We start from the raw sequence: 144,179 nt of genomic DNA, 5'->3' as shown, positions 1-144,179 counted from the left end.
GAGCGGCTCATGGGTACTCTCTCAGCTGAGATGCAGGCAACTAGGGCGGAGGTCCGGGCATCCCGTGAGTTGTTGCATGGGGACCTCTGCACAATTATCTTCCAGAACCAGACCTTCCACACCCGCATGCTTGCTGCCATGGAGGACCAGACTAGGGCTTTGCGTGGGCTGCCTCCGATAGTGCCACCACCTCTTGATGCAGCTGCAGAGGGTGAGGAGAGCGACAGCAGCGATTCTCCCACAATAGGGTAGCCGTGCAGGCCATGAGCCCATGGAGGTGTTTTTTTTTTTTTCGCAAGATCCACACAGGTGGGTTTTGGTGTGCACCCTGTCCTTGGACCTCCTGGGTGGCCGCCCCCACCCCCCTGGCCCATTAATGGCCATTTTTGATTTTTTTTCAAAACATTTTTTTTGATTTTTGATTTTTGATTTTTTGGACAGTGTGTTGCCTTGTGTGGATCCCGTGGGCATACGCTGTATTGTGGCTGGGCACATGCAGGCTTGTCGTGAATTTGGGTCAGATGCTTGGGTTTGTGTGACACACACCCCTCCTGCTTCCCGTTTCCATGGGCTTGCAAAGGGTGTGTCCAAGTGACATTGACTTACACAGTGACGTTGGACTCCCATTTGATGTGTTCATATTGTTGTTGTATTGTACACTGCATGGTGTATTGACATGTGCCTCTGCATCCATCTCATCCTCCTAATTTGCAGGTCCATTTCTCATGTCTTCACAAGGCAGTCTACTTTTGGACTGGAGTCCATGTTGTAAGCAGTACACCTACACTCTTGCGTGGCGCTAACACTGTATACTTGAAAGTGTTCGAAGTGCTGCCATTATCAGGTAGTGAGACTACCAATTTTTTAAGTCCGTACTGTCATGTTTATGGTAGGTTGGAGGTTGTGTAGGTGATTGGTATTCTTGGTAAGTATTTGGTAATGTGTGTTGTTGGTCCTGCATTACTGTGAGCATTTCATATGTGGCCAGTTTCCATTAGGGACACTGTAGTTGGTTACACTTGGGGCATGTTGTGGGGATTAATTTGTTTGCTCTCACATTGCATGACATGCCATGGTGTGTTGTGTGGCCGTGCCGGGGAGGGGTTGGGTGACATGCCACTGTTCTCATGTTGTATTTTGCAAGTGGGTATTCATTTTTGCTGCATGGAAGTGTGTCTTTTGATGACACTGCATTGGTGGTGTTTGTGTAGGTAGGGATGCACACATTGTGACATTTCCAGATGAACAATCTCAGGCTGCTATGGTTCTGACAGTTGACTGTCCTTTAATTCATCAGAATTGTCAGATTGAGTCATCTTTGATTGTCAGATGGTATGTGCCAGGGCTGTGTGCCCTCCACAGGGGCGTGCTTTCTATGTGAAGTAATTAGCCACCAGCTGCGTACGGGCTGCCTCACTCCGTGCCCTTTCCCCTCCCATGCGCAGCGGGCATGCATGTGGTTGGGGATGTGGGGGCACCACCATGTCCACAGCCAGGCCCCGGGATGTTGCAACATTGTGCAGGACACATGCTGCCACTATGATCCTGCACACTACTGTGGGAGCGTATAACAGCTGCCTGCCAAAATGGTCAAGGGAGCGAAAGCGTGACTTGAGCACTCCGAATGTGCGCTCCACTATGCCCTGTGTTGCAATATGGGCTGTGTTGTATCTTACCTCGGGAGGCGTGATGGGGTTCCGAATTGGCGTCATCATGTGTGTGCTCAGAGGGTAGACACTGTCCCCTGGGGAGGTGGTGATGGGGATCATTAGTGGGGTATTGGCATTACTCTGTATCTGTCATGCATGCATATGCTGTGGCATTTCTACTCACCAAGCAGCCATGCATCGCCATGCCGCCCAGCTTCCATGTCCCGGTTTAGGGTTGACATCCTATAAATGAAGCTTTCGTGGGTGGACCCTGGATAGTTGGCATACACTGAGGTAATGATTCCCTTGGCATCACATACTACCTGGACGTTGATGGAATGCCAGTGCTTGCGGTTTCTATAGATGTGCTCAGATGCCCTGGGGGGACGTAGAGCCACATGGGTGCAATCAATGGCACCTAGCACTTTGGGGAATTGTGCCACCCTGTAGAAATCCTGGCTGACAGCCTGCCTTTCTGCAGGTGTTCTGGGCAGGTATATGTGCCTGCAGACTGATGGGCGTGCAGTGATGATGGCTAAAACCTGGTGTACGCACCGTGACTGCGTGGCCTGTGACATTCCCCCCACTATGGCACTTCTCCGCTGAAATGATCCGGTAGCCAAGAAATGCAATTGAGGACCTTCTCCAGGGGGCTGAGTGCTTGGGAGCACAGGGTGGGTGATGTGAGGTCATCCTCCCACTCACTGACCAGGACGAGTATTATGTGTGGTGGAAACCTGTACCTCCCATACACCTGGTCATCTGGCATACCAAATAGGCTGGTTCTGGGTGTGAAGATTCTGGCCCTGACTATCCTTCTCCTCCTCCTGCGGTATCCCACGGCCACTGCTGCTAGGAACGGTATATTCATCCTGGCGTCTGAGCTTGTTTGTTGTTTGCGCACTCTTTTATGCTGCGCGGGACGTGCGCCTGCTTCATGCTGGCGTACGTGTTTCAGGATTGGTCCTTTTATTTTTTGGCGCGTTGTAGGCGAGCGTGTAAATCTTCCTGCCAGCCCCAGGAATACACGTAACACGCTCTCCCAGGCCCAGTCGTGAGTAAATAATCCCGCCCACCCCTGGAATACATGTACCCCACTCTCACAGGCACAGTCGCGTGTGGAACTTCATGCGCACACACGGAAATACACGTACCCTGCAAATTTGCGTGTGAAACTTCGCGCGCACCCCGAAATACACGTACCTTGCTGGTATCGCGTGTGGAAGTTCACACAGACCCATGATACACGTACCCTGATGGAATCGCGTGTGAGACTACCCGCGCACCCCTGGAGTACATGTACCCAGGCAAATCGCACGGCTGGGGGGTGGGGGTGCTGGGAGACATGAGTGGGGGCCTGGTGGAGGGTGCCCCTGGATGCAGGGGGGTGGGGGTGCAGGGGGACATGAGTGGGGGCCTCGTGGAGGGTTCCCCACAGTGCTGGGGGGTGGGGGTGCAGGGGGACATGAGTGGAGGCCTGGTGGAGGGTGCTCCGCAGTGCTGGGGGGTGGGGGTGCAGGGGGACATGAGTGGGGGCCTGGTGGAGGGTGCCCCACAGTGCTGGGTGGTGGGGGTGCTGGGGGACATGAGTGGGGGCCTGGTGGAAGGTGCCCCACAGTGCTGCGGGATGGGGGTGCAAGGGGACATGAGTGGGGGCCTGGTGGAGGGTGCCCCACAGTGATGGGGGTGGGGGTGCAGGGAGACATGAGTTGGACATGAGTGGGGGCCTGGTGGAGGGTGCCCCTGGATGCAGGGGGGATGGGGGTGCAGGGGGACATGAGTGGGGGCCTGGTGGAGGGTGCCCCACAGTGCTGGGGGCTGGGGGTGCAGGGGGGCATGAGTGGGGGCCCGGTGGAGGGTGCCCCTGGATGCAGGGGGTGGGGGTGCTGGGAGGCATGAGTGGGGGCCTGGTGGAGGGTGCCCCTGGATGCAGGGGGGTGGGGTGCTGGGAGACATGAGTGGGGGCCTGGTGGAGGGTGCCCCTGACTGGTGGGGGGTTGGGATGCAGGAAGGCATGAGTGGGGGCCTGGTGAGGGTGCCCCTGGATGCAGGGGGGTGGGGGTACTGGGAGACATGAGTGGGGGCCTGGTGGAGGGTGCCTCTGGATGCTGGGGGGTGGGGGTGCAGGGGGACACGAGTGGGGGCCTGGTGGAAGGTGCCCCTGGATGCAGGGGGGTGGGGGTGCTGGGAGACATGAGTGGGGTCCTGGTGGAGGGTGCCCCACAGTGCTGGGGGGTGGGGGTGCTGGGAGACATGAGTGGGGGCCTGGTGGAGGGTGCCCCTGGATGCAGGGGGGTGGGGGTGCTGGGAGACATGAGTGGGGGCCTGGTGGAGGGTTCCCCACAGTGCTGGGGGGTGGGGGTGCAGGGGGACATGAGTGGAGGCCTGGTGGAGGGTGCCCCGCAGTGCTGGGGGGTGGGGGTGCAGGAGGACATGAGTGGGGGCCTGGTGGAAGGAGCCCCTGGATGCAGAGGGGTGGGGGTGCAGGGGGACATGAGTGGGGGCCTGGTGGAGGGTGCCCCTGGATGCAGGGGAGTGGGGGTGCTGGGAGACATGAGTGGGGGCCTGGTGGAGGGTGCCCCGACTGGTGGGGGTGGGGATGCAGGGAGACATGAGTGGGGGCCTGGTGGAGGGTGCCCCTGGATGCAGGGGGTGGGGGTGCTGGGAGACATGAGTGGGGGCCTGGTGGAGGGTGCCCCTGGATGCAGGGGGGTGGGGTGCTGGGAGACATGAGTGGGGGCCTGGTGGAGGGTGCCCCTGACTGGTGAGGGGTGGGGATGCAGAGAGACATGAGTGGGGGTCTGGTGGAGGGTGCCCCTGGATGCAGGGGGTGGGGGTGCTGGAAGACATGAGTGGGGGCCTGGTGGAGGGTGCTCACAGTGCTGGTGGGTGGGGGTGCAGGGGGACATGAGTGGGGGCGTGGTGGAGGGTGCCCCACAGTGCTGGGGGATGCGGGTGCTGGGAGACAGGAGTGGGGGCCTTGTGGAGGGTGCCCCTGGATGCAGGGGGGTGGGGTGCTGGGAGACATGAGTGTGGGCCTTGTGGAGGGTGCCCCGGACTGGTGGGGGGTGGGGATGCAGGGAGACATGAGTGGGGGCCTCTTGGAGGGTGCCCCTGGATTCAGGGGGGTGGGGGTGCAGGGATACATGAGTGGGGGCCTGGTGGAGGGTGCTCCACAGTGCTGGGGTGGCGGTGCAGGGGGGCATGAGTGGGGGCCTGGTAGAGGTTGCCCCACAGTGCTGGGGGGTGGGGGTGCTGGGAGACAGGAGTGGGGGCCTGGTGGAGAGTGCCCCTGCATGCAGGGGTGTGGGGGTGCAGGGGGACATGAGTGGGGGCCTGGTGGAGGGTGCCCCACAGTGCTGGGGGGTGGGGGTGCTGGGAGACATGAGTGGGGGCCTGGTGGAGGGTGCCCCTGGATGCAGGGGGTTGGGGGTGCAGGGGGACATGAGTGGGGGCCTGGTGGAGGGTGCCCCTGGATGCTGGGGGGTGGGAGTGCAGGGGGACATGAGTGGGGGCCTGGTGGAGGGTGCCTCGGGATGCTGGGGGGTGGGGGTGCAGGGGGACATGAGTGGGGGCCTGGTGGAGGGTGCCCCACAGTGCTTGGGGGTGGGGATGCAGGGAGACATGCGTGGGGGCCTGGTGGAGGGTGCCCCTGAATGATGGGAGGTGGGGGTGCTGGGAGACATGCGTTGGTGTGCAGTAGTGCAAGGTGACATGTGGGTTGGCTGGGGGGCATGGCCATGGTGGATGAACTGCCTGCGGGACATGGGCAGGGGTGCAGGATGGTCCCCTGTGGTGTGGGCTGCCTGCAGGGGCCATGGAGGGTGTAGAGGGAACAGCTGGGAGGACCCACACGGCCAATTCACATGTGGGACTCCCCGGCACCCCCGAAAAACACGTAGGCTGATGGATTCGCGTGTGGAATTTGCCGCGCACCCGGATTACACGTACCCTGCTGAAATTGCGTGTGGAACTTCACGCGCACACCGAAATACACGTACCCTGCTAATTCGCGTGTGAAACTTCCGGCGCACCCCGAAATACACGGACCCAGGGCAATCGCGTGTGGAACTTCCCGCGAACCCCGTAATACACGTACCCTGCTAATTTGCGTGGAAAACTTCACGCGCCCCCCGGAATACACATGCCCAGGCCAATCGCATGTGGAACTTCCCGCGAACCCCATAATACATGCACACGCTATTTTTCACACAGCGGGTGTCCGTGTTTGTCGGTACCCCTTTGCACCTCATTTGTCCTAGAGGGCCACTGTATGGACCATTCATCATAGCTGTATATGGGTGGTTTTTGTTAGCGCACATTTTGTCGCACATTTATTTCAGGGGCAGGGACGCTACCGCCTGCTTTCTTGTGGCGTACTTGTTTGGCCCTGTGTGCTTCTTTCACCGTGCGCTGGTTTGCCCTATTCGATTCCATGAATACGGGTTGTAGGCGAGCGTGTGGGCGTTCCGTGCACTTGCCTCCTGTACTTCCCCGTGACGCCCATATTTTCACGCGTTGTTCCCCATTCCGAGTTTTTCGCCCCGTGTTCCGCCTACTTTTGTGATGTGCGCCGCGCTATGTGCGATTTCGCAGTGGCCGTGGCGCACGCCATTGGATGACCTGTGCGCCGGCGTGCGCCGCGCACTTTTTCAGCGCACATCCAATGTTTTTCTCGCGCACGGACTTCCATGAATCGATGTGCGCTGGTTTCCCTGCGATTTTCGCACTTTTACTGCGAATCGCACGTTTTGGCACCTCTGCGTGGGAATTTTCAGCGCACATTAATTCCATGAATCGACCAGTATATTGTTCGGAAAACGAAGGCTGGCACAGAGCACATTGTTTTTATTATGATTGGTAGAAATTATAAGCAGACAAGCCACATCAATAAGTTTTCCTAAGAAAGATAAAGGAGGAGGGTTGACAGTTCATGATGGGTTCAGGAGATAGACGGACGCGGCTGTCTCTAGGGGGTCGAGCACTGACTGAATCTAATCAGTTGGTGCTCCCCCACACAAATTTACGGAGGAGTTTTGCACTGACACTGGGACTGCAAAAGACAGCGAGGTCGTGCGGGAATCTCAGATTACTGGCCTTGGTAAGAGACTTGTGCCAAGTGGGGAATAGACTGTATGCTGTACGTGTGTGGCTAGGATTTTTGCAGTGCAGAGAAGTTAGAAATCATTGTATGTTTATTTCTCTCTATATTCAAAGTGTGAGAACATTATTTAATGTTTGCAAAATACCTGCTTGTTCTGTTTTGTTCTTTTATTTTGCAGATGATTCTGTAAATAACAAGATTTGGTGACTTGTAAATGGCATGCAATACAAAATGTATGTAAAAACAATTGAGACTTTTGTGTCATTCATGCATCTGTAAATCATTTATATGAGTGAAGTACAGAGGGGAGGTTCATACCAGTGCAACCATGTATTTACCACTTTATCACTGTACTTAAAATAACAAATAAGAGAAAATCAGTAATAGACACATACAAAGTAGCAATTTGTGTGTGGTGTGATGAGTGTTTTCTTCCTTGCATATTGATTGGAAGAAGTGCCTAATCTGGCACATAGATTACTGGATGTACATGAGCCAGTAATACCAGCCACAAACTATAGGTGGCACATTGAATAAACTCACTTGGTTCTCTGAAGTGTCTAAGTCTGGGGCTCTCTACACACAACTAGAAGGTATTCTAATAGAAAGGAAAGGTTTGTTTTATAATGGGGTTATAGCATAAAAAAACATGCTAACCACTATACCACAGGAATAAGATAATTCTGGAAATACTGCAAAGCCAGATACAACTAAAATTACCACCAATACAAGCTAACAAGATATGGTCACTAAAATAGTGTGATACCAGAACCACTCTAAATGTAAGTCTTATTTACCGCCAATATTTTTACGGTAAGAAAATACCACCAAATCCTGAATTTACTCCAAGAAGACAGATTCTCCTACAGATGTGAAGAGTAGGTTTCTTCTGGGTTTTATCTTCTAGCAGAGATGTCACTGGCTTTTAGGAGGCGGTTCTTCACTGCAATTGCAAAAGAACGAAGTTTCTGGGTATGTGTCTGCAATTGCAAAAGAACGATGTTTGTGGGTATGTGTGTTAATTGGTACAGGAATAACAATAGGAGAACACATTATTTTAGATTGTAGGAGGATTTGTTGGCAGGAAGAGTCAGGGCCTCATTACGACCCAGGCGGTAAGTTACCGCCTGGGCCGTGACTTTACCACCATGGCGTAAACTACGTTTACGCCATGGTGGTTGGCGGATTTACCGCCCCATTCCGACCTTGGCGGGGCGGTAAGTCCCCAATCCCCATTTACCCTTCCCCATTCCCATTTTTGCCCCATAGGGCATAATGGGAGTGGGGAAGGCGTTAATTACGCCACCGTAAATTACGGTGGCGTAATTAACTCCATGGTCCCTTAGCGCCATCGATTTTAACACCTGCTAAAAGCAGGTGTTAAATCCGCCATGGCGCTAAGGGACCTCGTACTCAGGCGGTAAGGGTCGGCGCTGTTTACGCTGCCGTAAACCCCTTACCGCCTGGGTCGTAATGAGGCCCTTAGTGTGTGTCTGCAATTGTACAGCACTGCATATGAGTGGGGACTTGGGAGCATCAGCATTGTTGGTATGGGGGCCAGTGCTGCAGCAATAACTGTGCCCTATGGGGCTGCACTTTTAAAGTGTGTGAGATGTTGTTGCACTACTTGCTCTGGAAATGGATTAGTGCAAATCATAGTAGAGTGAGAAAAAGGACAGAACGATATACAGATTAGAAAGGAGAATGTTACTGTGTGTGGAATTTTGGTAACTTTCTCACACATAGATGCTTGCTACATGAGTGGAGAAATCATTTTCTGTTGTTTTATTTATTTATCCAAATTATCAGATAGCACTGTTTACAATGTACACATGCATTTCTTAGTTTTCCATCCAATGGTGCATTTTGTCATTTTCTAAATGTATGTACATGCTATTTCATGGTTTCCTAACATACATGCAATTTCCCTTTTGTGTGTGCATTCTGGGCATTTCACATAGGATCGGGCACGTGCATGTGCTGTGCAAATGTTCCCAATGTGTTTTTTTCACAAAAGAAAATCACAGACAGTGGTGCTGAAATTGAAATATGTGATTTGCAGCTGTTATGCTAGTGGTCAGTACAAGAACACTTTGAAAGCAAACAGCATTGTAAGAAACGGTCAGTTGATGTACGGAGATGGGAGAATGAGAGTATGATTATTGAGTAGGTTATGCAGGGCAAGTGGCAGGCACCCTAGTCAAGGCATTTAATTTTTGTACTTGCTATTCTTTGGTAACATACATGCAGTTTTCATGTTCTGTGTGCATTACAAAACATGTGCATACCCGTAGTCTGTGTTGATGCATGTAGATGTGGATGAATCTGGAAGTAGAAATCTTGGAGAGTTTGACAGTACTTTTGGATGCAGGTGCTTGGGAATCATAGGAGACCTGTGCTCTGATTGTTGACCAGTACATCTGCAGTGTTGTACTGAGATGATAGAATTAGAATAGAGATCTTGGATGTGATTGGTGGATGGTTGTGGGATTGCTTACCAGTAGCCAATGAGAGAGTGCTGCAAAGTTGGAAGTGGAAAGGGAAGAACGGCCGCCCCTGTGTTACACGATCCGGGAACACCATGGTAGTTTGCAAATCACACATTCTACATCTGAGGCTTCTCAGCATGCCTAGCATGATAATGGGACTGGTGGGATTAGCTAATCAGGTGTTAAGGGTGTGCTTTACAAGAAGGGAGGGTAATATGTTGTTTTCATTGGTGTGTTGGTTGTGTAGTGAAGATGGCTGAAGTTACTGTATGGATAGTGGGGGATTCCTTTGTATGTGATCTGGAGAGGTATGCAAAAGCAGGAGGTGTTTCTGCTGATCTTGGTTTTCCATGCCTGGAGGCTTTATGGTGCAGTCTGCCTGGACGCAATTTGAAGGCACTGCTTGCTCTTTGCAGAAACATGGCTACTTTTGGTAGTCCTGATGTTTTGGTAGTGCACTGTGGAGGAGAACATTTGGGCTACATCAGTGCTCCAAGTTTGGTTCCTGTATTGAAGTTGTTGGTGGAAGAAATAATGTTGCTTTTCCCTACTGCAAAGGTGTTTTTTTCTGAAATACTACCAAGAACACAATGGAACAACCCCACTGTCTTTAATCCCCAGCAAAATGTTGGAATGTGCCTTGTAATAAAGACATGGCTATTGTTTTGCGACATGCTGAGATGTCTGTTTTATCCAATGATGACATTGACTCCTTTAGTGCGCACTATTTTACCGCAGACAGTGTTTTGTTGTCCATTCTTGGTAATGCTTGTTTTTCCCTGCAATCTAAGGGATGCTTTACAAAGGTTGATGTAAGGCAGTAAGGGGGAAAAGAAGAGAATAAAATCACCCTAAAAATATAAAACAGAAGGAAAGAAACAAAAAAGAAAAAAAGACTCTTTTCAGAGCCACCACAATAGTGGAAATCTCCTACCCTGGGTTAAATTAATATTTCTCTCCCCAACTTCCTTGAACTGGCCGATTTATCCACAAACTCTGCTGTAGTTTGCAGATCGCAAGTGCCACATCCATGACCTTTAAGGATGGCAGGCACAGAAATGAGAGTATGGAGGCCAGGGGATTGGTCAATAAGATTCCCTTGGTGTGGTGTGCAAGGAGAGAGTGTGGGAGAGGCTATGTTTGCTGAGAGAAGTGCATATTGATGTGGCTATGGCTGTCCGTGTGTTTCAGGAGGCAGAGTGTCTGGATGTTGGGGGACTCTTGGATACATTGATTGCAAGTGTATGCAGAGCACTGTGGAGTGGCTGCACATCTTGAATTCCTACATGTGGATGCACACTGGTATGGAGTGTGTGGCATGATGTGGCTGGATCTGCTTCCCCTTTGTGCCACTTTGGTGATGCAGCATGTTATGTCTCACCACCAATACTGTCTTTCATTGTGGAGGGAGCTCTGACCAAAGGAACCAGACACAAATAGTAGCTGACAAATTCAACCTACTATTCTAGCCCTCTGCTGTAGATGTAAAACTGACAGAGGGATCTAGTAGTTGAAAGATGGGGCACAGACCCATGACACGCCTGCTGTGGAAATAAACAAACATGCAATTAGTATACAGCTTGGTTCTCAGAAGTCAACCCCAAAGACCACATACTAATGATAGAACCTACCTCACAAGAATGTGGTAAGTCCCTGACTGATAACTGGTAGTGAAGTAGATCAGGTGATACTAGGTACCTGTATATCTTCCACTGAGATGGATAGTTCCTGAAACAACAAACCCCACTCTAAATATACACTAAATTGGGTAACTGGGCTTTAGCCAACAAGACTGATGAATGTTCCTACTAGCAAATACTCCAGATGACAGCAGGATGTCTAAGGTTCCAACAAGGCACAAAGAACTAACCCGATGGCACAGGGACACCTAAGGTGATCCTTTGGTAGAGAAGGAAGTCCTGAATCCAAGTCTGAAAAGTGGGCCTATCCCGACGGCACAAGGACACCTGAATGAAATCAACACAAACAGCAAGTGTCTCTAGTACAGGTGCACCAAGGTTTCAAGGAATGAAGCTGTGAGATGATCCAACCATGTGATGTATAAGTGTGCAGCACTGAACGAACACAACAGGTCAGATGTAATGGGTTTCTAATCAAAAAGAAGAGAATTCCGTAAGGCAGGAGGGGTTGGCAACGGGCGGGTGGCGAGGAACCTCCTTCTGGTATGGTGACGGCCAGCAAGGGCTTCACCCATTGCCACAGCAACCGCCATAGAGTCAGAAATTGTGTTCATTTCTTCAGGAGCTATTGTTTTGGCAACCTGGATCTTCGAGATTGCTTTACCAGGTGTGAGTTTACAGTTCTGGATGGCAGACCCACAAGGCGTACCCTGTTGAATCTGGATATGCCAATTCCTGACACAGCATCATCCAGCTGTTATTATTGTTCATTGTGGAGGAAACAGTTTAGGCCATGTTACTGGAATCTCTCTGCAGTTTGCGGGAAAGGAGGCACTTGGGAAAGTAACGGACGTGCTTCAAACTCTCGAGTAATGTTTTTCCGCATTATCCAGAGACAGATATGGCTGCACTCTTCATCATTTGGTCCCCAAATGTAGAAATCCAGGCGCAATGTCAAAAAGGCTGTTTGCGCATTTTTGCCAGATGTTGGTATGTCTTCCTTCCACAATGAAAACCTTACATGTCGTAGCACCAACATTTTCTGCAGAGATGACATCCATCTTACTGATGCTGGCAATCACCTTTTTTTGCGCAATATCCAAAATGCTTTGCAGCCGTTCTTGCAAGCATAGCAATCATTTGTGCAGTAGGTGGTGGCCACTTCAAAACTTCAAAGAACAAAACAAAAAAAAAGAAAGGGGTCTTTTCAGAGCCACAACTGTCTCCCAGAAAATAATGCAATCGTTTACATGCTGCCACCCCCTGCAGGCTTTGGAAGTCCACATACCACCGCGCTGTCTGCAGACTTCGTGCACTGTGCAGGGGCCTGCACCATTTCATTGGCACTTCTATTTTTCATCTGCGAAAGGTGGCTCTGAAAAGAGACTCTTTTTATTTTTGTGTTTTGTGATTTTATGGGATTTTCTAAACACGACACACAACGGAGGGAATGGAAGGGAGGGTAGGGAAGGGTCATCAACCACACGGATAAGAAAGGGCAGATGGAGAGAGGAAGATGTTGCATGGGTCTCATCGACGTAGGGGTCACTTTCAGTGTGCAGCCCGAAAGCAATGTAGAATTGCTCACCACTGCAGTGTTCCGCGTCACAGTACACACAAAACAGTGACCTTTGAAAGGTAAGGATTTACTGTGGTGGTATGGCCTCCAAGGCTGAGTCAGGGATCCGCTGCCCCACAGGAGTGACCCTTGTGGTGACAAGAGCAGATGTCGAGGTTGCTGCAGTGGAACTCAACCTACGACCATGTTCTCCAGAGTTAAGCATATAAGGCCATTAAAAGTATGTTTGTTTAAAATGTCATAATTGTCCTAGAAAGTGATACTCATGCCTGCTAAACTGCTCGATTCATCCAGGAGTTTACCCAAGGGTTAACATCGATACCTTCATCACTTCTTATTGCTAACACCTTACTAACCACTTACAATATTACTTTTCTATGGACACAGATTACAGCTCTATGGGGAAACCTAATGAGTAAATATAATATGCACTCTTACAACTTTGCACCTGATTCTGACCTTGGTAAGTCATTTTGTTTTAATAACATCTCTAGTGTAGCAACACGTGCGTAGAGAACACAAGTCTGATCCTGATTTTGTTTTTTATTTATTTTTTTATAAAGTACTTTGAGAAATGAATCACAACATTCGAAAGGGAAGTTTATCTATTAAAATGTTTAAAACAAAAACAATTTGAACCAATTGAAGGTGTGTAAGAGAGACTGGGTGTTCTAAAATGTAGGGACAGGAAAATGATGTTGTCCTGTCAAAGCAAAATCAATATCCAACTCTCGGTTCTTGGTAGCAGCAGATGAGTCAGTTGATTTCCTTGCAGCGGTTGACAAACAGACAGAGGATTCCTTTTAAAAAAAAGAAAATGGTGTGTCCACATGCTAATGTAGGATATTTAGACAATGACAATATCTTGATTAATTTAGTCAATTATATTTAAGATACACGTTCTTTCGAACATCTGTTAACCTTGAACACAGCCTTAAAAGAGACTGATAATCGTGCAGACCTATGTTGTTCACATGTTATATTTTGCTTCAGGTGGATCACTTGCTTTACTGCCAACCCACAAGTCATCCCTATCAGGCTTGGGGAGGGGCTGCACATTGTTCGGGTGCCTAATGCACCATATCAGTCCTATTATGACTCTCTCAGACCTAAATTGTCCATCACATTTCATGACCCACTTCCCAGTTAAAGATGCTTGACAAATATGTTATTTCGCAAATTATATATGTAGTTGCATCCAGTTACTTCTTAGATCAAGCCCAGTTTGTTTACCGCTCAGTAATCAACACAGAGATGGTCACCCCATTATTATTTGATCAGTTCTGAAGGGGAATGGGTGTTGTCAGGATGAGAAGCCTGGTCCTGTTGGATCTGTTGCCAGCATTCAAAACTGTTGCTAATGGCATCGTATTTTCAAGCAGGGCATTCAAGGCTCTGTTTTCAGTTGCATCAACTTCTATTTGTCTAAGAAAACAGCCACTATTTCAGCATACACATCCGTAAATGAAACATTGAAGTGTCATGTTTTCAGGTAGCTATTGTCTCCCTTCTTTTGTTATTTGTAACTGCAGATTCTGATTAAACTAATTCACTCAACCACATTTTAGTTTATGAATTAGGCAGATAAAATACAGATTGTTTGTTAAATTGATTGGCGACTCTACAGGCACTTCCCTTATGTTCTGCCAGTCTTCCATTTTGGATGACTCAAAGTTTTAAAAAAGAAAAAATGTAATCCTGGAAAAATTGAGGTACTAGTGATGTAGTCAAAGTAGAATCTTGGAAAGTGTAGCTTTTGTCACTGTTGTATGAGATTTTGTCCACTTGCTGCTAAGGGAGTATGGAATATGGATATTAAAATCAACTCAGGGTAACCCCTGAATCCCAAGACTCCTCAATGGTAAAATGCCTGCATTGTCAACCAAGAACACTGATTCCCTTCTTACCTCTTCTTTTTCACTGAAGATGATGATAGTCAAGAACATTTTGTATTTCTTCTGTTTTTCTTCTGTGCTGCTTTTCAATAACATCATGTACTATGTATGGCCTGCCAAAACGCCTTCTGGTCCCAGTGATTGCACATTTGGACATACAGACTTCAGGATTTGCTCTCCTCTCACCTGCAATCAGAGTTCGTTATTGGCTCCCTGCCAGGTAGCTATTGCTTGGGTAGTTGTTAACACCAACTATTCCGAAATGCATTTTTGACCCATTTGTGCATTTTTCCCATGTACAGGTTTGGTAGATCTGAGGTCATTGTTCTAGTTCCTTTTTTATAGTGCAACCGATCACTGTCATTGCCAGCCTCATTGTCAGTATTTGCATTTTTTTTAAGCGCTCACACAGCCTGCGGGCATCAAGGCGCTGTTACAGGATTTCTTTTGTTAGTTTTTGTTTTTAATTGCGTAATTGTTGCGTATTTATAACGTGTTTAAATGCCCAGCGTTTTCTAAGTGCGGACCCAGGGATCGAACCTGTGTTGCTTCGTGTCGTCTTGCTTCCAAGGGGAACACGTTGCTGCTGAGCTACCCTCCTGGGACAGTAAGTCATTAACGGTAAAACAGTCAAAATATTAAATAAATCCTGTTTTGCCATCCACCTTATTATATTTTAATAAGACTGAGGATATAACTTGTGACATAGTGTCAATACTGCATGCATTAAATATTACATACATGTATATAATTCCACATAGGAATTCCTGAAATGTTTATCTCAAAAATAAAGTATAGGGACATATGTAAACATCCTCTAAAAGGTAAGAGCCTCCTTTCAACCTAAAGGGCACAAATGTTTGGGGGTACCTCTTCAGGGAGTGAAAACATGGGTATTTCATATGCCCCATTTGCTCCGCTCTTACTGACACTTCTGTGCCATATTGTACATGGCACAGAAGCAGTGTTATTTGCACGTATTACATACAGCCAGTGTGTAATCAGTGGTGAAATTCATATACATTCATCATGGCTCGCCTGTACAAAAATCAGTCTTTTAAATGCAAACCAAGAACTATAAATTCCACACGACTGCACATACTGACAACATAGTGTAATTTACCATTTGCAGTCTGTCATTGATATCTAATGATGCTTTTATTTGAAAATTAGTTTGATGGGAATTTTACAGTGGCTGTTATAATTAAGTCTTATAGACTGAGTGAGGGGTCATTATTGTGGGATAATGACCTGCCTACAGGTTTTTGCTTGTGGTGAATCTGCTAGCTATACATTGTTAAAGGATCATTATCCCAAGTGATCATGACCCCTCATAAGGTCTAAAGGTTGGAAGTACATGGGGATATGCAAACATGTTTATTGTTGGGGGAAATTGGTGCACGCATGTAACTTGCAAAGTTAATTTAATGAACATGAAACTAGTAACAATAAACTCTACCGATTGTGTATTTCATTAGTGTTTATTAGTTTGGGGATTTTAATTGCACATGGCCTCTCTGCCTTTACAAAGCTCAAGGCAAATAACTAAAGATGAGTGAATTGTTGCATTATTTTGCTAATATAACTAGGGCAAATGCACCGCCCTCTGAGTGCCCTAACTCACTGTACATTTGCACTTTGATTACAACAGACAGGTAAAGACACACATGAAGTATGTTGGAAAAGAGTTATAATGCATAAAAAAACATCTAACCAACATGTATTGGCCGCCCTTGAAGCCCTCTTACTTCTGGAGACTTTGTTTAAATATATGGGACAGTGTTTTAGAAAAAGGACTGACAAATTGTGCTGACATTTGCAGTGAAAATTCTGAAGTTGTCCTTATAACTGATTAAAATATGACTTGAATAAACTTAGCGGTTTTTAAAGTAGCAATGAAGATCACAGTTCTAAACACTTGCTGCTCAATCTTTGTTTATGGTCGGTTATACAGATACAGAGTGAAGTTTACCAAACTGTGTATTCGTTTTAACATAACGCAGATAGTGACAGGAGACAAGTGTGTTTTTTTATGTGCTTTCTTATTAGATATATTGTTTATTTATGGATGTATATAACGCTGTGAGTGGTGGCCTGATCCTCGTGAATTTAACACGATTCTATGCCCTTCTTTCCACTCCATAACAGCCCCCCCGCCCCCCTGTGCACTGCCCTTGTTGGCCCCTGCTTGGCGGCTCTGCATCCTACCCTGGGGAATCGCCTGTACTTTTACTAAGCTTGAGGTTCTCCTCCTTGGCTCCCCTTAGCACTTCCCTCCTGGTCCCTCCACTAGCATTTGCCCACTCCTCTGCTCCTCCCTGCACGTGCACATCCCTGCACGTGCACATCCGAATGCCAAACGGCCTAGTAGGACCATGACTGTATTTACTGTTTTGCCATTGTTACCTTTCCCGTTCCCTTCCCATTTAGCCTTGTGGTGCTTTGAAACACTATTCAGTTGTATAATCCCCCAACAAATGCTCAATAATAAAAATATATATATATATATATATATATATATATATATATACACACACACTTACATAATTAATTTATCATGTTCCTCAATATAATAATGTTGCACATTTCAAGTCACAAAAACATTCCTCACGTGCCCTTAAACCTAAAGATATTATATTACTTGCCTTCACATCAATCCATCATGTCAACACCCCTGTTGGCATTCCTTTATTCTGTCTACATCCGCGGTATATTCATATATATTTTTTTATTCTCACATTTTCAACTTTTCACTCTCAGTTTCCATGCTTTCAATTAGAGGGCTAGCACTCGCACTCCGTTGAATGTTTGGGAGTGTAGCTACTATTTTAGAATTGTGCATATTTGTAACAGAAAACCATGATAAGATCAGGGCTCAGCCGAATTTTTTGTAGAATTTGTTGGGGCTGACCTGTTTTTGTTCTGCTACTTTCACGAGTGGCTTGACTCTCATGTTTGCTGTGATATGGATGATCATTTAATTTTTTTCTGTATGGATTTTACTTTTTTTTCTCTCGGTATATCCTATTATTAAATACCATCATTTCATGAACTGTACCATCTCATTAATTGTGTAAAGTGCCTTTGAATAAGGCGCTATAGAAACAAATAAACAATAACAACATCATATTTCTTGCAGGTCCTGCCTAGGTGAGTGGTTGTTGGCTGCTGACCTTCTGGGCAGAGATCTGTTGCTATATTATCTTATTGAGCCCCCCCAGATCCCGCGTGTATCGTAGTTTTTGAGACCCCTTCCGTACTGCTCCTCCCGCCTCACAGCCCTCCCTCCTCCCGTGACTGGCTGTGCCTTTTTCCCTTGCCTGGCGTAGTCGCCGGCTTTGCTGGTGCATTGCTCTTTTTCCCGGGCCTGTCCAGGTGATTGGTTGTTGGCTGCTGATCCTCCTGGGCCGCAATATTTTACCATATTATCTTATTGAGCCCCCCCAGGCCTCGAGTGCATTGCAGTTTTTGTGAGCCCTTCTGTACTTCTCTTTCCACTCCCCTCCCTCCTCCGACCTCCCTTCCCTCCTTCCACCCATGATTGGCTTTGCCTTTTTCCCTTGCCTGGCGTAGTCGCCGGCGTCGCTGATGCGTGGCTCTTTTTCCCGGGCCTACCCAGGTGAGTGGTTGTTGGCTGCTGACCCTCCTGGGCCGTGATCTATTTCCATATTATCGTATTGAGCTCCCCCAGTTGCCGCGTGCATCGTAGTTCCTGTGACCCCTTCTGTACTTCTCCTTCCAATACCCTCCCTCCTCCCGCCTCCCAGCCCTCCCCATGATTGGCTGTGCCTTTTTCCCTGGTCTGGCGTAGTCGTTGGTGTTGCTGGTGCGTGGCTCCTTTTCCTGGGCCTTACCAAGTGAGTGGTTGTTGGCTGCAGACCCTCCTGGGCAGTGATCTGTTGCCATATTATCTTATTAAGCCCCCCTGGGTCCCACGTGCATCATCATTTTTGTGAGCCCATTCATACTTCTCCTTCCACTCCCCTCCCGCCTCCCAGCCCTCCCTCTACCCATGATTGGCTGTGCCTTTTTCCCTTGCCTGGCATAGTCGCCAGCGTCGCTGGTTTATTTGTGTGTTTGTTTGTTTATTTGTATTGCACACCAAACCTGAAGGTATCAGGGTGCATTTCAATACAGGTATACTTTAAGCTTTGTCACAGACATTGCAGATGAACAAGTTACAAAAATTACATATGAATGAAACATGACAATAGCAGAGTAAAATGTACATAGCAAAACAGTAGATAATGTGCAGTAGTATCAATAAGAAGATATTAAGGTCATTGGCCGTGGTTACAGTGTTCGCCGGTCGAATTGCTAATGGGTAAAGAGAAGCAAAGTGACTCAAATGTCCTGAGATACCAGCCACTTTATAGTGTTATGCCTAAATTGAAGGAAAGGTTGATCCTCTCTCAATGAGAGGGGGTGGGAGTTCCAAAGCTGTGCCGCCATAACCGGGAAGCTGCTTCCCCCCGCTTTTTTAGTTTGAATCTGGGGACAGCCAACAAGAATGTATTATCAGTCCTGGTTGGCCTGATGAGGATGTCTTGACAATTCTCTCTTAGAGGTATCGTGGGGCAGCATCATTGAGGGATTTGTGTGCAAGGTGCGTGGCTCTTTTTCCTAGACCTGCCAGGTGAGTGGCTGTTGGCTGCTGACCCTCCTGGGTCGTGATCTGTTGCTATATTATCTTATTGAGCCCCCTCAGGCCCTGTTGCATCAAAGTTTTTGTGACCCCTTCCGTACTTCTCCTTCCACTCCAGTCTCTCCTCCCGCCTCCCAGCCTCCCCTTCCACCCGTGATTGACTGTGTTTTTTTCCCTTGCCTGGCATAGTCACCGGCATCAGGGGTGCGCAGCTCTTTTTCCTGGGCCTGCCCCCGTGAGTGGTTGTTGACTGCTGACCTTCCTGGCCCTTGATCTGTCATCGTAGTTTGTGTGACCCCTTCCGTACTTATTCCACTCCCCTCCCTCCTCCCAGCACTCCCTACACCCGAGATTGGCTGTGCCTTTTTCCCTTGCCTGGTGTAGCCGCCGGCGTCGCTGGTGTGCAGATCTTTTTCGCAAGCCTGCCCAAGTGAGTGGTTGTTGGCTGCTGACCCTCCTGGGCCGTGATCTGTTGTCATATTATCTTATTGAGCCCTCCAAGACCCTATGGGCATCATAGTTTTTGTGAACCCTTCCGTACTTCTCCTTCCACTCCCCTCCCTCCTCCAGCCTCCCATCCCTCCCTCCACCCATGATTGGCTGTATCACTGCGCTTACTGACCTCCGAGGGCAGCCCTCTGCCCGGCAGCCCCTGTGGCTAAGGGCCCCAAGGCAAAGGGCGGCTCCCCTGAGGAGGCTCCAGCTAATGTCTGCAGCTGCCAGCAGGGGAGGCCAGTTGTCAGCCATCAACAAGCAGCGACTAAGTAATGTAGGAGTGGCACGGGTTAGGAATAGAGCCTTCACTCTACAGTGAAAACCTGGTCACATAGCAGACTCTCAGACATAGGTGTGTTTTCTCTCCATTACTTAATTGCATTGTGAAAGTTTCTAAATTGCTTTATGAAAATCTTTAAATTGCATTGTGAAACCTAGGTCTTTTTCCCCACTATACAGGACTCTCAGACTGAGATGTGTTTTCTCTCCATTATTTAATTGCATTGTGAAGTAGTGCTGTTATATGGTTTTGCCTCATAGGAAAGCATTCATCTAGTGAACTTTCTACCATTATCTAAGCTCATGTTGTCTTGTCCAATTGTCTACTATTGTCTCGTCTCTCTCTCCCTCATTTGCCTGCACCCCTCCCTGTGTCCTTCCCTAGCGTTCTCCATGCCTCTTCCCCGCCCCCTCTCTCATGCTTCCTCTTCTATCCTCTCCCTGCCTACTCTATGGTGCTCTCTGTCTCACCTATCTTTTGAAACTGCTTCAATATCGACTATACTGCTCTCCTCACTAAATCTGGTAGGAAAGAGTTGAAAAAGGACATTCTGGTCTCCAACCCAGGCCCCCCTATTGCTGATACCTATTCCCGTGCTTCTTCCAGGCAAACCCTCATCAACATCCTCTTTGTCGATCCCTCGCCATACCTATGGACTCTACATATGGTCTCTGTGCTCTCTCCTTTCTCTTCTTCTCCCATTAATGGTAGCATCCAGTGAGAGGCCCTCCTGACCTCCTTTCATACCTCTAAGGTCATCATTAATGTTTACTTGAATGGTACCGTCTTGGTCCAAGGCTTTCAAGCCAACCTTCTCCTCTTTGCTTGATGTTTCCCGCACCTCATCAATTTTCTTTCTTCTCCTGCTATCTCCTCTTTTCCCTCCACGGCTTCCTTGCCTCCCAATGCTTCCTCTTCCTTGGCTACCTTGCCCTCTCCTTCTTTCTCTTCTGCCCCTCCCCTCGGGCTTCCTCTGTACCTCTGCAGGGCATACCTCTGATTTGTCCCCCTCACCAAAAGTCTTTCAAGGATGGTCATTGCACTGCCACTGCAAACTCTTGCTCAGCTATTAAACTTGACCTCAATGTCCTCAGTCTCACTGAGACATGGTACAAGGCCAGCTCCGTCATGAGCTTTGACACTTTACTCCCTGATGGCTACAAGATCCTCTCCGTGCCCAGGTCCAATCGTTCCAGGGGGGGGTGCAGCCCTGATCTTCCCTGAGTGGATTCTTGCCTCTGTCATCCCTACGCAGGCCTACTCATCTTTCGAATGCCTTGTCTGCAGGCTCTCTCTCTCCTGGCCATTCCCTTACTGTGGCTACTATCTATCGGCTACCTGGTAAGATCTCCTCCTTCCTCTCTGAGAGGGTGGACCTCTCCTCTTCCCTCCTGTCTCGACCACTCAACTCCTCTTCCTTCTGGATGCTTCCTGTCCTTCCTCTGAACACGTTCACAACCTCTGCAGCTCTCTCTCGCTCTCTGTTCTCCCCTCTGGCCCAACTCACTCTGCAGGGCACAATCTGGATGTTCTGATCTCTTCACACCTTCCCCTTTCAATCCCTCTCACCACTCCCCTCTCCTGGAGTGATAACTTTCTCCTTTCCTCCAAGCTCACCCGCTCTACCCCTCCAGGCCAAGCTAACTCCAGAACTGCCACCTACCTTCTCGGTTCTTTGACCCATGAAGTGTGTGTCAGTTGAGGCTTTCGCCACCACTTTCTCCCCCCATTCTCCCCCTGGCTGACTCACACCATGACACAGCCCTTTTCATACTCCACTCTGCTATCTCTGATACTCTCAATGTTCTTGCCCCTGTCATGGGGATCTGCTTGAAGCCCAAAACCAAGTGCAACTCTTGGTACGACTCAGACCTTGTCACCCTTAAACGCAAGTGCAGGGTGGCTGAGAGGAGACAGTGTGCTTCCTGTACACGCTTTAACAAACTGGCCCGCCGCCTGCTCCAAAGGCAAAACTGGCTCTCTGTCCGCACCAAGAAGAGAGCCCACATCCATGCCAGCATATCTGCAGCATCTAAGAACTCTGTCAAACTCTTTAAAATCTGCAAGGAGCTGGCCAATCTTGCTGCAGTCTCTACCTCTCTTGTCCCCTCCCAGGCCCTCTGCATGGCCCTGTCTTCTCATTTCAACTCCAAAACTCAGAACATCCAGTCCTCTCTCTCTTCCTCTCCCCCTCCTCCCTATACTCCCTCCTCTTCCTCTGGCCCTTCTTTGACCACCTCTCCTCCCTCCTTCTCTGCCTTTCCCCTTTTCTGCCCAGACGAGGTCTCTAGACAAGTCTGATCCATGAAAGTCTCATCAAAAGAAGTTCACCCCTGTTCCTCCAAAACCATCAAGAACCACATTGACACCCTGGATCCTAAATGGCTGACTTCTGCAACCACTCTTCGCCACTGTAGTTATCCCTTTCCCCCTGATGCACTCACTTGTGCACCCTCTTCTGATGAAACCCTCTGCTGGCCCTTCCTGCCCAGAAAACTATCGCCCAATCTCCAGCACTCCTTTCCAGGGCAAACTCCCCGAAAAGCTGGCCATATCCCAGCTTAATCTTCACACTGAATCTATTGTTTGTCTCCATGACCATCAGTCTGGATTCAGAGCTGCCAGAAGCACAGAAACTGCTCTCCTGAACATCCGTGAAGACTTGCTCTCCAACCTTGATTCCAACAACCCCTGTGACCTCATCTTACTTGATTACTCAGCTGCCTTTGACACAGTCAATCATGCCATCCTGCTCATCCGTCTCCTTGATAACCTTGGTATCACTGATTAGACCCTGGTTTGGCTGACTACTTTCCTCTCAGAGAGACCCACCCAGGTCCAACTTGGGACCTTCCTTTCCACTATCTCTATCTCTACCTGTGGTGTTCCCCAAAGGTCTGATCTCTCTCCCTGGCTGTTCAAACAATACCTTGCACTTCTTGCCCCCCCCGCACATTTAAAAATAATGTGGGGGTTGCAGGGTGTCCCCCGCAGGGTCCATGGCTCAATAGCGCCACAAAAATATGGTGATATTTTTGTATCACAATATTTTTGCATGGATATTAACACATGGAACCACTTCCAGTGCTTTGCGGATGACACAACTCATTTGCAGGCTCCCTTCCACCACCTATTTTCCTTCTCTCATCTCTGACTGTCTGTCTGCCATCCAGGAGTGGTGTGCCACCAATTATATCTGCCTTAATGCCAGTAAGGCTGAGATTCTCCTCATTGGAACACCTGCTCCCTCCTTTCCTTTCACTCTCTGGCCGGCCTCTCTTGGCCCTCTTCCTGCAAGAACCTGGGGGTCTTCTTCGACTCCACAATATCCTTCTCTCCTCACATCTCCGACGTCTCTAAGAAGTCACACTACCAGCTGCACCTCCTCAGAGGTATTCTTCCTTTCCTCTCCTCCCCCCAGAAGCTCACTGTCTCCAGAGCTCTGGTTCTCTCTAGGCTGGGCTACTGCAATAGCCTCTTTCTAAATCTGCCTTCCTCTACTCTTCGCCCTCTTCAACTCATCCAAAACAGGGCTGCAAGACATGTCATTGGCTTCAAGCCCAGGGATCGTATCATTCCAGGACTGAAATTTCTGCACTGGCTCCCAGTGGCAGCAAGGATTAAGTTCAAAACCATCTGCATTGTCCTCAAGGCCTTCTTGGGCCTCAATACCTTCGACTCTCTGTTCCTAAATATCTTCCTTCTCGAGCTCTTCACTCATCTGCCTCCAATTCCATCATGGTCAGTCGCTTCTCCAAGCAACGAGTTGGTGGTAGATCTTTTTCTTCTGCTGGGGCCTCCCTCTGGAACAGCATCTCTGTCTCTCTAAAACTTGAGAAGAACCATCTCAGGTTCTGGAAGCACCACAAGACCTTCCTCTTTGATTCTCCTTTCTTTCCTCCTCTCCCCTGCTGATCTCCTGGCTGAAACTGAAACTCCACTGGTTACCTGGCTACCTTCTGATCTCGGTCCCAGGTCCTCTCCCTGCCAGTTGCACACCTGCAATGCCCCCCTGGCAACCCTTGCACTCAGGGACTGTTCTGTATCCCTACAGCCCCCTACCAGCACTTGACACCTGATGTCTGCCCTTCCCCTTGCACTTGCCACCAGCTGGCCACACTTTTATTTATCTTTATTTATTTTTACTGTTTATCCACTCCACTGCCCCCTTCCAATTCCCCCTGCACTTTCCCCCTGCCCAGCACTTGCCTCTTCCTTGCCTTGTCACGCCTTGAAACACTTGTGTATAGTGTGTTATAAATGCCTTATCATATCATATCAGTGTTTGATGAACCTTTCAGCCTGTTTATGTTTCTGGCTTGATGCAGGTACCAAATGTTTTCTTTTTATTTTCTTTGGCATGAATTTACATCATTCTTGCGAAAAACTCCAATACTTATATGTACACTTAACTCCCCTGCCAGACTGTGACAAACCTATATTTAAATATTTCCCAAATATAATTGTACATTATATCATTATATCATTATATCATTGTATCATTATATCATTATATGTACTACATGGGAATGTGAAAGGTGATGTGCCACCTCAGGCTTCTTGGCATTGTGACGAGAGCCAGAGTATACTTGATTATATCTGGGTCTCTCGTAATGTCGAAGAAAAGGTTTTGGACCTCCAAATCCAACGGTTAAAGTATAGTGACCATAACCTTCTGCAATTGCGTTGCCTGATGTAATGGGCTTCTTCTGCTTCAACTTACCACCAGCCAATAACAACCAATGCTGGTGGAGATCTCCTCTGAATCAACGCTACGCAAATTGAGAATCTTGGGTCTAGGTTTGTAAACTCTGATCACAGACAGGGAGTAGACTATACACCCCTGCTTTCTGTGCACATTACTTGCCCAAATGCTCTCCGACATACCGTGCGATCCTATAAGCATTATTACAGTAACATCATCCATGATGCAAATAAAGCACTGAGATGGGACCTCCGGATCCTAAAGAAAAATCTGCCCATTAAAGATGCGATTGAAGCAGTTAAAAGCAGAAGGACCCACAATCACAACTGGGCGAAGTCTCATGCCATCAAAATCGATCAAGACCGTGCCGAACTAATGATGACATTATTAGTATCAAAAACACAAGAGAAATGTGCCAGATTTTGAATGCTGATAACTCTAATTGTCCATCTCGCATTGCCAATACGATCTCAGGCGCTGATTGGGCAACGCATTTCACCACAGTGTTCATGAAGCCCCAATTTGAGACAGCTGTGACAACTAACTTGCACGGTGTCTCTTGGGCAGTGGAAATGTCATCTGAAGAGATTGAACTAGCTATTCATGGCTTAAAAAACTCACATGCCAGCGGCCCGGGCCCAATAAAGAATTTGATGTTGAAAAAAACATCTGAAAGACTGGGCTCTCTTTATCGAAAAGTTGTTTTCTCAAATTGCAATCTCGAAACAGCTTCCAGAGTCATGGTGTACAGCAATTGTTGTCCCTATCTTTAAGAAGGGCTATCGGGACGATCCTTCCAACTATCGCCCGATTGCCCTTCTGGACACCAGTGGAAAGATCTTTGGCTCGAATCTGCGACAAAAGCTGGTCTCTGGGGCACAAGCATCACTGATCCCAGACATTCGCCAAACAGGGTTTACGAAAGGTGTGGGAGTTGAGGTTATGCTGCTGATCTTAACCATCCTGAAACTCAAACCCTTAAAGCCAATAGAAAATTACATCTAGCATTCATCGATATGAAGCAGACTTTTGACAGCTTAAATCAGGGAATGCTCTGGTTAAAACTGTCGAATTGGAAGTGCCCGGCAGCAATCCTCGAACCAATCATGGCCCTCCATGCACATACGTCTATACGTGTCAGACTCAACAATAAAGGTGAGTTATCGGATTCTATAAGAACTGCAAAGGGAGTCAAACAAGGGTGCCCTCTGGCCGCAGACTTATTCAAACTCTATTTGGCTGACTTGCCAGCACATCTCGACCCGGCCACAATGCGCAAAGAAGAAGTTTGAGTCTTGGGCCTGGATAATTTATCAACAAAGATGCACAAGCCTGTATTCTGCCATCTCTTTGGGCTTTGGCCTCAATAAAATAAACATGCAACCTCGATACCCTCACGCCATTATCGAGATCAATTTCTAAGACTTCGAATGAACTCTCTGCGAATGAAAGAAACTCTTTGGCAAAGACGTGACAAAGCAGTGAATGATAATCTTTGTTGATTTTGTCGGAACAACATTTCATCTTCTAAACATCTAATAATTGGCTGTGAAGGAACTTGTAACCAACGTACGCTGCATCTAGGGAATTTTGCACCCTGTGATGAAGATATGGAAGCCTGGTGGTCTCAGATCATCTCAGGGAATAATATCAATCACTTCTGCGCAGTGATAGACTACAAGGACATGTTATTGAAAATTGAAATTTGATGAATTGGTTTTTCATTGACAACGTCTTGAATCCAAACAATTTAATTTGAATTGGCGGCAATTCATTTAGTCCAGTCTCTACTGTGTTTGAAAAACATGAACTATAAATCTGTGTGGTTATTGGGACAAATAGGTTACCTTTTTGTTAGGAAGACATTGTGAAACAAAAGTTTGAATCTTCTGATTTAAAATGTAGTTTTTTCAATTAAATTATGCAAGGTGATTCTGTAATTTGCATGCCAACTCATTTTGGTTGATTCTAAACAGAAGTTCTTCTTGGCAAGATGTAATCACTTTCACCAGTTGCTTGTGCATAAAAAAACATGCCTTTAGCGCATTATTATATTTCCAGTGTATTAAAAGTAGTGTTTTCTTCCTAGTTTGTATTGTAACCAACACAATAGGCATACATTAATTGGGGTGTTGGTGGAAATATACCCTTCTTTAAGATGTTAATATGAGATGCTCACGTGCAGCCCTCATTTGATGCAGTGCAAACACATATTTTTGAACCAGGGCAACTATAACTGAAGCCGAAAGCAAATGGACGAGCAGAAACCTAAACAGTTACTGAAGACAGTTCTGAGGAACTTCACATCTGAAATTGCACTAACTTAATGGATACCCCAGATTGGATAATGCTGGAATATCAAGATCCCCAGGGCATTGTAATATCGAGCACGAGAGCAGTGACCACTGTAGAAAGGCCAGTTAATCATGAACAGGAAGTTGCAGTCGGTGATATCAGCTACACTGCAGCAAGTGATATTGATACACAGCAGCCAATGCATAACCAATGTGGCAATACCCCGGCAGAGCAACTGAACATATTGAGTGGGAATGTTGGCAATGCTTTGCAGAGTCAACAGCAGTCATGGGTGTCTCTAGGAATCAAATTAGGCGGGGCACACAGGGGGCCACACACAAAGGTTGTGGGGGGCCGCTTATAAAAGTACAATGCGTATGTTTTTCCCAAATTGACATGGGCAAAGCAGTCCAAAGAGGTCCGTGGGAGGTAAACATAGTGCATTTATACAGCAAGCAATTCAGTTGAATATATGTATCTATCTTGATGTTAATGATATTGTCTCATCCTATGTTGATATTTTCAATATCAGTATAGCTCCAAAACTCGATATATCGGCCAGAACACAAAGCACCAGTTAATTGTACTCCTCGTTTCAGGCCTTTATGGGCAATTTGTTCAGATGTTGCCTGTGGACATTGGCTGCTAATGGACACCTGCCATGTTATGCACTTTGAAATGATAATGTCCATATTGTGTCCCAATCGCATCTGCTGTAGGGGACCTTTCACAAGTGTGCCATTAATACCCATGGTTCGTGATGCCTTTCTGTGCATCTCGCATCTGGGTGTAGGTGCTTTTCTGGAAGATCTGTGCAGATAGCAATTGGTCTGGGGGTTCCTTTGTGTGGATATTTTATGGTGCAAATGTAGCAAGAGCACTGATAATATCCAGACGGGCATGTGAACTAAAGGAGCACAGTGTGTGTCAGTGTGTGCATCATGAGAGCAGTCAACCAGTGACACAATATGATCCTTGAAAGCAGTGTCTTCTGCAGAGATAGAGCCACTCTGATGTCTCGAGGGCAGTGTGTCCCTTTCAGGCCAGAAGGAAGAAAACAGGCTTAGCAAAATAATGGTAAATGTGCAAGTGACGGCTGGGGAAAGGATGACAGCAGATTAGATCACGGTGTCCCTCCTTCCCTCAGGGAAGATAGAAGCTCTGCGGGAAACCCCTGTCAGGGGCAAGCTACCCGCCAAGACCCCAATTTCAATTTCAACAGTCGGCCGGCTGGACCGGTCCGATTGTTGTAATTCAAAATGGGGTCTTTTATTCACTGTGCCCTCACTCCCTCAGGCAGGGAAGGGGGAGGCCTTGCCTTTTCACCTAGCTGCCCATGCGTGCGCATGCATGCAGTAGCAATGGCAAGCCCTGGACCCCGACTGCTGACCATCACCCCTGTGCCACTGTTCTGTGTGCATCTTTATGGTGTTTTCTTTACTGCTTTGTCTTGCCCGTAGCCAGCCCCGGTGGCAGGATTGCAGCCCTGTGTATTACGGGCCTGTGTGTGTGTTCCGTGTGGGCAGACCACAGGCAACACTGCAGGGAGAGTAGCCCAGGTAGGGGACCAGGGGAGTATACAGCATTGCAAGAGTGGGGGGAGGGTGAGCCATGAAAAATGTCCTGCTACGTTTACCCCCAAATGCAGTTTGTTCAATTCCACACGGTCTTATTTGTGCCCCCAAACCGCCCACCCCTGCCCCAATCAAATTGTTTGGTAACATTAGTGACAGATGGCTTTTTAACACATTTTAACACAACAACAAAAATAAAACTCTAGAATCATTACAGATACAGGCAACTCATCTATTAGAGCTCTGTCCAGGTACCTGGGGCAAAATACATGCACACCTCCTAATTTGCATATGCATTGCACCAACAGAAAAGTACTTCACAAAAATGAACATCGCAAGGAGCATCATCAGTCTTTGACACTTGGAGGCACCATGCAAGTGACTTTAGAATAAGTTGCCATAAGTAACACAAGTGGCAAATAACTTTGTGGTGCAAAATACCTAAATTGTGCTATTATTATATATGGAGCAACTCTTTAGTCATTAGGCTTTTTTAAAATACAACATGGTATATTAACATAAGCTAAGAAGTGAACCACTTACAGAGCTGCAGATACGACACAGAGCGATTAAATGGTTTGCCCATGATCACACACTTTAGTTAAATGGTGAAACCGGGATGGGGACAATTTAAGCAACTGAGCACATCTTCCCAGGTTTAGTTGATATAGATATTTATTAAGGTTTTGCTTTGCATTTAATGTGGGTAAATGATACTTTATTCATAGCAATGACGTGGAAGCAAACCACATTAAATTATAATCTATTCTTTCATAGTAAACTAGCTATAAACTATATACATTGGCACATAGAAATATTTTGAGCATAGATTATGGCTTTAGTTTAATTCTCTGCATCCTGCATACAAAGTCACAATAGCATCATCTACATTAATGTGAACCTAATAAATCCTCCTTGGGTTTTAAAACCATAGTAATTTCATAAAGCATGCAGCATTATGCACCCTTCTCACTTCTGATCACTCCCTCCCATTCACATTTCTAAAGGGACAAAAGTCCCTGCTAATAGTCCCCAGCCCTCCTGCCCCCTCCCATCAGTGTCTAATGACTCACATTGAAATGCTCTGTTGACACAGAGTGATGTGAGAGCTCTCTGCTACCGGAGCCCCTTGGGACATTGTCCTGGCAGCGGGACACCTCTCCCATTTAGAAAAGGTAAGGTGTCCAATGAGCGTGGTGAGCAGGAATTGCTCGGCACAATTGTCCTGCCAGCGCGACACCTTTCCAGTTGGGCACCCTCATTGAGGTGCCTAAGGGCAGAGGTATCCCACTGACAAATAACCCGGTCTTGCCCTCCCAGCCCCCCATCCGACCCACTCGGTATACCAAAGAATAGCATTTCATTTTGCCTTCCGGTCCATGGGTGTCTGGTCTAACACATGTTTGAAGTTCAACTCTTTGCAAGTTACACCAACGTATATCTTTGGACCCACTAGATTTTGAACATCCAATAAACATACATTAGCAATGTGTTTTAATGTTTCATTTCTAATCCACAACTTCACACATAAAGACATTAATTGTGTTGTAAATAAGAATGGGCATGTGTTCATGAATATCAATGAATGTAAAGGGGAAGCATACAGACAATGTATTGACCCAGTGTATTATTAGGAAGTGAGTGATGACCAAACCATGTTGTACAAAAATAACCTCAAAACAAATCACCAAGTCCATGACAGGCAGTGTTGAAACACATCCAGGATCTGATACTAAACAATCCGACTCCTTTGATATTCTATATGGCAGCAAATATTTGCAAATCAGAAATTATGGTCTGCCCACTTATTTCTGGGGTCAACACGTTAACCAATTCGATATCTGGATATGTTGGATCCATCCTAAAACCTCATTTTGACTGGCAAAACAGTTTTGTAAAGTACAGAATTCTCAAGAAGAACCCCTTAAGTGCCAGGCTATTATGCAAGTCTATGAAAAAAGGACGTTGGGGTAGAACTAGTACCACCAAATGCACTGCCGACTAAGTTGGATGTCATCTCACTGTATTCCAACATTCCACACGAAGATGGAATAGCTGCAGGCCAGAGATTCTGGCAAAATGCAACTGGCAAGACAGACACACCAGCTGGAGCCAAAACAGAGCTCATGAGGGACACACTTACCTTTAATAACTTCTGCTTCAATGGAATACATTGCCTACAAAAAGACCAGAACAGGCATGGGCACAAACATGGGTCTCCGGTATCATTTTCATAGCAGGCCTCGAGACACAATTTTTGCTACAAGAATCATAAAAAAACACTAACAGACATGTTTCTTGAAATGTAAGTTTCTTGATTTAGACAGAAGGTGAAGATTCCCTGAAAGAAATCTTTGAATCCCTCAATAGTTGCTACAATGAACATTGTTCACTATGGGATGCTCCAACATAAGCACACACTCCCTGAACTCCAGCATTTCTGTTAAAAGGAACAGACATCTAGAAACAGCTGTAAAAAGTTACACCAACAAACAGGAAAAAATACCATTACACGCCACGTGTACTTCAAATTCACACGAAACAATCTATTATTGATAGCAAGGCCATCCTATTCCTATATATATATGTTCCAACGGCAAGAGAAGGGTCACTCAGCTGGCCTAACTCCACACATCCTTCTTACAAAAGGGCTACTCATCCAGAGAAGTCAACAGAGAATTTGATAGCGCATTGAGATTCCCCCAAAATGACTTTCTTCTATACAGAGAAAGTGAAACCAAAGAAAGAATACTATTGGCTGTCAGATATCAACAAGCACAAACACAACTCAATATTTAACTGGGACAAGGAGTTGAGGGACATTTTTAAGGAGATCCCTTCAGTTAGAAGCAACTGCAAAATCAGTATTGGTGCCTCACCAGAAGCACATTTCTACCGAATCAAGAACAAATATGGAAGGGATCATCCACATGCAATGTAAGTGAATGTAAAACCTGCCAACACATCTGCCCTACATCTGCTGTATGAACACCACAGAAACAAACATGACAGATATAAGTGACATGCAATTGCAAATCACTCAATGTTTTGCACTTCATCCAATGAAAAGAATCCCCACAAGAACAGTATGTTGCTAAGAGTTGCAAGAAACTACATTAAAGAATAAACCCGTATAGTTACACCATCTTGAGGTCCACAACAGATGTACAAGTTGGTCAACACTTCAAACAGGTTGGTTACACCCCACAGGACCTGTCAGTTATGGTACTGAAATGTGGCCTTTCAAATACCACACAAAGAAGAATAGGGGGGGGGGGGTGGAAGTACTTGTAGATTCTCAACCTGATCATACTGATCTGATCATAGATACAAGATTTATCACGGCTGAAGTGTGTCAAAAGTGGTGAAAGTCTGCCAAGCACCGGAGCAAAGTATATGTGGTTTATTTGTCCACTGGAAAGGCTTGTAATGCGAGGTAAAACCTATAATCTCTCAGCATTTTCAATTTGCTACTCCGTGTGGCATTGCAGTGTACGGCTGCGGCAGTGGTCACTCCCTACATCCCTACAGTGCCCCTCTGAGGCCCCCTATGTGATCCGCCCGGTGGCTTGTCTCTGTGGCAGCAGCAAATTTCAGCTAAACAGTCTGGTTTTGCTGTTTGACTTACCTGGCGTGGTGCACTTTACCCAAACAGTCACTTTTTACTGTTTGCCTTGACTTGCTCGCTTATAAAAGGCTCATACCAATTCAGAGCGTTTGTGGTGTATGTGTGTGGAGGGCCAGAAGTTCAAATATAAAGAGGCTAGCAGCGCTCTGGCAGATTTGCATGACTCATTCACTTCTCTGTTTTTATCTGTAATCACCATCCAGGTCTGGTATAAAGTCACTATTATCCACACACTATTAATTGGCAGCCGACAGTCGATGGTGCAGCGGCGGGTGGCATCGTGACCTCCCTTGCTTTTGCATATTTAAGTAACCTTGGGTCTCACCCTAAGTTACTAGGGGAATCCAGACGTGGACCCCTTGCTCACTATTCTTAGAGAGGCACAGCTCCACCCTACTGATGAGGTACAACCAGACTGAAAGATGTGTCTGGGGTTGCTGTGGGTATTCTTGTTCAGAGGAGAATTGCTCAGCAAGTCAGTGCTGGACTGCCCTAGGGCAGGACAAAGACTGATATGCTTTATATATTTCTCTTCTGTGAAAGATAGTGAGCTAAAGACTCTGGGTAAGTCTCTCGTAACTGGGACTAATGTCCGGCAGGGGGACTCCCAGGACCCCCCTTGTTTTTTGGACATGGTGCTTAAACCAGACAGTTAGAGTAAGTAAAACTGCTCACTTCATGTCTAAAAAGACTAAAATTAAAAGTGATCCAACAAGATACAACCTCCGTAGGGCAAATAAGAGAACGCCCAAAATGGCATTTTAGGAGGTGACGAGTTACCCCAGGGAGTTGCAGAGAGGGAGAAAACCTATGACTGATAAAGTCAATGGTGGGCTTTTTACAAACTTCTTTCAGTCCGAGGTAAACCACGGGGGAACAAAGTCCGGCCCGCTCTAGTAAGCAGTGAAGCGGAGAGCCTGGAAAAGGCACAGATAACTAAAGTAATGGTTCATGCTGAGGCTTCCATGGGCGAGGAAGCGGATAACAACTTGCTACTTGAACTGTGCTACTCCCTGCAGCAGAGTGCCAACAGGGTGGCCCGGAGTTGAATATAAATACCAATTTGGATGTAAGGGATGGACCAGAACCAATTGAGATCGGGACTCTGGAGATCCCGGTAGCAAGTAACGATCAGCTGGTAGCCTCGCCGAATTTAAGGATCCATTTAGATACCTCATAAGATTCATTGGAAACGGACGAAAGTAAAGGGTCCAACTCTAATGCTGATGTCCAATACATCATGGTGATTTGCACTAAATATTCTCCTAAATCTTAGCAGCAGGATATTTGACGCATTACATGCAATGGGGGCCCTTACAAAGACTCAGGTGGACCACGCAGTAGTGAGGGAGTCTGTACATGAGTCAAAATCACCCATTAAAGTTGAGTGCGGACATGGTTGAAATTAACCTGGTCACCCAGGAAGAACTGGACTCACCAAAGTCACATAGGAAAAGGTAAAAAGAAGCCCAAATTAGAAATGCAAAAAAAGTAAACCAGAAAATTAAACCTACTGGTGCAAATGGTATGCCTGCAGCAAAACGGTCAAAGAAAACAAAGAGAAAAGCGGCACAGGATCGGAGAAGACTTTAAAAAAAAACAGCTACTTTGACCATTTGGGCCATCACTGATGAACCCTTGGAATTGCAGCAAGAGGAGCCCGAAAGAAGTCTGGTGGATCGGAGCTTTAGTATGACTAACTCAGACATATTGGACTCATTAAACGCCAATCTTAGCTTAACCCCAAAAAGATCAAAGAGAGCGAGAATAACCTTAACACAACCAACTGTTCCTCGGCTGAGTTGGAATGTCTCCTCTCCACTATTCCTACCTCCTTCTACCCTGTTACCAACCCTCCCCATTTTGATCCCAATACAAATATTTTGACTATAAAACAGTTGAATCAAAAACAGAGGGATAGATGGGCTAATCATGGGTTTGTATTGAAAGTCCTGCAAAAAATCCCTCAGTTGAAGTTTCTACTTTCTGATGATTTTGACTTCATTCAACCAACAAAATGTAATAACCATGATGTGTCCAGGGTGCACTGTAAGAGTGGGGTAACTGCAGCTTTGCTACGGTCGCACAGTGTACACATGTTGAACTCTGGCATCGAGCTAGATGTGGACATGGAAAAAGATGATCCTTTATTTCCAAATGGGGTCAAGAACAATGGGGTGGTTGGGAATGCGATAGGTACTAATACAGGCCATTCACAAGAACTTACCCTGCCTGCCATACAGAAAGTGCTAAAATGGCTAGTTGAATCTTTGGCAACAGTCCCATGGAGCCTGGCCTGAATTGTATCCATCATGACATGGAATACGAAGGCTTTCAGTCAAATTTTGAGTTCAGAGTATGTGCAAGATCTGTTGACCCTAATAATGTGATATTTAATTTACAAGAAACCTGGCTAAGAGCTAATCTGTTGGTAGAGGGCTAAGTCATTTATCAGGCATCAGCCAAGAAATGAGAGAAAGGCAGGCCACATGGTGGGCTGGTGGTGGCCATTAACCAATCACTGAACACACAGAGGATTATGAGGGATGGGGAATCTGAATTTTTGTTGGTGGTAAAGGAAGATGGCATTAATCCCTTCCCTGGCTGTAGAACATTGGTGGTGAATGTTTACAATCCACCAGGGGTAGTCAAAAGTGAGCAGATCTACAATGAACTGTTTAATATATTATTGGATTGGTCTACTAGGTGCCCACACAAACTGATTATACTTTGTGGTGATTTGAACTGTAGGTGCATGAGCAAAGAAAGAAAGACCCTCCACCCAACCAATTTTAATAAGGGGAGGAGAGGGCACAAATGTCCCTCTAATAAAGGGACTAATTGGGTGCGACTTTTGGGTGAATGTGATTTGAAGATGCTCAATGGATGTGTGGTGGGGGCTAGGCCTGGAAAACCGACATGGAAAATGGGGAAAAAGAGCACTACTCTGGATTATTTTTTCACTAAAAACTCTCTTTTCACAAATAAGGTTTAATTGAGTATCAGAGAGAATGATTGTAGTGACCATGTGCCAGTGATCTTAGAATACCAGATAGTGGAGCAAGAAAAAAAGGAAAACATCGGAGAGGGAATAGAAGTGAATCATGCAGGGAATAAAGTGATATGGTCTACCAAAAACGTTGCTCGAGCAAGGGAGCACATTTTGACAAGTTGCCCAGGGACAAGTTGCCCAGGAAAGATCACAAGTGTGAATGAGATCGAGGAAAAGATTATGGAATTCACTACTAGGGTCACATTTCATAAATCTGCACAAATAGTGGATGAAAATAAAGATGAAATGAAGTATGATAAGGTTTTCAGAGATAAGAAACATGAAATGAGATGAGAAGTTCGTGAAATTACTAAATTACTAAGGTGAAATTCCCCATAGGCGATATAAGATCCATGACTAGTAAAATAAAAAATAAGTATATACTATATCTATTGGTGTAAGCACAAATCTAAAATTGGGGAATGGCAGTATTTGTTTAAGATTCTGAAGGAATGAAATATCTGTAATATCTGGAAATCCCTGGGCGAGGCTAGAGGGGGGAAAAATCAAAGAATGATATATCCCATTGGTGAGGTGCAGTGGATGAAGTATTTGACTACTCCACCATTCACAGACAAAAGAATCCAGGTTAGGAATCAAAAGTACGTTGAAAAACATACATTTGTGATTGAGTGTGAGGACATCAAATATCAAATTAAAAGGCTCAAGTCATCTAGGACGCTGGGCCTGAATGGCCTGGTGAATGTTGTCCTAAAGAAAGAGCCTGAGACATGGGCCAAAAACCCAGGGATAATGCATAAAAAGGTTATAAAGAAGGATGTCATTCGCCAGGCATGGCAGACATCAATTTTGATTCCTGTTTACACAAAGGGAAATGTAAAGGACCCTGTAAATTATAGAATGCTTTTGATGCTGAACGTTACTGGGAAAATGTTTGCAACATTCCTGCTCCAAGAGATGCAAAGATAGGTGGCTGAGATGGGATTACTGGACCATTTCCAGACCGGCTTCAGAGCTGGATGTGCAACGGGCGATAACCGATGACTCATGGCCATGTTTATACAGAGAACATATGGTCAGGATAGTCCATGGTTACATGCACTCTATTTCAATTTTACAACTGCATTTGACTCGGTCAACAGAGACCTACTGTGGCAAAAATTGGAGATCTATGGGTGTCCGAATCACATAATATATTTTATTAAGCAACTACATGTTTATAATACTGTTTGGATGAGGTTGGATGGTGAAGGGACTTTAACTGCCCCAATTAAGATCTACAGAGGAGTAAAGCAGGGGTGTGGCTTGGCCCCCTTACTTTCTAACCTCTACCTGGACGATATGCCACTAGCTATGACTAGGGTCAGAAACTGCCCACCTAGGGTATTTGGGCAAGGATGTTCCGCCTTGGCTTATGCAGATGTCTTGGCTATCCTGGACCCCACATTTAGTGGGGTGAAAAGGATGTCCGTGGAACTATGGGGGTATGCTGCTGATAATGATTTGATTATCACTTGGGACAAGGTGCAGGTGATGCATTTTGGCAATGGAGGGGTCAGGAGAGTAGCTTTAAAAGGGGCAATCGATCCAGTATGTTGAACAATACAGATCTCCGGGTATCATCAAGGAGGATATCATCATGGAGATATGGAAAGAATAAAATGAATGTATTAACGATTGGATTAGAAGGGCAAATCAGTTTACGGCACTAATTTCCCAATACACATTTTATAAAACAAAAAAGTGCTACTCTCTACATTAAAAGAAGAAAAGCATGAACAGATCTATTGCTTTATTCGCTTACTATAGAAATGGAGACAAAGAAGGCTGAGGCATATATGGTTCGAATTATGAGCCAGTTGGAAAAGGTGGAGTGGTCTCTGGATTGGGATGAGAATGTGCAGGTTATAAAGAATATGGTAATTAAGAAAATGGAAATGGAAGATTGGGTAGAGCATTTCATGCATCTAGCCAAAATAAAATGCTATAAATGTGTATCACAAATGTTATACGAGTTTAACAAGCCTCAAGCCTGTCTTTCTCTCTGTCCTTCCAAGGAATTGCAGCGGTTTATACTGTTACTGTGGTTTAACCGGTTGCCGGTATTAGCAAATACAGGGGTTATCTGGAAAACACCTGCAGAAGAAAGATACTGTAGAATGTGAAAAAACAAGAAAAGACTTGAGATGGGGAGACATGTGCTGGCAACATGTTCCATGATGGGACCCACATATATTAGAAATATGGGTGCCTTGGTTCATGAGCTGGACACTATAAAGTAAAGAGAATTCTTGTTAAGGTGTTTAAATTCAAATACTAGGTCAACGCTTATCACTCTCTATAGAACATGGCTGGTTGTAAAAGAAGAATTGCAGGTACAGTGAATGGTAAAACATGCCTCTAATTAATATCTACAAGGCCTTTACTATTTTTAAAAAGAATGTTTTGGCAAATCGAATGGCTATATTTATTTATAAATGTTGTATTTTATGTAGTCAATGTAATGACATTTTAAGTTTATTGATTGACTTTGTCATTGCATGTATGTGTAACGTTTTAATTAACTGCAACACATTCAATAAATAAATAAATAAATACATAAATGCAACTCAGACACGGAGTCGAGGGACATTTTTAAGGAGACCCCTTTAGTTGCATACAAGCAACTGAAGAATGGGTAATGGTGCCTCACCAGAAGCACATTTCTACCAAATCAAGAACAAATATGGAAGGGAACATTCCCTTGCAATGTAAGTAAATGTAAAACTTGCCAACACATCTGCCCTACATCTGCTGTATGAATACCACATAACCAAACATGACAGATATAAGTGACATGCAATTGCAAATCACTCATTGTGGTGTACTTCATCCAATGCAAAGAATCCCCACAAGAGCAGTTTGTTGCTAGGACTTGCAAGGAACTCCATAAAAGAATACACCTGAATAGGTACACCATCTTGAGGCCCGCAAAAGATGTACAAGTTGGTCAACACTTCAACCAGGTTGGTTACACCCCACAGGACCTGTCAGTTATGGTACTGAGAGGTGGCCTTTCGAATACCACACAAAGAAGAATATGGGGGGGTTGAAGTACTTGTAGATTCTCAACCTGATCATGTTGATCTGATCATAGTTACAAGCTTCATAACACTCAATGGCCCACTTTTAACGTGGACTTTTAAGGCAACAACATCAGCGTGCCAGAAGATAACTTTCCATTACCACTTCTCACACACAACTGTTGGACATAGTGTTTCAGAACCACAAATGAACAGGGACACAGGCAGCACGTATGGTAACTTTGGATGTTTGGTACCCTTTATCGAGCAAGAAAGACACACACACAGGCAACAGTGGAAATTTCACATTTCTAACCGTGGTAACATATTTGTGTATTTGCCACTTTGCATCCAAGTCAGTAAGGCACTGTCAAACGTGAGGCACAACTAGGATGATATTGAACATTGCACTTTGGAAGTTTAGTGACTATTTCTGTATTGGTTCCATACAATGCATAGAAGCAGGCCTAGATAACTCTGGTTGGCCTGCTGTATAACACTAGCACAGAACGAAGACTGCAACCATATGGACTAGCCTCTGGCAATGTTTTAGTCTCAATACACTGGCACAGGGTGCAATTCTTAGTTTAGTTTGGCATTCAAATCACTGCAAGCAGTTATTTGGATATGGTTGACATGAAATGATATATGATCGTTTATTAATATAGCCCCGATACACAATGTGTTTCAAAGCGCTTCAAGGCAAGGGAGGGAACAAGGGAAAATACTTTGACAGTCTTACAGGCCACGAACAGTAAGGATGTGAAATTAACTATCGTACTCAGCCTGACGACATTTCAAATAGTGCAAGAGCTAAGGCATAGATAAGGAAGGGAGAGTGAGAGTGGGAAGGAAATGGAAACAGACAGGCGACTACCGTACTAAGCCTGACGGCATTTGTGGTGGAGCCAGAGAAAAACAAAGGTGAGGGAGAGGGGTGCAGAAAGGGAGGGGACGAACAAAACAAGCGACTATCGTACTAGGCCTGATGACATTTCAGATAGTGCTGGAGGTAGGGGGGAACAAGTATGGGGAGTGGGGAGGAGACAGACACGGTTGCTATCATACTAGGTCCATCGACAATTCTGATAGAGTAAGTGCATAGAAGAAAATAAGGGGAGGAGGGTAGGATATAGGACAAGGGAGAAAGGGAGAGGAAGAGAGAACAGAGATTAAGCAGTCAAAAAGAGTGGAAAAGCAAGAGGGGAGAGCAAATACAATTGGAGAAGTCAGTCGTAACACAAAATGTTGCAAGCCAGGATACAAGATGAAGATGAGACAGCATGATTCAGGGCCACCATGAGTACAAGATGCAAAGGAAGTTCATCATGAGAGTTGAGAAGGGTGACGCACCGTGAATCAATGAAGTCCATAAAAGTCAAATCCAGCATTGACCACAAGACAGTTATGTTGACACCAGAATGTATCAGGACAGACTCCTGCAGAAGTAGGCTGGAGCTGGGGGGGGGGATCAGGGTAGAAGAATCAAGCAAAACAGGCAAAACCTGTGTGCGAGAAGGGTGGGGGTACAAGGGAACATCATGGGGGGATCGCAAGGGGTGGGTATGGCCTGTGGGGACAGAGGGAGTAAACACAAGTAGGTGCATGCTTACCTGCTGCCTGAGCAGGGGGTCGGTACCTGGGTCCTCCTGGTTCAAACAGGTCCAAAAAAGAATTTCCCTTTTCTTCATCTGCCCTTCGCTTTGGACGCCTGGGCGAGAGACGCCATTGATCTAAGAGTTAAGAGCAGGAAGGAAGAAACAGGGCTAAGAATGTGGGCGGGGCATGGGCCACAGGACCTAGATCCACTTGCACCTGCTCCCCATCTACAAAGGAAAAGAGGCTGGAGGGTTCCTTAAGTAGGGTAAAAGAGCGGCAACCAGGAAGGCACCAGGTGGGCAGGGCTTGCTAAGTGGGGAAAAGAGTGGCAGCCTGGAATGCACCAGGTGGGATGGGCTTAGGGCAGGTGACATAGATCCACTTGCACCTGCTCCCCATCTGCAAAGGAAAAGAGGCTGGAGGGCTCCTTAAGTCTTAAGTAGGGAAAAAGAGCTGCAACTAGGAAGGCACCTGGGGCCAGATTATAGAAACTTTGCACCGGTGCAAGCGCAAAGTTTGCCCGGTATTAGCACTAGGGCAAAGCTTGCCCTATTTAAAAAAAAAAAAGAAAACGCGGGGACACATTAAAAAACTATTGCACCTCGACAAGTGCAGTTTATAATATTAAAAGCACCAGGGCTAACATTGGCCTAGTGCTAAAAAGATACATTTATTAGGCATTTTTGCATCAGGGCAAAGTTTGCCCTAGTGCTAATACCATTCTGTATTAGCACTAGGGCACACTTTGCCCTAGTAGGACTGTAGCCATGGGGATTGCCTCTCTCGGTTCCTTTGTGGGCAGGTATCACCCTCCCCAGAGAGGCTTGAGGCTTGCGAACTGAAGACAACACCAACCGCAGACGTTGAGAAAGGAGTGACCTAAATAGCCCTGTGAGTGCCGTGGCCTCCATACCTTTGCAAAGGGTACTGGGAGTTGTGGTCTCTTACCCTCTTCTGCCTTTAGGTCCTTAGTAAACGTGCCAAGTTGTGCACTGTGTTTGTGTGTCCCCCGGGTGCTGTGCGAGTGATGGAACCAGCTGAACAAGCCCTAAAAGGGTTGCCCTGACAGTGCTCCCCACAAAAGCCTGCCTCCAGGATGGGATTTCAGAGGATCACAGTGGTAAAACTGCTGAATCAATGTATCTGCATGAACCCCCCGTGCTATTTCCCAGGTGAGTTTGTCTGGCCAACAGCCCTTTCAGTCTTTTAAATAGTAGATCCGACCCCTCATCCTTTTTGCATCTAGGATAGCTTTGACTTCATATTATTTTTACTGTGCTATGACAATGGGTTTAGGTGGGGCTTTACCTGGCCGGATGGTAGGGTGCATTCATTTTACCTGGGACACATGGAACACCAGGTGTACTTGGAATGAGGCTGGTAAGGCTGCCCTGACTTCTGTATTTCACACTGTCTCTATAACGGGAAGTGGCCCCACATACCGGGTAAGGAATTGCAGGGTGCTTTTCAGTGTACATACCTTGTCGACACCCATACTGTGGTATTCAGGAGCTTTCTGATGCCTTTTATCTGCATGTTTCTTGTATTGCGCCTTGATTGCAACTAGGTTCCATTTTGCCACCATCTGTTTCATGTTTGCATGATGTTCTAGCACTGGGGGTACTGATGCTTCAATACTCTGTGTGCATACTAATGCATCTGGATCTCATCCCTGCAGAAGGTAGAATGTGCTAAACCCAGTGGAAACATGGCGGGTATTGTTGTACGCAAACTCAGCTGCCCATAGTACATCGGCCCATTTGCACTTGATTTGGGCCAACATGTGTTAGGACTCATTTCTTACACTGTGGTCTGGGGGACATATGAATAGAAGGCACAACTATATTGTGACAGGGTCAACTCTGGGAGCTTTAGCCAAACCAGTTCAAGGTGGCAGTGACGAGTGGTTGAGGTTAAGCCTCAAGAGGGGGTGAGCTTGTAAAGGGTCCACAGTGAGGACACACAATAGGAAGCACAAATTACACTTAAACAGTATGTATAAAAATACAGTTATTTATTTATGGCCAATTATTACTAGGAAAAATGACTACTAAGAGGTAGAAGTATCACACAGCAATAATAATAGAATACATATGTTTGTTAAGGGGCACATTGTTTGTGAAGAATATGACCTGGTTTCTGGGGGCTCCAAGGTGGAGGTGGTACCTGACTTTAAATATCTCGTGGTATACCTGAATGCAGAGTTAAGAGGAACCTGACAACTTGACCATGTTTGCCTTAAAAGAGCTATGGCAACTGGCCTGTTAAACCCTCTGTCAGGAAAAGAAGGTGGGGTTTCCCTAAAAATACTTTTACAACTCTATACAGCAAAAGTGACTGTTAGGCAAAATTGTATGCAATACCCTTTGGGAGACTACACCAACCTTATCCTCCTGACAATAGGTAACCCATCCTTTGGTATACGTCTGTACTACAGAATTTGATAGTGTGGATGAGCAGCCAGGTTTATGTCAAGAGGGGTCAATGTGAGCAGTAGGGTTTTTACACAGAGATTCACAGTGACAAGTATTCAAATAAACTCTCACACTCAAGGTTTCTGGATTAAACAATTATTAATGTATTGAACAGTCAGTTGAATAAGCCTTCTTCCGAGGGGAGCAATATATTAGTAACACAAAAATACACTTCAAAATGCACACTCTTAGTTCCTCTAAATCAGCAAGTACCAATTTGGGATGGCACACATAAGGTTCCTACACCCTGAAGTGACTTGAATAACTAGGACACTGTGGACATTAATATATCACTGGTACATTTAGAGCAATGCTGAGTTTGGTATCAAAGAAAAGGGTTTGGGAATTAAAAAAAAAGGTTACACAAATATTCAGAAGCAGGTAAGTACTTTTGAACCTCCAATGCAAAGTAAATTAACCCATTCCTGGAGGAAAGGTAAAGCACAAAGTCAGAGGTAAGAAGAGTCTTTCAGGGAGCCAGGCTAGCCAATGTTAATTGAACAAATGTCTAGGTGAGCTGAAGCACTTCTTGTAGGTAAGTAAAAGTCTTGCACAATGTTTTAGAAGTCGTTGTAGAAAAAATTAAATCACTTAGGGCCACAGGCTAGGAGGCTTGTGAGGAGAAAAGCTGCAAGAAACTCTGCAAAAGCAACCAAGACAAGTCTCAACTGAGAACTAGCAAGGCTACAAGACAAGAGGTAAATCCCCTTAGTTTTACAGTACTTTTGATTAGAAGAAATCGGTTCCAGCTGGCTTCTGTTCCTGTGTATGTCTGCAGATCCTGTTGTTCCTGGGCCTCAGTCATGGGTACAAGAGGGTGGACGACTGGGGACCCCTTCGCTACGAATTAAAGGTGGCGGCAGCAATGGGCAAACTTCAGATCAGCAGAACTTCACAGTTTCAGCTTCTCATTGCTCTCGCAAATAGCAACACAGCGGTTCTCGGATACCACTATGGACTTTCCTCGCATCTGGGGTCCAGCACTCTGTTGAGGTGGCTCAGGCTTGGTCAGTCTGGCTTCCTGCAAGTCTGGAGGATCTTCCTGGAGCTTGGGCCTGACTTAAACACACTCACTCGATTCTGGTGTTCCTCTTCCTAGCACTTCGGTTCCTGCAGCAGCAATGGAAGTACAGCCAGCTCCGAGAGGATCTCCAGATGAGCTCGTCTTGGGGTCAATTGGTCCCACCAACCCAAGAAGAGAAGTCATCCTTTGCAGGTCTTCTCTAGTGGAGGCGATTTCGGAGCTTCAGCACTGCAGCAGGGCTTCACTGGGCAAACCAATGTTCCAGGAGTTGCAGCAGGTGTCTCTTTCAAGTTTTTCTTCGGATTCCTTTGTCCAGTGGTCGACTCTGCCTTCCAAAAAATACGCCTTGCAGGTTTCTCCCATTCATTTGCAGCCTTGCTCTCAAACACACAGCAGTGTGGCTGTCCTCCGAGAAGACAGCCCTCCAGCCAATCACCCTTTGGTGAATTCCTGTAACCAAGGAGATTAAGAACAGGGAGTGTTGGGCACCTCCCTCACTTCCTGCCCTGCTAGACACACTGTAGCCAGAGGTGGGCTTCACTTGTGAATCCTGCTAAAGACAAAATTAACAAAGGGAGCAAACCTGGTTTGGCAGGCAGAGTAAATCTCAAGAAGGATATTTCCAACAAGAAATGGCGATAAAAGTAGAACAGGGCTATTTTGACAAAATGGGCACCCATAGGTGCTTTACTGCAGCTGCAATTGCAGTCCGCGGTACAAACACACAATGGTAGGAAAAAGTAAACCACTGCCACCAGCCATTATTTGTAGAAAGGGTAACATACAAATGTTACATGAGAAACTAGACAAAGGGGATTCTAAGTAACCTCTCCAGCACCCTATGTTAAAATGGTGTGTGCTGGTTCTAGAAAGTTACAAAGTGTAAGTAACGTCAATTTCACTTCACTGCTCTTGGAAACAGTAGTTTTACCAAGAGAAGGTTTTTAAACCTTTAGGAAATCTAAAAGACTTCCCTGTGCCACCGCACTGAAGGTGCTGTGTGTCACAATGTAAAGATGATGCCTATTGCGTTTGTCAGAAAAATACATGAGAGAGTGGGAAAAAGGTCTCACTCTCTCCAAGTTAGAAAAGAAGGGTCCTAAAGTCCAGCAAAAAGACCTGGGGGTCTATAAGGTAACAGGGAATTAGCACATCTCTGAGAATTCTCCCTAACATTGACCTTTATAATGTTGTATGGGGCAGGAATCTGGGCACTGATACACTCTGAAAAAATCGAGGCATGCGGAAAGTCTAGGTAAGCTTGAAGGAACATTTCTCAGAAACCTATTGCGCTTACCACATTATGTCCCTGTTGACTACATATACCCGGAATACAACCCAACACCAATTGGAGCCAAACTAAAATCACGCTGTACTTTGCTGTATCAGAAAATCCACACTGCTCCAGCAGGATCTTTGCTGCATCTGCTTCTGGATGTAGTCCAAACCAGGGGTAGCATAAAGTTAACCAGTAATGTGGTGAAAATAAAAAAAGTGCTACCTTGCACAATTATCAGGTGACCTGGATGATAGAATACATTGGCCACAAAGCAAATTGAAGAACTACATTACCTTGCTCATTCACCAGGAGGGGCATCATTACTAAGTTGTCTGGCAGGGTGCAGGCACTATGTTTTGTTGAATATCATGCAATTCGCACTAGGGAACCAGGGTACAATGAGTTCTTTTCAGGAAACTATGCAATATGGGACTGACTTAAAATCAAATTTAACAGAGTTAGATCTTTTGAAGTCTGTTTTGCCTGGCAGAATATCTCTCGGGTAGATTGACTGTGCCGCTTATGTGGTAATAACTGTGTGGAAACCATCAAGCACCTCCTGCTACATTGTGAAGCGCTCCTTCGCTTGAGGATTATTGCATTTAGAAAGACAGGCACACAGATGAATACGCCTCTGGAGGAATTCTGGTGGTCATACATGATGGAAATTCAGAGAGCTTCATTTTCCATCTCTCATTGTATTGGAGGAAAGTTAACTCAGTTTTTTAAGTAATTTTTAACTATTAGATAATTGACGTGTAAGGAGAAAAATGTTTCCTTTCTCTTTTTTAAAAGTTGTATCTTGTAGCAACTGTATAAGAAAAAAAATATATATGTATAGTCACTAGAGTAGGGCATAATACAGATCAAACCCCTGTAAAGGAAAATGTAGACGTGTTAATGCACTACATGTCCACAGAGAATTACCCCTTACTTCAAAAGTCCTTACCTAAGTCGTCTGGAGCCTGATGCCCAAAGGTTCAGGAAAAGTTCTGACACTGGAAAAAGTGAATATAGTGTCTTGGGGGTCCAGTGAAAGATTCCAAGGGTTAGAGGACAAGTTATTCTAACTAGCCAAAGTGTCCCCAGTTTTTGGAAGGCTTGCACAAGCAAGCAATGGCAAAGCCAAAGTATTGTAAAAGTTTTAGAAAAGTTAGCCAAACTTTTAAAGAGAGTTTAGGGGCAGGTAAGAACCACAGTAACTCACCCCCGTACTCCAATTCTTCACAGGATGTGGCAGGTCAATGGAAGGTGCAGGGTCGCTTTTCCCGCCGTCAGATTCAGTCCTTGATTTGCAGAGGTTGCAGGTACGAGCAGGTCTCCAGTCGGTGTCTTTGGCAGGTACAAGGATTCTCATAAAAACACAATGCAGGACCCCTCTCAGGACTGGACTCGACTGAGTTAAGTTGATTTGGACGGTGGTCCCCACAGCACGGTGACGCAAAGGGACTCACTTGTTGCTGTCAGACTTTCCCTTCTATCTTGGGTCCCCTTGAAGCTAGGACTCTGAATTTTCAATGGGGTAAGTGTTGTAGGACACGCTGAGGATCCCCCAAGATCCAGTCCCCAACATGGAACAGGGACGTCTGCAACACGGTAGCCCAAACTCAGAACTGGTCAGCCGCAGGGCAGTTAGGGGGCACTTCCAAATGCTCTTCTTCGCAGGGTAAGGAGCAGACGTCAGGAATGGATATTCCTTCCACTCCATGGGTCACAGCTCCCTCGCAGGACTGCTGAAGATGAATAGCAAGACAGGGCTCTTCCAGGATAGCAACAGAAGTTTGTTTCCAGGACTCCTTCAGATGGGTCTCCAGCCTCCTCACAGGTCTCACAGCTGGACAGGAATCATGGCTCCTTCAGGTTACTCCAGGAACTCTCTAGAGTGGGTCCAGGGGTCCTCCCCTTAACCCAAAAGCCAGGTAAGAGCAGAAACTCCCACTAGCCAAGAGCAGAAGTAGCCCACAAAAACCCCAGCAGTGGTCCAATTAGGACCACTGGTGGGAACACTAATGCATTACACTCAGACACACTGAAACCGCTTTGTAGATTGGGACCAGACAGTCCCAGCCTACATCCTGCCAGATAACACACATAGCCCTCTAGTAGCCCACATAAAGCCTCTGCTTTCCCGGGAACTGGATGTCCATATTAGGACTCACAACACAGGAAGAAGGCTAAAAGACAAGATGGCCAAAGGACAAGCAAAAATCCTTGTGACATGGCCATGTTTGGTCACTAGCCACAGTTAGTAACCAAACACAGTAAACGCAGTAGTAAGGCTAAAAAAAAGCACCAAAAAATTGTAAACAGTCACTGCTGCCACAAGCTTGTCCATTTTGCTCACCTCGAGCAACCCAAAATCCTCTGAGAGTTAGCCTAGGGCAAAAACAAAAGTGCACCCCGTTGTACTGCATTGTAAGATGCATTGTACAATGATAAAAAAAAGTTACCACAAGTAATACCAAGTTACTAAAAGAAGTAACTAAGTAACACGACTAAGGGAAACATTGTTTCCCAGTACTGACAGCCTGAAGGACATGTCAGTTTCCCCATAACAGATGAGCAAAATACAGTGTAGTGAGGCTTGAGGATTCACTGCACTGTAAAATGTACAGGTCAGGATCAAAAATAAAAGCAACATGTTTGGAGGTCTATTCAAATGGAAGGAAAGGTGAAGTAAAGATAAATCTTTCCTAACACTATGCAGCACAAAAACAACTTGAATGCCTGATTTACCCTTTCAATCTGGCCATCTATCAGTGCATGCTAACTAGAGGTACGTTTCGAGTCAATGGACCTCATTACTAGTCCGGCAGTAGCCGTGCTGGTAAACCGGCAGGTTGCCGCTAGACTCGTTCTGATTTACTGCTGCCTGACTCTCCAGAATAACCGGGTCATTAGAGACCTGGCAGTCCGGAAAATCAGGTGTCAGTAATTGTTAGTTCCCATTTGACTCAATGGAAGGGCAGACCTAGTGGGCTGAAAGGCAACCCAACCGCAGGTGTATACTTTGCCAGTCCGGAAACAACTGTGCCGGTAAGTTGTTTCTGTTGTTTCTGGACTGGCAAATTTGTAATGAGGCCCAATTTGAACTGCAGAACAGAAGGCCTTCCAGAAGTGGAATGTGAACTGACCTCCTCTGTTAGAGATGATGTTTAAGGGCAGCAAATGTAACCTCACTACTTATTATGTGAATGTGATTGGTAGTTCTTGATCAGTGGGCAACCTTTATGGGACAGGAAGTGCAGCATTGTGGGCAAATGATCTACAACCACGATTATAGTGTTATACTCTTTGCTCTTGGGCCGTTCCATGATATAGTCAATCATGGTATGCCAGAGGGTCGGGGGTACCGGCAGTGACTGAAGCAATCCTTGTAGTTTCAGTCATGGTATGTTATGCTGCACACAAATTCTGCCAGTGTTTACATAGTTCTTGATGTCAGCAGAGTGTTAGCCACTAGTAGAAATCTTGAAGATTTAAAATGTTTTTTGTGACTCCAGGGTGCTCTGCTAGGAGTGAAGCATGATGTGTCTGTAAGGCTTGGTTCCACAGGGCTTCAGAGGGTGAGTATAGGGCAATTCCAAGGTCAGGGAGACCCTGCACCACTCAATGTTCGGATCCCCAGGCAGTCCACGCGTGTTTTGCATCAGCAGAGAGTGCATTTCTAACCTAGTACAAGAAGGAAACAGAGGCTTCTGAGGTGCTTATCACTCCCATGAAACCACTTGATGAAATGATAGGTGGATGCTACAGCAGTTTCTTGGATTCTTCTTCCTCTTTTGGGCTCATGTTGGTTCTCAACAGGACATCAGCATGAACCTTCCTCACACCTGGTCGGTAAGTGATCTGGAAATCCCAATCTCTGAAGAAGAGGGCCCATCTGAGCTGACACACTGAAAATTCCCTAGAAGATTTTAAGAATTGCAGGTTATGGTGATCAGTATACAGTATCACCATGTCTAGAGACCCTAGGGGGTATTGACACCACTCTTTGAAAGCTGCCTTGATGGCCTTTTAGTTCCTTGTCCATAATGGCATAATAATTTTCTGGGGCGGTAAACTTTTGTCACCAAAAGGTGATGAGATGCATTTTTCCACATGGGCCTTTGTGTGATAGCACAGCACCCATTGTGTGAGGCATCTGTTTCCACAATGAATGGACATTCTGGTTTAGGATATGCTAGGATGGGTTTTTTCTTAGGAGTATTCTTATTGAGTGCACCACCTTTGAGAAGTTGGATATAAATTGTCTATAATAATGTGCGAACGTGAGAAAACTCTGGATACCCTTTACAGAGGTAGATGATGGCCACCGAAGGATTGCTCCCACCTTTTGGTTGTCCATAGTGATCCAGTTGGGTGTCAGAATAAACCCTAAAAAATCCATTCACTGGACATGAAAGGTGCAGTTTGGCAAAAAGGTGGTGTTTCCATAATTGGTCCAGGACTGTTCTCACATTGTTTACGTGTTCCAGCATGGATCGCGAGTAGATGAGAATATTCTATATGTACACCATTGCCCAGACATCAATAAACTTGCAAAGGATGTCATTTGTGATGTGCTGAATCACTGCAGGGCCTTTTCACAGCTCAAATGTATTACCTGTTATTCAAAGAGAGAGAATTGGGTCTGATAGGCTGTTTTCCAGTTGTCACCCTTCTTTACTTGTAATAGGTGAGTTTGGTGTAGAGGTGGACTTCCTTTACCTGGTCAAATAACAGAGGTATCAGGGGAAGGGGGTAGCTGTTCTTGATGGTCACCTTGTTGACGGCGCGATAGTCAATACACGTTCTGAGGTCTCCTTTCTTCTTTGGGTTGAAAAACAGCAGCTGCGCTGTTGGTGACTTTGTAGGTATAATAAAGCTATTTGCCTAGTACTGGTCCAGATATTGTTTCAGATGTTCATTTTCTGGAGTGGTCAGGGAATAAGTAGAGCTACATGGAATACCCACCTCAGGCACAAGGTTGATTTGGCAGTCATATGGCATATGCCGGGGAAGGACATTGGCTTGTTATTTCTGGAAAACATCTTCAAAATCGCAATATTCTTCTGGAAGTTTGCTTAGTAGTCTGACAGGTAGATCCGCTAAAACCGTTCTTGGGATGATGGGCCCCAAGGCTCGTATTGGTGTTGGGCCTGTCGGGAAAACAATTCTTACAGTTCATCCACCTGAAAACCATCACTCTCTGAACCCAGCCTGTCAGAGGTTTGTGAGTCACCAACCATGACATTACCAAAATAGGCTAAAATTGTTGGGCACCTATAAGATTGAATTCAATCTGTTTGAGATGCCCGTTTCTGCATAGCAGCATCAGGCCCTGAGTGCATGTGATAAATAGGCCCAAGGTTAGTGCAAAACCATCCACGGCACACACCTTTTCCAGGTGGCATTTATGCATGGTATAGAGACACATAGTATGGGCAATAGCAATGTCCAAATAATTTCTGGTGGAACCACAGTCAATGTACGCATCACATGCTATCATGACATCATCTGCTACTGCCAGAGTCACTCGGATAGCCCAATGTGAGATCTTGGGGATTCGCCTGGGACAGTTGACTTCTCGTCTTCCTGGGCTTCCGAGCTTTCCAGCATTCTCATTGACTGGGCCGCTAGCTTTGTGTTGGATCTTTTCAGGTGCACCTAAGGTTCTTCCCCCACGCTTGGGTTTTGCTGGGAATTCCCATAGGAAGTGACCTGACTTCCTGCAGTATAAACATAACTGTTGTTTGCACTGTCTTTCCCTTTCTTCTTTAGTGAGGGGTTCCCCTGAGCCCCCCAATCTGTGTAGGTTCAGGACCTTCCATCCTGGTAGGCATGCTTGCTCCTTCTTTTGATCTGACTTACAGGTGCTGATGCTCACACTGAGTCACATCGTCTGTCCTCTCAGCCAGCCGATAGTCTAGCTGGACCACTAGATCTAGGTACTCCAAGCAATTCTTCTGGTGGGTTTACAACTTGCACAGTGCATCCTTAAGTTCCCCTCTCAATCCACGATAAGAAAGGGAGGTCCTTTCCTCATTAGTCCCATGCATTTCCACCACAAAGAGATTGAAAGCAGCAATATATACTAGCAGGTCTTGTGATCTCTGTCATAATGATAATGCTGGTTATCAAGGGCATGGGCACATGTTCTTCTGGCAAACAATGTTTCCAGTTCTTTCTGAAATGCCCTAAAATCTTAAAATCTTGAAACATGGGCTCCTCAGCCTCCACCAAGGGGATCGACCAGTCCACTGCATGTCCTCCTAAGTTTGAAAAGACAAACACCATCTCTGTGCTGTCCTTAGGGAAAGCTGCTGAGCGCCAGATTAAATGTCAAAAACATTGGTGCATGAATCCTGGGAACGTCTGTGGGTCCACTGTGAACAGCTCTGGTGGTGCTAAAGGGACCAGAGGTGAGGCATGCACCTCTATTGGATATCCCCCCACCACTGCTCCTTGCAGGTTCTGTGTGGGGATAGCTTCGAGGCGTGATAGGGGTGTAGTTTGCATATGCCTTGTGTTCACACGCTGGGAGAGCGCTACTGTTTCAGCTTGCCTTGCATGTAGTTCTGTGCTAAAATCCTGAATTAATGTGGCCAGATCTGCTAGTTCGAAGGCAGGCTCAATGGTTCTCAGGTTGGGCTAAATTTGTGGGATTGGCTTACTGTCTTGCTGGTGTGGGACTATCGGACTTGATGTCTAGACAAGTCTGATCTATGAAAGTCTTGTCAAAGCAGGTTCTCCCCTGCCGATCCAGAACCATCAAGCAACACATTGATACCTTTGCTGCAGCCTTGGCCGATTTCTGCAATCACTCCTTTGCCACTCTCTTGTGCACCCCCTTCTAAAGAAGCCCTTGGCCGTTCCTTTCTCTCCAGCTAACTATTGCTCAATCTCCATCACTCCTTTCCTGAGCAAACTCTTGGAAAAGCTGGCCATCTCCAAGCTTAATCTACATACTGAATGTGTTGGTTGCCTCCATGACCACCAGTCTGGCTTCAGCACTGCCAGAGCAATGAAACCGCTCTCCTGAACAGCTGTGAAGAATTGCTCTCCAATCTTGACTCTAATCTCCCTTGTGTCCTCATTCTCCTGGATCTATCCTCTGCTTTTGACACAGTCAACCATGCCATCCTACTCAAACGTATCCGCAACAACCTTGGTATTACTGATCAGGCTCTGGCCTGGTTAACCTCCTTTCTCACAGACAGACCCTCGCAGGTCCAACTGGGGTCTGTCCTCTATTCTATCTCTCCCTCTAATTGTGGTGTTCCGCAGGGGTCTAACCTCTCTTCCCAGCACTGCAACCACTACCTGGTACCTCTTGCCCAATGCATTGCTACTTTCTGCTCCAATGTTATGCGGATGGCACATAGCTCTCTTTCAGGCTCCCCTCAGCCACCTCTGCTTCTTTTCTCATACCAGACTGTCTGGCCGCAATTCAGGAATGGTGTGCCACCAATGATCTCTGCCTTAATGCCCATAAAATGGATATCCTTCTCATTGGTGTTCCCGCTCCCTCCTTTCCTCTCTCTCTCTTTGGCCGCCCATTCTGGGTCCTCTCCCTGCTTCATCCTGTAAGGTTAAGAAAATTGGTTTCATATTTGTCTCCACCCTATCCTTCGCTCCTCACAGCCATGACATCTCTAAGAAGTCAAACTATCAGCTGCACCTCCTCAGAGGTATTGTTCCTTTTCTCACTTTTCCCCAGAAGCTCACTGTCTCCAGGGCTCTGGTCCTCTCTAGGCTGGACTATTGCAACAGCCTCTTTCTAAATCTTCCTGCCTCTACCCTTTGACCTTTACAACTTATCCAGAACAGTACTGCAAGACTTGTCCTTGGGCTCAAGCCCAAGGATCGTATCCCTCCAGCTCTGAAATCTCTTCATTTTCTCCCCATGGCTGCAAGGATCAACTTCAAGACCCTCTGAATCAGCCACAAGGCTTTATGGGGCCTAGACTGCTCGACCTCCAGCTTTTTCTCCCAAAACAACTTCCTTTTCGAGCTCCCTGCTCATCCACACTAACTCTCTGAGGGTCAGATGCTTCTCCAAGCAGAGAGTTGGGGGCAGATCTATCTCTTCAGTTGGGGCCTCCCTTTGAAACAGCTTCCTTGCCTCTCTCAAACTTGAGCAGAACACCACCAGTTCCAGAAGCAACTCAAGACCTTCCTTTTCACTTCCACTTTCTCTCTTCCTCTCCCCTGCTGATGCACCTGACTGCTCTGCTCACTGGTCACCTGGTCATCCTCTGAACTCAGGCCAAGGATCCTGCATGTCCAGTTGTCCTCGAACTGTGCGTGGGCTCCCCTGCACTTAAGGGTCTGTATCTGAAACCGTACAGTCCCTTCTCTCTGCACTTATGAGCCACCCACTTGCTGCACTTGTCAATTAACTGCATTTCCTCTCCTCCCTAGCACTTCTCCCCTTCCCTCCTCCACACAATTGCGCAAACTGAATGACACAAGTCCTAGTAAGATCGTTATTCTGTCCTCCCTTTGCTTCCCCCCCTTGTCTTGTCACAGCTAGAAACACTTATGTACAGGCGCGTAATGAATGCCACATCATATCATATCATATAATTACTTTCTGGAGCCAGCAATAGGGCTGTGGACCCACCACTTTCTCCACCAGGTCTTTTGGGATTGGTGTAATGTACACCGCGCAAGGCCCAGTCAAGAGAATGGACTTTTGGTTTATGTTTGGTCCCTGTCTTCCTGACAACCTCACTCGAGGAGACCAATGTAGTGTACCTTCCCAGGAGGCTATGGACAAGTGAAACAAGTTAATACACTCCCCGATTCTTATGTGTACCCTCCTTCTCTCTCCTGTTCTACCCTAGTCCCTCTCAGGCTGTTAAGCTTTACCTTAGGTGGGAACTGTGGTGTGGGGCGGACGTCTGCCAACTCCTACAACCAGTTAAGGTAGGCGCAGGCCGGACTAACTATAGTGTGGCGACTTCGGGTTGACTTGTGGACGCTGCTATCACACCAATGTTATTGCTTGCAGCAGCGTTACTGGTGCACCAGTTGCTTTATAGCTTTATTCAGTGTCCCAATGCTTATGAACAATGTTTCCTATTTCTGTACTGTTTTTAATGTTCCAATGCTTAATAAATAGGTTTTTATTATTTTCTTCAAGTTATCCAATGTTCCAATGTTAGCTAATGAGGGTTATTTGTCTCTGCAGGTCTCCTGAGTCATACCAAAGGCAACACTGCTTATCCCTTGTTACAGGTAAGAGATCCCTTCCACGCAGGTGCCAGACTAATGCACCAGGTGATATGTGCGCTACTCGTGGTGACTGGCGATGGGTCAACTAACTGTGAACAGTCATCAAGGGTCGCAATGGTGTATACTGTGCCTTGAAGAGCCGCGCAGCCAAGTACGAGAAGTGGTTCGAGGATCGTAGCAGCGGAAAGCAGGTGCATGGGTAAGTACAGACTAACAGTGTCTCTTTTCTCTTGATTGCAGGTTCTCAGGGGAACTCGGCAAGGAGAATTAGTGGAGCAAGCTGAAAAGGCAGGTAAGGCTTTGGAACCGAAGACAACACCATGCATGGGTGTTGAGAAAGGCATGGCTTAAATACCCTTCTGAGTGTCAAGGCCTCCAGATGTTTGCAAGGGGTGCTGGGAGTCGTGGTCTCTGACCCTCCTCTGTGTTTGGGTCCTTAGTAAATGTGCCCAAGTGATGTGCTGTGTTTGTGTGTCCCCTAGGTGCTGTGCGAGTGATAGAACCAGCTGAACAAGCTCTAAGGTGGTAGTGCTGCAAGGGACGGACCCATTCCTAACTGGAGTAGCCTAACACAAGTGTGCTGTATATGTAAAGGCCTTTTATTCTATTGAGAAGAGAATGGGGAGGGTTTAGTGTAGACAACAGGAGCTCTTTACAGCTGGAGGAAGGTTGTACCATCCTTTCTTTCTCTACCTTTATCTTTCCTTCTTGTCCCCTCCACTTCCTGTAGCACAAAGCACTTTAGGTGTGACGTTAGATGGCAAACTCCATTTATTCAGAGAACTTGTAAATGGGGCCTTAAAGCAGGCTAGACTTAGTGCAATGACCTAAGGTCTCTTCCCACCCTTGAACAAGGTTTCCATGGGCCCTGTTGGAAGAGCAGTCCATTCCAAAGTCAGTCTTTCTTCCTGGGTACTTCCCCTAATATTTTGTTTTTGAGGGACCAGTTTCAATTGGGGAAGGAACAGAAAAGCCTACCTATCTATTATATACTGGTTACCCCTCCCTTACTGTTCGACATACTCATGTGTTCGCACCGTTCATTTATGCTACTGCTTACCACATTTTAAGCACACAGCTAGGACAAACTCCTCAGCAGGTTGAAGGCTGCTTGGAGTTCGCCGACTTAGAACTCATGGAAGGCCTAACTCCTTCCCTTCCCCAAAGGAATGCAGGCCCAGACAGACAGTAAGTTCAAACTGTGGTTTATTACAGCCAAAACCAACAGGCATCAGAACAAGGAACAAGCTCCTGGAACGTCTCAGCGAACTCTGACTCGCAGGCCAGTTTTTTAGGAAAACCCACATCTCATGACATAACCTGGACCCCTCTCCAGCAAACTGATTGAGCATGTGGATTGGGTGCTGAGTGATAGTCCACCTATGGAGCACACTATATCTTTTAGTTTATTGGCTCTCCCATTTCAAATGGCTGGGCTGGATCATCCCTGCAAAATGCTACTTCTGCAATGTTGCAGTGTGTGGGTCCTACCATTGGTTCTTGCCCGTTGCTACCCACCCCTAGGGTCTTGTACTGTGATTGGCTAGAGCTGTTGCCCCTAAGCCTGGGACCAAATCGGTTCTCAGATCGAAGCCTTTTCAAGGTACTAAGAATAACTATGTGTCTGGCATTGTAATATATGTGCACCACCAAAGACTATGGGAGTGCTCGTTCTCATTATGCAACACTCAGCTTCTTCTGTAACAACTTTGTTGCAAGCCACTGTCTGGCTTCATGAGACTGCCCCCCTTTCCCAGCTGCTAGTTTTGGTTCATCATTGGCTTGGCCGGGTCTCGTGTCCAGAGACTGTGTTTTCGAGCTCTGCAGGACTGAATTATCCTGAATTATGAAGAATAATTGACATTACTGCAGCCAGTGTTACTGTATTGCAGGGAATGGAATGTCACTCTTATCATGGCAGTCTTGGCAGCAGGCCCTGTCTCACACTCTAGCTCCTCTGGGCAGCCTTAATTTCCTCCGTTCAGCTCCAGCCAAGACTATGTGGCCTGTTATAATTTGTAATTTTCCTAAACCATAACATGGCTTCTACATTGTGCTATTCTATAGTATCTGTAGGTTAGTTGTTTATGGCCCTCAGGTGCTCCTGCAGTTCCATAGGGTTATTTGCATATAAGCATCTGCAAGCTTTTGCACAGGATCTCTCGCTTCTTGTGACTTCTGCACTGCTGTGGTCAAGCTAATGGCAAAATAATAAACGTGAAGACAGTATGTATATGTCTCTGTCCTATAACTTACAGAACAGTACGCATGTATAGTTTGTGTATTTGGGTGCCTGATCATGTCCTGATGTGCAGATGGCACGTGTGCTTCGTGTCTAATGCTGCTGTGTCATGGTGTCTTTAATGATGTTGTGCATGGATTCTTGGTGCTTTAGACAAAACAGTCAATGGAAGTGTCATTAATTACATCCTGGGACTCCTCATCCACACACTCCTGGGCTGGAGGGTTGGCTGAGCGGGCACCTCTCAACGTACTTGTCTATTATAGGAACATTGTGAATCGGTCCGAGATGGTATGATCGATCATGGTTTCTTTTTTTCTTCCGGGCCATGTGTCTGGTGGGATGGGGAGCTGGGGTGAGGTTTTGACCCTCCCTCTTCAGCTGAAAGGTTGTTAAAAAAACTGAAAGAATCAGTGACTGGGGTTAGTATGTGGTGGCTTTTATGAAGAAAATATATATATGCATACAGTGCACAACGCAGAATAAACTAACAGTATATGTACTACCGCCTTGCTATACTTTGGCTTCTTTTATAACTAAACATACATTTGATTTTACAGGTAAATATTTTTTGTCTACTATTGTGTGTGATTTCATCTGTGGGAAAAACATAAAAACTCCAATTATGTAATTTTTTTTTTTTAGTTCGAGACGTTTTTTGGCCCTCTACTCATGATACACTTGATCCCACCTGTTCACCTAGTTGGGTTCTAGGGCAATCATCAGGACATATAATTGACTGAAAAAGCCTGGGTCAATCTGTGGAAAACCCCATGGGTCGCACTACCTATAATGCAATGATGCAATACATAGATTTAAAACCAAGAACACTTATTCCGACACTTTCCAGAAACGTTCTATTCGCTGATAACAAAGGTACCCCTTCAACAAGTGAAACAGTGTACAACCTTGAAAATTAAGGCAGGTGCTGCAGGGATCCTCAAAACGTAAAGCCAGCTGAACCACTTGCTTGGTGCACATTATTCAAGGAGGTTCTGTGCATCTATGTGAAACCCTTGTAGTCTGTCAGGATTGGATCAATCCAGGAACAAGACCGACCATTGGACCAAGTATTATAAAACGGGTCATTTATATTAACATGTACAGCTTGTACCAATTGTTATGTCTTTATGAAAAACATCCAGGGATTCAAATCTAACGCTGTTTCCTCATCACCCAGGCGCAATGGCCCATATCCTGAAATCATTTTCCACATAAGAATATTCTTGTAGGAAGGCCACCTTATTATGTGGGAAGCAGGGTCGCTGATATTAAAGTCTCCGACAATGTAAAAGTACCGTTTTCGGTGGATTGTTTTCCAATTATCTTACACTTTTCTACATTAGTGGTGATAGTTTTTATGTTGTCTTTTCCAGGTGGACTATATATGTTAATCAGTAAAATGGCAACAGTATCATTGCCCCAGCCAACTTCCAACTCTAGCACCAGAATAAATTCAGAATTTAAATTAGGGGCAAATTCTTGCAGTTATTAGCCCCTCAAACAGTCCACTGTGCTTGTTTTTTCACGCGTGTCTTTACATGATGACATAACCATCGATATGCACATTTTCTCTGACCCAAGTGTCTTGTAGGAGAAAAATATTTGCAGCGAGCACCATTTGAGTAGCTAAAGGGTTGGTCAAAAACGATCAGTACCCCCTTGTGTTCTAAGATCTGACCACAATCTGGGCCGGAGGCAGCTCCACTGCTCATGCCACCCTTTTTTGGTCCAGAAGCCTGTGTTTTTTTTTTTTTTTATGAGTTAGTTTTGTTTGTTTTTTTAACTCATACCTCATACTCAAAAAACTCAATGCTTGAGTCATAAAGAGTACAGTAATGATGGGAGAAACAAAATGGATTATCACCCAATTAGGCTCCCAGGCGGTACATGGGACCTCTACCCGCTTCAACTCTATCATTGTAATCTTACTTAGAGTTGGAAGACGGTGTATGAGTTTGAGAATGTTATATCCATTCAGGAAAGGACTAGCTGAGGTAGCATACAAATCTGCGACCTTTACCTGAGTAGTGTAAATATCAGAAAAAATGGTGAATAGATCTACTTTTGAATTATCAATGGCCTTCCCTTTAAATGGGTAATTCTGCTGTTGTATTTCCTCTCCCAGCCACTGTGTTTCTTCATTAAATTCTGAGATCTCTGCTAAACTCTCTTTACATTCCCACCCTTTTTCACCATCGGGGAATTATGCCAGAGCCGCTTTCTTTACAATACTCCCCTCTTGTATTTTTGAGGGAAGTGACTACATTGGCTCTAGTTTTCTCTGTGTCTTCCGATTCCCTCATGGGACAAGCATTATGGGATATCAGTTTTTAATCGGGTATATAGCCATGTTGTTTACTTCCCTGTTTATATGTTAGTGTCTCAAGGTTTATTGCAGGTTTCTGAGCTGGGTTGTCTGTTATTTGACCCAGGGCAGCAGCGTGCAGGACAACAGTCCATTTAAGTCATTGCTTATTTCCCACAGTTGTGTTTGGGTTAGTAAATATCTCCTTCTGCTTTTGTTTGCCACCAGCCTCTGCTCCAGAGGGAGTTTGTGTGTCATGTATGGTTATAGTAGCACATTTACAGGTCTTCCTGCCAGAGGGCTCTTTTCCCCTAGAGGCCTGAGTATTGGCAAACAGTGATAATGCTTTTGCAGGTTCTGCTTTTAAGAGTAGCTTTTCCTTATGCATAGATTTACATAGCATAACGAGAGCATTGAGAGTGGTTAAGATTTCAGACTCAGTATCAGTCTTTGTAGCAAAAGGAGGAGGAACCTTTTGCCGTGGTAAAGCATATGCATCCATGGCAATGGCTGTGAGGTCAGGAGAGTTGGTCAAATCCGTTGCTTGTGGTCCTTGTTTAGTGGGAGACTGGCAGTTTTGCATCAATGCCAGAGGTGCAGAATCCTAGAAGTTCGATTTGGCCTGCAGTGCCAGGCCTAATTCCAAGAGCTCTTGTTCACTTAGTGGATTCAAAGGCTGAGGGTCAGACACGGCAGCGGTAATCGTTGTCTCCATGCAGTCTGGCAGAGGTAAATCTATATTTTTCACCTTCATGGTCAGTTTGAAGAAGGGTGTGTTTTTTCCTCTGCTGTTCTCACTAATTTCATTCAGCTCACTGATGGAGTTTATCACTCCTGCTGCTAGTAATTTTGTTGGTTTTGATACTTTCTTGTTTGACTTTTTTCTCAGATTAAGAGAGATACTTTGCACATTGGGGTGAGAGGAGTGCATAGGGTATTTACAGCAGACTGCTGGCATTACTTTAAAATAACATCTTTCGGAGAGGCAGTTGTGCTTTGCAGAGATTATGTAATCATTTAGCACATAAAATGGTCCAGTATGTAGTCAATTCAAGATGGGATTTTCACAGTCGTCTCTTCAGAGGCAGGAATTCTTTCTTTAATAAACATGCATGGTAAATGCTGTATTTACGATTGGGGGTGCAGGGGTTTACAAAGGACAGGAATACAGGAGGCATGAAGCTCAAAGGTCGTAGACCCGCAGTCATCTCTTACAAAAACAAAGGAGGCAGGAGGCAAGAGGCGCAAAGGTCATAGACGCGCAATCACCTCTTACAAAAACAAAGGGGGCTGGAGGAAAGAGGCTCAAAGATTGTAGACCCGCAGTGACCTCTTACTGTTTATAGAGAACATAAAAGCACTGTGGAAGAGGCAACTGTTTTGTGGAAAATTCTGGGTTGCTGTCCTAGAGTAAGTGGAAGTCTAACGTATATAAGGATGCACAGGTGGTGTTGGGTCGGTGTTTAGTGTCAGCCTACCAGCCTGCCAGCGTCCCCAGCGACCACAGCAACCACTTATGCCACGTCTTGTCTGTGCCATGCTCCATGCCTGTTTGATGTAGATATAGTGTTGCAGGCACTCCAGCAACACAAGGCGGCTCCTCTTCACAAATAAAATAGCAGAAAGACTCCACAGGAACTACTTATGCCACTTTGTGCTGTGCTGTGGTCCGCAGCTGTTTAATGTAGATATAGTGTTGCAGGCACTCCAGCAGCACAAGCCTTTTTCTCTTCACAAAGAAAATAGCAGCAAGACTCCACAGCAACCACTTATGCCACTTCTTGTCCGCCTGTTGATTTGTATTAATAGCTTGCTAGTAATACTACACAATAAAGCCCCAACTACAGCTATTGTTTTAGAAATAGCAGGTAACTAGCCCATAAACAAATTTGCAAAACAGCATACGAGCATTGTGACAGGAACTGTTTGCAACACATCTGAACTGCTGTTACTTTCCTCCACGTTAGCCACTTTTTTGTAGGTAAAGCTGAATAAATTATCATTATAAAATGGGCTAGGTCTGCAAACACCCACAACAGAGGTACCCAAGGACCCACATTGTAAATGCATAGCAAACAATTGTAGTTAAGGCGCAGATCCAGCACTGCCAAGGGGGGTGCACATACCAGCTGCAGGAATGATGGGAGCAGGTATGCCTAGATGGGGAAGGGACATTGTTGACAGCTGCAATGTGTGGTATATTTGCCAAGGCTGCACGTGCAGCTTGAGAAGTCTTGGGGCAAGACAGGGGTGGGAGCACTCAAGTGCGGACACCTGGGGACAAGGGAACTCGGGTCAGAAGTGAGAAGTAGAAAGAGTAGTATACTATAATGTGAACTACATAACAGCAATCATGAGGTGAAAACCACACTTAAGAAAACCACTTGGGTGTCAAACTGACATGCCCTGCATAGCAGGCAGACATGAATTTCATGAGCGGTGCACAACAGCTGTGAACGGGAGCAATGTTGTAAGCTGGATGTTCCCAGGAGACAGCAGTTGCTGGGACAGTGGGCTGGCAGATACATACAAGGTATGCGAGCCAGGCTTTCGGATGCTCGCTCAGTAAAGAAAAAAAATCAACTGAGAGACAAATTCACTGTGGGGCCAGAGGTTTCACATTGTCCCTTGGCAGATGGGCCTGGGAAGAAGGCTGTGGGGTGAGGGGGACGAGATGGACAGGAGCAAATCAGCAGATGTGTTTAGGTGTCCCTGAGACGCAACAGTGTTTTGCATCCTCACGGATGTCCACAAGGCACCTTATTGGTTGGATGCTGTGTGAATGTTTCCCTTCCCAAAAGCTCAGGGATGTCTCGTGTTTCTCATGGGGGCTGGCCAACGGCAGAATAATAAAGTTCTGGAGGTTAACACGATTACGTATTGCTGATAAAAAGTTATTTTTGGGATGAAGCGGGAAGGCATGTGACGTCACATGGATGATAATGAACAGAAGGGCCAAAATTGCTTGCTCCAATCATTTTTCATTAACATATGTCCAGCTACAGGGGACTGATGTAGTCTCACCAATCAGCTTCGTAGGATGTCTAATGTTTGCAACAATGCTCGCAACTGTTTCTGCAAATGCAAATAACATGTAATACTATAAAAGATTTTACCGCAGTGGGCGGTTTTCTGCTCCTATCAACCAGTTCTGTTCCGCTGTGCTGTATGATTTGTGCTTGCACAGCTGTACTAAAAAGTCTTACTTCCTGCTAAATATACAATAGGAAGAGGATGAACAAAGCAAGAATGGTGCCTGTTACAGCTATTGTTTTGAGTTAGTACAAGATTGTAGAAGAAGTTAGCATGGAAAGTTTTTTGCTCTTTTTTTGGACTATATGTAGAAATTACCTTATGAAACCCCCTTGCAATATCACTAAAATTATCCACGCTGTGGATCGTTAAAGACCTTGACTAAAATAGCTATAGGAATTTTCAAGAAAATCACTCGGTCTTTCTAACACATATCTTTCTTATAGAGAACATCAAAGAGATGTAATTAGCTGGAACGTCATCAGCGATCCGATTTGCTTTGAAAGGTCAACAAAATTAGGATAAGTGACATGCTCTCCTCTATGTGCCTTTTGAAAGACCTCCAGTGGTCACGGCAATGTGCTAAAAGCTCATTAATCCCTCCGGGGGAAATACCAACAGCGAAGCGCTAATCCTTCACTTTAAATGGGCAGAAGGACTTGGTCGCTGTCCAGCAATTACTACCATAATATACTGCAGCAAGCCAGTGCTTAGAGGATTTATGTGGTTATAAAATGTAATCATTTCCTTAAGCAATATAAAACAGTGCCCATTTATTTGTTTTCGCCCTAGCAGTCTTTAAGCACGCATAGCGAATCCTTTGAACACACTTTAAAACATTCAATAGTGTTGAGATGAATCAATGCAGCACACAACGTGATTTTCCCTGAAAGAATTATTAAGAAGAGGAAAGCCATTTGCGCCTTGTCTATGTGTATCATTAAGATCAAAATCAGGGGCTTGGATTAGAGGGCCATTAAGTATAAGGACTATTCTTGTGATCAGGTCCCCTCTCCTTACTGTTATGAAAACACGCACACATGCACTGCTTTGGATATGTTATACAGACTTAAATAAGATATATACTTAAAGTCCAAGAAGCATGTTAGGAAGTGAACTATTCTACATTATTGTCACCTCTGATTTTTGGTTTTGTCGAATTTTTTGCCACAAATTTGCAGAAACCATTGTTGCAGAAGAGATTTAGGGAGGGAATTGGGGTTCTGAATTGAGAATATCTGGGTGGCATAGCAACTGGCAATGCCATGGCATGAAACTGCCAAATAACTCAAATCTAATTTTCCATACTCCTCCACCAAGCTACCCAATATACTTAAAGTCCAAGAAGCGTGTTAGGAATTATGCTATTCTACGTTGTTGCCACCTACGATTTCTGGTTTTGGCGAATTGTGTGCCACAAATTTGTCAAAACCATTGTTACAGAAGGGAGAGAGAGAGGGAATGGGGGTTCTGAACTGATAATACCTGGTTGGCATAGTAACTGGCAATGCATAACACGAAACTGCCAAAAAACTAAAATCTATTTTCCAAACTCCTTTGCCATACAACCCAATGAGAAGTTCCTAAACACTATTTGCTCTAATCAGCAGCTTTGTAAGAAGAAAGTGGGGATTTCCGTTTCACAATTGCACAGTGATTCCACATTGGGCTATTTTGGGTTATTTTTCACAGCCAATGCAGTTATGTTTGCGCTACTTTTGATGGCAGATCCTCCTGAGGCTGCCTTTTCACCCACCGACCCACTCTCACCACCACTCTCTCCACCCCACTCCCTCTCTCTCTACCCCCACCCACCTATCCCACCCCCATTATGTGTGCTGGTTCGGTTTTGTTATAGCGATTTTGGGTTACTTTTGACAAGTCCTCTCAAGGCTGCTTTGTTTTTCATGTTTTTGCCACCAACCAACTGCCAGCACTCACCCCACTCTCTCTAACCCCACCCACGCTCCCACCCCTACCCACCCCCACCTACCCACCCTACCCCCACCTTCCAAACTAGCCCCTCCCTCTCTACCCCCATCCACCCAAACCCCACACTCTCTATCCTCCCCACCCAATCTCCACTGGCTCTAAGTGAGCTATTTTCATCTGGCAAGTTTGCAAAGCACTGTATTCTTTGATTTGTATTAATACATAACATGATGAGGGTGATTTCTTCTTCAAAGTGTAATCTGCTAACCAGATCATGCTTTGTCGCCAACTCTGTGCAGAAAACATATTATACTTGTGCCCTACTGCTTCCCACAGAGCAGGTTCAAAGGTCACAAGATGCCCACTCGACAACCATAGCAACTGCCAAGTCGCTGAAGCACGGGTGCAGCATTTCTGATATGCTCCCTGTACCAAAACAATGATGATCATGAGTACCCCATGCTGCTGGCAGAGTAATCTTTAAAAATAAGCTATGACTTAGTTTAGGCACCGTGCATGGCACTACTTATGATCATGGCTCCACATCCAGATTGATATTGTACATGTGCCAGGTCCCGAGAGTCAGCTCTGCTGTGGAAGGAAATGTGTATTCCAGACAGACGGGCCGTTACTGTCAAACGGTAGGACAGAAACCCAGATGACCCAGTCTCTTTGAGGGCCAGTGACATCTTCTTCCAGAGACAGCCACACAGCAGAAACCTGTCCTAGGCCCAGGTATCAAAGTAGCGCACCCATTCAGAAGGAGTAGCCTCAGACCCGGATAGTGCATGTCCAAAGGCATTTGTTGTCAGTAAGGAGGGAAGTGGGCAGGAGTAGGATAGGCAGGAGGACTCTGGCCACTGGAAGAAGCTTCCCAGCATCTTGGTTCTTGCTGCCTCTCTTTCCCGCTCCTGTCTACTCCACTTCCTCTGGAGTAAAGCACTTTGGGTGTGACATCAATAGGGCAAATCCCACTCTGGCCAGGAACAGGGATTGGTCAGCTAAGGCACGCTAGCTTTAGACCAATCACCTTGAGACTTGTGCCTTTAAAACAAGAGGTTTCTCACCACTTGCACATATTTGCTCAGTTCCTCTGGGATCCTTTAAGGCTGCAGATTTGTTCTGAAGATCTCACTGGACTTCCTTTGGGAGAGATGTGCTCTCCAAAGCCCACAGTATTAGGTGAGAAATGAATCAACCAAGACAGAATATTTGCCTGCTACCACTCCCAGTGAACATTAGAAGTAACTCTGGATCAGGAAGTATCACCCTGCACCAGCATTTCCTCAGCTGGGAGAGCATCTGGGAGATCAGACCCTGAACAAAATCATCCTATCTTTTTGTGTCTCCCTGAAAGGGCCTCACAGCCAGCAGAGGACCAGACCAGCCGAAGGTCCCAGATCACCCCACCGAACCGGTCACTCTATGTGCACTGCACCTGGAAAAAGAGGGAAGTTGCCAGAGCTGGTTGCTGTGCTCCTCCACCAATCAAACCTTTGATTGCACATTCTACCAGCTTGACACTGCATCATGTCCCAGCCAAAGCTCCTAACCTGGTAGGCCTGAAGCAACTGCTCAATGCCGGGACCTGAACTGATTCCCTGGAGAGTCCCCCATCATCTCTAACTGGGATTTAAAAATTACGGCTCAGCCCAGCTTGCCGTGAACTGCCTCCTCATTGATCACACAATGAGGCAGCCAAGATCACCACTCTGACGACCGTTGACTGCCGACTCGAACCACTGGGGAGTCACTCATAAACCCCTCCCAGAAGCTAAAGCCCAACTCGGCCCGGCCAACTTTGAAGCGTTCCAGGGACTGCCCCAACCTGCATCTTTGAAGAGGAAACATTCTACTGCACATGGCACTTGTATTCACACATACTCAACGCACACTTGATGCTAGGGCCTTCACAATCGGACATTCCTGAACTGAGCCTGATCAGCTTGCATCAATATTTGACCCTTGGTCTGACTGCGTCAGCCCACCAAAGACTGAATGCAGGTACTGCTGACTTACAACTGCCTCCATGTTCCACTTGGACCCTAGAGAATGGTTAGGTCACAACCACTCCTGGTTTCACCAGGATATCCTTTTATGGTAGTACCTTACCTACCACCCCTCAAACTATGCTCAGATTGCTATTTTCTCCAGTCGATTGCATCTGTTTTTCCTTTGGGTGTGTAGTGATCTATGTTCGTTCTACGTGCAGATTGTGCATTTAATTAAGTCATTTATATTTTTGTAGAACCTTGATTGGACATTCCCTTTATTTTGGACTGTGATACTGTGCTGTTTGGGCCACTACTGGTTCACCTGCATAGCTTCTCTTGGCCCACTTTAACACAAACAATGGTACATCTCTTAACAATCCCTGTTTTACCTTTATGATTGCATTGTGTTTTGGTTTGTTGAAGTGTGAGGTCTGAGTGGGACATTTTACCCTGTCTCATTCCTGTAGACCTGCAGGGTAGAATCCAATGTGTCACTCTCTACCCCCACCCACTCAACCTAACCCCAACCTGACTACCATGCATTCACCCTACCCCTACCCTCTCTACCCAAAGCCACACTATACCTACCCTCTCTACCCCCACCTTCCCATCGTACCCATACTATCACTGCCCCAAGCCACCTACCCTACCCAACCCACATGCTCTCCACCACATGCACACCCCTGTTCTCTCTACCCCCAACACACCTTACTTGCACTCTCTCGAGTACCCAACCCTCTCTAACTCCACCTACCCACCCTACCCCACCCTCTCTGGAGCCCCTCTCTCTCTACCTCCACCCACCCTAACCACACTCTCTCCACAACTACCTAACAACACTACCCGCATGCTACCCCCACCCTAGCCCCACTCTGTCTACTCCCATCCACCCACTCAATATCTACACTCTCTACCTTCAACAACCATACCACGGCTCTCTCTAGAACCCCACTCCTTCTACCCCCACCCACCCACTCTACCCCCTGTTCCTCTACCCAAGGTCCCATCCCAATTCTCACCACCCCCAGCCACTCTACCCCATTCCCTCTACCACCACCACCCTACCTCTACTCTCTCTACCTCCACTTACCCACTCACCCTACCTCCACTCTCTCTACCACTACCCTACCTCCGCTCTCCCGACCCACTCCCACAATAACTCTACTGTCTCTACCCCAACCTACCCTACCAACACTCTCTACCCACAAGCACCCACCTATCCCCAATCATTATATGCCCACCCACTGTAAACCAACTCTGTCTTCCCCACCCACCAACCCTACCTCTACTCTCTCTACCCCCAGGCACTCTACCTCGACTCTCTCTACCTTTCCCATCCACACTACCACCATTGTCTCTTCCCCCACCAAACCTAAAAACTCCCTACCCCCACGCACCAACCCAGCATCCACTCTCTCTACTGTGAAGGCATCATGAAGCAAGACACAGACATCAGATTCAAAGTGCAAACAAAAATAGCGTTATTAACTTAAATGTCAGGATGGTTGAAGGACTATCTTACCCTATGCTAATGTCTGATTTCCCTATCTAAAGAAACTAAGGATAGTCCGAGTCAGTAAGTTCAACTTAAAGTCTGTCTGTGTCCAAAACCTATACTTGCCTTCACAACTAAAGCTAAACAATAGGTAGGGATATCAGCAACACAAGAAATAGCATTCTAAATTACATTTCTGAGCTTCTTCCAGCTCTGGTATTGATTTCCAGCTCTTCTTCCCCAAGTTCAAGATAGTTCCACAAAGTCTCGGAGTTCCCTTCCCCAAGTTCAACACAGTTCCACCAGGGGCTTGGGCATTCTTTCCCCAAGAAAACAACACAGTCACACAAGGGTCTCAGTGTTTCCCTTCCCCAAGATGTCAGCTTGTCCAGCTTGTCAAATTATACTTAGTTTCAGTCTCTTAATATTCATAAACTAGTTCCAAATCAACTTTACACTCCTTCTGATTCCTTGCCAGTTTATACAGACAGTTTTCCTCAGCTTTACGTCAGCAATCTGTCTTACACATGTGGGAACATGTGATTTGTTCTCTGAATATTCTTTGACTTTCATAGCCCGGTCAAGGCGCAGTTGGCAGGCCACACAGTTCACCCGTTACAGGTCATGCAAACAGTAACCCTAGGCTTTCTTGCCCACACAGGTTCTTTTGTCACTATGCCTGAGTGCTGATTTACATTCACTTGTCTTTCTCCGCGCCAGCCTTTTGGCTTTGCTGCAATGTGTTCTCCTGTTTGTCAGTCTCTTCACTTTTCCACAAAGTGTTCTTTCATACAGTTCACTCTGTGGTTCATAGGCTTTATAAGAAGGTTTCCTTTAGTTCGGTATTCAATATTTCTTAGTTCATATTATTTTCATTCACAGTTCATCTTGTTCGCATTGTTCACTGCAACCCTTCAACTTGGGTTCACTTTAGCTTACTCATCACATTTTGTTTGTTCAGCAATTACTTCTGCCCTGTAATCGCCCCACGGAGTACCCCGGTACTGGTGTTCCATTTTGTGCACTCACCGGTCCCTGGCGGTTGCTATGGGTGGCTGCTTTCCTCTTCTTCTGCTTTGCATATACGCCTTCATGGTATTGTGAGCACCAATTGCACCCGGTCTTCTTTCTGTGGGTTGCCGGCAGCTCTGCTCCCCTCTCACAAACTCTGCCGGTAGTTACAACAATTGGATTTCTTACATGGCCCGCAGCTCCTGCTGTGATAACCCGACCAGGGAGGCTCCCAGTACTGTGACCCTCTCACGGCCCACCCTAGCATCGGCACCACTGTCTATACTGGGTACTTACCAGTGTACTAACTCAGGCAGGATTCTCCTGGGCAGCCTCCTTCACCACAGGATTTCTCTCCCCTCAGGCCCAAAAAGCTTGGCCTGGCTTCTCTCCTGCTGGTCTCTCTCCACTTATTGTCGGGCCCACCTCTTATACACCTGAAACTATTTAAAAAGTTGCAGGTGTGTGTCCTCAAGCCCACTCGCCTACCATAATTAGTGGAGTTTTCTGGACATGCCTGACCCTGACAACAGTCTACAGGCCTCTTCCTCGTCTCAGTACCAGAGTGGTGAAATGACATGTTTTTGTGCACCACTCTTAGTCACCTCTTTCTCGTCCCAGTAGTATAATGGTATGAATAAGGGGAAGTGAAGGGAAGTGATTGGCAACAGCCTATGAAGGCAGGAGGAGGGTAAGGTTGACTACTACCAGGAAAAGGGGGATACCAGGTCTTGCCTGTGGACATCCTCTCCCCAAACCCAAGGACCCATCACCCAGGTGAACCTCCCTCGCATCTCCACCCCCATGGTCACGATACAAAAGCAAATGCCTTTCCTTGGCCACCTGAGCCAAGTTTCAAAAGTGAGTAGGTGTGAGGATACCCTCAGGTTTCTCACACTACCCACCACCCACCCTACCCCACTGTCTATTCCCCCCACCTATCCCACTAACTCTATCCCCACCTATCCACCCAACCCTATTCTCTCTACCCCCACACACCAACCCTATCTCCACCCTCTCTACCCCATCCTCCCTACCCCATGTACCCCCATGTTCTCTCTCCCCACATACACACCCTACCTCCACTCTCTCTACCCCATCAACCCAACCTACCTCCATGCTCTGTACCCCCACCTACCCCCACTCTTTGTACCCCAATCCACCCCCAAAACCCAACTCTCCCCTTTCCTCCTACTTCCACCTCCCCTCTCTTTCCTCTCCAGCTTCTCTACCACTTTCACCCCACACAGGATACCCTATCCCACCCATTGTTGCCACCCCATATAGCTCTCCACCACAAAACCACTTCCAGGCCCCTACCCCCCTAAAATGTGTCCTTCATGGGCATTATTCCCTCTCAGCTCTAAAACACCACCAGCATCCCCTCCCCCTTCCTTTGAGCCCCTTTCCTCCTCCACCATGCACTCCTCTTCCCACTCCAACCTCCCTGTATGATACCACCTAGACCTTTGCATCCACAGCACTCACTCTCTACCCCACTGCCCCTAATCCTCCCCACTGTCCAAGACCTACCTACCCTCATCCACCCTACCTGCTCTCTTGCATCCCCATCAACGCTAAATCTGCCACAAGTCCAGCCATCCTCTTTATCACTGAAACCTGGTTCTCTGACAACTTCAAACCAAGCGCACATGGGCCATTCCTTACAGGTAGTCCCTGATCATGCACAAGAGATACAGCAGAGCGGGGGGGATACCCATCCTCCACAAACACCACCTCATAGTCTTACACTCTGAGAAACAATCCTGCAATGTTGACAGCAAATCCCTGCTAGTGATAGTGAATGTTCTCACATGTGTAAGACAGATTGCTGACGTAAAGCAGAGGAAAACTGGCTGTATAAACTGGCAAGGAATCAGAAGGAGTGTAAAGTTGATTTGGAACTAGTTTTTGAATATTAAGAGACTGAAACTAAGTATAATATGACAAGCTGGACAAGCTGACATCTTGGGGAAGGGAAACACTGAGACCCTTGTGTGACTGTGTTGTTTTCTTGGGGAAAGAACGCCCAAGACCCTGGTGAAACTGTTGAACTTGGGGAAGGGAACTCCAAGACTTTGTGGAACTATCTTGAACTTGGGGAAGATGAGCTGGAAATCAATACCAGAGCTGGAAGAAGCTCAGAACTTTAATTTAGAATGCTATTTCTTGTGTTGCTGATATCCCTACCTATTGTTTAGCTTTAGTTGTGAAGGCAAGTATAGGTTTTGGACACAGACAGACTTTAAGTTGAACTTACTGACTCAGACTATCCTTAGTTTCTTTAGATAGGGAAATCAGACATCAGCATAGGGTAAGATAGTCCTTCAACCATCCTGACATTTAAGTTAATAACGCTATTTTTGTTTGCACTTTGAATCTGATGTCTGTGTCTCGCTTCATGATGCCTTCACAGTAGAGAGAGTGGATGCTGGGTTGGTGCGTGGGGGTAAGTAGTTTTTAGGTTGGGTGGAGGAAGAGACAGTGGTGGTGGGGTGGATGGGAAGGGTAGAGAGAGTCGAGGTAGGGTGTCTGGGGGTAGAGAGAGTAGAGGTAGGGATGGTGGGTGGGAAAGACAGAGTTGGTTTACAGTGGGTGAGCATATAATGATTGGGGATAGGTGGGTGCTTGTGGGTAGAGAGTGTTGGTAGGGTAGGTGGGGTAGAGACAGTAGAGTTATTGTGGGAGTAGGTAGGGAGAGCGGAGGTAGGGTAGTGGTCTCGGCTCCTCCATCTCCTAACTACCCCCTGAACCTGAACACCCTTGCCTCTCTTCCTTCTCTGCCATTTTCCACCTAGTATTCCTGAAACTACTATTGCATAGCTGCCCGCCGAATATCCTGGAGACCCTGGCCCCCTCCCTCCTAAAGGACATTCTATCCTCAAACTTTGCAGTTAATCTAGATCGATAATAGACCATTTTATGACATCAGGCATCTTCCCTGCAGCTTTCAAAACCTCTCACATCATTCCCCTACTTAAAGAGCCTTCACTCAACCCTTCCTTCCAGCCAACCTCCACCCAATCTCAAACACCCCCTTTATTGCCAAGCTCTTAGACCGCACTGCATAGAACCAGCTCTGACTCTTCACAGAATCCAATTGGCTACTTGACCCTGACCACTTCAGAATCAGACCCCTCCGAGAAATGGAACCTTCCCTCCACTCCATCTGGTATGACATGAAAATAACGGCAGACTCAGAGGGCTGTGCTGCACTCATCCTGCTCGACATTTCAGCTGCCTTTGAGGCTATCGACCACTCCATCTTCAGGGACAGACTCCACTCTCTAGGCATCAGGGATTCCGTCTAAAATGGATCTCCTCCTTTCTTGCCAACTGCTCCCAAATTGTGCTCCTCCCACCCTTCTCCACTGCTGCCTCCCAGTCTCCAAAGCAGGCACACAGGGGGCCTCCATGTCCTATCTCCTCTTCAATAGTGACCTAAACCCCCTACCTGCATGCATCCGCTTATATGACCTAACACCTGTAACCACCATGCCAATGATGCTCACATCATTTTCAAAATTCCACAAACCCTGGCCTCCTCCCATCATGATCTCACCTCCTGACTCTCAGAAATTGACCGCTGGAAGACAGCTAACCACCTCCTCCTTAATCCGGTGAAACTGAAATTCTGATCTATGGCAAAACTTCCCTCTTCCCCAAACCCACCCCCTGGCCACACTCCGTAGGACTCAGTAAAGGACCTATGATGCACCTTGGACTCAGATCTAACAGTCTCACCGCATCAATGCTGTATCCAGATCATGCCATTTTCACATCTGCATCTTCACACAAATCTTCCCCTATCTCTCCTACCCTCACAGAGTCTCAGCATTCCTGGATATATTTCTCTCCTGCTTAGACTACACCAAGTCCCTCTATCTGGACGCTCCTGTGCATCATCTCAGAAAGCTCTAATAGATCCAAAACTCGGCAGCTAGTCTCCTTCTTGGCCTCTCCCCCAGAGAACACATCACTCCTGCCCTCTGGGTGATCCACAGGCTTCCTATCAGCCGATGAGTGACTTTCAAGTCCATGTGCCTTGTACACGACACCCTCCACAAGACAGGCCTGAATTCCTCTAACACAAGCTAACATGCTACCAAACGATCATACACCTGATATCCGTCTCTGTGCTCCTCCCTGTGATTACCCCTTTCAATTCCACCAGAGTTGGAGGATCCTCATTCACCGTCCAAGCTCCCACCCTCTGTAACTCCCTTCCACTCAGCATTCACCGTGAAGGGGATCACCAGGAATTACCTAAAAACCTGGGTCTTCCCTCCAACAACCTGATGGACCTTATCCTTGTCATGTTTACCTTCATGACACCTAGATCAAGAAACTGCCTGTGCCTGTCCAGTATATACTCAACACAAGTTAAACTTTCATCTCTGAGCACACCGGACAAACTGATTCCATGGGCACATACAAGCAAAATACCAACTGATGCTCAAGGTACGTAGCTACGCACCACTTAGGTGGACACTAGCTGCAGGCACAGCCACCCAACCCACACAGTCCATACATACACCAGACTAAAACACAATACACAGCATCTCTTCCATTAGAATGCAGGAATGTGGTCTAGCTGGACACATAGCAAGTCTCTTGCACTTGTGCACTATCCTGACCACCTCTCAGCACCCATCCACATGCCTGACCTTCATGAGTAGCTTACTGGGCCTCAGCCATCTCATCCATTTTTATATTTGGCCAAGTGCACACACACATTCTAACCCTTATAATAATCTCCCCATACCTTGAAATGTGGTCCTCCGAGGGTGTTCCCCCTACAAGCGCATTAAGGCCATTCTAATGGGATGAAGGTACTTTATAAATGACAAACTAGTACTACTTCTATTACTACTACTACTACTACGATATGAAATCTCCCTACCACCACCCTCCCTAACCCCACCATCTCTAGAAATACCAACCCATTCTACCCCCACCCCCTCTACACCCACCCACCAAACCCCCACTCGCTCTGCCTACAACAAACCCATCCTACTCTCCTTACTCCACCCACCCCAACTCTCTGTACCCCATCAACCCACCCTATATCAATTCTCACTACCCCTAAACACCCACCCTACCACCACTCCCTCTACTAAGACACCCACCCACCCAGCCACCCTACCCTCGCTATCTACCCACAATATCTCTACCCCAATCCACCCACACTTCCAGTACTCCCTCTACCCCACCCACCCTACCACCACTCTCTGTACCCCACCCACTCACCCACCCCATCTCCACTCTCTGTACCCCCATCCAGCCCACTGTCTGTACCCCCACCCACCCTATAGTCACTCTCTCCCCCACCCACCCTACCATCACTCTCTCTACCACACCCACTCACCCCATCTCCACTCTCTGTACCCCCACCCACCCCACCCACCCTATATTCACTCTCTCCCCCACCCACCCTACACCACTCTTTCTACCCCTAAACACCTACCAAACCCCCACTCTCTCTGCCTACAACAAACCCATCCTACCCCGACTCTCCTTACTCCACCCACCCCAACTCTCTGTACCCCACCAACCCACCCTACATCCATTCTCACTACCCCTAAACACCCACCCTACCATCACTCACTCTATCCCCATTCGCCTACCCTACCTCCAATATCTCTATCCCATCCACCCTACCCACACTCTCTCTACCACCACCTACCCACCCACACTTCGACCAATCTATCTATCACACCCACCCACCCTACCTCCACTCCCTCTAAATAACACCAACCCACCCTACCTCCACTTTCTCTACCCTAACCGCCCACCCTACCTCAACTCTCTCTACCCCCGCCCACCCTATATCCACTCTCTCTTCCCCACCCACCCTACCCAACTCTGTCTACCCCTAAACACCCACCCTACCACCACTCCATCTACCCCCACCCTACCCCCACTATCTCTACCCAATCCACCCTACTCACAATATCTCTACCCCAATCCACCCACACTTCCACCACTCCCTCTACCCCACCCACACTACCACCACTCTCTCTATCCCAACCACTCACCCACCCCATCTCCACTCTCTGTACCCACACCCACCCCACTCTCTGTACCCCCACCCACCCTCTATTCACCCTCTCCCCCCACACACAATGCACCACTCTTTCTACCCCTAAACACCCACACTACCTACACTCTCTCCACCCCAACCCATGCACTCTTTCACCACTCTCTCTACCCCACCCACCCTACCTCCACTCTTTCTACCCTTACCCAGCCACCCTGCCTCCACTTGCACTACTCCCATCAACCCAACCTACCTTGCCTCTCTATAACTATTCCTAACTACCCTACCCCACTCTCTGAACCCCCAAATACCCACCTTACCCCATTCTCTGTATCCCAACACACCCACCCTAGCTTCACACTCTCTACCCCCACACACTCACTCAACCCCCATGTTCACTATCCTTACACACCCACCATAGCTCCACTCTCTCTACCGACACCAGCCTATTGTACCTCCATTCTCTCCATCTCCACCCACCCCTACTCTCTCTACACCCACCCACTCTACCTCCACTGTCTCTACCCCAACCCACCAACACTACATACATTCTCTTTAACCCAACAACTAACCCACCCCCACTCTCTCTACCCCCACCTACCCACATTACCTCTACTCTCTCTACCCTCACCCACCAACCTGAAATGCACTCTCTCTACCACTACCTACCAACCCTACATCCCCACTCTCAACCTCCACCCACACAACCTACCCCCACTCTCTCTACCCCTACCCACCCACCATGCCTCCACTCTCTCTACCCCATCCACCCAACCCCCACTCTCTCTAACCCCACCTACATACCCTAGGCCCACTATCTCTACCCCCACACATTTACTGTACCACCACTTTCTCTACCCTGAGCCACACACCCTGTCTCCACTCCCTCTAGCCCCACACACACAACCCCTCTCTCTCTAACCCCACCTTCCTACCCGACACCCACTCTCTCAACCCCCATACACCCGCCCCACCTCCATTCTCTCTATTCCCACACACCCACCCTACCTCTACTCTCTCTACCCCAACTTACCTCTACTTTCTGTACCTCTTTTTTATCTACCCGCACCCAGCAGGCTACCTCCACTCTCTAACCATACCTACCCACTGTACCCCCACTATCTACCGCCAACCACAAACCACCACACCAGCACTCCCTAAAGTACCCACCCACCATACCACCACTTTCTCTTTCCCCAACCACCTACCATAGCTCTGTCCAACATATCCCCCAGTCTTGCTACCCCATCCACCCTACCCGCACTATCTCTACCCCTACAAACCAACACTACCCCCACTCTCTCTACCCCTACCCACTCACACTACCCCCACCCCCTCTGAGCCCACCCAACCGTCACTCTCCCTACCCCACCCTCACTACCTACAACCACCCACCCTACCCTCACTCCCTTTTCCCACTCTCAACCTCTCCCACTCTCTATAACCCCACCAACCCTACCTCTACTCTCTCTACCCCCACCCAACCCCCACTCTCTCTACCTCAACCAACCCAGTTCCCTATACAAGCACCCACCCACTCCACCACCCAATGTCTCCTCCCTCTCACACTCCCTGTCCCCCTTAAGCACTCGCTTGTGCACCCCCTTCTAAAAAGATGTCATCAGCCAATACTTCCTCTCCAGCTAACTTTCACCTGATCTCTATCACTCCTTTCCTGGGCAAACTCTTGGAAAAGCTGTCCATCTCCCAGCTTAATCTACATACTGAATCTGTTGGTTGCCTCCATGATCACCAGTCTGGCTTCAAAGCTCCCAGAAGCACGGAAACCGCTCTCCTGAACATCTGTGAAGACTTGCTCTCCAATCTTGACTCTAATCTCCCTTCTGTCCTCATTCTCCTTGATCTATCCTCAGCTTTTGACACGGTCAACCATCCCATTCTGCTCAATCGTCTCCGGGACATTCTTGGTTCACTGATCAGGCCCTGGCCTGGTTGACCTCCTTTCTCACTGACCAACCCTCTCAGGTCCAACTGGGGTATTTCCTCTATTCTCTCTCTCTCTCTCTCTCTCTCTCTCTCTCTCTCTCTCTCTCTCTCTCTCTCTCTCTACTTGTGGTATTCCCCAGGGGTCTAACCTTACTCCCTGGCTCTTCCACCACTACCTGGCACCTTTTGCCCACTGCATCACTACTTTCTTCTTCAAATTTCAATGTTATTCGGGTGACACTCAGTTCTCTTTCAGGCTCCCCTCAGCCACCTCTGCCTCTTCTCTCATACCAGACTGTCTTGCCGCAATTCAGGAATTGTCTGCCGCCAATGATCTCTGCCTTAATGCCAATAAGAATGAGATCCTCCTCATTGGTTCAGCCGCTCCCTCCTTTCCTCGATCTCTCTGGCTGCCCACTCTGGACCCTCTTACTGCTCCTTCCTGTGACGCTAAGAACATTGGTGTCATCTTCGATTCCACCCTCTCCTTCTCGCCTCACATTTCTGCTGTCTCTAAGAAGTCAAACTGTCAGATGCACCTCCTCAGAGATATTCTTCCTTTTCTCACTTCCTCCAGAAGCTCAGTGTCTCCAGAGCTCTGGTCCTCTCTAGGCTGGACCATTGCAACAACCTCTTTCTAAATCTTCCTGCCTCTACTCTTTGACCTTTACATCTTAACCAGAACAGGACTGCAAGACAAGTCCTAGGCCTTAATCCCAGGGATCATATCTCTCCAGCTCCGAAATCTGTTCACTGGCTCTTGTGACTACAAGGATCAACTTCAAAAGCATCTGCATTGTCCACAAGGCTTTCTGGCGTCCGGGAGCGCTCTACCTCCCACTTTCTCTTCCAAAACATCTTCCTTCTCTAGCTCTCCGCTCATCCATCTCCAACTCTCTGAGGGTCAGACGCTTCTCCAAGCACAGGGTGTCAGGCAGATCTATCTCCTCGGCAGGGGCCTCCCTCTGGAACAGCCTCCCTGCCTCTCTAATACTAGAGCAGAAACACCTATGGTTCTGGAAGCAACTCAAGACCTTACTTTTCGCTTCTGCTTTCTCTCTTCCTCTCCCCGACCTGACTGCTCCGCCCACTGAGCACATGGTCACCCTCTGAACTCAGGCCCAGGCTCCTGCATGTCCAGTTGCCCATGCACTGTCTCCAGTCTCCCCAGCATTTAAGGGTATGTATCTGCAAACCTACAATCCCTTCTCTCTGCTCTTATGAGCCACCCGCTAGCTGAACTTGTGAGTTAATTGCACTTTCCTCTTCCCTTCTCCCTCATACTTCTTCCCTTCCCTCTTCCCCACACTTGCACAATCTGAATGACACAAGGCCTAGTAAAATCGTTATTTTTTACTTCCTTGTTTCCCTCTACTTGTCTTGTCGCGCCTAGAAACACTTGTGTACAGGCGTTTTATAAGGGCCACATCATATCATATCCTTGCTCTCACACTCTGACTTTATTACTTACCTTGTTTCAACCTTGCTAGCTCATGTTTCCTCTTCCTCATTATCGATGGCACTTTCTCTCAGTTGTTCCTTCCTTGCTCTATTCTTCTTCCTTCTCATTCTCTGGCACACCTGCGCCCCCTTATCACATCCATTACAGAGATGGATGCCAACCTGGAATATTTAGAACAAGGGTCCTAACCTGACCCTTGCACCAGATCCTGATTGGCCGCCTTGCCTACGTTCAACCGGATTGGTCGCCAGCCCACATCGTACAAGGCCCACTGAGACAAGGCTGGAGCCTGTTTCATGCCTGTTTGAGCCTGTCAGCCGTCTGCCAGACACCCTGTCTTCCACACGCCACGCCAGGTAACCCCTAAGCCTTCATATTACCATCACTGAGGCGCATGACTCTTGTCTTTCTGCCCATTACTCTTATGCCTTGCTCGGGGCACATCGGAAGCGCCAGATAGTGCGACATAAACCTGCCTACTGATGCTCTCCCCACAAATCGCAGGTCGATTGTCTAAACCGATTTGACCTTACGGTCACACCAGCAATCTACATCCGAATAGCTACGACCCCACCCTGCTCGGCACCCTCAGAACTGCACTTAGTCCTCTGCCACCCGCATGACTTTTGACAAAACTAGCATTTTAACAATTGCATCCAGAACACTGCAATTTGCCTGCCTACTACCTTTCAGATGCATATTTTTCACCTAGATGCCTTGGCAGTTTAAAATTGATTCTAGTTGACCCATTGCTTGCGAATATTGCATTTGACCTCACTTTCAGACTCTGCATGCCACAGCTTTCCTAATACCGAGTCTTACTCTGTATCTTGTGCTGCACATGTACCTCCCACTGCCATCAATATCGTTGGCCTCTTGTACCCATTAGCCATTAGTGCTTTTAGGTCTCAGTGCTAAAGTCGAATCTAGATGTCAGCTTACCTGAATATCCTCATTGCATTCTTGTACCTCTCAGTCACTAGTGTTTTATGTCTCTGTGCTAAAATTTGAATCTAGATGTCAGTTTACCTGAATATCCTCATTGCATTCTTGTACCTCTCAGTCACTAGTGTTTTAGGTCTCTGTGCTAAAATTCGAATCTAGATGCTAGCTTACCTGAATATCCTCATTGCATTCTTGTACCTTTCAGTCACTAGTGTTTTAGGTCTCTGTGTTAAAGTTGTACCTAGATGTCAGTATGTTTCAATACCCCCATTGCATCTCTACAATGTAAGGTACTAAATGTTAGCTCACTATACCTCCCATACATTAACGACTCAGGCATATCACTGAAGTATCTACGCCCAAACGCAATATCCAGACGCCAGCCCACAGTATGCTCCTGGCACAGTCAGAAAATGCCCCCCACTTGCCTCATGAAAGTCACCTTGACCATAATACTATTCACTGCCATATCCATTACTATGGCCTCCAGACTCAATACCAGACCATCCAAGGATAGAAACCTGAGACTTAGGTCCAGACTACCTAGTATCGATGAACCGGTTGGAAACCACTAGAATAACGCCAACGGACGTACTAGTACCAGTACCCAACCAAAAAACCCACACCGCTCACTCAAACAATCCAATCACACCGGTGTTCAAACTTCCACTCTTACCAGCACAACTATGGATACCCTATCACCTAAAACCTGTCAAACTAGCAAACCCAATAGTTCTCTAACACTTCTAGGGTCTCTCATCAATGCGAGATCAATGGTGGCCCATGCCGCAGAAATTGCGGACATTCTAAATAATGACAACTTGGACCTATTGGCCATAACTGAGACCTGGCTCCACGAGGCTGCAGGACCAACACTAATGCTAGCAGTACCCAATAATTACCAAATTCACAGAGCTGACAGGCCTAATGCCAGAGGCGGCGGACTAGCCATTATCTGCAAATCTACACATCCCATCAGACCTGCCACTTTAGTCTCCTACTCATCCTGTGAAGTACTCACAGCCAAATTGCCCCTCTCTAACAACCGCACGCTCTCAATCCACTTAATATACAAACCCCCAGGGCCTCTAGGCACCTTTGAAGACGACTTAACCAGCCTTATAGCCAACAACACTAAAGACCACTTGCAAATCTTACTACTGGGATACTTTAACCTTGGCTTTAATGAAACTGACAATAAACACGCAGAGTCAGTTGCAGCCCTGCTCAAGGACCACGGCCTTGATCAAAAAGTCGTCTCCCCTACCCACATCAAAGGCAGGGCCATCGATTGGGTATTGGAACTGAACTTTAACATCAGTATCACCGATATTGTTCCACAAATATGGACGGATCATTATCTAATAACATTCTCTGCCACTTTGGATCTCCTTAGCCCCAAAATTAACAACATGGTTCCCCCTCTCCTGACCAGAAGTAAGAAGGACATGACCGCTGAAAACATTATCCCTCTCCTCCTTCCAGCCATATCGGGACTGGAAAGTAACAACCCGGATACCCTGGTAAATACTTTCAATGATGCTATGACCAAAGCATTAGACGCAGTTGCTCCAGCCAAATTACACAAAGCTAAAAGAAAGCCCACCTAAACGCCTGGTTTACACCCCACCTCAAATCGCTAAGACTACAAAAAGAAAGCTCCAATCGATCTGGCGCCACTCTCCCACTGAACACAATAAAAACAACCTAACGGGGCGTGGCTACGAGGGCCATGTAGGAGGACGCGTTCTGGAGGAGCTCCTGAGATCCTGCAATGATCCGGGCAAATAAGTGCGTGAAGACGGGCTGCCGACCACTGAAAATACACATGCCGTGTGTGAATGATTGGGCTACCTGTGGTGAACTTCTGGATGGTGCAGGAGTGACAGCGGCAGAGATCGGTGCGGATGAGATAAGGAACACCGGAGACGAAAGATGACACAAAATGGCTGACCAAGGTCCGGAACAAAGGAAGAAGTGGGCCGCACGGTGACCCAGCGAAAGCCGGGGAACCCAGCGAAAGCGGCGCACTGTGTGCACATTTGTCACTTGACCAAACCATAGGTCCCCTGGGTCATGTCGAATAGAACGGTGAGGCCGAAGGCGAAACAGCCCACCCTGGACGACTTCACTAAGACGTCCCCGGGTCAAGACATCACAAAGAGCAGGGACAAGCTGGTTGCGAGCGGCATTATGACTTCGGGTGCCAACCAAGAAATCCTGGCGGCGATTGCGGACCTAAGGGCGGCCTGGGAATCTAATCTCGAACTAGCCGTCACCGAACTAAAAACGGCGCTGGACCTCAAGGTCAGAGAGGTGCAGGAGGACGTTAACCTACTCCGACAAGATGTCAGGGCCTTGCCGGAGCGCACAGAGTCCCTTGAGAAGGAAGTCGGCCCGAATACTGCGGATTGCGCCTCCCATAAAGCCGAATTGCATGCCCTGATACAGAGAGAGTAGGCAACCTGGAGAGCAGAGCGGAGGAGGCGGAAGGACGAGCCCGTCGCAATAACATCCGCCTCGTGGGCCTGCCGGAGGGGATAGAGGGCCGCGATCCTATGGAATTCATTGAATCCATGTTATTGCAAGAGATACCCGGAGGAGCCCTATCCCAAGGATTTGCAGTAGAAAGGGCACACAGAGCCCTAACGAGGATGCCGCCGCCGGGGAACCCGCCTAGGCCTGTGATCGCCAAAATTCTTAATTACCGCGACCGGGAGAGGATACTGGAACACTTTCGTAAGGGAGGAACGATCACACGAGGAGTGGCAAACATCACGGCTTACCCAGATTATACCCTGATTGTGCAGCGTAGCCGCATGAATTTTGGGTCAGTAAAGCGGAGACTGAGGGAGGCGGGCCACAAATATATGTTACTTTATCCTGCAAAATTGAAAGTCATTCATAAACATAAAACTCTGTTTTTTGAGACCCCGGAGGATGCCATGGGATGGCTCGATGCACAAGGATGTCCCCAGGAGTCAGAAGTTCGGACGAGAAAGAGCTCGGAAGAGATAAATGAGGCATGAAGAAGGTGCCGCAAGATGGCGTGGCACGTGGGACTTGAATATAGTCGCTTGCGCAGCCTTCAGTAGAGAAGGTCAGACGATTGCACTATTTGTCATAAGCACTGTGGTTAATGTTGACTTTACGGGAGCCTTACGGAACGATTCTCTTTATCCCACGATAGTTTTAGTTGAGTGGCCATTAGGGCGACCTCACCCTACTGAGCTCTGTGCATCGGCCGGTGCTTGCAGGGCTAGATGTGGGGGTGCCTGAGCTCCGAGGATGGAGCTGGGCAGCAGTTGGGGTGTGTGATGTTGGGGAAGGGACGGGTGGGGGGAGGGGAGGGAAGTTGGGGTTTTGCTGTGTACATAGTTAAGGGGAGTTCGAGCTGGTACGAGAAGCTACTAGTACGAGATGCTATCTGTATCACGTGGGCAAAGGGGAGGCGCTACATGGGAGGCAGGAAGACACTTATGAGCCATGGGAGACCTTAAGATCGTAACATGGAATGTCAGGGGAGTTAACAGCTATTTAAAAAGGAACAAAGTCATGATGTACCTAAAAAGACAGAGGATTGATATTGCGCTGTTGCAGGAAACACACCTGACCCAGCAAAAATTGGAACTGGTGGGGAAAAAGTGGAGAGGCACCATAGTGGGCTCTCCGTACTCTGCCTACGCTAGGGGAGTGCTGGTCTGGGTGGCGCCGCATGTTCCGCTCCGACTCACACAGGAGGTGGTGGGCACTGAGGGCAGGCTGGTCATACTGAGGGCCTTGGTAGAGAATAGAGAGGTGTGCATTATAAATACATATGCCCCCAACCAAAACACTGCCACGTATTTCAGAACCCTATGTACTCATCTGGGCGTGTGTGTGGGGGGAGCGGTTATTTGGGGAGGGGATTTTAACTGTGTGCTCGACCCAAAGGCAGACAGATCTGATGGGAAGATTGATCGGCCCACCCCGGCGGCTAGGGTATTACAGACATTACTAGAGGACTTTGGGCTGGCGGATGTTTGGAGACTGAAACACCCTAATGAAACACAGTACTCTCACTACTCTGCTCCGCAGCACTTACACACAAGGTTGGATTATTTTTTTGCCACGCCAGATGTGATGATAGAGACCACCCAAATAGAATATAGAGCAAGGGTCCTGTCGGACCACTCGCCCCTGGTGCTGACCTGGCAGTACTGTCGCCCCAGGGCGCGGCACCGACATGGCGCCTTCGTGCGGAGGCGCTCAGAGACACAGTCTTCAGGGAAGACATCAGGGATGCGATCTTGCAGTACTTTGAGGTGAACACGGGCAGTGTGGATTCAGCGGGTACACTCTGGGAGGCTTTTAAGGTTGTGTTGCGGGGTACTGCCATTTCTAAGTCAAAAGGCCTGCAGGGTGGGGTCCTAATAGAACTAGAGAAGGCAGAGAAGAAACTGGAGCGCGAAAGCGACAAGGCAGGAGGGGACGCAGAACTTGTACTCGAGTTGCAGCAGAGGTGCGCAGAGCTTTGGGAAAGGCTCTGCAACCTTAACTACAAAAAGTATGTCGAGAGGCAACATGCAGGTGGGGACAAAACTGGCCGCTTGTTGGCGTGGTTATATAAGAGCGAAACCTCCAGGCCCCCAATTAGGATAATAACTAGAGAGGACGGGGAGGTGGTTGACACCCAGGAAGGAGTCAATGAGGCATTTTTGGACTATTATAGAACATTATATGAGGACAGAGGAGGGGAAAATCAAGAGGAGATAGAACTACCTAAGATTAGTGATGAAGAAAGAGAGTAACTAGACGCACCTATTACCCTAGATGAATTAGAGGAGGTGGTAAAACAGCTGCCCACCTGCAAGACCCCGGGTACGGACGGATTCCCGGGCGAGTTTTACAAAGTATATAAAGCAGATGTACTCCCCCCTATGCTAGAGATGTTTAATGAGTCTTTTGAGAAGGATCGGCTACCGGATACGCTTAGAGAAGCACTAATTGTACCGCTCCCCAAGCCCAACAAGCCAGGGCATTGCTGCGGCTCCTATAGACCGCTGTCAATGTTGAACTAGGACAGTAAGATCCTGACGGCGGTCCTGGCTAATAGGCTACGAAGGGTCATCAGTAAACTGATACACCCGGATCAGACAGGCTATGTCCCCAATAGAAATATAACTCACAACCACAGGCGACTCCACCGGGTGATTGAAGAGGGGAACAGAAGCGATGAGGAAATGGTGGTGGTGTCCTAGATGCAGTCAAGGCTTTTGATTCAGTGAGGTGGCCATGGTTGCTGGCGGCCCTGGAAGAATACGGGATGGGGCCGGGTTATGTTAGGTGGGCGAAATTGTTGTACAGTGAACCACTGGCCAGAGTACGCACGGGATCGGTGATATCTGAGAGGTGGCAACTCAGTAGAGGCACCAGACAGGGGTGCCCCTGGTCCCCGATGTTATATATTCTAGCCCTGGAGCCCTTAGCAGTGTACCTCAGACAACAATATGACTTGGTTGGTATTGAAGTAGGGGGAGAGAAACACCTAATATCCCTATATGCTGACGATTTGTTACTGTATTTGAAATATCCGGAGGAAAATCTTCAGCATATTTTAGAGGTCATGGAAAAGTATGCGGAACTGTCCGGCATAGCGGTAAACCCCCAAAAATCGAGCATGTTCCCATTGGGGGGCTACATAGGAGTCCCTCTGGAACGATTGCCAGTGTTGTCCGTACCTTGGGCGGCTGATTCTTTCCGCTACCTCGGAATAGATGTATATCATACGGTGGAGAGGGAACACTTGCATAACACTGAGGTGGCTGTGAAGAAGATCCGCACGAATATGAAGTTTTGGGAGAAGCTGCCGCTGGCGATGATGGGGCGGGGGGCGATGCTCAAAATGGTGGTCCTGCCTGGCTGTTGCATTTCTTCAGTAATATACCACACCTGATACCCAAGACGTTTTTTGCCAAACTGAACAGCATGTGTAGGGACTTTCTGTGGCACGGCACCTGCAATAGAGTGGCGCTATGGAAGCTACAGAACTTCCATGATAGAGGGGGCATCAAGCTGCCGAACTTTGAGGCCTATTATGTAGCCAGCCAATTGCAATATGTAGCCAAATGGCTCTCTGATGAAGAAACTCCTGAATCTAGGCTGTTTGGGCAGGATTGCGCCCCGTTTTACCTAAAAGAGATTATCTGGGTTCCTAGACTTGAAATGAATGAACGCCCGGGTATGCTGTTGCTTGGGTGGAAGATGTGGCACAGAGTAAGCCAATTGATGGAGAACCCGTGCCCGTGTTCCCCACAGGTGCCACTAGCTGCCTTAACTAAGGGAGACAACCAGCTCAGGATGATAATCAGGACCTATTGGGAATCGGTTGGGTTGGCCACATTGGGAGACATATGGCAAGAAGGGGCTATTAAAGAATTCGAAGACCTGGGAGAAGAGACAAGGTTGCATGGAGGCCAATATGTTACGTATCTTAGGCTAGTGCAGACTATTCGCAAAACCTGGCCGGAGACTGTGCTGGCGGAAGAACCAGACGCTCTAATCGGAACGATATATGACATATCGGATGGAGGGCACGAGATCTCTAGACTATATGAGATGGTGATGACCCGGGTGGGGAAGGATTTGACTGATTTGAGGCTGGACTGGGAAGCGGAGGTGGGGGCGCAGTTGACCGATGGAATGTGGGAATGGGCCATGGGATACCACAAGAAAGTGTCCAGAAATGCTAGATTGCAGCAGATACAGTTATACATAACGCATAGAGCCTATATGACCCCGAAAAGAATATCTAAGTTTGCGAACGCAGGAAGACAAGCATGCCCGAAATGCGATGAGGAAGACGCAGATATGGCGCACATGTTCTGGTCTTGCCCAGTGATCGAAGCTTTTTGGGGGGAAGTGGCACGGAAACTAGCGGACAAAGGGGTCCCGCTACACATAGATACGTCCTGGGTCTGCCTGCTGGGAGGGTTTCCCAGACCACGGAACACTAAACACCTTGGGAAACTGAGGGACCTGGCATATGTGCTTGCTAAAAGAAGGATAGCCATGAGCTGGAAGCAATGCCACAAGCCACGGATAGAGGTATGGTGGCGGGACTTGCAAAAATGGGCGGAGGCTGAAACGGTGGTATGGCAGGAGGCATGTAGCAATTGCGGGGAGGAAGATGTAGGTAACCTGACGGCTTGGAGAATGTTAATAACAGGACTGTTTGGCACAGTAGTGGATCCTGCAGCTTCGGAAGGAAGCGATACCCAGCCACACGCAGCGGATACAGAACCGGAAATGCTGATAAGCTCTTGAGAGGGGGGGGGTATTGGGGTGCAGTAATGAGTGTTAATTGATGTTTACGAGTCTATTGTAAATAATGCTGCAAGTTTGGTTTGTATTGTTTACTTTCAAAATAAAAAAAAAAAAAAAAAAAAAAAGAAAAAAAACAACCTAACTGAATTTTCCAAATCTTACAAAAAAGAAATGATCAAAACCAAGAAGAACATCTTTAATGACAGGATCGCTAAAGCCAACTCCAATACCAAAGAGCTCTTCGACATCCTCCGCAAACTGGAATCTCCTATTCAACCAATACACAATGCCCCTAAAAACAAAGCTTGGTGCACAAACATACAAAACATACAAAACGCCCTCACTGCAATGTACAATTGCAAAAAAAAGGCCACATTGCCACCTCTGCCACCTCTGGACCAACAAATACCCCAATCTCAGGAGAATAAGACTACTGCTCCATTTAGATTAAAGTCTATCACTATAATTGACACAGAAATAATAATATTCTCCCTCAAACCCTCAAACTGCAAGGGCGACTCCTGCCCAGCACAATTAATAAAGGACGCAGCTAGGGATCTGGCTCCCTTCATCTCCAAGCTCATAAACTCTTCCTTTAAATCCAATACGGTACCTACCAACCTCAAAGAATCATGGGTCCTCCCATTATTGAAAAAAACAAAAAAACAAACTCTGGACCCCACCATCCCAACCAACTACAGACCAATCACGACAGTGGGCCTCATTACGACCCAGGAGTTAAGGGTTAACGCCGTCGTTAACCCTTAACGCCTGATTCCAATTTTAACGGCTGCTTTTAGCAGCCGTTAAAATCCATGGCGCTAACCCGCCATGATGATAATTACGCCACCGTAATTTACGGTGGCGTAATAATTAGCGCCTTCCCCACTCCCATTATGCCCTATGGGGCAAAAATGGGAATGGAAAGGGAAAATGGGAAATGGGGATTTACCACCCCCACTCACCTTGGAATGGGGCGGTAAATCCGCCATCCACCATGGTGTAAACGTAGTTTACACCATGGTGGTAAAGTTGGCATAATTACCACCTGGGTCGTAATGACCCCCAGTGCCTTTTCTATTAAAGATCCTACACAGAGCTGCCTACATACAAATCCAGGATTACCTGGAGGTCAACCACCTGCTCGGTTCACAGCAATCTGGCTTCCGCCCACTCCATGGCACGGAAACACAAGACACAAATTGAGGAACTTAAGGACAATGGGAAAACAGCCCTGCTCCTCTTATTGGACTTGTCAGCTGCGTTTGATTTAGTGGACCATGCAGTCTTATGCAACCACCTTGAATCTGCCGCCAACTTCACCGGAGACGCTATAGCTGGGGTCCAATCCTTCTTAGCAAATCGCACCATACGAGTCTTCTCCACCACCAACTCAGCTGACTCCATCAAAATAACCTGCGGTGTCCCACAAGGATCCTGTGTCTCCCCCACCATGTACAACATTTTCACCAAGCCTTTGTTTGACAAGTTGGACAGATTGGATGTCATCTACACGAACTACGCAGACACCCAGATCCTCATACCCCTTTCGGGCAACTGGGAGACAGACTCAGACCTGGTGAACAAGATACACTCCCTCATTCAGGCATGGATGGCCGCACATGGCCTCTGTCTGAATGACGATAAAACTGAAGCACTAATTCTAGGCTCTGATGCCAACATCCAAAAACTAAGCCCAAACTACACATCCTTTAGCATTGATAACAACCCTATCAAGGTGGATTCTAACTGGACTCCTCCCTCACTCTCAAGAAGCAGGTCAACTCCCTCGCCTCTTCCGCTACCTACACCTGCAAACTCATCCGTGCATCTAGACCTTACCTTTCCAGTGCCAGCTGCATTACATTAGCTAATGCCCTTATTATGTCTAGGTTAGACTATTGCAAAGCCCTGTACTCTGGAACCAACACATATATCACTGATACACTTCAAAGACTACAGAATAATGCCTTAAGAGCAGCACTAAATGTCCCCTACAGAGAGCACATCACTAACTTCAGGAAAGAGGCTAACTGGTTAAAAATAACGGACAGAATCTTACTCAAAATAGCATCCCTGACATCTAAATGTCTAAACAACCTAGCCCCACCCGTATTTAGCAGACAAAATCAACAGGAAAACATCCACGCGACCCACGAGATCTGCTAACACCTCCATACTAGAGATTCCAAGGTTTAAACGCTCCACCACGGGAGGAACTAGCTTTCCTGTCAAAGCTGCTCACTGCTGGGACAAATTACCACTTGACATTAGAATGGAACAACCGTACCCACAATTCAGGCACAAGATAATCAATTGGCTGCGTGCCAACAACACATAACCTGACTTACTTCTAGCTTACTTCCACCTTAGCCATGACCTACCCTTGCCTGGACACCCCAAGACATGCCCTGCTCCTGGGCATATGTTTGTATATATTCTTGTATATATCTACTCTTTGCCGTTTGTGTTTTATAGACATTTGCTTGTATATAGTCGCACATATATGTGCTCTTCTTGTCATTGTGCTGTATATACTCATGCCATATACTGTAACAAGCTTAAGTTTTCATGTAAACTGTTGCGCCCGGCTACCCATGGGTTTTGCGAGCATTATCAAATAAACAAACAAACAAACAATATGACATTTGAGGTATCATCTGATCTTAAGGTAAATTGTGAAAAATTAGATATTTCCATGGGGACTTACATGATTCTGTGGTGAGGTCACATACTTGGAGATAAGTGTATGCACTGAGGTTGCATCATTATTTGATAAGAATGTTGGTATCACACATGAATATGGTGATGGTTGCATTGTGAAAGGGAGTTAGTTCCCACTGTCCCTGGATTTTCGGCTATTGGTCATTAAATTGAAAAATACGTTCATGATAATCCACGCTTTTTGGGCACTATCTCTAACCTGCACATGAAGTATTTTGAAAAACTAAGGTCTCATATTATAACATTCATGTGGGGAGGTTAAACCACTGGGAACTGGTATAAACACCCTCACAAAACCATATTGTCAGGTGGGTTTGTGGACATGAAATTATATGGTTATTACTTTGTGGCACAAGCACATTTTGCTATGTGCTAGTTCATGGAAGCTGCCTTTGCTCCAAGTTATGCTGAAAAGGCAGTCGATATAAGTAGGAATCCTGCCATGGGTTTGGACCAATTAGCAAGCAGGCAATAGGCATGGAAAAATATTGAGAAGTTGGCAGACAAAGGGCCTCATAATAAGTATGGAAGTTTGAGTAAAAATTGCAGTAAGTAAGTGCTAATTGTATTACCACTGCATAACTTCTGCATTACCACAGGCCCATACTATGGGCCTCATCACGAGTTGGGCGGTAACACCGGTGCTAAAAGCGCCGGCGTTATTAGCCCTACTGCCAAACCCACCAGCGCTATAAACACCGGATCACGGGTTTGGCGGAACGGGTATTGCCCATTCCTCATTGAGCCCATTCGGGAATTCCCCGTTCCCCATTGAGCTCAATGGGGAAATTTTGTGCTTTTAGTGCCGGCGTATTTCCCACCGGCAGTAAATGCGCCGAAAATCAGCAAAATTCCAGCAGATTTCCCCCCAGCTCAGAGCTGGGGGGAAATCAGCCGAAGCTGTGATTTGGCGGACTCTTAAATCCAGCGGTAACAGTGCTACCGCCAGATTTAAGGACTACCGTCAAACTCATGATGAGGCCCTATGTTTTTGGGGGTGAAGTTAAAGATTTACTGCAGAAAAATGCTGGAGGTGAATCTACCACGTTACTGCCAAAAAATTTGATATAAATTGACAGAATTACCGCAACAGAATTTCTGCTGGTGGAAATTTCACCAAAATGTCCATGGAGTCTGTGGATTACAAAAATGGGGATTTACACCATCCTACCACCACTTTAAATCCTGTAGTAAATCTTGGGAAGGTAGGACAAATTGGGAACTGTGTCTTCCACTATTGCATATTTAAAAAAAGATTTAAGAAGCTGTTGTTTGGGTTTGCATGGCCATCTGAAAGTCCACGGCATGCGGTAGCGGCCATGTAGTTATGGTTAAGTAGCTCAACCCATAGGAAGAGCACTTTTTGGGTGGGATGAATCCTCACCAAACTTTGCAAACAAAAAGTATATGGCTCACTTAGAATTTAGTCTGCCAAGTTTGATAAGGTTTCGTTAGGGGTGGTAAAGATGCAGTGGGGTCCCAAATTGTGTGGTTTTCCTCATAGATGCAATGGAAAGAAAATGTGCTCACGCCTCAATCCCAAACCGCTGGGTCCGGAGCAGAGGCTTGGTCCCCAAAAGAGTGCTTTTGTAAATTTGGTGTAAATCCTTCCAGTTGTTTTTTTTTTAAACACCCAAAAAGTAGGTAAAAAGAAATTAGTGATTTCAGGGTTTGGTTTGCGGACTCACTTCCCTGTTCAGTCACTATACAGGCCTCTGATTGGTCCGCGGGCTATTGTGATGTCCACGGACATCTGACACGCCCGCTGATTGGCTGGTGAAAAGCACGAGGTTCATCACATTTTTTGGAAATGCCTGCCATGTTGGATCCGCGAACAGCGCCCTGGGTAAAAAGACTGGAAAACACATTTTCGGTTCATTGATGGCCGAAAGAGGGTCTCACACCCTCCCTCTGGCTAAGGAATAAAGGTGATATGGAGCTGTTTTTGTAGGTGAAAAAGGTGGGTGCGCGTTCAGGCCAGTCCGCGGACAGCGCCATGAACAATCAGCTTAGAAAACACATTTGTTGGGGAATAGAATGAAGATGTTATGGAGAGGTTTCTATAGATGAAAATAGGGTTTGCAGATGGTGCTGAATCCACAGACAATTTTGGAGTCTGCAGACACCAAATCAATGGCTGGGGGTTCAGGGCAAGCTTTTTATTTGTAGGTGTATTGTACTTGTTATATGGTTTAATCATATTGTGGTGGTTGTGGCCAGTGACCAGATTCTTGGGGGCTTGCTGTAGGCCATTGCCTCAAGAATCTGGCCAGTGGCCACAACCATTATATTAATATTTGTATAGTAATTACAGGCACTGTAGGGGGAGTAGAATGTCTGTGGTATTTATGATTGTACTAGAATTGAGGAGGTAAGCATCAACAGTTTTCTGTATGGCCTGTGAGGGGGCCACCAGGATCCTCTTTCCCAAAGGGTTGTGGTAACAGAAGCGGTTGAAGAAGATGGGGTAGAGGGTGACAACCTCTTACTTTTCCCAGAGAAAGGAACTTCCTTCCTCAGAGCACTCGGGTGGTTACATTTTGTGGGAGGCCTCATGGAGGTTGTCCCGTAGTAATACAACACAGATTTTCCGCGACTGAGTACAACTTTGCACTCTGTGCATCTGGTCTTGGCTGCATGTTCCTTCGGGACATCCCTAACAGTTATGAAAAATTGCCACACCCAGGACTCATTCTGAGTGCTGGGGATAGGGACTTCCTGTATCTAATCTTCATCTTCCTCTTCATCATGATCTGTTCTACCACTCCAGTTCCCCTGTCCAGGCCCTCCAGATGGTGGTGGTGGTGGTAGTTGGGGAGGAGGAATGGCCAGAGCAGATGCAATTCATGCAGTTTTGCAGATAATCTTCAAAGCAGGAGCTGCAAGATGCTCTCTCCTGTATAGCCAGATTGAGAATAAGGAAAAGTAATGGGTGGGTCTCTTGCTGTCTGCAGACACCCAAGTCGCAATAGGCGTGGAAAGGTTGTAAACAGTTGCCAGATGAATCAAGAATGTGTCTGGGAGCTGTGCATGGGTAAAGTCTCTGCTTGAAACACCCTAGATTGACTGAAAATGCACTTTTAAACTGTCCGCGGAGCGCAGACACCATCCGCGAACAGGATGTCATGCCACACAGGTGCGCTCACATGGAGACATACGGGGATGGCCATGGCTCTGACGGCTGTCTGCGGACACACATCGGGCAGGAGACACAGTATACCTGCACGTGGGTGTCCATAAAACAGGCAAAGTGTCGGCAGACTAATTAAAAGTGCATCATGCAAAACCGGACATGTCTGGACATCGCACCTGTCCGGGGGCACCACCATATTGAGTGCAGACACCTCAGTTATTTGCGGTGTCTGCTGACTCATAATTGGGCTTTAAAAAAAAAATCTATCACACAAAAATATACCACACATTTATAGTATAAATATAAATGTATTTATGAAAGGGGTGGGGTATTGGAATGGGAAACATAAATGGGAGAATTAGGCATGTCTTTACTATAATGATCAGGGGAGGAAGAGAGTGAGGTTTCATCAACACATCTTTCATTTAAATTTGGGGAATTTGATGGGGGTTCAACGTTGTTAAAGGGACGTCATCTTTGATGTCATGGTTGTTAGTTTTAGCAGTGCACGGTGTTGGCGTCAGTTTTGGTTGCTTAGTTTATAATAGCTGGTGAAATTCAATGGTTTTGCGGTTTTACCTGTAACGATAACGTCCCTTTAACAAAGTTTTTTCAATGAATTTCATGGGTTTCTATTAGTGCAACTTAACCCTAGCATCCCTTTAACAAATGTTAGTAGCCAAAACAGGTAACCTAAGAGAAGTACAAGTAAATATAACAATAATGATCAATGGGGCATTCTCAATAAATTAAACTTGCAAATAGAGGGTGGATGGGACCCTGAGCAGTGGCAGATTATATGAACACTCACCAGAAATTTCTATATAAGCCTTAGGTTATATCTGATACAAATGTTCCCCATGCACAAATTATCCATAGACTGTTCTACAGCCCAGGGAATCTACTTATGGAAAACAGACTGTTGCAGATACATGTCCTAGATTTATGTTGGTGCCAGTTGGGATCCTGCCGGAATTGTAATGTGTTGTGGTGGGGTTTGCCACTATGAAACAGAAGTACCAGTTGCATTAAAGCAGTGAATGCACCGTGAAGTGCTGTATACCAAAACAGCCTGGCTTCTAGGACTATTTGTGGGCAATCCTATTCTGAATATGAAACTTGGTGAAGCAAGTGTTAATCATTGCTCGAAGGAAGTTTGCAATGTCTTGAATGTAGTTAGTCTACCGAAGGGGGTGACTGGATTTGAGATGTGATGTATTAACATGAGTTGGAACCATATAATTGTGTCCTATTTAACCACAGAAATGGTCTGTAGGATGGACGGGTCTCATTCAGATCATATCTCAGCACTCCATAGTAGGAAGTGTCTTAAAGGTTTGAAAAGTCATATCAGCCCACATTGTATCCCGATACTTGTGACTTGATGAGCTTGGTTAGCACATTAAGGAATAGTTTGTGCATTGTGTGTTGAACTTTGATATGACATAAGCTTAAATCTATTGCACATATTTTGGGATGTTCAGGAATTCAACACTATTCGTTAGTTGGAAATGAGGCTGATAATACCTTTGCTCATTGCTTTTCAAAAATCAAGTTATTGATAATAAACCATACAAATAAAATAAAAGGATCCAACTATCTGGTTGGAATGATCCTGAAACATGAGAACTTGACCCTTCTAAAGTCCATTTGATGTTTGAACTTCATTCTCGGGCGAGGTGAGAAAAATTAATGGAGCCGACACACTAAAAACAACCATGAAACAGAACCTGTGTAAATTTCTTTTCTTTGGGACTCATCACTAGTTGGGCAGTATCCCTTAAATGTGGCAGTAACAGTATTACCGCTGCATTTACGGGCTGACCCTTTCATGAGTTGGGCGCTAAATGGGCTGTTTTGCCTCCAGCATTTTTCTGGAGGTGAAAATCCCATTGTGCGCCCTGTTTTCGATGTAATTACTGCCGGCTGTATTAGCATGCATTATTAGCGCAGAAAATGCCCCAATGTTCCCAATGAGGAATGGGGATTCGCCAGACCGGTTGGCCCTAACGCTATTACATTTGGGTGGTATTGCAGCAGTGATACTGCCCAACTCGTGATTAGGCCCTTTGAGTGAATCGTATAGTTGTGAGAAATGAACTGGAACAGTCAAGCGGCCGAGTGACTAAACAAATAACATGCTCTAACTGTGCTCCCTCTCAATACTAGATTCCATTGGTTGAAAACTAATGTAAGAAAACACCTCCAAAAAGTGCAATCATCTCAACAATGAAAGTACAGGAGAAGGTTAAGACGTAACTCCACTCCACCAGAGGTTCCTGTGGATACAATCAGGATTGCAATAAATTTAAGAAATAAAAAGGGGCTCATTACAGGTTTGATGGTATCTTGGTGATAAATCCACTGAGATACCACCAAACGGATTTACTGTTACCACCACTTAGTCAGGCAGAATTACCACCATATTACAAGGGGTGATTTGTGGTGTTCGTCTCCATTTATTGGAGTCCATAGGACTCCATAGGGATTTTGGTGGAATTGCTGCTGGTTATATATAATTCCACTGATTTGGCCATGTTTTAAGACCAAGGGGCTGATTCATGGAATTTGTGCGCCGAAAAATGGGGATTTGTGTGTCATTCTGCCTGCAAATCCCTGTTTAACAAATGGGGATTTGCGGGCAGAATGGCGCACAAATACCCGTTTTTTATTTTTTTTTTTTGTATTTATTTGTGTTTGACGCTCCTAACAAATAGGAGAGTCTTTACAAAATGGAGAGAAATACAGTCCAATATATTGAGAGAGGCAAAACATAAGATACCTTCGGACATCGAACATTACAGTATGTAAACGTAGAAAAGGGATAGAAAAGGAGAGCCTCCTACAAGTAAAATTACAGACCAAGAATTCCTATGACATATTGCTAGACAAATAAAAGACAAGAAAAGAGGAAGCAAAGGAAATAGACGATAAAAGTAACTACTGATTAAAATGGGCATGGATCATCGATCTTATACAGGTTTGCAAAGAGTAGAGAAAAGCGAATGCATAATTCATGAAATATTCATGTAGCAATCTTTTTCCAATTCTCTTACAATTATATTACATAATTTCGTTAAAGCATATATGAGCGGTTTATGGTTGCCTTGCATCAATCTAGCCCAAAGGAAAGGCAGGCAATCAGTAAAATTAATATTTACAAATTCAGTAAATAAAATCATTCTTTGATTCTTAAAATGGGGACAATATAAAATCAAATGTTTTAATGTTTCAATGGTTGCAGTGCACATAGGAAATCTACAATGAGGGCTCGACGCATACAACTTATGCCCAACCCATTTTACTACTCTTTCTTGGGTATGGAACAAATTAAATTTAAACCAAAGAAACATCTTCCGGGTAAGATTACAGGGAAAGAGCTCAATATAATCGTATCTGGGGATACGTTTGCGTGTAAATAAGTGATATTCCTTGTAAAGTTTGTATGATCTCATGCTGTCGAGAGAGGTACACCAATCGAGTTCAAACAGTTTTTTTTTGGCATATCCTGGTCTGTAGTGAACGTCATCCACAGTGATGTTGGCAATCTTAAGTATAGCAGCCATTTTTGTCACATAAAGAGCCATAGAGGATGTGGGCAGCAGGGTAATGGTACGATTCAACTCAGCATATAAGGAGTTCGCTATAGGATGTCCAATCTTAGCAAAATTGGTTAGAAGTCGCCATTTCCATCGAGTGGAGAGAGCGACTAAACCTAGTTCATGCCTCAAGATTACGTTGGGTAGGGATAACGGAAGCGACATGGCACGTTTCAGGGCAGTTCCTTGCAATTGATCCAGAATTGGGCCCATCTCATCCATACATATGTCGAGAGAGTACAAAATTACACTTTCAATTTTTAGAGTTAAAAATTCGATGAGGGGAGTTAGTGAAAACTTACAGTATTTCGCGTAAATTATCTTCAATTGTGATATCAGGGGTCTGATCTTTTTTTTAAGTAGGTCAGTCCACATTAGGGTAGAGTTTTTCTCTGTTAAATAATAACCCAGATAAATCGTTTCCGTGATGAGGGGGATAGGAGTCTGCATGATGTGCCATTGTGACTTGCCAGTTCGCTTCCGAACACCAAATTGCATTACTGCTGTTTTGGCAGGGTTGGGGGTCAAATTGTGTGCAAATGCAAATTCCTCAAATAGCCGTAATTTGATTTGGAGGCCTGACGGAGTGGGGTCGAATAAGATAATATCATCTGCAAAGGCAAGCCATTTGAGCCGGATCAAGCCAATTTTAACAGAAAAGAGATTTTTTAGCATCCCAACCTTTATCCAGATCGGAGAGGTATAGATTGAAAAGGGTGGCAGCGAGGTTACAACCTTGTTTTAGACCTACTTCTGTTCTAATAGCTTTAGTAATATGTCCTTCTGAAGTGAGCTTAATTCTGTAAGAGGTGTTAGTATGTAAGGCTTTGAGCCAGTAGATAAAGACAGATGGAATGGCCATATGGATAAGTTTGACCCATAGTAAATCCCGAATCACTGTGTCGAAAGCTGAGGACATGTCGATGAGAGCAATGTAAACAGGATTGGATGTAAGTTTCTTAGCTTCAGCGATGTAAAATGCCATCATCATGGCATTAAGCGAGGTAGACATACCTTTCCTAAAGCCAGTTTGGTATTTGGAGTATAATCCAAGTACTTCGATGTGATTCTCCAAGTCATGAAGAAGGAGAGAGGCGAATAGTTTGGCCGCAGTGTCAATTAAGGCAATAGGTCGATAATTCTGCGGTAACATTGCATCTCCTTTTTTAAAGATCGGAATGATATTGGCAGTTAGCCATGAGAGAGGAATAACTCCTGTATTAAGAATAGATTGAAACTTAGTGTTTAAGATACATGCCCACATATCCGGGTCATCTTTGTATAGACAAGGAGGCAAGCCATCAGGGCCGGATGATTTAGAATAATTAAGATTAGATATCGCCCACTTAATGTCAGCAATAGTCCAAGCCAACCGCGGCAGGTCATGATATCTTAAAGCAGGCGACGTTATGTTCAAAAATCGCACGGGAATCTTGAATTTGTGACTAATATACTCATGCCAGGTAGATTCCGATATAACATTCGGCATAGTAAACGATACTTGCGAGGTATGGGTCTTGATCGTTCGCCATATAGTTTGAGTATCATGAGATACAATGGCCCTAACAAGTTTGCAATTTATTTCATTGTGTCTTATTAATCTTATCTGCTTCAAACTACGTTTGTATGCTGACACAATAGAATTGCGCCGCGCGAGATACCGTTCCCGCGACAGACCAGTGGATTTTTTCAAAGCTCTAAGAGCCCTGTTTTTCTCCCGCTTCTGTACTTTGCAAAGAGGATCAAAAAAGTGACGATTTTTAGTATCGGTTTTTTTCTTTTTGCTAAAGTATGTAAGTGCTGCATGCGTTATTTCGACATATCGCTGCTAAAGTACAGTGGTGGGTATTCGTTCCAAGGTGTTCCAGCGTGCTATAGTTGACTTTACAAATTGAGTAAATTGCTTGCACAGATTCATAGACCATCTGATAGAAGTCGTAGGATGATCTACTTCGCACAATGCCGTAGCATGATCAACTCCAGTAATGGGAATGTCGAATTTCAAGTTGCCTGATAGTACAGCGTGGTCACCAAAAGGCAACATAGAGATTCTTAGTGGAGATGATCGTAGAAGCAAATTGTGGCTAACAAATACGAAATCAATTGTTGAACTTTTTCCATCCCTTGACCAAGTGGTCCAATTTGAAGGGTCAGCTGGTGGAATAAGATCTAGATCCCAATCTTTCAAGAAGGTCCTCCATGTATTACCTCTAGTTTTCGAAAGAAGGTTTCTAGGAGATCCACCAGATTCATTGGGGGTTCTACAATCGCAGTTAAAATCACCACCAAGGATGATTTCGATATTATGGTATTCATGAGTCACAAATTCTAAGCAGTTCTCAACTGCCTCAATCATCTCATCAATTGGAGTAGTAGACGGATTCCAATAATTGTTCATGACAATTAAATGACGATAAATGTAGGTGTTAGTTTCCAGTAATATTGCTAGAAGATTATTAGCACGCCAGACAATTTTTGAGTTAAATATGAGAGCGTTATCTATAGCTATCATGATACCCCCAGATGGACGACCGGCAGGAGCTCGCGTAGCAGGAATATAATACGTTGAATAATCTGGCAAAGAAAGAGAAGTGGTTCGCATAGTCTCCTGAAACATGAGTATTGATGGATGACTAAGGCAATCAAGGGTTGAGTGCCATTTCATAAGGTTAAGGTAGCCACAAGAATTCCACGATTGAAAAGAGAGTCGAGTTTTGGAGGACGGCTATGAATTGGGGGAGCAGTCCGTAGTTTTTAAAAGAGAGTTAAGCATGGGAACAAGCCATGGTAGGTCGTGAGAGATGCCTACTTTAAGCAGAAGCTCGGTGATTACGTCATTGGCTGCTCCATAATTTTGAGATTGCTCCATAATTTTTTGGGCCCACAAATTCCATGAATCAGCCCCTAAAGCAGAGGAATTACCTGCACCATCTTTCCCCCGCCTTGCCTCCAAACAAAAAGTATGAAGGTCTGGTAATGCAGTGCTTACCACTCACTGCATTACAACCATTTATGGCCACACCGCCAAACTCGTAATGAGTCTGAAAGACCCCAAGGGTGTATATAACACAAGGACAGTTGCAGTCAACGAGAAACGACACATTGCTTTATGATGGAAGGTACTCTGCTTGAAGCGCTCAGTAGACCACTGCTCTGCAGAATTAGCAAGATGGATGCCCCAGCAACAATGTATGAATGCATGTTTGGCAGAGGAAGGGGAAGTCAGCTTCTCTGAAATATGCCAGCCTGGAAGGCCTGTCAATTGACTCATAGGGCCTCATTACACGGATGGCGCTAAGGGATTACCGGCACCGGTAAGGGCACCGGTGCCGGTAATCCCTTAGCGCCATACTACGAGGTCCCTCAGCAGATCCTGTCCTTAACGTGTGGCCAGACTACACGTTAAGGAAGGGACCCGCTGAGGGACTTCAGGGCAAATAACGGTACCGCTAATAGCGGTACCGTTATTTGCTCCTTCCCCATTCCCATTGAGCCCTATGGGGGCTCAAATGGGAATGGGGAGGGCCTTGGTGAATGGGGATTACCACCCCGCCAACCTTGGAATGGGGCGGTAATTCCCCCATTCACCAAGGCGGACTCGGTAAAATACCGGCAGCAACCATGGCACTAATAGCGCCATGGTTACCGCCGTTCGTGTAATGAGGCCCATAGTCCTGTTCCACGCCCAGAAATGAATTCACTTTTGGCTTACAGTTGCTCCCTCCCATGGGGAAGTGATTGAGTGACACTGCATTGCATTTTTGGTTCTGGCCGCTAGGCACTGGAAAAGGGGGAGCGAAAAGAAAGGTGTCCAGCGCTCAGTATGTGGACAGAAGGAATGTAGTGTGGTGTGGATCAGTGGCAATTCCATCATACACCAGTTTGCATGGCATGGGGATGGCTGATTGGCTGGGGCATTTGCCTGAGGGGTGCAGTTGGTAATGGGAGGAGCTGCTTGAATTCACGGGCCAGCTCTGCTTGGTGCTTGGCTGTGCAGGGCCTCAGCCAGTGCACAAGCGCCACGTGTTGCTTTTGATTCCTCGCTGGCACTTAAGTCACTTTGCTCATGCTTGCAAATGTCATCTCTATAACATTCGGAAAGCTTGGCCTTTATTAACATTTCATGCTACTAAATTACTCATACCCACACATGTCTTTTCCGTCTTGAATAATGGTCTTCTATTCATCTCGGCCTTTCTGCCTCTCACCTTGCCCCACTCTGCTAGGTGTTAAACTGAGGCAACAGAACTGACCGGTAGATACATTTGCAAATAAATGATTTAAACTTTAACATGGCTGGCCAGGTGATCACAATCACCATCAAGCAAGTGCCGAATAAGGATTAGAAAAGTGCAGCTGCTCAGTCCTGGGCCTGCACTATATCATTTAAGCTTTGTTGAGGTATAGTGCAATCTCGCTAGGTATTTGCACTGAGGCAGTCTTAACCATGTGCACAAATGCATTGAAACAATACGATTTTCCTGCTGGGTAACTTTGGTCAAAATATAAATGAGGTGCAAAATTGCACTTGCAAAGGAGATATGCGTCTGTAATATGTTTTCTGTCGCCCTTGTTTTGGACTTTTACACTTGTGTACTGTTGCCCTGCCATGGCTGTCTGACCCTGCTGGGCTTTCACATCGTATCATATATGCATTACATATAGACAAAAGTAATTATGCTCTTACCAGCACGCTTTTCTGTGAATCCTCATATTGGTGCTGCGCCTCATACTGCTTAGCCCAACCTTGCCCACACCTATATTCAGTAATATTATACTTTACTTGTATGGTGGCTACCCACGCATAGTTGTTCAATGTCTTTGTGAATTTCTGGCTCACTTTAGCCTATATTGTGTGCTAGCCAGGCTGCCTTTCCTAGTTTTGATTGAGTTAAAATGTTCATCACGGTTGCCTCACTGTGTTCTAGCCAAAACGTCTAGTTGCCTGCTTTACTCCTCCCCCACAGCCAGCTGTTAATTTGCTAACCACATTCTTACACTTTGTTACTACTGCTATGCCTGCTACTGCAATGTTATGATTCAGGTGCCTAGTTGTTGCTCCTGCTCTATTGGAGTAATTATTAAGTGACCACTGATAACAATACTATTGCCTAGATGCCTTACCCCTTGATGCCTAACTACGCCTAGTGACCAGTTGACTGATAGGTATCCCTACTCTTATGCTGCTCAGTAGAGTCTTCTTGTGATAGCCTATGTAACCCTGCCTAGGTCCTTCTGTGAATAACATTATACCTTGATATCACTAATTGGGTAAGATGTTCATTTTAACATTACTGCTCTGCACCATGGCTGACACTACACACTTTGGCACCAGAAGCCAAGTACATGTTATAAAGCTCCCACTTGCACCATTCTCTGACCACAGTCTGCCCACATTGACGAGGACAGCATCCAATAATGCCCCTAGTGCATTAGAGACAGTAACTAACGCTTCTCTACCTTGTGCCAAAACCAATAAACCAATAGAAACATTAGACTCTGTGCTCGATTAACCAAACTATATGAACCACTGAGAAGATCCCTTCCACCTAACAATCGGAAAACAAATCATAAGCTGAGTCTGAAACCTAGTCACTCTAAACAGACGCCGCCTCTGCACACTTCCAACGTAATTGTCCCCCAATGTGATGCCATTAATACAACCACACCTATCTTAGTCAAAGAAGCCAGTGAGACCCTCCCCCTTAAAGTAGCACTTCTCAATGTAAGATCGCTTGTCGCCCATGCCACTGATATAGCTGTCCTCATCACAGAAGGAAACCTGGATTTCCTTGCAATTACGGAAACATGGCTTCACAATGCAGCAGGACCCTCACCTATGCTAGCTATCCCAGATGGGTACACAATAGTTAGACAAGACCGTGACGGTGCCCGTGGTGGGGGCATTGCCATTATTTCTAAAACATGTTTCTCCCTAAGACTAACCCCTACACACATTTCACAATCATCTGAAATTATCTCCACTAAATTCCAAATAAATAACTCACAAACTATCATTATTCAGTAAATATATAGACAGCCTGGTCCTCTTGGCACCTTCGAGGGGGATCTGCACAACCTACTCATGAACAACGTCAAACCGTCCTCACAATTACTCCTATTAGGGGACCTAAACATAGGTTTTAATGACCAAATGGACAAAATGCCTGTGACATAGTTAACATAATCAGTTCACTAGGACTCACTCAAAATGTTAATAAACCAACCCATCTAAAAGGCAGAATACTGGATTGTAGAGCGGACTACAACTGCTCAGTCACTTTCTCATCTATCATGCCTCTTTCATGGTCAGACCATTCATTGGTGTCCTTCTACCTATCCACCACAATACCTACCCCACTAGCTCCACCTTTAGTTCCACCTTGCCTCACCAGAAATAAAAAAATGTATCACAGCTGAGAAAGTAATCCCTGCTATACTCCCTACTCTGAACGCATTGTCTGAAAATCTTGATCCCAGCATCCTAGTGCATGAATATAATAAGATGATGTTCACTACACTGGACACAATCGCCCCCCTCAAACTAAGATCTAGTAAACCTATTGACCGTTTAAACAAATGGTTTATGCCACAACTTAAAGACCTTTGCATCTTGAAGAGAAAGAGTGAAACTAATTGGAGACTTTGCCCCACTAATGAGAACAAAGCTAAATTAACCTCACTCTCTTCGCATTATAAGAAAGAAATCTGCCGGACCAAACGCGACTCCTATGATGAGCGCATTGCCAAAAATAACTCTAGTATGAAAGAACTTTTCTCCATTCTAAAAGAACTAGAGTCCCCAATAGCTATACCTGATATCTGTACCAAAGACAAATATTGGTGTACAGACATCCAAAAGGCGCTAGCATCAACATGCTCCAAAATAAAATACAGCAAATAAAAGAAGCACTGAATTTACAGCACTCGCCTAAAAAACCCTTGCTTTGTGTATCACTAACGGCACATAATAATCTTTTTCACTTTTCCAAAATGTCTATTTTTGACGTTGAGAAAATAATCCTGTCACTGAAACCTTTTAATTGCAAAGGTGGCACTAGCACAACTAATAAAAGATGCTGCCAGGGAATTATAATTATCTCCTTTCATTACTAAACTGATCAACGCCTCCTTTGCAACAGGCTCTATCCCTGCTAACCTTAAACAATCTTGGGTACTCCCTCTACTCAAGAAGCAAACACTAGATCCTCTCATCCCCACTAATTACCGCCCCATTACTATGGTTCCATTTTTACTAAAACCTCTGGACAAAGCAGCATATATTCAAATTCAAAAACACTTTGAATTGCATAAACTGCTAGGTAATAGGCAATCTGGCTTCCACTCATTACACGGAACGGAAACAGCTCTAATTGACTTAAAATCCCAAATAGATGAACTGAGAGACAAAGGAAGGACAGTTCTTCTGCTCTTACTCGATCTCCCAGCCGCATTTGACCTGGTTGACCACAAGGTCCTCTGCAGACACCTTGACTCTGCTGCCCATTTCTCCTCAGATGGATTGAATCCTTCCTGAGCGAGAGAACTATGAGAGTTTTCTCCCCTTCGGCAGCAGCTGACCCGACCCCCATCTTGTGTGGTGTTCCGAGGGCTCATGTGTCTCGCCAACTCTCTATAACATCTTCACCAAACCCTTGTTCGATAATCTGGACCATCTGGGTGTTACCTACATGAATTATGCAGATGACACTCAGATTCTCCTCCCGCTTTCTGGGGATCATAGTAAGGACACGGAGTTGGTGAACAACATATACCTTGTCATCCAAGCATGGATGGACACTCATGGCGTATGTTTAAACGATGACAAGACTGAGTTGATAATCTTAGGTACACAGGCTAATATCAGAAAATTAGGCAAGGAGTTTTCCTCATTTAACATCGATGGTAATTCCATTAAAGTCTCCAAGGAAGTAAAAACCCTTGGTTTCTATTTGGATTCTACATTATCTTTTGACAAACAGATACAATCCTTAACGTCATCCACAGCCTACATTTGCAAGTTGTTAAGAGCAGGCAAGCCATTCCTCTCTGATGATAGTTGTCTGATCTTGGCTAGAGCCTTAATACTTTCTAGAATTGACTATTGTAATGCCTTACATAGTGGTGCTACTAAAACTACTATCCGAAAGATCCAGATACTACAAAACAATGCCTTAAGAGCAGCCCTAGGCATAAATAACATAACTCATATCTCCTCCCTTAGACGGCAACATAAATGGCTGTCAACGGGCAATAAAATACAGCTTAAGACACTGCCCCTGACTCATAAAGCTCTCAACAACGTGGCCCCTAGCTACCTTACCGATACATTTCAGAGAAGAATCTCTCCCAGACTAACTAGAGCTGGTAATATGAATTGCCTGGCTATACCTAGATATAGGCTCACCACTATCGGTGGTAATAGCTTCCCTGTGAAGGCGGCAAAAACTTGGAACTCACTTCCACAAGACTTGCGAACAGACCAACCATATCTACTCTTTAGGAAAAATGTTATACAGCACATTATGTTGTCTGACCCATAATCTCCTACCGCTTCTGTCCATGCAGAATTACTTATTCCCTCTTATCCCTTCACTTACCAAACATACTTAACTTCTTGTCATCACCTGTAACCCAAGTGGAATCTTGCTCACCCTCAAATCCATGTATCCTAAGGAGCAATACTTCCTATAATTTGTATATTAGACCATTGTATATTGCTGTAATCTCATTTAGCACACTCTACCTACGAGTCTCACTGCTCCACTGTGGGATGTTTTTACCCATGCATCCAAGCCCTACCATAAAACTGTGCAGTACTGGCATGGAAAACATCATGATGGCCAGAACTCCCCAGAGAGTGCACAGGGAAAACATGAAGAATAGGCTGCCACCCATGTTTGCCTATGTTGTGAGCACAGGAGGGCACTGCCTAAAACCACCATTGGACTACACACACAGTAGCCTGAAACCATTGGGAATGGCAATGCTGATTGCCAAAAAGCAACTCAGAACTGTGGGGAATTCATTTTCTTAATCCCAAAAATGGTTGCATTACCAGTACTCACCACTATCAGAAAGCCGGCGTTTTAAAACCACCAGACTTTTGTGTAAAACTGAACAAATGAAACAAAACCAGACCAAGGAAAGACTTGCTAAGAGGTGGATACAATGTAAAACTATATTCTGAAATGACTTGAAGGAAGTAATTATTTAATGTATAGGTACAAATTGTCAGTTTGATTTGAATGTAGAAAACTGGGAACAAAAAGTGACATTTAGCTGAAACCTGGCTTAATGAAACTGGATTCTGCCTGACAACTACCCCCGACAGGAGAAACCTGTTCAGCCACTCTTCCCAGGCCTAGCTGCATCCTGCTGCCCCTTGCCAAAAGGAGTTGTCACCTCTCTGATTAGATTAGGGGTGAAGCACCTGGGAACTGGAAGGAACAGAACAATGCAACTTCCTTGACTCAGGCAAATGTTATATTGGGGGCGTTGTAAAATAGCTTCCTCTTGGGAGAAACTGGGGGGCAGCTGTGCCTCTGTGAACAAGCTGGCTTGGGGGAAGTGGATAAACCAGTTATTCCACCCTGTGATGTGGGAAGCCACACACCTTTTTGACCAGAGCATAATTTTAAAAAGATAGATAACTCATAGTGTGGACTTGTCAGAATTATATAAGTAATATCATTATTTTTGTGATTTTTCTGTGAACATTTTAAGAGGCGTTAGGACCCTGTGGTGTATTCTGGGGGGCTGCTAGCGGACAATAGGGTCTCACTCCAAATGTATGCATGTTAAAAATCTGACACTTTATCATCTGTAACCCATATCCCTGGTGCACATTTGTGTAAAATCTGGAAAGGTTTAGAGGTCGTTATCTGGATGAAAAGGGGAGAATTATGTCATCAGTGGACACGACATCGTACAAAGACAGGGTTCGGATGGTTTGGTGCTACAGAAAATATGTTAACTGGACCTATAATATTAGAAAAATGGTACATAGATAAATATGTATTTGGGTCAGAAATAGATTTGTGTGCAATCTGACAAGGGGAGGTTCCTCTGACCATAAAACCTACAGCATCACTCTGACTCACATTTCCTTCCCCCAATCAAGGGAGAGAGGAGGAATTGGCCAATGATAAGTGAGAGGGGCAGGTTTAGTTATGACCAACGCACACACCCACTTTCCAAAACACATAAAAAGAGACTGCTGGGACAGGTAGAGACATTCAATTCCATTTGCTGCGGAGCATGCTGACCGACGACTTCACATCCAGAGATCCAGACTTCAAATCCATCAATCTCCAGAACCTGTAGCAGAAATTAACTCCAGAATTTGTAGCAGAGAGGCCTGAATCCACCAGCTGAATCCTCTTCAGCAGGCCTCAAAACTAACCAAACTATTCAACAGCCGGGCGAGCTGTTTGAAGTTTTGGCGAGAATTTTTGCAAGAACCTGTAGCAGTACCCAGAAAGCAGTGTTACATCCAGAATCCAGAGAGGCTAGACCAGCAGAGCAGAGCTGACCCAGATCGCTGTGAGCAGAACCGGCGCCTGATGGACCCGGCGAGCAGACAGAACCGCAGCCGGACGTCTTGACCAGATCCGTGACGAGGCCTAGTTCAAATTTATATTGTGAGTACCTAGCAGAACTGTGCAGAACCAATCTCTTAGTTAAAATAATCTAATCCAAACTATTTTAACCTAAGTAGAACTGCCTCCTAGAAATCGTGTCATCTGTCATTTTTAAAGCTGCACAACTTTCACCTGCCAATTCTGCAGCTGCAAGCTGTCACCTGTCATTTTGAGTTTTACTTTAAATCCGAAAATCTACCGTTATTAAATTGTCCGTATCTCTGGAACCGTTTGGGCTAGGAACGAAATGTCTTCTGAAAGCTTAGAATCTAAGCTTTCCAACAAGCCTAGAACCGACTTCCTACTCCTTATACTTTTACCGCAATTGTGATTCACGCACTCGCGAAATTTACCGCGATTTGCGATTTTGGATCAATTTCTCCACTTGTCAAAATAGCAGCTCCATTCTTTCTTTTGTTAAAATCCGTTTGCAACTTGGTAATCACTCATAGAGCATTGCTAAAGTGAGCCTGAACTAATATCAACACGCATCTCCCACTCACCCTGAATCTCTAGAGGGAATTAAAATCAGTTGCCACATTTTCCCATCCATTGCCATCACATTTAAAAAGCATTTTGGGCCTGTGTTTCAAACTCCTACCTGTTTCCTCTAAGCTTGCTGGGGGGGAACTGAATTTCGTATTGTATGTAATTGCATTCCTGAGAACTGTGTGCTCCTCTTTCCATCTCCTTCCATTTCTTACATTGCATAAGGGAGGGGGGTGAATTGCCAGAGAAAAAGTGATTATCTTATCTTTTGCTTAAATCATATCAAGTATTTCTATACTGCATTTTATTCCTCATTGCTGTTCCCTTGAAATCATAAAAGTATTTTTGCTACTTTATCCATCCTATACTAACTCCTCATTGATTGTAAAGAAGTGTGCTAGTGCCATATTACCGATTGTTGATCAACATCATATGTCTAAGTGTACTATCATATATTAATTTATTATAAAGTGTGATATATATATATGTATATATATATATTGTTTAAATTCTCAAATAAACCTTTTAATTTGCAAAACAAACCTACTTCTTGGCTCAGTGGGGTCAGGAGGATTCTAAGAGGGGGGTGTTATACAAGGGTGGTCATCCAGAGTACTGAACTAGACATAAAAATGCCTTAATAAGGGTTTTCCTCAGCATCCCAGACTAGGCATTGACTTGGCTGTAGTGTTGATTGAATATCGCTTACACCACGGAGTGTAGTTTTCTGCAACTTGTATATTTGTACATGATACATTACTGTAGCCATATAAATGTATTCTTACTTTAATTTGTGCTTTATATATATTGAAGCCTTTGGCATTATATTTGTACATACCTGTTTACTGCATAACTATGTAAGCCTTGCATTTTCATTCTGTCGTGCCCTATTACCCCCGGGTCTGGTGCAAGTAATAAGTGAATAAACAAACAAACAAACAAACAAAAATAATAGTCCCCTGTATAGTTTAAGCGAATCACTCATATGCACCCACTTCACATGGGTGTGTTTTGTTAATGCAAAATGAAAACATATGTATGTTTTTACTAATCATGTACTCCCTTACTCCCTCCCGGTAATCTATTTTGAGCATGTTCGAGTGGAAGAAGTGTACGGAAAAAAGTAGTGGAACTGTGGTCTCGGCAGGAGAGAGAGCAGCCAGAAGCATAGTTCAACATGTGACAAGTGTTATGGGCGGGGCAGTGTGGGGGAGAATTCAAAGAAATGTGCTAATTCCATTCCCCTTAGAGACCCCCAACAACTTTGCTGTATTTTAAGGACTTGATTTTTTTTTTACCTGGAAAGAGTGTGAGCCTTTTTTCCCCACTCATTCATGTATTTTGATGTGTGGTTTACATTTGTGTTCTCTGATTATGGAGTTTTAGATAACTCCATAGGCATCATCCGTTCATGTATGTTACACAGCACCCTCAGTGCAGGGACACAGGGATGTCTTTTAGACACCCCAAAGGTTTAAATACCTTCTCTGGGATAAACTACTGTTTCCCAGAGAATGTAAAGTGAAATTGACTTTAGTGGTCTTTTCCAAATTCATAGACCCGGCACACACCATCTTACAAGGAGTGCTGGCGGGGTCACATAGTATCCCCTGTGTCTAAACACTCATGTAGCAGTCAAATGCTACCCTTTCCTAGTGAAAACGCTGGTGGCAGTGATTTTACAATGAACTGCTATAATTTTTCCAAACCGCGAACACCGGTAGCTACAAAATCACGGGAGCCAGGTTTTTCAAGATGGCGCCTTAAGCCCCTTTGTTTAAATGGGTCCCGGTCTTCTTTTTTCGCCATTTCTTTTTGGAAAGGTCCTTCTAGTGTTTGTCTCTGCGTGTCAAACCAGGTTTGGTCCCTTTGTTCATATGCCTTTGGCAGGCTTCAGGACTGAAGTCTGATTGCTATCTGCCCCGGGCACTAGCCGAGAGTGCTGCCTGGGAAAAATCTACATTTCAGAAATGTTAACACAAATAATGCATTTAGTAAACATATTGTGTCGACTCCGTTTCGAGGCAATTCAAGGAAGCTCCTAATTTCCAATACCTTCTACGATTTTTCTTACAGCACACAGCAGCAAATATATACAGAGATAGAACAGTAAATGATATTCAGAAGCTGCTGCACACCGCCAGCCTGAGCCTCACACACATGCACTGGGCTGAAAGGCAGGACTTGCGGAGTCAGACATTCTGTGAACATGAACCATGCAAGTGTTTGTGTTGTTTTTGTAATAAAGCCAATATAACTCCCAATAATGGGATGGGCCGAATATTGGTGCAGCGGTCCTGTCCCCCTGTACCCCCGGAATGTATGTGTCTCCTACGCCCCTGTCACTAAGCGCTAACATTTTTGGTCATACATTTTCCATGCAATTGTTTAGGAACAAAACATTTCAAACTGTGTGACGTGTGACTTGCACATTTGTAAATTGCAGGCGTGCCGCATAGAAGGATCCTCCCACTTGAAAGTTCTCTGCCTACCATCAAATCGTTTTGCAACACACGTAAGCATTCCCAAAATGCACTCATGAAAAGTCCGAAACATGGCAACTATAAATAAAGCATTTCACAGGAGCGGAGAAAAAAGTTAAATATACTTGTCTGGGTGGGCAGGAAGTGAAGGAGGTGCCCGAAACTCCCTGTGCTTAGTTTCTTAGGAGACCCAGATGCACTTTGGTGTGATTGGCTGGCTGACTGTCCAGCAAAGACAGCCACCCTGCTTGGTGATTAACAGCTAGGCTGGAATGAAAGGGAGAAAACTGTTTAAAAGGCGAGTTTCGTGGACTGAAAGGCAGAGTCAACCACTGGAACGAAAGAACCGAAGACGAGTTGGAAGAGGACGGCTGCTGCAACTCCTGGACCATTGGTTCGCCTGGTGAAGCCCTGCTGCAGGTCCGAATTGCCAAACTCCATTCAACAGAGAAGCGCCTTCAAGGACGGCTTCTTCCTTTGAGTTGGTGGGACCAATCAACTCATAAGACACCCGAATGCCATTCTCAAGGCTGGTTAGGTTTAACCAGGGAGAGGGACACCAGTTTGTATTCTTGAATCTACAGCTAGTGGAACTGAAGTGACTCCATTATGTTTGCTTTCTTCAAAGATCCTGTGCAGGGCAGGAGTCCCCAACGTCCTCCCTTTTGTCCCCACGATTAGGGCTCAGGAACAGCGAGATCTGCAGGAACTGCCAGGAACCACGACTTCAGCAACATTTGTTTTCTTCATACAAAGGAACTTTGCCAACCCGATTGAGAGAACGTCACTCTTGCGGAAATAGTTTGTGAAACTTTCCCAACCTGCAGGCCTAATCAGCTTGTGACCCCACAAATGACTCTTTTTTGCCTAAACTACTTCTGAGAACTTTTGCAAAGACTTTACCGTTTGATACCAGAACTGCTCTTTCATATCCAGAACTCTAGCCCATTGACTTTGGCCTGGCCTATTTACTTGAATTGAACTATTCTGGTGAACCGAAACTATTTGCACTGCCTAGAAAGTATATATAATCTATTCAACTTACTTTTGTCCTATTTGCTCACTGCTAAGTAACTGAACTGCCATGTTGCTCCTTTTTCAGCAGCGCTCAAACTGTCTCAAAAACTTAGAGTTTAGTATTGAAGTGTATTGGTCTATAATATTAAGTTGTCTTCTTCTAGTGAAATGTTTTATAAATGATTGTGTAAATAAATTAATTAAATTAAACCTTGAGTATAAGTGTCTACTTGAACCACTGTGATTGAAAGTCCTCTGTGTAACTACTTGTACTGCTCACATTCACTCTTGAGATGAGCCTGGATGCTCAGTTCGCTACCAACACACTGGGCCTGATCACGAATCTGGCGGTAACCCTTAAATGTGGCGGGTAGGTAGCGCTATTACCGCCACATTTAAGGGTCTGCCAGATCATGGCCATGGCGGATTTCCCCCAGCTCTGAGCTGGAGGGAAATCCGCGGCAAATCTGCCGATTTTCGGCACTATTATCACCGGTGGGAAATCCGCCAGCGGTAATAGTGCAAATTTTCACCATTGGGCCCAATGGGGAATGGGCACTAACCGTTCCGCCAAACCCGTGATCCAGCGCTAACAGCCCCAGGGGGTTTGGCGGTAGGGCTAATATCACCGGTGGTAATAGCTCCGGCGTTACCGCCCAACTCGTGATGAGGCCCACTGTGTGGTAAAGACTTATACGAAAGGTTGGTCTTGGTTACACCTGTAGTCCTAATTGTGTGTGGCGGTCCCAGAGGGTACTGCATGCAATTCTGCCTAACAGGCATTCCAATAGTCTAAGTGACTAGTAACAGAGGTGCTGATTACAACTTTACACTTGCACAGGGACGTGGATGGAATGGTGAAAGTCGTTGTAAAAAGTAGAGTAGTAGTACATAGAAAAAAAATCAAAGTAGTGGAACATCGCTCCTGCCCGTTCCGGCTCTCTTCGATCACTGGCATATCCATGTAATGAATCATACGTTTTTAAAAAGTGAATACCTATGAACATGGCTTAAACCCAGTGTACAAAACTACATACATCGTGTAAAGGACTACTGGTGCCTGCTGCTCCTGCTTCTTACTTGGGAGACAAATGTACTTGTAAGAAGCCTCCCATTGCATAACACCAAATCGTAAAACCCTCAAAGCCTATTGACATTGCTATGGGGGGGTCAAAGTCAGTGTGTCAGTCTGTGCATTACACAGTACTAATGTTGTATTTTCTTCAGGGATGGAAGCTGAAGGGGAAACACCTGTTTGTATAGAGAGATCAATCAGAACTTAGCATACCAGCCATAACAAGACAATATTAAGGGACATCAATGCGTCCCTGCAGTGGACCAGATATGTACATGTTTAGAAGAAAGTTGTCTCCTGGTTATCTTGCTTCAGTAGTTCAAAGAATAGTTCTAACACAGTGGTTATTGCGATACAAGTTTCGATTTTATTTGTGCTAGTGCTGAGTTGTTTTTAACATTCAGTTGGTATGCATTTAGTACATTTAGGGGCAATTGTATCCCTTGTTTGTCAGCCGACACGCGTTTCGACCCGTGGGTCTTTATCAAGGCTATTGTATACAGTCTCTAGCCCCCGGTTCAGAGCCGCAACGGACCTGCAGATCAGACCGGGATAACAGGGCCCAACAGGAGCCACTGTCTCGACAGGACAGCCTAATTACCACGGACCAGGACCCCATCAGGGTCATGAATGTTAAAAACAACTCAGCACTAGCACAAATAAAAGTGAAACTTGTATTGCAATAACCACCGTGTTAGAACTATTCTTTGAACTACTGAAGCAAGATAACCAGGAGACAACTTTCTTCTTCTACTCAACAACTGGGGTACTGGCTAAACCCCGACAGCTCCTGTGATCTTGCAACATATGAACCCCACTAGTAGATTTGGAAAATAACAGAGCCTAGCACAGGTTGTTTCCACACCTAGAGCCAACCACGATCTTATGTACATATTTAGGCAGTTGTAAGATATGGAACTTTGCTTGCTGACACATCGAATGGTATATCTTCTTTTAGGTTTCAAGGACAGTAAGCAAACAAGGCTCAGCAAAGGTATACACTGTATATGTCACTTGACGCTATTTGCATATGTTTGCACATTCTTAAAATCAGACTGAGTTTTATAGTTTGATATTTTCATCTGATTCAGGAAAATGAAGGCAACAAGACGATCTTATTACGCGCGTAAGTGCTAAGGACAGGACGAGTATGCTCGCTCTATTTGCATAGACTTGCTCAGCATTTTGCCTTAACTCAAACAAAGGTGATATTGCACACCATTGTTATTTGTTCTATTATACATATCCAACTTGAAAGGGACAGCAAGACCTATGTCACGTCAATGTTCCACCTGTACCTATGAGCACGCCAGTTATGGGCCCAGTCAGCCAGGTTGGTTGTTATATGGGCTTTGGTCAATGGTAAAAGCACATTTTCTGAGAAACATATTTTAGGCCCTGGCTAACACCATGCCACGTAGCATGCCATCCATCAACACTATTCGAATAATCAAACTTATCTGTTTCTATTCCTCTCCTCACCTGCAGGGACGTCATTTCACCAAAATGCCAGTGGTAGCCTCAGTGACATCACATGACCCTTGACCGCTGATGACTTCACAGGAGGTGATGTCATTTGACCCCACCCCTAAGTGATATTGCAGGAAGTGATGGAACACAACCTTTTACCCCTTGCCAAAACAGGAAGTAGCATCACATAGCATTGTTCCTAAGTACACTAAGAAAATTATGGTGACAATATCACTACAATGTGATATACATTTTGTACAATAATGGATAGCTATGTGTATCGTGAAGATCAGTGTGTATAGGCCCATATTACCAAATTACTGTAAATGCAAGCTGACGTCCATGGCCAAATGATAATGATGTGTTATTATATAGTACTTACGCTTAAGCACTTTATATAGAAACAATATGCATAAAATATCACCCAACCTGTGTTAGTACTCATTTATCCACCTCATAAAGATGAAAGGCTGAGTTGAGGTGTTTAAGAACAGACTAAATCAGTGACTCACCCCCTGAAGTGTGCCTGAAATAAACCTTTAATGAGTCTAGCAATTATTGTATAGAATTCCAGAAAGACACATTATTTGGTATTCCTATTCTTTCTTATTTAGGGTCACTGCTGAAAGTGTAAGACTTTTGGAGCCCCTGTTCCTTTTTTTTAAGAGGCCTGAACAAGAAAACCAGCCCCTCCAGAGGCAAAGAACCATATGGCTCTGGCCACAGCCCAGGAGCTTGCATAATTAGTATTATTATTTTTTTTAAAGAAACTTTTTATTTGTTTACATTTTTTCAGGGGTAGCAAGGGAGACCACAGGGGTCACAGCTGCGACCCCTGGCGACCCCTAGATGCTCACCTGTCCTCTGCTCTTCCACCTTCTCCGATGCCCATTCATGAACATGGAGACGGGGCTATTGGTGGAGCTCCCGTCCGCCATTCCCATTGCCAACATGTATCTTGAATGTATTTGTTTGGAGCAGAAACATACAGTGGGTCTGTTTTACAGAGTCTTGTCCTATTGGATTGCGCCATTATAAAACGATTCTGTAAATCAGGCTGCGTGTCTGCTCTGTGCAACCTGTTTTTTTTCTGAATAAACAAGCATGACATTGCCACAGCCACTGTTTCCAAGTTTTGAAGTACTGTACAAAACGACATGGTACGTACATCTAGGCGTTGTCATCTTTAATTGTTTCATTAATATAGGTATGTATTGCTTCGGTTTGTTTTACATCCACTCACAAGCCGCACAAGCCGCACGCTTCAGCGTGTCTTGACACAGACTATTTGGAACAATCGGGTATTTACAGACCTGATCAGTGTGGAGCTGTACGGTGCTTTTCAGCCAGCAGTGTGTGGTTTAGCATTACGCATTTTAAGTAACCTGAAATCATTACATTGTGCGAGGAAACGTTGGTGGTCGGATTTGTAGAATTCTCGTCCTTGCTTACTGGAGAACTGGGATCATGTCCTGTAAACTCTCTATTTTGTATTAAGTTATTGATTAACTTTGCATTTGTGAGCACTTTGCACCTTGACATCCACAATACTCTGCAGTCTGCAAAAAAATTATCGTATGTTTTATTTGCCGTTTTCTGAAATAAGCTGCAAACCTTCGTCCACACGCATATTAAAACTGGCGAGTCTCACATTGGCGCGTGAGTGGGACCGATCACAACCCAGGGCAACAGCCATCCCATGTATGAACAAAGTTCTGTGCACCAACTGCTGGGAAAAAAAATGAGTTTCATATTTTTTTAAAATAAAATTGCACATAGACCAAAAAGCATGTCATGATATATTAAGCAAATATGTTTCCTTCAAAGTCATAAATCATGTTGTAGAATGTTCTTCCAACATCTATTGTTAAAGTGTTTCTTGGGGTTACACTATGGGCCGAATTGATGGAATATTCTGTCGGAGATAAAGAAGACTTGCGTGTGAAATCGCGAACAAATCCCAGTTCGTCGATTCATGAAAAGCAAAGCGTGGGGCCTACCCAGGATTTGCAAGGAATCTGTGCCGGTCCACCACGTCACTGCGACTCGACGAACACCTTGTGCGAGACGCCAGGCCTGTGCAGCAACCTAAAAAGGGGACGGAACTCACGGAATGAGGAAGAACAAGCAAAAATGTGGGCGTTACGAGGGACGTTCCATCGTCAAACAATCACAACACCCATACACACGCAGAACAAAGGTATTCATGAAATTGAATAGGGAACCCTGTGTCAGGAACTGGAGATTGTGGAAGCGCTGGAGGCTTGGAGGCTATGATCAGCGCGCGCTCCAGTCCTCACCCAAGATGGCCGCCGTACCTTTAAGAGGCTGGCTCCTCCCACAAGCCGGTGCGTTGTATCTGTTTGTCAACGCTCGGTTCGTGTGTTGTAGTTTCTTCTGTGGATCCTTCCGTGCCTACAGCAAACTTACTTACTGCCTTGAATCCTGCTCTAGTCACCCTCCTCCTTCCTGCCTGTGCCTCTTTTGTTTGTTGGCTCTGTTTCGCTTCCCGCCTTATATTCTTCATCTTTCTACTCCCGGTGTCTCGGCGCCGCCTGTTCTGTGCCTTTTTGCCTTTAGTTCGTCCCTCTTTGCTCCTGATCCTTTCGCTACTCAGCCTCACCTTTTATATTTTATTTTGTATTGTGGGCGCCGGTTATTCTTACTTCTGTCGGCGCTGCCTTGCCTTTCACTTGTTGGGTCCCTGTTGCTCTGACTACACCCTGTGAATCTTTTGCCTTTGCTCATTTAGACTAGATCCGTATACTTTTCTATTTCCTTTCGGTCAGCCTTTCTTAATCGTTCAGGATATTCTTTTTGTCATAATCCTATTTATATCCATCTTCTTATCACGTGGTGTTGCCTTTTCACCTTATTTCCTTACTCTTATCAGCATTCAATTTGGAGAACTTCTGGAGTTCTATTCCTTTTTGGTGTGGAGCAAACAACGCCTTCCTTGTCGATTGAGAGGAACCGACTGTCCCCCATCTGAGCCCATCCGGAAACAGGGTTTTTTCTGCATTCGTGCTTTTTCCCTGGAAATTAGGACTGGCCCTCTCGGGATCCCCGAGGTCAGAGTTACATCTCTGCCAAGGTGGCCTCCGGAGGGGCAAGACCCTACTTACACGATAAGAAGGTCTGAACTCCAAAGGACAAGACTCCCTCAAGGAGAAGGGATCAGAAGAATCCCGAGGCCAACCCTAAAGAATCCTTCCCAGAAGAATCAGGTGAGGAGTTGGGGGAGGAAGCCTCGGTTCTTGACAGCATACAACGCCCAATAACCATCATGGCCTCACTAGAGCAGTATCAGGAGTTGGTAGCTGCTTTACAGAACCTTACTTTAGAGGTTCAGGCTTTACGGACAGAGAACGTAGCCCTCCGACAGCAGGTAGTGTTACATCGGGATGATCGTGGAGACCTGCCTACGATGCCCCTTTCCTTTATCAAATATGATGGTCACCCGGGGGTTCTGAAGGAATTTCTGGATGCCTGCAGAGTGTATTTCGCCTTCCGACCTCACGCCTATGAGACTGCCAGATCTAAGGTGGGGTTCATCATAGCCAATCTAATCGGAAACGCCCTCGCATGGGCCACACCCTTGGTTACCAGAGATGATCCCGTTTTGAGCGACTATGATCGTTTTACAGAAGTTTTTGGTGAAAGATTTGATAGACCAGAAGTATTCTATTCTTCTCTAGAAGCAATACTTGATGTCCAACAGGGAAACACGGACATACAGACCTATCTCTCCCGTTTCCAGAGGCTGGCAGCCAAGGCAGATTGGCCTGATTCCGCTCAGCAAACAATCTACAGACAGGGTCTTCGTGAAGAAATCAAGGACGAGCTAGCCAGAGTGGCTCGTCCGGCATCCTTTCAGTAATTGGTGACTTTATCACTTCAGATCGAGTTCCGTCTCCAAGAAAGAAGATCCGAAAGAAGAAGAACCAGAGGCTTCCCACAACAGTCCAGTCAACCATCCCTTGCTCCTCCACCTCGAACTCACCCTAGTACGGATGAACCTATGCAGATTGGGGCGGCTCGCGGTCCCTTGACGCAAGAAGAAAGAAGAAGAAGGAGAGAGGCAGGATTATGTATGTACTGCGGCTCCTTGAAGCATTTATTGAGAGACTGTCCTGAAGTCCCACCTAGACGACAGGGAAACTTCCACCCCCGACCCACAGCAAAGGAGGTTTCGGGCGAAGTAACAAGCACCCTTGCTACTACACAAGAGCAGTGAGCACCCCGGAAGATAACAGCCTTATGGTGTTTCGGGTCAACCTATGGTTGGCCGAGGATTCCCCCACCGAGGTGTTCGCTATGCTAGACTGCGGGGCAGCTGGAAATTTCATTGACTCTAAGTGGGCGGCAGAGCATCTAATCTCCACTATACCCAAGGCCACCCCGATTCCAGTAGAAGGGGTCGATGGTAGGCCCTTGTCGTCCGGACCCATAACGCTGGAGACCATTCCATTAAGGATGAGGCTAGGCCAACATGAAGAATTTTTGGTGTTTGACCAGGTCCGTGCGGCTCATTTTCCGTTAGTTATAGGAATTCCTTGGCTAAGGAGACACAACCCTCACATTGATTGGACTGCCAACAGGGTCTCTTTCAATTCGGCCTTCTGTGAGTCCCACTGTATGAACCTGTCTGCTTCTCCTAACACCCTAGAACACAGCCAGTGTGGGGTTCAGGAACCTGTCACTGTGGCCTCAGTTCCCGTACATTATCAAGACTTCTCAGAGGTATTTATGGACACCATACCCAGACAACTACCACCCCATAGACCTGAGGATTGCAGCATTGACTTAATTCCGGAGGCGGTGGTACCCTTTGGTAGAATGTACCCCTTGTCGCTACCAGAGAGGAAGGCTTTAAGAGAGTACCTCAACGCTAATTTACAGAACGGATTAATCCAAGAGTCCAAGTCCGCCTGTGGGGCTTCCTTATTCTTTATTCCCAAGAAGGACTCGACAGAACTCCGCCCTTGTATAGATTACAGGGGTCTAAACAAGATTACCATCCGGGATAGATATCCCATGCCCCTATTCGGGATATCCTGGAGGCAGTACAGGGGGCGGTGTACTTTACTAAGCTTGACCTAAGAGGCGCTTATCACCTCTTGAGAATCAGGCAAGGTGACGAGTGGAAGACGGCGTTCCGCACCCCCTTCGGACTCTTTGAATACTGTGTGATGCCCTTCGGTCTCATAAACGCACCAGCCATCTTCCAGAGGTACATGGACAAGGTATTCGCCGACATGTTGTTTTTGTCGGTAGTAGTGTACCTGGACGACATTCTAATCTTTTCCAAGTCTTTATCTGAGCACCGATCATTGGTCAGATTAGTTCTACAGCGTCTGCAGTCCCATCATTTACTGGTAAAGCCAGAGAAGTGTTCATTTGAATCCACAACAGTGTCCTACTTGGGTTTCATACTGTCCAAGGATGGTATTGAGATGGATGCTAATAAGGTAAGGGCCATTAGGGATTGGAAGGAACCTACCAATGTCAAGGAACTACAAGGTTTTCTAGGACTGGCTAACTTTTACAGGAGGTTTATTCCCAACTTCTCCAAGAAGGTACTCCCTCTGACCTCCTTATTGAAGAAGGGTGTGAGGTTCATATTCAGAGTTGAACCCCAAAGAGCTTTCAGTTTCTTAAAGGAATGTTTTTCTACAGCACCCATTCTGGTCCAACCGGATCAGGCAAAGCCTTTCATTCTAGAAACGGATGCTTCTGCAGGGGCGGTAGGAGCAGTCTTACTCCAAAGGACTGAAGACGGCTATGAACATCCGGTTGCTTACTACTCCAAGACACTGACTAGTAGTGAGTGCAACTACTCTGTAATCGAAAAGGAGCTGTTGGCCATAAAATTGGCCTGCCAAGAATGGAGACATCTCCTACAGGGAGCCACACATCAATTCACCATTAGAACAGACCACCGTAACCTTCGGGTTTTGCAACAGTTCGAATGTTCTAACGCCAGACACGCCAGATGGGCTTATTTTTTCTTACAATACGACTTTATGATTACTTACATACCTGGCACAGAAAACAGGAAGGCCGACGCCTTGTCCAGAAGCCTAGGAGAGTCATCTAGTTCCTATAAGGAACATGAACTGGTTTTTCCGCATCTCACAGTCCTAGCTTCTACAGTTTCGTTCCTTCAAGACCTAATCCCACAGTATGAGAGGGGTTGCGAACTTCCGTTATCTGTTAACCAGGATAAGGATGGATTGTTCTATCATGAAGGAGCTCTCTACATTCCTACGAAGGAGTTGCAAAGGCTGATACTTTCTTGGTGTCATGACACCCCCCTATCCGGTCATTCCGGAATTAGGAAGACCTTTGATCTTATCCAGAGAGGATTCTGGTGGCCCACCTTAAGAAGAGATGTAGGCCAGTATGTGTCTGCTTGTTCGGTATGCGCTTCCAACAAGAACCAAACAGGAAGGCCGCTGGGGTTGTTGCAACAACACTCCCTACCAGACCGTCCTTGGGAACATATATCTACAGATTTTATCGTGGATCTCCCTCCGTCATATGGCATGACTACAATCATGGTGACCATCGACTCCTTTAGCAAGCTAGCGTATTTCTCTGCCTTCAAGCAAATCCCTTCAGCCTCTGAGATGGCTGCAACTTCTCTCCAGGACATTGTTCGTCTTCATGTTTTACCTAAGACCATTGTTTCCGACAGGGGACCCCAATTCACCTCGACGTTTTGGTCCTCCCTTTGAAAAGCTCTCAGGATTCACAAGGCTCTTTCCTCAGGATATCATCCACAGAGCAACGGCCAAACAGAAAGACTTAATGCCAATTTAGAACAATATCTTAGGTGTTTTTGCAGTCCACAACAGGAAGAGTGGTATCGCTTCCTCCCACAAGCGGAATTTGCTTATAACAACTCCTTTCATACCTCGATCCAGATGAGCCCTTTCTATTGTATATACGGATACCATCCTCAAAACCTACCCTGGCTCAGTCCTCCTTCTACCAAGATTCCAGCTCTAGATTCGATTCTACAAGACCTACAGAAGGTGCACAAGCTCGCTAAGGAAGCACACCAAGCAAGTCAACTAGCTCAGAAGAGGTGGACTGACAAGGGTCGTCGCGCCCATCCAAGCTGGAAGGTTGGACAATTGGTCTGGTTATCCACCAGGTATCTACCTAGATGGGTTCATAGGGGGAAGTTCTCCTCTCGTTTTCTTGGACCTTTTTCCATTTTGCAACAAATCAATCCGGTTGCATATAAGCTCCAGCTACCAGACTATTTTAGGAAGGTGCATCCGGTCTTTCACGTATCCCTTCTCAAAGAATATAAGGAGGATCCCTTCAAGAGACCGGTGAACTGCTCACGTGCCCGAGTGATCTCGACACCCGAAGAATATGAAGTGTCTCATTTGGTGGATTCGCGTTACCGCAAAGGGCGGTTATACTACTTGGTTCATTGGAAGAATTATCCAGTAGAAGAGAGGACATGGGAACCTGTGAGCCATATACATGCCCCACGTCTGGTGCAAATGTTCCATTGACTTCATCCGGGCAAACCTGGGGGTGCCCCGAGGAAGAAGGGGTATACTGTCAGGAACTGGAGATTGTGGAAGCGCTGGAGGCTTTGATCAGCGCGCGCTCCAGTCCTCACCCAAGATGGCCGCCGTACCTTTAAGAGGCTGGCTCCTCCCACAAGCCGGTGCGTAGTATCTGTTTGTCAACGCTTGGTTCGTGTGTTGGAGTTTCTTCTGTGGATATTTCCGTGCCTACAGCGAACTTACTTACTGCCTTGAATCCTGCTCTAGTCACCCTCCTACTTCCTGCCTGTGCCTCTTTTGTTTGTTGGCTCTGTTTCGCTTCCCGCCTTATATTCTTCATCTTTCTACTCCCGGTGTCTCGGCGCCGCCTGTTCTGTGCCTTTTGCCTTTAGTTCGTCCCTCTTTGCTCCTGATCCTTTCGCTACTCAGCCTCACCTTTTATATTTTATTTTGTATTGTGGGCGCCGGTTATTCTTACTTCTGTCGGCGCTGCCTTGCCTTTCACTTGTTGGGTCCCTGTTGCTCTGACTACACCCTGGGAATCTTTTGCCTTTGCTCATTTAGACTAGATCCGTATACTTTTCTATTTCCTTTCGGTCAGCCTTTCTTAAACCGTTCAGGATATTCTTTTTGTCATAATCCTATTTATATCCATCTTCTTATCACGTGGTGTTGCCTTTTCACCTTATTTCCTTACTCTTATCAGCATTCAATTTGGAGAACTTCTGGAGTTCTATTCCATTCATACTCCCTACAGTCTGGACAATTGTGGAATCTGACATCTATTCTACCAGCATTCCTTTTTGGTGTGGAGCAAACAACGCCTTCCTTGTCGATTGAGAGGAACCGACTGTCCCCCATCTGAGCCCATCCGGAAACAGGGTTTTTTCTGCATTTGTGCTTTTTCCCTGGAAATTAGGACTGGCCCTCTGGGGATCCCCGAGGTCAGGGTTACATCTCTGCCAAGGTGGCCTCCGGAGGGGCCAGACCCTACTTACACGATAAGAAGGTCCGAACTCCAAAGGACAAGACTCCCTCAAGGAGAAGGGATCAGAAGAAGCCCGAGGCCAACCCTAAAGAATCCTTCCCAGAAGAATCAGGTGAGGAGTTGGGGCAGGAAGCCTCGGTTCTTGACACCCTGGTTGGCGAAAAAGCAAGCGCATTCCCAAAACACCTACGCCACGCGATAGCAGGTGTAAATGTCAATGTGCACACTTACAAATGCATGCACGGACACAGCCATTAGGAATGCACCATTTGTTCCAGCAATCATCCGGGGACCCGACTGGAGGAGTAGGATCTTCCACCCACTGACCAGCCTTTTGGGGATGCCTGATGACCAGGTCTTTGACAGCTATAGATTCTCACCCACATCGTCCTAGAACTAGTCAGGGAGTGGGAGGATGACCGCACATCACCCACCATGTGCTCCCTAGCACTGATCCCCTTGCAAAAAGTGCTCACTGCTCTGCATTTTTTGACCACTGGGTCATTCCAGCGGACCACCGCCATAGTAGGTGGCATCTGCCAGGCCACGCATTCTTGCAGCTTGCACCAGGTGTTGGCAAATATAATTGCACGTCCTTCTGTTCACCAACATATCTATATGCCAAAACACCAGCAGAAAGGCAAGCAGTGGACCAGGATTTTTATGGGGTGCTGCACTTTCCAAAACTGCTAGGTGCTATTTATCGCACCCATTTGGCTTTACGTCCACCTAGAGCAACATAGCACATCTACTGCAACCGGAAACATTGGCAATCCATCAATGTTCAGGTTGTGTGACAATGACAACCATTCTCACATGTACAGGGGATAGTGTCTACCCTCTGAGCACATACATGATGATGGCCATACGGAACCCCAACACAACTGCAGAGATAAGGTACAACACTGACCATACTGCGACTCGGGCATAGTGGGGCGCACATTCAGAGTGCTGAAGTCACGTTTCCGCTCCTTTGACCACTCTGTTGGTGTTGCTATATGCACCACCAGTTACCTGCAGGATCATTGTGGCAGCATGTGTCCTGCAAAATGTTGCAACACAGCGTGGCATCCAGTGGACATGGTGGTGGCACACCATCCACACCCACAGGCACACCACTTGCTTATGACTGGAGAATGGGCACCTGGAGAGGCTGCACGTTCCCAGCATGTACAATTTGTTTCACCTAAATTCCTTCCACTGTGGAGTGCACACGATCCCGCAAAATTCCAGGCGCCATTCAATGATGACAATGGGTCAATCCACTGTGCCCACAAAACAACCCGAGAATGTGCCCTTGGAAGTGCACATTTGTGTGCATCCCTCAGAACTAAAACAAAATTCAATTTTGTGTTTCCATGAGAAACACATTGAAGAGCGAGGACACCACTACGACCATGCCAACCATTGAATGAAATCACCCCTTTGGCACCAGAAACAACCCATATGACTAAATAACATACCTGTCAAATGTGTAAGCAGCAATAAATCATGAAACTCATCAAACATCATGCCTGAGCTGCAAACCATACATGGCCTCCAAAAGTAACCTCCAACCGGAAACATTGGCAATCCATCAATGTTCAGGTTGTGTGACAATGACAACCATTCTCACATATACAGGGGATAGTGTCTACCCTCTGAGCACATACATGATGATGGCCATACGGAACCCCAACACAACTGCAGAGATAAGGTACAACACTGACCATACTGCGACTCGGGCATAGTGGGGCGCACATTCAGAGTGCTGAAGTCACGTTTCCGCTCCTTTGACCACTCTGTTGGTGTTGCTATATGCACCACCAGTTACCTGCAGGATCATTGTGGCAGCATGTGTCCTGCAAAATGTTGCAACACAGCGTGGCATCCAGTGGACATGGTGGTGGCACACCATCCACACCCACAGGCACACCACTTGCTTATGACTGGAGAATGGGCACCTGGAGAGGCTGCACGTTCCCAGCATGTACAATTTGTTTCACCTAAATTCCTTCCACTGTGGAGTGCACACGATCCCGCAAAATTCCAGGCGCCATTCAATGATGACAATGGGTCAATCCACTGTGCCCACAAAACAACCCGAGAATGTGCCCTTGGAAGTGCACATTTGTGTGCATCCCTCAGAACTAAAACAAAATTCAATTTTGTGTTTCCATGAGAAACACATTGAAGAGCGAGGACACCACTACGACCATGCCAACCATTGAATGAAATCACCCCTTTGGCACCAGAAACAACCCATATGACTAAATAACATACCTGTCAAATGTGTAAGCAGCAATAAATCATGAAACTCATCAAACATCATGCCTGAGCTGCAAACCATACATGGCCTCCAAAAGTAACATGTCCACAAAATACAAGAAGCACATGGCACATTGCTGCACATATGTCCTAGAATGTGCATGATGCGCACAAACATGTCCCTATTGTGTCGTGTTGAAAAGCAGTGCAGTAACGATCCACATGTGACAGAATCTGGCAACAGGAACACAATAAACCACATCCCAAAAGTACTAATGACAAAGAGGTAATTGACAATTGTGACAAAAAGGGTGACACACCAGAATGGCCACATCCAGACATGCAGCAACTAATGTAACCACTCCATAAGGATCAAGATAAATGCACATTTTACCAGTCCCCTGGGCATGCCGCCAACAGTCAAAATTCATCCCAGTACATAGGCATCATTCCTTGACGGATGGATCTGCAGACAATGAAAACAATGAAACAAAGTGCAGCCAATATATCCATGCACCCAAAATGTCAAGACCTACCTGCCCCCCTCAGTGACGTACAACACATGCAAATAACTCACAAGACAACCATCACAGCATACACGTGGCAGCACCTGCACCTTCAATGCAATTCAAACACACAAAACACACACACCGAAAAACAACAACAACCCCACACTGCCTGACCACCTGAATGACATGCAGCAAATTTGCATGTCACATATCCCCATTTTCCAAGCCGAAGGCACATACACAACACACGCATCAGTCAAAACGCTGTATGAAAATGAGAAGACATCAGCTATGCAGATAATTGAGCCCCCAAAAAAGCAGGGACACCCCTGGAAGACAAGCAATGACATGATAAGGCATGCAACCACCAGCGTAGTATTGGTACAGTGCAGTGAACACAGTCTTGTGAGCCCATGATACAAAGCACAATAAGGCCAGTACACAAATACTCACCTCTAGCACTCCAGTCAGGACCATGCTTGAGGCAACATTTCACAGAGGCCAATGTCAGACTGGATGGCTGGCCCGAGGCAACTGCCATTGAAGACATAAGCAGACATGACAAAGCAATGTGATACTGCAAGCCATGATAAATACATGGAAAAGGTAGGATGCAATGGAAAAGTGCAAGGTCAATGGAAAGTTCATTGTGACAGCATACAATTGGTCCAATTGTGCATTCAATTGAATGCATCTTTACCATGCACCCAGCTGTGGTCAACTTGAAGCTGCAAACACTGTGGTTCAGCATGCATGGGACATGCATGTGAAAACACCAACACCAAAAAACGCAGTGTACCGGGGTTTACAACATAGCATCCACAAAATGTGCATCAATGGTTCCATAGTTGTGGATCGTAACTGGGGATGCACACCATAATTGTGGAACCCTGAGGCCAAATGCGCGGTCGACCCATTTCTCCACAAACATTGCAAGGGATGTGAAGTGTCACTGAGTAAACATGTGCAAAGTGCAATGAGACACACAGCCAGCACAACCATCAACACCTGTCACAGGCCACACACAGCTGGCTCTACCACCCACTCCCAACCACCCAAGAAAGACCCACACAGTTGGAACTCCCACAATTTTGAATCTGAAACCTGTGGTCCCAACAACATCCAGAGAAACAACACCATGCCCAGACCTATGACCAAAACCACACAATGTGACACATGTACCCATGAAGTAGTACCATTACCCCACAAGGCAAGTCAATCCCAAATGATCACACACAGTGAAAGACTCCCAGCCAAACACCACACACATGTCTACAAATGCCCTTCACTTACCTGCAGAGGGTACCCCCCTGCCTTGCATCCAATGCAACCCTCCAGGAGACAAATCCCCTAAGTGCAATGACATGCATAGTAACAACAGAAAGAACCCGCAGTTACATGACAACACATGAATGGAGCATGACCATATGTTTAGACTACCCACTGAATAAGGACCACAGGGTGCAAGAGGGGGACAGGACATAGATTGTGATCTGCCCATGAGTGCAGCGTACCACAACAGAGAGAGAGTGAACGTGAGAGGGAAGACCAAGTTAAAAACACATCAATGAGTACACAGCCTGGACTGGAGATGGCCAATGACATGCAGTAGGTGTGGGCATAGCTGAGTTGATTGAGGGAGGAAGACAGTGACCTGAGTACCACTTAAAAAAACATACTGGCATGGTAGCATGAAAAGCACATATATAGGAAACTTCCACATGCAGCAAATGTGAGGGACAACGATGCATGCTAAACATGCAAGACAGTGTTCATGCTTACCCACTGACTGAGCTGGCATGGTGTGAATCCTGCATCACCTTCACCGGGAACTGTGCATCCTAATGAGTGACAGGAGGGTCAGTACCTAGGTGAGGGCATGGGGAGCATGGACGTCAAAGGGTGCAGGGTGTCTCCCCTGGGACAGCAGTCACTGCCATTCATTACGGATTGCTGAAACAACATAGGACAAGTCATTACAAAAGGCATAGTTAAGTAACATTCACACTGCGCACATGTGTGATGATACCCTGAACCCATAGTTACCTGCAAATGCCATCCTGAGCGCCACCATGCAAACATGCAAGTTGACCTCACTCTGCATGCCTGCATGTCAACCACTGCAAACACCATGGCCATGTGAGGGAAACTGCACCACTCAAGTAAAAAATAAAACACAAACAAATGAAAATAAACCTGGAAAGGGCAACTCAAAAATAACATGCTAACATCCGGGCCTGGAGTCTATAAAAGGGGAAAAAATAAAAATAAAATAAAAAATGTCCATCATGGATGAGGGGGTCAACCCAGGAGGGGGGAAGGGGCAGGGTGCATGTCGACGTCCAAGTGGGTGGAGGACCAAAACAATTAAACTAAATAAAAATCCTCTCCATGGGCTCATGGACCGCATGGCTACGGTGGACTGGGAGGCATGTTGGTGCTGGCACTGCCATCCTGTGTTGAATCTGCAGGCGGAAGTGGTGCTGGAGGCTCCCACGCAGTGCCCCTGCCTGGTCCTCAGTGGCAGCAGACAAGTGTGACACTGATGAATGCACCAGCAGGCTGTGGACTGTGAGGTCACTATACACAACCTCATGTGTTGCACAGAGTTCCTCCGAGATTGTCTGCCTCAATGCTAACACCTCCTTGTGGAACAGTCTTTTGGTGGCTACATGCTCCTCACAGATTGCATTCTTGGGGGCCAACATCTCATGCCTCACGGCATCCCTGTGTGCCCGACCCTCTGCAAGCAGGGATGCCTGCAGACACTGCAGATCTGCCCGTCGTCCCCTGATGTGATCCTCCATGCGCAGTCTGTGGGAACGGCACATGAATCGCTAGACCTGCTGCTATTGCTTCACCTGTGTTGCTGGGGGCATCATGGAAGTAGCCACCCTATCCATGTTCTCAGCCAAACTCTCAAAGGCAGCACCCTGTCCATGTGCGGAATGCAACCTCTGCTGCTCCTGACATGTTTGCCCAGCCTGCACAAATCCCCCATGTGTGCAGGTCTCATGCCTGCCCGATGCAATGGAGCATGCCACTTGCTGTTATGCCCCTGTCCTTGGCTGCAGGTCTGGAACACTCCCTTGGATATCTGTTCCAGGACCAGAAACAAATACATGGGAGGGTGGCCTTGCAGCTGTAACCACCACAGATGGGTGTGCCACCACTGAATGGTTTTTATAAAGGCACATGACCCCCTGTAGACTCACAGGCCCCAACTGCTCCACCCATTGGTGCACTCACCTCCACCAGCATTGAGGACTGCTGATTTGGTTCAGTATCAAGCCAGTTGTGTCCAAAGAGTCAGAAGAGTCTGCAGAATGGCTCTGGATAGTCTGTAGCACCAGTGGGTTCTCACAACCTGCCTCGCCACGTCCTCTGCTGGTGGTCTGAAGCACCACAAACTCCTTTTCATTCTCCTCCTCCTCCTCTGCATCTGGTGCATCCTCACCTGCACATGGACAGAACAAGACATGTGGAATCATGTGCAACCTGTCTAAAGTAAACATGTGTATCATATTGCTGTCATGCAACACAATGCAGGGCATGTCACCATGAGAAATATGGCATTCACACACTATGGACAACAAGCTATCTGAGCATGGCATATGAAGCCTGGCAACACAATTCCCTTCTCAGGGCCATGCTGCCAGTGGAGGCATTTCCAACCAAGAGGGTCGTTAAGTAGCAGTTTATGGGTCATGGTACCGCAATCTGTTGACTAATACCAGTGACATGGGACTAGACATGTGCCTCTGTGATGTGAAATTACATCACATGGCAACAGGCAGACACGGATATGCAAATACAAGTCTTCATCCATCACATGCCACACCACTGTTGTCCTGGTACAGGGACTGGACACAATGGGAACATGCCGTAAATCTGGGAAAAAGGAAATAGTCCCAGGTAATGTCTGTCTGAAAGAGTACCACCTAGGCAGGGTCAGTGAAGTGGAGAGAGTAAGTCAATGGAGTTGTAGATAGGAACACGGTACAGTGACCCACAAGAGGGAGAGGGGCATGGACCCATGGAGTGTGGGCTGAGTTTGTGAGGGTAGGAAGCAGGCCTCACAACGATTTGCCTCAGGATTCATTGCCATTGTGGCAGCAGGGATGTGCACAGTCTGGACATATACACACTCACTCAGGGAAAACCAGAAGGCATGTTGGGTGTCAGCTTGGATGTTCTATGTGGCATGGCAGCCTATACACACATGTGCGAAAAGAGATTCAATAACCTGCATGGCATGAAGTGTAACTAGGATTCCGGACACATGCACATGTCTAGATAGTAGAGTCACTCATATCAAGGATGCAGCAAACAACTGTGCACATTGTGGTATCATGTTGAAGATGTTGGGGGATGTGTAAAGTCACATGGACATGTTCAACTGATGTACAACACACACTTATATCCACTCCTGTGTAATGTGTACATGAGTCAGTACACCACATGACATGGTTCACCCGGGGCAGACATTCCAATGCAGCCAGATGTGCACCACAATTACACATCTTGGTGATGCATTACTTCACAAACTCAGGGTGCATATTGTTTTAAAGGCCTCCCACCCCTTGCATTTGCTCTAGTATCATGAATTGGCTCATAGTCTCTTCATGATGGGTCAGCTCCTCCTCCTCTGGTGACCCCCCTCCATTTGTCAGAGCAGAGGCCAGGTTGGCACCCAGCCTGGACTTGGTGCGATCGGTGAGATCATTCCAGCACTTCACTAACTGTGCAGCAGTGTGCTTTTCAAACCCTAAGCCATTGATCTCGTCCATGACATGCTGCCAATGCATCATACGCTGAGCAGTTGTATGTGTGCTCCCAAGATGATGGCACATGTCACAGTGGTGAATGGTCACGTAGTCCATGAGGATCTGGAGTTCTTCATCTTGGAAGTTCTTCTTCCTCAAGGGGCCAGTGTCCTGTGCCGTGTGATTGGGTTGAGCCTGTTACGGATGTGCAGGCTTTGCCTTCTTGCCACAAGGTGTTGGTGCCACCCCTGTGTGGCTGGGACCACTTTGGGGTCCAGATGCTGGACCACAAGTGACCTGGGGCATGACATGACTCCCTGGGGCTGGGGTAGCTGCTTCCACAGCATGTCCCTTACCCTTTTGGGCTGGGACAGCTGTTTCCACAGCACATCCCTGACCCCTTGGGGCTGGGACAGCTGCTTCAACAGCATGCCCCTGACCCTGGCACTGTCTGCCAACTTCCCCTCTTGGGGCCTTTCCACTCATGTTCCGGGTGTAATGGAAAAATGGAAGGCAGGCACACCAAGTAATTGTCCTGGGCAATGTGAGTGAGGGGGCAGTCTACATGATGGAACACGCAGTTCTGTGGTCCAGTAAGGCACAAATGTACCCCGGGTGTGGATGGTACAGTACGCATAATGCACAGCCACCCCTCTGCTAGGGAGGATCATCAAGAATGTGCTCACTTCCCTTACCTTTTGAGAACCCCAGCAACTTTGGTGGATTTCTAGGATTTTAAATTTTTACCTGGAAAGAGTGTGAGCCTTTTTTCCCACTCTTTAAAGTATTTTGTTTACTTTTGTGTTCTTTGGATATGGAGTTTTTAAACAACTCCATTGGCATCATCTTTTTCTTGTGTGTCACACAGCACCTTCAGTGCAGTGGCACACGGGTGTCTTTCAGACTCCCCAAGGTCTAAATACCTTATCTGGGACTGACTACCGTCTCGCAGAGCATGTAAAGTTAAATTGACTTTGCTAGTCTTTTTAAATTCATAGACCCAGCACACACTCTGGGTCATTCCAAGGTGGGCGGTAAGGGATACCGGCACCGGTAAGGAGACTGGTGCCGGTAATCCCTCACCGCCCTACTACAAGATCCCTTAGTCGGTCCCACCAGGAACGGCTGGTCTGACCAGCTGTTGTGGACGGGACCCGTTAAGGGACCAGGGCGCAAATAACGGGCTTGCCATTCACGAGCCCGTTATTTGCACCCTCCCCATTCCCATTGAGCCCTAGGAGGGCTCAAATGGGAATGGGGAATGGCATTTTCAATGGTGATTTACCAGTCCCGCAAAGGTCGGACTACACCGGTAAGTCCTCATTGAACTATACCGGTGCCAGACCCATTATTGGTGGCAGTCATGGCGCAAAAATCGGGTAGTCCATGTTTTTCAATATGGCGCCCATGACCCCTTGTCATGCCGCCGAGTTCCTGGCGTCTATGGAGCTGCTGGCGACGCGGAACTTAGTCCCATTCGCCGGCAGCTTTTGGCCACGCCCCCTGTTTCCTGGTTTTACTTTCCTTCTGTTCCTATTGGTTGGGCGCTCCGCGACCCGGTGTTATAACCGGCCACTTCCGGGTCACGGGTGCGTCGCAACGCTTCCGGTTTCGTCCGTTAGCCCTGAGTTGCTTGCTACCTGTTGCTATCTTCCTGGGTTACTCGCCTTTCCGCCGGTCGGGTCCTCGTGCCCTGTCCGGCCCCCTCTGTTCTTCCTTCGTCCTTCCGCTGATTCTTTCTGCCTTTCTCTCGCTCCCTTGGCTTTGTTTCACTCGCCCGTCTCCTCTGCCCTCCTTCTAACTTGCTTACTCTCCCTCCTTCCCATCTTCACTTACCGCTTTTCCTCCTCTTGTCTGTTCCGCTTACTCCGTTCTTCTGTTTCCTACTTCCTCTCGCTCTGCTCCGTTCCTTCCGTGTGCCAGTTCCCTGCCTTGTCCTTGGACTTGCTCTCGCATACCTTCAGGATTGTTTGCTGTGACCTTCTGTGTACCAGACTCCGGCCTGTTCCCCTGGACTGCCTTTGCTTGCCGTTTTGTACTTCCACTTCTAGCCTTGTGTACCAGATCCTCGGACCGCTTACTGGACTGCCTGTGTTCTGGGGGGATTCACTCCACGTGTTGCCTCCAGACATTTTCCACCAGCTTTCACCCTTCAAGGATTCCTGGTTCCACACCTCCAAGGCACCCAATGATAACACAGGGTTTTTTTGTGCCTAAAGGCTTTTTCCCCTCTTGGTCGATCCCGGGGGAGGGGCCCCCTAGTCTCCCCTCTTGGGGGGCGTGGTGGCTTCCTCCCGGGGTCGTCCCTATCTACATAAAAAAAAGGTGCGATCACGAAGAAAGGAAAAGAAGGGTTCTTGGAAGGAAGAAGAAGGTGAGGAGTCGGGGGAGGGGGAGATCTCAGAATCTACACTGTCGGACGAAGATATCACCGACTCCGGTGACAGTTTGCGACGCCCAAAAGAGATGGCCACCCCACAGCAGGTACAAGAACTCGTAGCCGCTGTACAAAGTCTAAGTTTGGAGATGCAGAACCTTAAGACAGCTAACGCCACCCTTAAACAGCGTCTGACGGACAGGGAAAGACCTTTAACCGATTTACCTCCACTTCCCCTTTTATCAGGGAAGTTCGATGGTTCCCCAAAAAAGGTTAAGGAGTTCCTGGATGCATGCAATATTCATTTTTCCTTTCGCCCTCAGACCTGTGCCTCAGACCACGACAAGGTGCGGTTTATGATCACCCACATGACCGGAAATGCCCTGGCTTGCGCTACCCCTCTAGTAAACCAGCCAGACCCGGTTTTACAGGACTATAATGCCTTTAAGGCCCTGATTCAACAAACCTTTCTGCGAACAGAGAGTACCTACTTGGCCTCGGAGGACCTCCTTGACATCCGTCAGGGGAATTCTGATCTACTGACATACATCACCGCTTTCAAACAGGTGGCAGCTGAGGCAGGTTGGCAGGAACAGGCCCAGTATGCCATATTTCGGCGAGGTTTAAGGGAGGAATTGAAGGACGAACTAGCCCGGATAGAAAGACGGGTGTCTTTTGCCGAACTCCTGACAGCTACCCTCCGAATTGACTTCAGAATGACGGAAAGACGTCAAGAAAAGAAGAAGACCAGGTTAAGTGTACCCCCTCTCTTGGAGACTCACTCACCCACATCTGTACCCTTCCAACGGACCGCTAAGGAAGAACCCATGCAGATCGGAACCACCAGAGCCCCGCTCACACTTGAAGAAAGGAAACGGCGCAGGGAGGGTTCCCTGTGTATGTACTGCAGGTCTTCCTCACATTTATTAAGAGATTGTCCGGAGGTACCGCCCAGAAGGTCGGGAAACGCTCGCCCTCGGTAAACATTGGGACGCATTACCGAGGGGCTGCTCTTAGTCCCTACGCGCCTCTTTCTGTATCCTCTACTGAAACGTCTGAGGACTCCCGGTTGATGGTTCTCACAGTTTCTCTAAGAGTGGGCCCCAAGGAAGTAACAACTTTAGCCCTACTCGACTGTGGAGCAGCAGGGAACTTCATGGATACCCATGGGCAGAACGACACGGAGTGAAAAGGATAGCCAAACTAGAAGATCAAAAGGTGGAAGGGGTTGATGGCGAACCTTTGAGCTCTGGTTTGATCACTCACACCACGGAAGCACTTACTTTGTCCATCCAACAACACACCGAAAGTATCACATTCGATATCATCAGGGCTGCTCACTTCCCCCTTAACCTGGGTATCTGTTGGCTACGCAGACACACCCCCAGTATTGACTGGTCTAGAAACTTACTTAGTTTTCAGTCCTCACTATGCAAATTGGAATGCTTGCCAGAACCAAGATTCGAGACCCTCAAGACCACAAACAGCTGCGAGGTCAGAACTGTACACTGTCTCCCACACTACCTGAAGGAGTTCAACGAGGTGGCAACTGAAAAGATACCCGTCGAGCTCCCTCCGCCCCGCCTGAAGACTGTTGAATTGATCTCACCCCAGGTGCATTGGTACCCTTCGGTAGGATGTTTCCACTGTCTTTAGAAGAAAAACAATACCTCTGAACGTACTTGGACAGCAACATGGAAAACGGGCTCATAAGGCCTTCAAAGTCCCCTGCAGGGGCATCCTTGTTCTTCATCTCTAAAAAGGATTCAAAGGAGTTGAGGCCGTGTATAGATTATCGCAGTCTAAACAAGGTTACCATAAAAGACCGGTATCCTATGCCATTGATCACCGATATCCTACAAGCTGTACAGGGTGCTACCATCTTTACCAAACTCGACCTGAGGAATGCTTATCACCTACTCCGGGTGCAGAAAGGAGACGAATGGAAGACAGAATTCCGGACTCCTTTCGGACTTTTCGAATACCAGGTAATGCCGTTCGGGTTGGTAAACGCCCCGTCGGTATTCCAACGGTTTATGGACAGACTATTCTCCGATCTCCTGTGCCAAACCACATTGGTATACTTAGATGACATTCTGATATACTCTCGCACTCATGAAGACCATGTGGAACATGTCAGGGAAATTTTCAGAAGGCTACAGAGAAATCAGTTGTCTGTTAAACTCGCCAAATGTGTGTTTTCAGCCTCCTCCATTCCTTATTTAGGATACATTCTGTCAGACCACGGTATCTCCATGGATCCTAACAAAGTGTCTTCCATCATTGAATGGCCTTCACCCACCTCAGTCAAAGAGATACAGAAATTCCTGGGGTTAGCAAACTTCTACCGGGGATTTATCCCTAATTTCTCTCAAAAGGTACTACCCATCACCTCACTTTTAAAGAAGTCTGCAACTCCATTCAAATGGTCAGCGGAGGCGGAAGACAGTTTTGGGAATCTTAAGGAAGCCTTCTGTTCGGCACCCATTTTACAACAACCAAACCAACATCTACCATTCATTCTAGAGATGGAAGCTTCATCAGCCGCAATAGGGGCTGTGCTTCTTCAAGAAATGCAGGGTACAGAACATCCGGTGGCTTATTTCTCGAAGACCCTAAACACCAGTCAAAGGAACTACTCGGTCATAGAGCGAGAGCTTCTAGCCATGAAGGCGGCCTGTGTAGAATGGCGCCATCTGCTTCAAGGAGGAAGGTTCCCGTTCACCATATGGACCGATCATAAGAACTTGCAGGTTCTCAAACAGTTCGAGTGCTACAACACTCGACAGGCCCGATGGGCTCACTTCTTCGCCCAATTCGAATTCAACATAACCTACATCCCTGGCAAAATGAATATTGTAGCCGACTCTCTTTCCCGCCGGTGTGATTACCTGCCAGAGACAGATACGCCTCTTGAACGGATGTTTCCCCAGTCCAGGACTATCGGAATTATTTCCAAAATCCTTCAGCAGGTACAAGAGGATTCTGGAGGTCGTTTTGAAGTGGAAAGACATTCTAAGGATCTGGCCTATGAAATCAGGAACGGCCTTTACCTTGTCGGAGGGAAACTCTATCTACCCACACCGGCTTTCCGCAAGACAGCACTTGCCTGGTGTCATGATTCTAAACTAGCAGGACACAGGGGAGTGGCTGGCACTCTCGACTACCTTCAAAGACATTTCTACTGGCCTACGATGAGAAGGGATGTAGATCGGTACGTTCAGTCATGTATCGTCTGTCTGCGGAGTAAGTCATCCCGTAAATGACCAATTGGTCTACTGGAACCAAGTGCTGTACCTAAGGGTCCTTGGAGCACGATCTCTACGGATTTTATAGTGGATTTGCCCCCGTCTCAAGGATGCACCTGTGTCATGGTAGTAGTAGATTAATTTACCAAATTGGCCCACTTCTCCCCATTGCCTGGTGTTCCTACTGCAGCCAAGATGGCGGAAGTGTTTCTCCAAGACATATTCCGGTTACACGGTCTACCTAACAAGATAATTTCAGACCGGGGTAGTCAGTACACCTCCCGGTTCTGGAAGGCACTGTGTGTCAGACTAGGTATCGAAAGAGCTCTCACCTCTGGATTCCATCCGCAATCCAATGGGCAAACTGAACGCCTAAAGGGAACCCTGGAACAGTACTTAAGGTGCTTTATCAACTCCCAACAAGACAACTGGTGCACGCTACTCCCTCTAGCTGAATTCTCTTACAATAACTCCACACATGCCGCTCTGGGGTTCAGTCCTTTTTTTGGTATTTATGGTTTTCACCCTCGCTCCATTCTTCCTGTCTCGGGCCTCTCAACTAGCGTACCATTGGTAGATTATTCCCTCTCCCTCCTTAGAGAGACACACAAGAAGGTAGAGGAAGGCCTTAAATCAGCCCAAGCTCAATATTGCATTCAAGCCAACAAACACCGTAGACCTGTACCAGGATGGGATGTGGGTACCAGAGTCATGCTCTCCACTTGATATTTACCTCGTTGGGTACATCCCTCCAAGTTATCTCCCAAGTATCTAGGGGCATACGAGATCATACAGAAGATCAACCCTGTGGCTTTTCGCTTAAAATTACCCAACAACCTCAAAAGGGTCCACCCTGTTTTCCATGCCTCTCAACTCAAGTCATTTCATGCTGACACATGGGCACGACAGGTTAGACAGGCCACGATTCCTCAGGGTTCCACTCGGGCGGAATATGAGGTCATCCAACTCTGTCACTCCAGGTATCATAAGGGCAGGCTGGAATATTTGGTTAAATGGAAGGGCTACCCTTCATCGGAAAACTCTTGGGAACCCATCACACACATTACTGCCCCTGTCTTACTTTGCAAGTATCACTTCTTTCATCCAGAGAAACCAGGGGGAGGAGCTTATAGGAGGGGGCATACTGTCATGCCGCCGAGTTCCTGGCGTCTATGGAGCCGCTGGCGATGCGGAACCTAGTCCCGTTCACCGGCAGCTTTCGGCCACGCCCCCTGTTTCCTGGTTTTACTTTCCTTCTGTTCCTATTGGTTGGGCGCTCCGCGGGCCGGTGTTATAACCGGCCACTTCCGGGTCACGGGTGCGTTGCAACGCTTACGGTTTCGTCCGTTAGCCCTGAGTTGCTTGCTACCTGTTGCTATCTTCCTGGGTTACTCGCCTTTCCGCCGGTCGGGTCCTCGTGCCCTGTCCGGCCCCCTCTGATCTTCCTTCGTCCTTCGGCTGGTTCTTTCTGCCTTTCTCTTGCTCCCTTGGCTTTGTTTCACTCGCCCGTCTCCTCTGCCCTCCTTCCAACTTGCTTACCCTCCCTCCATCCCATCTTCACTTACCGCTTTTCCTCCTCTTGTCTGTTCCGCTTACTCCGTTCTTCTGTTTCCTACTTCCTCTCGCATACCTTCAGGATTGTTGTGGAAATCGAAATAATATTGTACCTCCTATCGCATTGTTTGAATGTATGTTGGCCTACGCCAAGTTGTCTAAAAACATTGTGTACATAGATTCCGCGGCAAGGTCTTGACCTTAATGTATTGTGTAAATCTCCATCTTGGATTTAGCCGCCATTTTAGGTTCTCTCGTAGTATGGAAGTCACCCTGGACAACAAAATGGAGGCCGAATGACATTTCGAGTGGGATTCTGGACGTTGTGACCTCCGCACACATGAATAAGTAATATGCCCGCAGGCCACTTGTTGGGGTCGCAAACTGAGACCTTGTCCTATCCCTGACCTATGTGTAAATGAACAACTATATCAGCGGAACCGATCAAATGCATACATTATGGGATTGACCTGGCAACGAATCCTAGGCCTGGTTCTGAGAATGGTTAACCCGCGAAGGGGGTTGGCCAGAGCTGGATAAAAATGTATAAAAACCTGAGTATCCCAATGTATGGTCTCTCACACTAACACGGCGAACTACCGTTGATAGTTTGTTCTGTTACTCTGAGGGCCGAATAGCTATCCGTATGTCAATTGACTTTTGGTAATTGTTGTACCTTTGAATAAAGCGCTTTGTATGTCCTTTGTAACCTGTGTTGGTGTGTTTCCATTTGGGCTTCCCGGCCTCATATCATTTTTTCTGTTTCCACATTGTTTGCTGTGACCTTCTGTGTACCAGACTCCGGCCTGTTCCCCTGGACTGTCTTTGCTTGCCGTTTTGTACTTCCACTTCTAGCCTCGTGTACCAGATCCTCGGACCGCTTACTGAACAGCCTGTGTTCTGGGGGGATTCACTCCACGTGTTGCCTCCAGACATTTTCCACCAGCTTTCACCCTTCAAGGATTCCTGGTTCCACATCTCCAAGGCACCCAACGATAACACAGGGGTTTTTTGTGCCTAAAGGCTTTTTCCCCTCTTGGTCGATCCCGGGGGAGGGGCCACCTGTCTCCCCTCTTGGGGGGCGCGGTGGCTTCCTCCCGGGGTCGTCCCTATCTACATAAAAAAAGGTGCGATCACGAAGAAAGGAAAAGAAGGGTTCTTGGAAGGAAGAAGAAGGTGAGGAGTCAGGGGAGGGGGAGATCTCAGAATCTACACTGTCGGACGAAGATATCACTGACCCCGGTGACACCCATCTGTAAAAACAGACTCTGGGCATCTTTTTCACTGTTTCTTTTAGGAAAGGTCCTTCTTGTGCCAAACCAGGTTTGGTCCCTTTGTTCGATGCTCTTTGGCGGGCTTCAGTGTTGAAGCCCTCCTCTGGCGGCTGAGTGTCTGCGGTGGACAGGATGTGAGGGAGGCGCCCGCAACTCCCTGTGCTTAGTCTCCTAGGAGACCTGAATGCACTCTGGTGTGATTGGCTGGCTGACTGTCCGGCAAGGACAGCCACCCTGCTGGTGAGTGACAGCTAGGCTGGAATGAATGGGAGAAAACTGTTTAAAAGGAAAGTCTCCAGGAATGGAAGGCAGACTCGACAACTGGAAAGAAAGAACTGAATATGAGCTAAAGGAAGATGACTTCTGCAACTGCTGGACCATTGACATTGGTTTGCCTGGTGAAGCCCTGCTGCAGGTCCGAATTGCCTGAAACTCCATCGACAGAGAAACCACTTCAAGGACGGCTACTTCCCTTAAGCTGGTGGGAACAACCAATTTGTAAGCCACCTGAACACTGTCTCCATACTGGTCGAATTTTCATCAGAGTGCTGTTGAAAACCGCATAGACAGTGAGAAGGATACCAGTTTGTGGACTTTAAGGCACTCACACCTTAAAACAGACGCTTAGCCAAGCTTGTGGCCTCTTCCCAGGGCAGTGCATAAACCTTCCGACGTCCTCCTTCTTGTCCGAACGACTGAAGCTCAGGAACAGCGAGATCTGCAGGAACTTCCAGGAACAACTGCCTCAGCTACAGCTTTTCTTCATTCATAAGGTACTGTGCAAAAGCGGTGTGGAAATCCTTTCTGCCGCGGTGAAAGTTTGTGAAACTTTCCCAACTTTAGAGTCTGGTTCGCTCCTAATCAGACATATAACTCTTTTTCTGGCAAACTACTTTGAACATTGGCAAAGACTTAACTGTTTACTATCAGGACTGTGCTATCCTATCCAAGACTCTGAAGCATTGACTTTGGCCCAGGCCTATTGATTTGAATTGCCAGTTGTAGTGAACTGAAAATATTTGCCCTGCCTATGAAAGTAATAGTGCTTTAATTATTCTAACCTTTGTCTTTCTAGCCCTTTTGAAAGTTACTGAAGTGCCATTTTGCTTACACTTCAGGGGAGCCTAACTTGTTCAGAAACGTATTGGTTGTTTACTGTAGTTTATTAGATTGTGATATTGAGCTGCTTCTTACTTTGGAATGTTTTCAAACTGACTGTGTAAATAAATGTATATTCTTTTACCAAGAAACCTTGAATAGCGTTTGTTTGAACTACTGTGATTGCAAGTCCATTTTGTAACATCTTGTACTGCTCACATCCCTCTTGAGATAGGTCTGGCTGCTCAGCCACTGCTACCACATAACTGTGTAGTACAGGCTTGTACCAAAGGTGAGATTGTGCTTACACATGTAGTCATAATTGTGTGTAGTGTTCGCAAAGGGTACTGCAAGTTATTCTGCCTAACACCCTCCAAAATAAAAGAAGGAATACGCGATACCAAGATAGCTTCCGAAATGAGGAATAAATGGTACGCGATACCCAGTGGCATGTAGTAACACAAAAAAAGTGTATGCACACCCCGGAAAAACGACAAGAAATGTAAAAATAGTGGTATGCGATACACATGGGCACCCAGAGATTAAACAAAAGCGTATGCGACTCACTGGTAGCCTCGCAAAAATCAAAAGTAAATGCGTGTATGCGCGGAGGCAAAGCCCCCCCAAAAAGAAAATGGGTAAGCAATACCTGAAGGGAATGATTCCGTATCAAATATAACACCATACGAATTTATAAGCTCAACCTTCATGTCCACGACTTGTGATGCATGTCGCGTGACTTATATGGCGTGAACGTGTTGGCGATCCACGTAGGCGCGCATAGTCTACGATCGCAGGACGTAACCTACGCTTATCCCATCACAAGACAAAGGCCTTTACTCTGCTGCCGGCAACTGCGGTTGCGTGATGCATACCACAGTACTTGTTAGGGAGAATTCTCATTCTATGGCTAACTCCCTTACCTATAGAGTCCCCAAGCAGCTTTGCTGGATTTGAAGGGTTTGTTGTTTTCCCCTGATAAGCGTGAGACTCTTTTTCCCACTCTTAGAGATGTTTTGCTATGTGTGTCATAGGCTATTTTTGTGTTTAATGTCTATGGGGTTTCTCTCACCTCCATAGGAACCATCTTTATTCACATGTGTTACACAGCACCCCCCGTGCAGTGACACAGGGGTGTCGTAGCGACCCCCAAACATAGACTCCATACCCTGGGACTGACTACTGTCTCCCAGGGCACGTAAAGTCCCCATTGACTTTACTAGTCAATTTTTGTGAACTAAACCAGTACAACCCATCTCACTATCGTGGTACTGGGAAGGGTTAATAGTTTTTCGCTTATTTTCATTTTCGAGAGGGTACTGTACAAGTTTCTGGCTGGTGGCAGTTGTTACTACCATAAATATTCGACTGCAAAAATGTTCCTATGGGATTTTCTCATTGTTCGAGGCTACCACATTTTTTGACAGCCTCTAACATACCGCTGGTGTATTTTAACTTTACTCTGGTATATTTTATTTGCCAGAACTTTAATATAACTTTTTTCTCGTGTCTTTCTCTAAACTCCTAACCCAGGTCGGGGATACTTTGTTCGTCCTTTTGGCGGGCTTCTGCAAAGAAGCCCTCCTTTCAGCGCCACTGAGTCTGGGGTGATCTATTGTGTGGGAGGGGGAGTAGGACCCCTGGACATGGTTGTCTCAGCAACCCATGTCGCACTCTATCCTGATAGGCTGGAGGGTCTCCCGTCAAGATGACCACTCCACTGTGTGAGTGACAGCTAAGCTGTATGAATGGGGCTCTTTTTGCATAAAAGCAGGGTCGTGAGGACTGGAAGAGCAAGACGTCGCCACTGGAACTAAGAAGACGAAGAGGAGAGAAGCCAAAGACATCTTCAATGACTGAACCACCGGTGAAGCCCTGCTGCAGCATCTCACCAATTTTATCCACACGACGAGAGAAGATCTTCATCTGTAAGAGCCTTCTTCCCCTGAGCTGGTGGGGCCAACCAGTTTGCCAATCGCCTTCCCTGACCTGCCTTGGTCGAATCATCAGTACCCTGTATTCAGAGACCGGATGATGGCCAGGCACCCGTCCACCCGGACAGCGATTTAAAGGAGCGTACCTTTTAATCGTCGGCAGCACCGCGGCTGGTTTCATCCCTGGGTAGTGCAGTCATTCGAACCTTCCTCCACGACGAGAGCCTCTCTTCCTCTGCTGGATCCCCCGAACTGCAGGAACTACCAGGAAAAACCACCACTGCAGGAGCCACTTCTTCATTTATAAGGTACATTGTTCTGCCAGGCCGCCCTTTTTTTGTGGTAGAGCTAAAGGTGTTTTAAATCCTTTACCTACCTGTTGGGTTGGCCGCCCCTCTCTCTTAACATTTTCTTTCACCTTCTGCATCCACCTTTTCAAAATCGTTAACCAAAGACTTGATTGCAGATACAAGTGCTCCTGGGCCCGTGCCCTGTACCACTGACTCTGGCACAGGCCTACTGACTCTGGCTACATTTGTTAGAACTGCCTTCACTAGATTGCTTCTCAACTAGAACTGTGTTGGTGCACCTACTTCTTATAACCACCCCTTCCTTCCCACTATTAAACCTTGTTAAGTGCCATTTTGCTCAGTTTTCATTTAAGTATTTGCTATAGTGATGTACTGCCTTGCCTAAACTGGATCACAAACTCATGGGAAGTTTTGCTGGGGCCTGTAAGAAGATATTTCTATATGACTTGTGTTTTCCCTCCCTTGTAAGAAATTACTAGAGTGCCATTTGTGTTTGGTTTCCACTGTGCCGTTTTGCTCAGTTTTTACCCTTGCTGAAACCTGTCTACAATTTAACTAGGGAGTTGTGTATACTTTCTTTGACTGAATCTAACTTGCTTAAGAACTGTGATAAATGTGTTTTACTAGTAGTGTATAAAATAAATATATATTCCTTTTAATACACAGCTTTGGTCAGTGTTTCCTTGTTCCAAAGTGCTAAAGGCCTATTGTGTAAACCCTGAATACTGCTCATCTCCCTCTTGAGATAAGTCTGGCTGCTCAGCCACAGCTACCAACTAAATCTTTGTGGTACAGACTGATACCAAAGGGTATTTCTTGCCTCACCTGTAGTCCTAATCTTCTGTAGTGCTCCCTAAGGGAACTGCACAGGATTCTGCCTAACACTGGTGTACAGCGATGAGGATAAAAATATTGGATTTACATTTTAGAGTTCTGCTAGCACCTTGGTTCAAATAACTCAAGGCTAACTATCACAAAAAATTAATTTTAAACAAAGTCAAAAATATGGAAAGTTACAGCCAGGAGACCCTCCTTACTAATACTGCTGATTATTTAAGGGATCTGTGTAGACAGAAAGGTCTTCTTGTCAAAGGCAAGAAATGATTGATAGACTGTTAGAGAAACAAAGGGCCTCATTACGAATCCGGCGGTAACCTGCCGGTTTTTCCGGCTAAGTTACCGCCGGACTCGAATTTCCATTCCGCCTTCGTGATTCCCGGAATTACCGGGGCATTACAACCCCAGTGACCCGGGAATTCCGGAGGCGGAATGGTGTAAATCCCCATTCCCATTGAGTCCTATAGGACTCAATGGGAACAGGGATCATGGAAACACTGGCACCATCTCGTGATGGTGCCAGTGTTTCCTCGTCCGCCTGCAGGCGGGCGGTGTTAAACCCACCAGGTCAGACCTGGCGAGATTGACGCCTCCGCCTGCAGGAGACGTGATCACCCGGTATGAAAATAACGGTGGTGGCGGGTTTACCGCCTCCGTTGTTTCCATACTGGGTGGGTTGTAATGAGGCCCAAAGTCTGGATAGTTGTGCTGTAGTGCCGCCTACCTCAGCAAATGTAGCAAACATTGAGGAGGATAATGTTGAAAATGTTATTGCTGAAACAGATGAGGAAGAGGAGGATAACGATGTCACCCCCTCTTGCCCTCTACCTTCTCAAAGGCCTAAACCTGTGGCTACTGGACCTTTACCAGGTCCCACATTAAGTCCTGAATTTATCTCTCTAGAAAAAATGAGACTTGAACTAGAATTCAAAAGAATTAGTGCCCAAACTGAACAGAGACATCAAGAACTAAGGCTCAAAGAAATGGAGCTCAATCATGAGCTTGAGATGAAGAAAGTGGGCCTCATTACAACTCACCCGGTATGGAAACAACAGTGGCGGTAAACCCGCCACCACCGTTGTTTCCATACCGGGTGATCACAACAATCCTGCAGGTGGAGGCGTCAATCCCGCCAAGTCTGACCTGGCGGGTTTAACACCACCCGCCTGAAGGCGGACGAGGAACCACCGGCACCATCACGAGATGGTGCCAGTGTTAGTGTTTCCATGATCCCCGTTCCCATTGAGTCCGATGGGACTCAGTGGGAACGGGGATTTACACCATTCCACCTCCAGAATTCCCGGATCACTGGGGTTGTAATTCCCCGGTAATTCTTTGAATCACGGAGGCGGAATGGTAATACGAGTCTGGCGGTAACCAGGCAGTTTTACCACCTCGGTTACCGCAGACTCATAATGAGGCCCATTGTCTTTGGAAAATGCTTTTCTCCCCGAATCCGCTAGATCTTCCAGTCCAAAAAGACCCCAGATGCCTAAAGAGATTGTGGGTATCTATGAACCTAAGTTGGATGCATTAGATTAGCTATCTATGTTTGAATACAATCATGGGCTCCAGGATATAATATCTCAGGGAATCAGTTGATCCCTTGGTTATTCTCTAGGCTCCCCCTTGTTGCATCTGATGTGGTAACAGAGTTGGGGGAGGTGGATAGGATGGATTATGAATGTTTAAAGCTAGCTTTGATAGCTGGATTTGGGAAGACTCCTTCCCAGTACCTTAAGAGGTTTAGGACCCTGAAAAAGCATGATAATACCCCTTGGGTTACTTGGTGAATTAGTGTTTGAAGAATTTAGAGGGATGGATTAAGGGTTATAGAGTTAACACTTATGAGGAATGAGAAATCTTGTAATGTTGGAGTCTATCTATGATGCCTGCTCTCCTGAGCTCAGACAGCACTTGGCTGATTCAAAAGAACTAGATTCTAAGAAGCTGGTTAAGGCTGCTGACTTGTGGTTTGCCAACAGGGCTCCTCACAAGGATTCAGGGGTAACTCAGAAAAAGGATGAGGGAAAGCAGCCCAAGAAAGACAACACAGAGAATTCAAATAATTCCAAATCCAAAGAGGCCCCCAAATAAAATTCTATGGGTAAGCCACAAGAGAAACCTAATCAGGCTAGTGCACCTTCTGGTCCCAGACCAGAGGAAGGTCAGAACAAGCCACCATTCATAAAGACATTTGGAAAATGTTATGTTTGTGGCTCTACTGATCATGTGAAAGGGGATCCCAGATGTAAGGGTAAACCTTCAGGGGTGCACACTGTCTCCTTAGCCTTCGCTCCAGAGGTGGAAGTACATATGGCCAGTGGAAACTTTCAACTACTAGCTGAAGACCCCATTGGAGTCTCAGCTAGTGTATCTTTAGTATCCCTAGAGTTGTGGGAACAACAGCATTTAGATGTGTATAATTCTATCCCTCCTAATACTAAAGAGTATTATAAAGACAGTGTCCTAGTCAATGGTCAGGAGACCCCTACCATTAGAGACACTGGGGCCAGCATAACTGTGGTGGATGAATCCTTTTTCAAGGTGGAGGATATTGCTCAGGCACCCAAACGCCTCACCAAGTTAGCTGGAGGGCCTGTGCAGATGCTTTCCCAATTACCAGCTCTATTCCAGTGCAATGAAATGACTGTCAGGATACATGTGAGTATACAATCTGAAGTACCAGGAAGGGTGCTGTTGGGCAATGATCTGAAAGACCTGGGAGTAGTGTCAAGTACTCCCAGACCTCCTAGTAAAAGATTACAGGAGCTTACCAGACCTGCAAGGGAGAGGACCTTGAGGGGCTCTCCCGAGGAGATGATAGAAAAATAAATCAGTCCTACCCCACTGGAGTTACTAACTGCTATTTCAAAGCAACCAGAAGCAAAGGGGAAACCCAAGACTTCCAAGATGAAACCAGCAGAAAGCACTCCAGTGCTGCCAACCAGGAAATCTCCTAGGTTGTCACATATCACACCTGTAATTCCTCATCCAGCTGAGGCTGATTGTGAGGTACAAGCCTGTGTGATTGAACTAGAGCCTGAAGACTCAGATCTAGTATGAGGCCAGGAACTCATTGGAGAGCTTGCCCCTGTGGACCATCCTGAGCTGCAGTCTTTACTGGCAGAAGGTGGCCCCAACAGGGCAGACTTCAGTAGGGGACAAAGAGAGTGTGCAACTCTGGAAGGTCTTCACCACCAGTCAGCTTCTCAGCTTGAAAGGCAAGAGCCTGGGAAGTATACGTTACACTGGGAAGATGGCCTCATCTATAGTGAACCGACAGAGTCCATCCTGGAGACTACAAGAGACTTGTAGTGCCCCAAGGAAACAGACTCCAATTCTTGCAACTAGCCCATGAGATACCTTTGGCTGATCAATCGAGTTTCAAGAAGACCAAGGAAAGGCTCTCGCTCTACTTTTATTGGCCTAAAATGGGGGCTGAGGTAGATAAGTATTGCAAGAGTTGCCATACTTGCCAAACTTCTGGTAAAAGTGGCTCCAAG

Source organism: Ambystoma mexicanum, chromosome 5q, assembly GCF_040938575.1.
Source record: "Ambystoma mexicanum isolate Mex_15411 chromosome 5q, UKY_AmexF1_1, whole genome shotgun sequence".
NCBI classification, from domain to species: domain Eukaryota; kingdom Metazoa; phylum Chordata; class Amphibia; order Caudata; family Ambystomatidae; genus Ambystoma; species Ambystoma mexicanum.
Note: the sequence above shows the minus strand (reverse complement) of the source record.